Source organism: Gorilla gorilla, chromosome 16, assembly GCF_029281585.2.
Source record: "Gorilla gorilla gorilla isolate KB3781 chromosome 16, NHGRI_mGorGor1-v2.1_pri, whole genome shotgun sequence".
Classification (NCBI taxonomy): Eukaryota; Metazoa; Chordata; class Mammalia; order Primates; family Hominidae; genus Gorilla; species Gorilla gorilla.
The window spans coordinates 40,827,229-40,928,977 of NC_073240.2; the positions used below are offsets into that span (position 1 = coordinate 40,827,229).

The 101,749-nt window shown below is 41.1% G+C and overlaps 1 protein-coding gene across 4 annotated transcripts; it reads left to right on the top strand.

Annotated features, from left to right (window-relative positions):
• The first annotated feature begins 36,933 nt into the window (after nt 1-36,933).
• Nucleotides 36,934-97,269, top strand: BUB1B (BUB1 mitotic checkpoint serine/threonine kinase B). Of its 4 annotated transcripts, none has more exons than XM_019011019.4 (23): nt 36,934-37,534; nt 41,366-41,509; nt 46,229-46,288; nt 46,704-46,848; nt 52,632-52,828; nt 59,879-60,048; nt 61,331-61,545; nt 61,717-61,808; nt 72,668-72,897; nt 75,732-75,844; nt 76,362-76,477; nt 77,049-77,098; nt 78,525-78,585; nt 78,702-78,807; nt 82,311-82,585; nt 84,761-84,894; nt 85,775-85,915; nt 86,250-86,350; nt 88,659-88,808; nt 89,491-89,633; nt 93,630-93,801; nt 94,588-94,694; nt 96,710-97,269. In XM_019011019.4, exons 1-23 carry the CDS (start codon nt 37,500-37,502, stop codon nt 96,903-96,905), a joined length of 3,153 nt encoding a protein of 1,050 aa, XP_018866564.4. In that variant the 5' UTR covers nt 36,934-37,499; the 3' UTR covers nt 96,906-97,269. The 4 variants fall into 4 exon arrangements, with proteins under 4 accessions (XP_018866564.4, XP_055219338.2, XP_055219337.2 ...); XM_055363363.2 differs by having other exon boundaries at nt 37,264-37,534; nt 78,510-78,585; XM_055363362.2 differs by having other exon boundaries at nt 37,313-37,856.
• The last annotated feature ends 4,480 nt before the right edge of the window (nt 97,270-101,749 follow it).

The window sequence follows — 101,749 nt, forward strand, 5'->3', positions numbered from 1 at the left end:
TCTCAAAGAAAAAAAAGAAGAAGAAGAAGCCAGTGTAACAGGGTAAGAACAAGGCTTTGGAGTTAGACAAATGGGGTTTCAAATCTCAGCCTTGGCACCTGCTGGTGATTTGGGAGTAGTAAATTAACCTCTCTGAACTTAGTTACATCACTTGTCAGATGGAGATAATTATCCTCATGTGGTTGTTGGGGAGTAGAAATTCTAATAAACTATACAAAGCACCTATTAGAGTGCTTTTGTATAGAATAGATGCTCAACAAATGGTAGATACTACCATGTGTTCAGCACTGTGTGACAACTGTGAGATAGAGAAAGATTTGAGCCAAGCATGGAGGGGTGTTCCTATAGTCCAAGCTACTCTGGAGGCTAAGACAGGAGGATCACCTGAGCCCAGGAGGTCGAGGCTGCAGTGAGTCAAGATTTTGCCACTGCACTCCAACCTGGGAATCAGAGTGAGACTCTGTCTCAAAAAAGTAAAATAAAATAAAATAAAATATAAAGTTGGAAGAAAAACGAAAAAACTGTTGGCCCTGTTTATAGAAGCTGTTCTAGTTGAGGAATCAAACCTAGCACATAAAAAATAACTGTAGCATGTTAAAAATAGCATATAAGGCTGGGCTTGGTGGTTCACACCTGTAATCCCTGCACTTTGGGAGGCCGAGGTGGACAGATCACAAGGTCAGGGGTTCGAGACCAGCCTGGCCAATATGGTGAAACCCCGTCTCTACTAAAAATACAAAACTTAGACAGGCCTGGTGGCAGGCGCCTGTGGTCCCAGCTACTCGGGAGGTTAAGGCAGGGGAATTGCTTGAACCCTGGAGGCGGAGGTTGCAGTGAGCCAGGATCGCGCCACTGTACTCTAGCCTGGGCGACAGAGCAAGACTGTCTGAAAAAAAAATAGCATATAAATTACCTTAAAAATCATATTCCAGTCAGCCCTCTGTATCCATAGACTCTGCATGTGTAGATTCAACCAACCTCAGTTCAAAAATATTCAGGAACAAAACAATTGCATCTGTACTGAACATGAATAGACTTTTTTCCTGTCATTATTTTCTAAACAATCCAATATAACAACTATTTACATAGCATTTACATTGTATTAGGTACTATAAGTAATCTAGAGATGACTTGAAGTATATGGGAGGATGTGCATAAGTTAAATGCAAATATTACATCATTTTATATAAGGGACTTGAGCACCTGTGGATATTGGTATCCAGTGGAGGCCCTGGAACCAATTCTACACAGATATTGAGAGATGACTATAATAGAATATAATGACTATAGAAATAAAATGAGACTATGCATGTAAAATGCTTGACACCAAAGTGCCTTACATATAGTAAATACTCAATAAATGGTAGTATAGTAGTTATTATTATTAACAATAACATTCTCCTAGATTCTTTCTAGAATAGTGGTTTTCAAAGTGTGATCCCTGGTTCAGCAGCATCAGCATCACCTGGAACTTGTTAGAAATGCATATTATTGATCTCCCTCCCAGACCTACTGACTCAGAAACTCTGAGAGTGGGACCCAAAAATCTGTGTTTTTATTTATTTATCTATCTATCTATCTATCTATCTATCTATCTATCTATCTATCTATCTAGGGACAAAGTCTTGCTCTGTTGCCCAGGCTGCAGTGCAGTGGCATCATCACAGCTCACTGCAGCCTCTACCTCTTGGGCTCAAATGATACTTCTGCCTCAGCCTCTCTAGTAGCTGGGACCACAGGTGCACACCACCATACCCAGCTAATTTTTAAATTTTCTTTAGAGACAGGGTCTCACCATGTTGCTCAGGCTGGTCTCAAACTCCTGGCCTCAAGCGTTCCTCCTGCCTTGGCCTCCCAGAGTGCTGGGATTACAAGCACGAGCCAGCATGCCCAGCTCAATCTGTGTTTTAATAAGCTCTCTGGGTGATTCAGAGGCAATAGTTCTCCATATTGACTGCACATTAGAATTACTGGGGAATTTCTTTAAATCCTGATGCTGGCTGGGTGCGGTGGCTCATGCCTGTAATCCTAGCACTTTGGAAGGTTGAGGTGGGCAGATCACTTGAGGCCAGAATTTTGAGACCAGCCTGGCCAAAATGGTGAAACCCCGTCTCTACCGAAAATACAAAAATTAGCCAGGTGTGGTGGTGCATACCTGTAATCCCAGCTATTAGGGAGGCTGAGGCACAAGAATCACTTGAACCCGGGAGGCAATGGTTGCAGTGAGCCCAAATCACAACACTATACTCCCGCCCAGGCAATAGAGCAAGACTCTGTCTCAAAAAAAAAAAAAAAAAAAAATTCCTGATGGCCATGCTTCACCTAGACCAATCAGGATTTCTAGGGATGAGATCCAGGCATTAGGATTTGTTAAAGCTCCCCCATGTTATTCAAATGTACATCTGGGATTTTGGAATATATCTGTACATAGAGCTTTGAGTTTATAAGAAGAGAAGACTATTCAATCTTTACAATGAGTAAGTATTCTAAAGTAAATTATGGGAAGGACCCTAAAATACCCTTTCCATCATTTCACCCCTCCTCCCAAATCGGCCCTATAAAAAAGACCCAGGAAGAAGACAGAGTCCCTTCTGTAACCTGAGGTTGAGCAGAGGGTCATGGAACAATTCATCCTGCTTCCTCCCTTTAGAAGAATAGCCATCCCAGGGAAAAGACATGGAGAGCTTGAGCCCGATACTAATTTTTAATCATTCCGTGCTATAAATTCCCTCTGGAGGACAAACAGGCATCTGTCTTGACGTTAAGAGGCTCTTGTGTCACCCAAATCCTTTAATTATTCATGGAACAAGGAAGATCCTTTATGAGCCCCAACCAAGCACTCCAAGAGCCTGATCCAGTTGTCCCTAGATGCAGTCTGTCTACCTGGCCACACTTGCCCAACCTGGCTTAACTTTGGTGTCTCCAAAGCCCAGGATGATATCTCAGAAAGAGAACTTGGTGTGGAGTTTAGCAGAATTTGGAGTGAAATGGAAGGCAGGATAACCTAGAGCTCATGTGCCATCCTCTGTAAGTGATTGTACAAGATAAGGTGTTTGGAAACAGTGGGTTTTCACCCCAGCCATGCCTGTGATTAGAGGGAATAGCCACTGGCCCCTCAGTTGCGCTTGCTGGTAAAGTTGCTTTCCTACAGGCTGTTTTAGGAAAGTAGCTAGGAGTAAAAGAAAGGTGAGATTTGGAATCCTCAGGCAGACAGAAATCCTACTGTGTGTACCTTATAAGTTACTTAAACTTATAAGTCCCAATTTCTTCATCTATTTATAAAAATTGGGGCTTCAACAAGATGACAAATGTATAAGTCCTAAGCATAGTGCCAACTACGTAGATGCTTAGGAAATGTTAGTTTCCCTTCCCTTTCCCAGAAAAGGGAAGGAGTGGCAGGAGTGTGATCAGTCAGCTGCCTGAGCCTCCTCTCCGACCCCCCAGAACCTCTAGTGAACCTGCCATTCAGTGTCACTGTCTTTCGGAGCTATTGCTAGTTAAAAATAGGGAAGATTTACATGTTAAATACTTCTCTGATAATTCCCCCACCAGGGCTGCAGCACATTTGTGGTTGAATCCACTTTTAGTTACTACCTACTTTTCCAGTGCATAACTTAGAAACTCAAGTAGCAGAAAATAAAGTTTAATTCTAAAATTATTATTGTAAAAATGAATATGACAATCCTGTGACCTCTGCTCCTTACCGGGAAGACAGCGTCTCACGGGCTGAATCCATTCCTGTGACGGCTCAGGACTTTCTTCTAGGCTTCCTTTGTGGGTTTGGGTTCACATTTCTCCATCCCCTCACAGGATCTAGGGCTGAATTTCTAAAGAAGAAGGAGAAGTAGAGGGAAAATGGGCTGTTGTCCTTACAAAGGAAATGGTCCCATCTTTTCAATGCCCCAGGCCCTCTGGAAAGCCCACAGAGACCCCACATTGCCAGCCTGGGAATCTGAATAAAAATAACCTCAGGCCTCTTGGAATAGACACAGATGTTGTGCTTATTTTCATTCGTTTAGAAGCAAATGTAAACAATGAATTAATTCTGGCACCCACTAGTGACTGCAATCAACCCCAGTGTTACAAGCTGTCCTGTGGGAAGCAGGTGGCAGGAATGCAGCACAGGGCAGGGCAGAGCCCCAGGACAGGACAGTAGCTGCAGATCACAGGGCAGGGCAGGGCAGGGCCCCAGGGCAGGGCAGGGCAGGGCCCCAGGACAGGACAGTAGCTGCAGCCCAGATGCAGTTAGTGTTCTGGGACCTTCCTGAAGTAAGGGGCAGAGGCCCAGTGCCTCAGAGACCTAATTCCTCTGAACTCTCTCCCCTCTCAACTCCGGCTCCTTCCTCCCCCATATCCAGGGGAGGCCATGGCTCATTCACTCCCTGCCTGAGCCCCAGAGGATCTTCAGAGAGCTGCCCAGCCTGGGACAAAGAGGCTAGACACATACATCTTCACCGCGCCCGGCCAATTTTTGTATTTTATTTTTTTAGAGGGAGTCTCACTCTGTCGCCCAGGCTGGAGTGCAGTGGCGCCATCTCAGCTCACTGCAAGCTCCGCCTCCTGGGTTCTCGCCATTCTCCTCCCTCAGCCTCCCGAGTAGCTGGGACCACAGGCGCCCGCCACCATGCCTGGCTAATTTTTTGTATTTTTAGTAGAGACGCGGTTTCACCGTGTTAGCCAGGATGGTCTCGATCTCCTGACCTTGTGATCTGCCTGCCTCAGCCTCCTAATGTGCTGGGATTACAGGTGTGAGCTCCCGCGCCTGGCCCAATTTTTGTATTTTTAATAGAGACTGGGTTTCGCCATATTGCCCAGGCTGGTCTCGAACTCCTGAGCTCAAGTGATCCACCTGCCTCGGCATCCCAAAGTGCTGGGATTACAGGTGTTAGCCACTGAGCCTGGCCATCAGCCCAGATTATTTAAAAATTTTGATCTCTTAAACTGTGTGAGCTATGAGACCGTGAGCCGGTGTGAGGCTTGTGAAGGATCACATCTACTACCACAGTTTATTCACCAGGACCTGAGCCAGTGCTTCTAAGTCCTAACTGGCTGAATTTGCTTATGCCTAGAGGGAACAGAACCTCAGTCAATGACACATGTTCACAGCCTTGTGGCTGGAGCCCCCAACTTGAAGTGAAGTAAGATTGTCCACAGATATATTTCACATTGTTTTGAAATTTCACCTGAGCTAGGGTGTCTCAATTTCGGCATTACTGACACATTGGGCTGGGGAATTCTTTGTTGTGAGGGGCTGCCCTGACCCTTGTAGAATGTTTAACAGAATAACTGGCCTCTACCCAGTAGATGCCAGTAGCACTCCCAGTTCAACCAATTCTGCAGATAAAGTTTCCCCAAAAGACAATGCCCCTCCATAAAAGAAAACACAAGCACATTTGTATTGTGGGGCCTAGCTACATAACCTGTGGGCCTCAAACTAGCAGCCTGAAGGATGCCTGGAAGCTCATTAGAAATGGAGAATCTCAGGCCCCACTCAGACCTAGAAATCAGGATCTGCCTTTCAGCAAGATCCCCGGGTGATTCATCTACACAATCAAGTTTGAGAATCACATTCATGGAGTTTATACAAACCGCACATCTGTGTGTGACTAGAGTGGGCCCAGCTGTGTTTCTGAAGGGTGGGAGGGGGATTACTGCCATTTTGGGTGGGACAATGTGTTGTTGTGTGGGATTGTCCCATGCTTTGTGGGACAGACTATCCCATCCCCATTAAATGTTCACAATGCTCCCCAGTGCCCAAGACAAGTAGACATTCCCTCTAAGACTCTTGGTGGAGTAGAGCTGCCCTGGGGTGTGAACCCCGGAAGAGGAGAGTCCCTCCACTCTTAAGACCTTGGATGAATGCAATTTGCCTGATAATAGGACTGCCTGTCCACAGATGGGTCTGGGAGGAAAGGAAAGATGCAGAAGTTAAAACATCACAGTGCTCTTCGTCACGGCTTCGAGGGGTTAGGGGCTTGCTAGGAAGTGCCAGGTGATAAGTACTGGCCAAAGGGGAGCCAGGGCCATGAGCCTGGCATATCCCAGGCAATGTCCAAGCTAGGAGCATTGAGGAGTGGAACAGAGGAGATATAGGAGCCCTCCGGGAGAAGCAGGAATTACAAAGTGCTGCCCAACCAGTCAGACCAGCTGGGCCGGTTCCCCCTGAGTCCTGGCAGCCTTAACGGGCTCGTTAGAATAAAGCCAATGATTGAAAACACTTTGGCATCCCAGAGCTGTGCCTGGTCTGAGGAAGGAAATGGATACAGGTGGGTGAGGTGTCCATTTGGTAGGAATAACATCACAGGTGGGGTGTACACCCCCTGTGATATTGGGAGTAATATCCTCTCCCAACGTGGATATTGGGAACAATATCTCAGGGGCCTGTACACTTCCTCGATGTTGGTAGTAATACCATCCTCTCCCCCTTGCATATAAGAAACAGTATGTCAGGCGGGGTGGCCCCCCCTCCCCACGATATGGGGAGTGATATCACCCCCCTCTCCCTCCCTGGATACTATGATCCATGGTGGACACACAGCGTGTTTACGATATTGTGAGTAATATCATCTCCACCTAGAAATTATGAACAATATCAAAGACGGGTGTACACCCTCTCCAACATCACAAGTAATATCATCCTCTCCCCCCTGGGATATTAGAAACAATATCAGAGGAGTGTTTCTATCAGAGAAGTGTCTACCCCCTGGATATTAGGATCAATATCACAGGGTGGGTGTACACCTACTGCCATATTGAAAGTAATATCATGCTCTCCCTCCCCGGATATTAGGAACTATATCACAGGTGGGTGTACACCCACCGTGGTATTAGGAGGAATATCATTATTAATCACTAATCATTTATTACCGATATTAATTAAAAAGAACATTAACATTAATATTAATTTCTAATAATATGAACAAATAATTGTTAACATTACTATACTATTAATATTAATATTAATTATTAGTAGCTAATAATGTTATTTTATACATATGTGTGTATATAGATCAGTATTATCAACATCAGTCATTATTAATAATTAATATTAATAAATTTTGTTATTAATATTACTGGTTAATTATAATTGTCATTGTTGTTATTGATTTTAATAATTATATTAATTATCGATTATTAATAATAATTATTAATATTATTCCTGATATCTATGGGGTCGAGGATGACATTGCTTCCTATATCGCAGAACATGTAAACTCCCCTGTGATGTTGTTCCTAATAACCAGGGGGTAGAGGATGACGTTCCTCCAAATATCGCAGGGGGTGTACATCGCTTCTGCGATCTTGTTGCTAATACCCAGGCGGGGAGAGGACGATATTAATCCGAATATTGCAGAAGGTGTAGACCTCCCTTGTGATATTGTCCCTAATATCCAAAGGTGAAGAGGATGATATACCTCCCAATTTCGCAGGGTATGGACACCACCCCTGTGATATTGTTCCTAAAGTCCAGGGGTAGAGAACATGATATGACTCACAATAAGGCAGGGGGTGTGCACCCCCTCCATGATATTGTTCCTAATAGTCAGGGGGGAAGAGTATGATATTACTCCCAATATTACAGGGGGTGTGCATGCCCCCCTGTGATATTGTTTTTAATACCCAGGGAGGGAGAGGATGGTATTACTCTCAATATCGTGGGGGGTGTACACACCCCCTGTGATATTCTTTCTAACATGAAGTTGGGGAGAAAATGATATTACTCCCAATATCGCAGAGGGTGTACACCCTTCCTGGGATATTGTTCCTAATATAAAGTCGATGAAACAGTGACATTAGTCCCAATATGGCAGAGGGTGTGCACCCTTCTGGCATATTGTTCCTAATATCAAGCAGGGGAGAAAATGATATGACTCCCAACATCGCAGGTACTGGACACCACCCTGTTATTTTGTTTTAAATATCCAGGTTGGGAGAGGTTGATATTACTCCCAAAATCGCAGGGAGTGTAGACTCCCCCCTGTGATATTGTTTCTAATATCCAGGGGAAGAGAGGACATATGACTCCCAATACCGCAGAAGGTGTACACCCCGCTGTGATGTAGTTCCTAATATCCAGAGGGGGCAGAGCATGATATTACTCCCAACAACTCAGTGGGTGTACAGCTCCCTCTGGTATTGCTCCTAATTTTCAGGGGGTAGAGTACGATATTACTCTCAATATAGCAGAGGGTGTACACCCCTCGCTTTGATATTGCTCCTGATATTCAGGGGAAAGAGCATGATATTGCTCCCAATATCGCAGTCTATGTACACCCACCCTGTGATATTTTTCCCTATATCCGGGGAGGTGGAGAGAATGATACTACTCCCAATTTTCAGGCAGCATACTCCGCGACTCTAATATTGTATTCTATCCCCATGGGAGGAGAGGATGACGTTGCTCCAGTATGGAAGAAGGTGTACACCACCCCTTTGATACTGTTTATACTATGAAGGTTGGGAGAGGATGATATTAATGCCAATACTGCAGGAGGTGAACACCCCGCCTGTGATATTATTCCTAATATCCAGGGGAAGAGAGAATGATATTACTCCCAATAGCGCAGGAGGTGTACACACCCCTGTGATATTGTTCCTAATATTTAGTGGGGGAGACGATGATATTACTGGCCAAATCACAGGGGGCATACACGCCCTCTGTTAAATCGCTTTTAATATCCAGGGGTTAGAGGATGATATTACTCCCAATATTGCAATAGGTGGATATTCCTTCTTTGATATTGTTCCTCATATACAGGGGGAAGAGCATGACATTAATCCCAATATCTCTTGGGGTGTACACCCCCCTATGATATTGTTGCTAGTATCCCGGCAGGGGGGTGTCCATGATATTACTGGCAATATAAGAGGGTGTGTGCACCACCCCTGTAATATTGTTTTTTACGTCCAGCAGTGAAGAAATAGATATTACTCCCAAAATGGAATGGGCTGTACAGCCCCCATGAGACATTGTTCCTAACATCCAGGGGGCAAAGGATGATATTACTCCCAATTGTGCGGCGGGTGAATCATTCCCATGTGAAATTGTTCCTAATATCTAGGAGGGGTGAGAATGATATTAATTTCAATATCGCAAGGGGTGTACACCGCCCCTGTGATATTGTTCTCAATATCCATGGGAGTAGAAAATTATGTTACTCTCAACATCGCAGGTGGTGTGCACCCCACCCCCGTGATATTCTTTCTAATATCCAGGTTGGGGGAGGATGATATTACTCAGAATATCGCAAGTGATGTCCACCCCTTCTGTGATATTTTTCCTACTATTTCTGGAGGGAAAGGATGACATTATTCCAGCTATCGAAAAGAGTGACCACGCCCCTGTAATATTCATCCCAATGCCCTGTTACGAGCGGATGACATAACACACAATATCGCAGGGTGGGGTGTACGCTCCGTCAGTGATATTATTTCTAATATGCAAGAAAAGACAAAATAATATTACATCCAAGAGCTCAGGGGGTGTACACACACTGATATTTTTCCTAATATCCAGGGAAGGAGAGGATGACATTACTGGGCATAAGGCAGGAGGTGTGCGCCCTTCTGTGATATAGCTCCTAATAATCAGTGGAAAAGAGGACAATACTAATCCCAATATCGCAGGGGATGTACAGCCCCCCTATGACATAGGTCCCAACGTACCGCAAAAGAGAACAGAATTACTGCCAATATCGCAAAGCGTGTAAACACCCCTTGTAAATTTTTCCAAACATGCAGCGGGGTACATATTAATAATACCCCCAATATGGAAAGCAGACATCCCCCGCGATGCGGGGAGTAATATCCCCCTGCCTCTCCCCCACTGGATATTACGATCCACATCGCAGGGGGGCGGGCGCCCCCCGCGATGCGGGGAGTAATATCCCCCTGCCTCTCCCCCACTGGATATTACGATCCACGGTGGACACACAGCGTGTTTACGTTATCGTGAGTATTGTCTTTTCCGCCTCTGGAAATTACCAGCTGTGTCACCTACGGGTGTACACCCTCTCCAGTATTTGCAGTAACACCATCCTCTTCCCATTGGATGTTAAGAAGCATATCAGAAGAATATTTCTACCCCCAGTGACATTCGGTGTAATATCGTCGTCTCCCAGGTTGAGATTAGGAACAATATCACTGGGGGCGTGTACACCCCCTGTGATATTGAAAGTAATATTATCCTCTTTTCTACTGGATCATTGCACCAATATCACTGCTGGGTGTAAACTTTCTGCAATATTGTGAGTAGTATCATCCTCTCTGCCTTTTAATATTTAGGGCAATATCCCAGCGTGGATGTATACCTCCTGCTCTATGAGGAGTCATATCATCCTCTCCCATCCTGGATATTAGGAACAATATCATAGGGTGGATGTACACAGCCTGCGATATTGACTGTAATATCATCCTCTCGCCCTCCGGATATTAGGAACAATATCTCAGAAGTGGTGTACACTCCCTGCGATATTGGGAGTAATATCATCCTCTCCCTGGTTGACATTCAAAACAATATCACTGGGGGCGTGTTCACCCCCCGCGATATTTAAAGTCATATCATCCTCTTCTCTCCTGGGTCATGGGCACAATATCACTGGGGGTGGGTGGGTGTCCTCACCCACCATCTTGACTTGGGCATTGTCACACCTGCTGCAGTAAGAGCCCTCCCAGGGGCCTAGGGACCCTCTGGAAACTTGGAACATAGGAACATTTCAGGTGTGGAATAAAGTTAGCCTCCCACCTTGGAGAGCAGTGTGTGATGGTGAAGAGAGACAGGGAAGTTGAGGCCCCAATTAGCCTACATGAAAGGAGGAAAATGTGGCTCATTCAGAGGTGTCTTAGTCTGTTTGCTGCTACTATAACAGAATACCACAAACTGGGTAACTTATAAAGAAGTTTATCTGCTTTGTGGTTCTAGAGCCTGGGAAGTCCAAGAGCACAGGGCTCTTGGTTGGGTCTTGGCATCTGGTTAGGTCTTTCATGCTGTATCATCCCATGGTAGAAGGTGGAAATGAGAACCTGAGACAGAGGAGATGGGGCTGAACCTATCCTTTCACCAGGAAACCACTCCCATGATGACTAACCCACTTCCGAAGGTATTAATCTATGAATGAGACCAAAGCCCTCATGATCTAATCACCACTTAAAGGTCCCACATTTTAACATCATCACAAGGGCAATTAAATATCAACATGAGTTTTGGAGGGGACATTCAAACCATGGCAAGAGGCAAAGGCCCAGATTGAGATCCCATGGGAAGGCAAGTCTGGTATGTAATTCCCTGGGATATAACCTCCTCAGATACCTGTAACTGAAGTATGGTAGAGCTAGCCCGCAGGTAAAGAAAGGCAGCGTGCAACCATAGAAGTAGTCAATGAACAGTGTTATTGTAGTTTTAATTAAAATTAGTTAATTTACTTTGCCTTGGGGTAGTGTCCTGGCATTCCCGAGTTCAGATTCAGCACTATACAGTCCTTGCTGTCTCCTCAGCCGCATCCCATGAGGGGAAATTGTAACTTCATGGTGCAAATATTCTGAAAGTGGGTGCCCTGTCCCAAGCCCTCCTCCTTCCCAGCAAGAGGCTTTCAGTCAGCTTTAGAACAGGCCTGGCTGGAGCTTGGGTGCAGTCAAGGGGAATCTGCAGCCATCTCAGATGTTGAGTCAGCCCCAGAGTGCCTCCAGTTCCCTTCTCTACCCTTCTGGAGCTGCCCTGGGGCCAGGCTGAGCTTCTAGGGCTTCTGAGAAGAGTGATCTCCCCACAGGAATCTGATTCCTACCTGTACTCGATCCTGGAGGTATATCTAGAATGATTCGGAGCAGAGGAGCGGCAAAGAAGGAAGGCCCCACAGGGCCAGGACAGGGGCTCAGCAACCCCACCTCTTAGCCTTGGTGGTCAAAATCTTGGAGTTACACTGGGGTGACCATAGAAATATTGTCTAAAACAGGATAGTTTGGGTAGTGAAAGGGGAACCTCTAATAGTTATGCTCAGATAAAAGTTATATATTATGTAATGGAACCGTCCTAAGCAAATACAGACACATGGCCTGTCTAAGTTTTGGGGGGCGGTATCCATCGGACCCCACTCTTGCTGGCCTTCCATCACTCTAGGGATGGGGTCACACTCCAGGTTAATTTCCACCATTCTCAGCAGCCAAGTGCCCCGGACTTCCTTCTGGTTCTGCTCCTTGGGGACTGGATCTCCAGGCACACAGCCCTGCCTACTGGCCTCTGAGAATGGCCTGAAAGCTGATCAACCAGCCTTCCTCACCCCTGACCCTCCACTCCAGGGAGAAGCTGTACCCCTTTTCTCTTTATCCCTGCTGCCTTGCTGAGAGCTTCGTGGCGGGTTTCTACAGAGACTGGGGAGCAGTCTATACTAGGGGTCTAAGCTCCAGAGTAAGGGGAGCATGATGCCAGAGTTTGAGTTTGGGGTGTTTCCTTACCATAAAGAAAAGTGTTGGGCCACAAGAAGGGCCTACGAACTCTAAAATCCCATGATTCTCTGATCCGGCCCGTGATGGTTAACACTGAGTGTCAACTTGGTTGGATTGAAGGATGCAATATTGATCCTCGATGTGTCTGTGAGGGTGTTGCCAAAGGAGATTAACATTTGAGTCAGTGGGCTGGGGAAGGCAGAGCCACCCTTAATTGGGTGGGCACCATCTAATCGGCTGCTGGTGAATATAAAGCAGGCAGAAAAAAGCGAAGCAGCGAGATGGGCCCAGCCTCCCAGCCGCCATCTTTCGCCCGTGCTGGATGCTTACGGCCCTCGAACATCAGACTCTTAAGTTCTTCAGTTTTGGGACTCGGACTGGCTCTCCTTGCTCCTCAGCTGGTAGACAGCTCATTGTGGGACCTTGTGATTATGGAAGTTAATACTTAATAAACTCCCCTCTCTCTATATGTGTATACATATATAACACATACATATATATCTCTCTCCTTATTAGTTCTGTCCCTCTAAAAGAACCCTGATGAATACACTTCTCTATGCAGATACTGAGTGAGGGGCCTGACTTAGCCCTGCATCAGGGAGGTTTTTAGATTTAAGATTGTACCCAAATCTATACCCATCAAAGCAGACCTGATTGAAAAGAAGCAGGCAGAGCCCTCTACTTAGAAATGACAAGAATTCAAGACAACTCATAATGAGTCATGCTCTTGCTTGCTGCTCGGCCCTCTCTGCATTGCCCTTTGTAAGAAGAGTCCACACCTGAACCGGTCCTCAGGGCCTATTTCTCCGAGGTGCCCCACAGCCAATCCTGGGCCTTCTTTGCCTACAGTAAAACACCCACGTTGCCCATGCCAAGACTGGGCCATATTTCTTCCCCTTCAGCAACTGCCATCAGAATAAAGAGAAAAAAAGTAAGGATCCCAGTAGCGTATTCTTCTGGGTTGCACGGACACTGGCTTCATCTACACTTCTCTGAGTTTTGGTGTAGCCCAACTCTCTCTCTTACCAAATGGCCTTACTCATTAAATCTGTCAAGTGTCTACCAAAATCGTGCATTTTTTATTGAAACCGGTGAAATTCTTCCTCTGTTGTCTTTCCACCACCCTTTGGGCACTGCTCACCTTCTCCCCCATGCTGTTTTGTATGGATTTTAAGCCAAAGGAAGACAGGGACCTTGTCTTGGTCATCTCTGATTCCCCTACCATGATAGTCAAATAGCCTTGGTAATCAAAATGTAGTTTTCTGTGTAACAAGATCTCCGGGAAATTCATTAGGGTTTGAGCAGCACTGTACTAGGCACTCAGCACAGTGCTCTTCAAGTGTTTGGCCGAGCCAGGGAAGTGGGTATGGTTAAAGGCAATGCTGATGGTTAGTGGCAATGTACTTTTTTCTTTTTTGAGACAGAGGCTTGCTCTGTTGCCCAGGATGGAGTGCAGTGGTGCACTCATGGCTCACTGCAGCTTCGACTTCCTGGGATCGAGAGATCCTCCTGTCTTGGCCTCTGAAATAGCTGGGACTACAGGCACACGCCACCAGGCCCAGCTAATTTATTTTTTATTTTTTGTAGAGACAGGGTCTCACTATGTCACCCAGGCTGGTCTTGAACTCTTGAGCTCAAGTGATCCTCCTATCTTGGTCTCCCAAAGTGCTGGGATTATAGGCGTGAGCCTCTGTGCTCAGCTGGATCAATTGTTTTTTAATATCCAATTTTGTTGCCTCTGTTGGCCTTTTGTGTGTGTGTGTGCGCGTGCGTGTGAGAGAGAGACAGCGTCTTGATCTCTTACCTAGGCTGGAGTGCAGTGGCACAATCACAGGTCACGGCAGCCTCAACCTCCTGGGCTCAAGCAGTCCTCTTGCCTCAGCCTCCCAAGTAGCTGGGACTACAGGAATGCACCACCATGCCTGACTAGTTTATTTTTTATTTTTTGTAGAGACTGGGTCTTGCTGTGTTACCCAGGCTGGTCTCGTACTCCTGGCCTCAAGCAGCCCTCCCACCTCAGCGTCCCAAAGTGCTGGGATTATAAGCGTGAGCCACCACATGCAGCCTCTAGTAGCTTTTTAGCTATACCTCTTTGTTTTATTTTTAATAATTGCTCTAGGGATCATAGTGTGCATCTTTAACTTGTTAGAGTTTATTTTGGGTCTACATTATACCACTTCACAAATAATTTAAGAAACTTCCGTTTTACTTCCATTTGCCCCTTCCATCCTTTGACTATTACTATTATCTATTCTACTTCTGTGCATGTAATAAGTCCCATACTATATGGTTTTTATTTGTGTTTTTAAAAGCCAATTGTCATTCAAAATAAATTAAAATAGTCTTCTATATTTACCCACTTACTTACCATTTGCAATGCTCTTCATTCCTTCTGGTAGATCTGAGCTTCCACCTGCTATCATGCTATCTTTTCTCACTAGCCTGAAGAACTCCCTTTAGTATTTCTTTCTTTTCTGTTTCTTTCTTTCTTTCTTTCTTTCTTTCTTTCCTTCCTTCCTTTCTTCTTTCTTTTCTCTCTCTCTCTCTTTCTTTCTTTTTTTGTTTTGCTTGCTTGTTTCTTGTGATGGAGTCTCCCTACGTTGCCCAAGTTGATCTTGAACTTCTAGGCTCAAGTGATCCTCCTGCCACAGCCTTCCCAGTAGCTGGGACTACAATTGCACCCAGCTTTTTTAGTATTTCTTGAAGTACATGTCTGTTGAAAATTATTTCCCTTAGCTGTTGTTTATCTAAACATATCTTTATTTCTGTTTCATTTGTGAAAGCTATTTTTCTTGGACAGAGAATTCTATATTTTCTGGGTTTTCTTTTCATATATGTCATTTTATTGTCTTCTGGTTTGCATTGTTTTTAAAGAGAAGTTAGGCATCATTTTTATCATTGTAATGTTCCTTTTTTCTCTGGGTTTTCTTTTCATATATGTCATTTTATTGTCTTCTGGTTTGCGTTGTTTTTAAAGAGAAGTTAGGCATCATTTTTATCATTGTAATGTTCCTTTTTTCTCTGGCTGCTTTTAAGATTTTCATTTTATCTTTGGTTCAACAACTTGACTGTGATGTGTCTAGATGTGTTTTTCTTTGTATTTACACCACTTGGGGTTTGACAACCTTTTAAAATCTGTAGGTCGACCAGGTGTGGTGGCTCATGTCTGTAATCCCAGCACTTTGGGAGGCCAAGGTGGGCGGATCACTTGAGGTCAGGAGTTCGAGACCAGCCTTGCCAACGTGGTGAAACCCCGTCTCTACTAGAGATACAAAAATTAGCTGGACATGGTGGCGCACACCTGTAGTCCCAGCTACTTGGGAGGCTCAGACAGGAGAATCGCTTGAACGTGGGAGGTGGAGGTTGCATTGAACTGAGATTGCGCCACTGCACTCCAGCCTGGCTGACAGAGTGAGACTCTGTCTCAAAAAAAAAAAAAAAAAAAAAAAAAATTAGTTTAAATCTGTAGGTTGATCCTTTTTGTTACATTTTAAGTTTTTCACTATTATTTCTTCCTATAGAAATACAATTGGTGCTATTTGTTCTCTTTCTGAGACTGCAATTACACAAATCTTAGGACACCTGCTGTTATCCCACAGGTCACTGTACTCTGGTCATTAATTTTTTTCTCTCTTTGTATCAGTTTGGATACTTTTGATTGGCTTGTCTTTAAGTTCATTGATGCTTTTTCTGTGGTGTCCAATTTGCTATTAAGCTAATCCAATGAATTATATATATATTTAGTTCATATATATATATATATTTAGTTCTAGAATTTCCATTTGGTTCTTTTTTAGAGTTTACATTTCTTTACTAAAATAACCCTCTCTTCAACCATCATAGCTATCTTTTCCTGTGAACTTTAACATATTCATATTAGTCGTTTTAAAGCTTTTGTCTGCTAACTCCAATAACTGGATCATGTGTGGATCTGCTTCTCTATTTTCTCTTGATTATGGATCACATGCTTCTTTTCCTTACTCTCCTGTTTCTCAAAACTGTATTCCAGAAATTTTGTATAAAAGAACAGTAGAAACGAAAATATATCTTTTTGTTTACTTCCCAGAAATTGCAGTTCCTTTCCCCTGTCTGGTGGTTAGGTTGAAGCTGATCATTGGGACTCCTCAGACAGTGGAATTGACTTAAGGCTGCACTGCAGCTTTAATTAGATTGTGTTCACCTGTAAGTAGCCCAATCCGAAGCTTCTGCCTCCTTTTCAAGTTGTCAGTAATTGAGCTGGGTGGGGGTAGCGTACAGATTCAGATCATTTTGATTCAACTTTGGACTCGACTCCAGCAGGGCCCCAGAATCTAAGCAGGACCGTGTCATTACTCTCTGCTTTCCAGCCCCTTCTCCAGTGCCACAGTTGTGGCAAAGTTCAGGAATGGGGGTGGGTGGAGAACAGAGAATTATCGGCCTAAATGACCTGCTTTTATATTGGGCCTCTTCCAGATTGTCATCTGTCTTGCCAGCCCATGCCGCAGCTCGCTGATTTCTTCTTATCCTTACAAAACCCCTGCCTATGGCATGTTCCTCCATTCACCTGTAGCCAGACCAGGCACATCCTCAGGTATGGAAGCTGTGCTGACCTTCTGCTCATCTATAAAGGGCTTGTTTCTTCCTGGAACAAGAACAAGAACTGGAACTTGATGAGTTCATCAAGGCCATGCATGCACTGCTCAGTAGAAAAGCACGATTTTTATTTTTGTCTAGGTTTTTCTTGTTGATAGCATTGTAGCAAAGGCTTTTCATATGTTTCTACATCCTAACCAGAAGCGGAGCTCTCCCAGATGTTAGAGGAGCAGTAAGGAGGTCAATGTGTCTGGAGCAGAATGAGTGAAAACAGGAAGAAGAGATGAAGCTGGAGAGGTAACCAGGAGTCAGTTCGTGCTCAATCTCACAGGCCACTGGAAAGATCGGCTTTTACTTTGCATGAGATGGGAAGTGATGGCTTTTGAGCAGAAGAATGACAGGGTCTTGTATGGGTTTTAACAGGATCACTGTGGCTGCCGGGATGAAAATAGTCTGTAAGAGGCAAGGGAAGCAATAGAGGGATCAGTTATTGCAACAATCCAGGGAAGGGATGGTGGTAGCTTGGATTGGTGTGGCCATGGTGGGGTGGTGAGTCTGAGTACATTTTGAAGGCAGAGACAGCAGGGTTTATTGACAGATGATATGTAAAGTACAGGGAAAGAAGAGGATGACTCTAAAGTTGTGGTCTGAACAAGCAGAAGGATGGAGTTTTCTCACTCAGATGGAAAGATTGAGGAGAGTCAATATCTTGGACCATTTGTGCTGCTATAATAAAGTACCACAGACTGGGTCACTGATGAAGAACCAAAGTTAACTTTCTGACAGTTCTGGAGTCTGGGAAGTCTAAGATGAAGGCACTGGCACTTGGCAAGGGCCTTCTTGCTGCATCATTATATGGAGGAAGGCGGAGGGGCAAGAGAAAGCAAGAGTGGGTCAAACTTGCCCTTTTATAATGGCACCAGTTCTACCCATGAGGTTGGAACCCCCATGGCCTAATCACCTCTTAAAGGTCCTACCTTGTAAGACTGTTACAATGGCAACTGAATTTTGTGAGCTTTGGAGAAACATTCAAACCACAGCAAGTAGGTTTGTGGGAAGTACTCTTTCTTTTTTTTTTTTGAGACGGAGTCTCACTCTGTCGCCCAGGCTGGAGTGCAGTGGTGCGATCTCAGCTCACTGCAAGCTCCGCCTCCTGGGTTCACGCCATTCTCCTGCCTCAGCCTCCCGAGTAGCTGGGACCACAGGCGCCCACCACCACGCCTGGCGAATTTTTTGTATTTTTAGTAGAGACGGGGTTTCACCGTATTAGCCAGGATGGTCTCAATCTCCTGACCTCGTGATCCGCCTGCCTCAGCCTCCCAAAGTGCTGGGATTATAGGCGTGAGCCACCGCCCCTGGCCTGTGGGAAGTACTCTTTTTTATTTTATTTTATTTTTAATTTTTAAATTTTTATTTATTTATGTATTTATTTATTATTATTATACTTTAAGTTTTAGGGTACATGTGCACAACGTGCAGGTTTGTTACATATGTATACATGTCCCATGTTGGTGTGCTGCATCCATTAACTCGTCATTTAGCATTAGATATATCTCCTAATGCTATCCCTCCCTGCTCCCCCCACCCCACAACAGTCCCCGGTGTGTGATGTTCCCCTTCCTGTGTCCATGTGTTCTCATTGTTCAATTCACACCTATGAGTGAGAACATGTGGTGTTTGGTTTTTTGTCCATGCGATAGTTTGCTGAGAATGATGGTTTCCAGCTTCATCCATGTCCCTACAAAGGATGTGAACTCATCCTTTTTTATGGCTGCGTAGTATTCCATGGTGTATATGTGCCACATTTTCTTAATCCAGTCTATCATTGTTGGACATTTGGGTTGGTTCCAAGTCTTTGCTATTGTGAATAGTGCCGCAATAAACATATGTGTGCACGTGTCTTTATAGTAGCATGGTTCATAATCCTTTGGGTATATACCCAGTCATGGGATGGCTGGGTCAAATGGAATTTCTAGTTCTAGATCCCTGAGGAATCGCCACACTGACTTCCACAATGGTTGAACAAGTTTACAGTCCCACCAACAGTGTAAAAGTGTTCCTATTTCTCCACATCCTCTCCAGCATCTATTGTTTCCTGACTTTTTAATGATCGCCATTCTAACAGGTGTGAGATGGTATCTCATTGTGGTTTTGATTTGCATTTCTCTGATGGCCAGTGATGATGAGCATTTTTTCACGTGTTTTTTGGCTGCATAAATGTCTTCTTCTGAAACTATTCCAATCAATAGAAAAAGACGGAATCCTCCCTAACTCATTTTATGAGGCCAGCATCATCCTGATACCAAAGCCTGGCAGAGACACAACAAAAAAAGAGAATTTTAGGCCAATATCCTTGATGAACCTTGATGCAAAAATCCTCAATAAAATACTGGCAAACCGAATCCAGCAGCACATCAAAAAGCTTATCCACTATGATCAAGTGGGCTTCATCCCTGGGATGCAAGGCTGGTTCAACATATGAAAATCAATAAACATAATCCAGCATATAAACAGAACCAAAGACAAAAACCACATGATTATCTCAATAGATGCAGAAAAGGCCTTTGACAAAATTCAACAACGCTTCATGCTAAAAACTCTCAATAAATTAAGTATTGATGGGACGTATCTCAAAATAGTAAGAGCTATCTATGACAAACCCACAGCCAATATCATACCAAATGGACAAAAACTGGAAGCATTCCCTTTGAAAACTGGCACAAGACAGTGATGCCCTCTCTCACCACTCCTATTCAATATAGTGTTGGAAGTTCTGGCCAGGGCAATCAAGCAGGAGAAGGAAATAGAGGGCATTCAATTAGGAAAAGAGGAAGTCAAATTGTCCCTGTTTGCAGATGACATGATTGTATATCTAGAAAACCCCATCGTCTCAGCCCCAAATCTCCTTAAGCTGATAAGCAACTTCAGCAAAGTCTCAGGATACAAAATCAATGTGCAAAAATCACAAGCATTCTTATACACCAATAAGGGACAAACAGAGAGCCAAATCATGAGTGAACTCCCATTCACAACTGCTATAGAGAGAATAAAATACTTAGGAATCCAACTTACAAGGGATGTGAGGGACCTCTTCAAGAACTACAAACCACTGCTCAATGAAATAAAAGAGGATACAAACAAATGGAAGAACATTCCATGCTCATGGGTAGGAAGAATCAATATCGTGAAAATGGCCATACTGCCCAAGGTAATTTATAGATTCAATGCCATCCCCATCAAGCTACCAATGACTTTCTTCACAGAATTGGAAAAAGCTACTTTAAAGTTCATATGGAACCAAAAAAAGAGCCCGCATTGCCAAGTCAATCCTAAGCCAAAAGAACAAAGCTGGAGGCATCACACTACCTGACTTCAAACTATACTACAAAACTACAGTAACCAAAACAGCATGGTACTGGTACCAAAAGAGAGATATAGACCAATGGAACAGAACAGAGCCCTCAGAAATAATGCCACATATCTACAACTATCTGATCTTTGACAAACCTGACAAAAACAAGCAATGGGGGAAGGATTCCCTATTTAATAAATGGTGCTGGGAAAACCGTCTAGCCATATGTAGAAAGCTGAAACTGGATCCCTTCCTTACACCTTATACAAAAATTAATTCAAGATGGATTAAAGACTTACATGTTAGACCTGAAACCATAAAAACCCTAGAAGAAAACTAGGCAATACCATTCAGTACATAGGCATGGGCAAGGACTTCATGTCCAAAACACCAAAAGCAATGGCAACAAAAGCCAAAATTGACAAAAGGGATCTAATTAAACTAAAGAGCTTCTGCACAGCAAAAGAAACTACCATCAGAGTGAACAGGCAACCTACAGGATGGGAGAAAATTTTTGCAACCTACTCATCTGACAAAGGGCTAATATCCAGAATCTACAATGAACTCAAACAAATTTACAAGAAAAAAACAAACAACCCCACCAAAAAGTGGGCGAAGGGAAGTACCCTTTATTCATCCGAGTAGAGATGTTGAGTAAGTTGTATATATGAGTCTGCAGTTCAGGAAGAGAACTCAGCTAGGCTTATTCATTACTTTTTCTTGTATGAGAAAGTGAATGGATGTGATAAATGCCATTAGTCTGGTTTTACATTGTAACAGCTAACTTTCACTGAGTGCTTACTCTGTGCCAGGAACTGCACTATGTTCATACATTGGTTAACCCATTCAAACCTCACAACAAATCCAATCGTTAAATTCTATTACTATCATCCACAAAACAAAGGTGTTATTAGTTTGCTAGGGCTGCCATTACAAAATACCACAGAGTAGGTGGCTTAAACAATGGAAATTAATTTTCTCCCAGTTCTGGAGGCTGGAACAAGGTCAGGGGGTCAGCAGGTTTGGTTTCTCCTGAGGCCTCACTCCGTGGCTTGCGGATGGCCGCCTTCTGACCATGTCCTCATGTGGCCTTTCCCCTGTGCAGGCCCCATGAATGATTTTGCTTAATCACTGATGAGATACACTGCGGTTTGTCCCATGATGGCCACCAAACATGTACTGTGTGAAGCCCCTCCCATGAGAGAGGGAAATGGAGGGAAGTTACAGAAGCAGGTTTTGGTCCATGTCTTTGGTCACAGGAAGAAATCCCTTGCAGCTAGCTACATGGTACACCAGGGAACCTGGAGCTCCTCCTAGGGGAGGCCACAGCCTCTTTCTTCAAAGCGGTTTTCTAGCAACAGCTTCATCTTTTTTTTTTTTTTTTAACCTTTTTTGATAGAGACGAGGTCTCACTGTGTTGCCCAGGTTTGTCTCAAACTCCTGGGCTCAAATGATCCTCCTGCCTCAGCCTCTCAAAGTGCTAGGATTACAGGCGTGTCCCACGATGCCCAGCCTACAGCCACATCTTAAGAAGGCCTTCTGGATAGTCCAAAGAAAGGATTCCAGTTGTGAGATCTACAGGACCCAGCACAGGCTGTGGGAGCCCAGGGGTTTAGGGCTCCATCTCAAGCCATTCCAGTGGATAGTGCTGTGAAGAGAGAAGGTGAGCAATGCCAAGTGGCGTCTCTGGCCTGAGGGTCATGTAGGATCCAGAGACCTTGCCCACAGTTGGGCTCTGCCCTAGGGAGAGCAGGTGACTCGGAGGCTAAATTGGTCCTTGAGAGTGGAATTTGGGGCCAGAGTATAGGGCAGCCCAGACTCCCCACTTGCCCAGCAAGGCTGAGGCCCAGCTGTAGATCCTGCCACACCTACTGTCCCCTCCCACTTCTTCCAGGCATTGCCTGGCTTCTGAGGCAGAGTTCTGAGTGACAGCTCATTAGATGCAGAGAGCCAGTGGAAATCCACACTTTAGAACAATCTGTCTGGCTTTGTCTGGGAGCCAGGCTGGTCAGCAATGGCCAGAGGACAAAGGGCTCTGCCGACATGGGAAGAAAACAGCATGCAACTTTGATGGTGCACTTTAAAGGCAGGTGTAATGAATCGGGGCCAAGTGTCCCCACACTCCCAGATCTGTCCCTTTTCCTGTCCTCTTGGAGATTTCCTTACAAGGCTCCATGCTGTTGGCATGCTCCTGCACATCTGCCCCACTGCTGTGGGGATTCTCTTGGTGTGTGTGTGGTGGGGGAGGGGGGCTATGACCGAAGATGTACGTGTCCAGCCTCTTTGTCCCAGGCTGGGCAGCTCTCTGAAGATCCTCTGGGGCTCAGGCAGGGAGTGAATGAGCCATGGCCTCCCCTGGATTCTCGGGGAGGAAGGAGCAGGAGTTGAGAGGGGAGAGAGTTCAGAGGTATTAGGTCTCTGAGGCACTGGGCCTCTGCCCTTTACTTCAGGAAGGTCCCAGAACAGTAACTGCATCTGAGCTGCAGCTACTGTCCTGTCCTTGGGCCCTGCCCTGCTCTACCCTGTGGTCTGCAGCTACTGAACTGTCCTGGGGCCCTGCCCTGCCCTGCCCTGTGGTCTGCAGTGCTGACCTGTCCTGGGGCCCTGCCCTGCCCTGCCCTGTGGTCTGCAGTGCTGACCTGTCCTGGGGCCCTTCTCTGCCCTAACCTGTGGTCTGCAGTGCTGACCTGTCCTGGGGTCCTGCCCTGCCCTGCCCTGTGGTCTGCAGTGCTGACCTGTCCTGGGGTCCAGCCCTGCCCTGCCATGTGGTCTGCAGCTAATGACCTGTCCTGGGGCCCTACCCTGCCCTGCCCTACCCTGTGGTTTGCAGTGCTGACCTTTCCTGGGGTCCTGCCCTCTCCTGCCCTGTAGTCTGCAGCTACTGTCCTGTCCTGGGGCCCTGCCCTGCCCTGCCCTGTGGTCTGCAGCTACTGTCCTGTCCTGCGGCCCTGCCCTGCCCTGCCCTGTGGTCTGCAGCTACTGTCCTGTCCTGGGGTTCTGCCCTGCCCTGTGCTGCATTCCTGCCGTCTGCTTCCCACAGGACAGCTTGTAACACTGGGGTTGATTGCAGTCACTAGTGGGTGCCAGAATTAGTTCATAGTTTACGTTTGCTTCTAAATGTATGAAAATAAGCACAACATGTGTGGCTATTCCAAGAGGCCTGAGGTTATTTTTATCCAGATTCCCAGGCTGGCAATGTGGGGTCTCTGTGGGCTTTCCAGAGGGCCTGGGGCATTGAAAAGATGGGACCATTTCCTTTGTAAGGACAACAGCCCATTTTCCTTCTACGTCTCCTTCTTCTTTAGAAATTCAGCCCTAGCTCCTATGAGGGGATGGAGAAATGTGAACCCAAACCCACAAAGGAAGCCTAGAAGAAAGTCCCGAGCCATCACAGGAATGGGTCCAGCCCATGAGATGCTGTCTTCCCTGTGAAGGAGCAGAGGTCACAGGATTGTCATATTCATCTTTACAATAGTAATTTCAGAATTAAAATCAAGTTTATTTTCTGCTACTTGAGTTTCTAAGTTATGCACTGGAAAAGTAGGTAGTAACTAAAAGTGGATTCAACCACAAATTCGCTGCAGCCCTGGTGGGGGAATTATCAGAGAAGTATTTAACATGTAAATCTTACCCTGTTTTTAACTAGCAATAGCTCCGAAAGACAGTGACACTGAGTGGCAGGTTCACTAGAGGTTCTGGGGGGTCAGAGAGGAGGCTCAGGCAGCTGACTGATCACAATCCTGCCACTCCTTCCCTTGTTTTACCCGCACAATTATCCTCGTAATTGCCCATGGACTTACTTCGTCCTTACTTTTCTGCCTAGCAAATTCAAACTACGAGCAGAACCACAGCCGAATCATATTACTCTCTCGAGGACTTCAAACTTGACTTCCACTAATAGCCTTTTGATGACTTACAGCAAATCTCACCAACCTTGCCCTATCCCCCACTATTAATCTGATAGGAGAACTCCTTGTAACAATGGCTTCATCCTCCTGATCAAACATTACTATCATGCTCATAGGACTTAATATATTAATCACAGCCATTTATTCCCTCTACATACTTGTCACAACACAACGAGGAGCACTTACATACTATATTAACAGCATTAAACCATCCTTTACACGAGAAAATATATTAATATGTATACGCCTTTCACCCATTGTCCTACGATCTCTAAATCCTAAAATTATTATAGGATTTCTAACCTGTAAATATAGTTTAATCAAAATGTTAGATTGTAGGTCTAATAATAGAAGCCTTCAACTTCTTATTTACCAAGAAAGTACGCAAGAACTACTAACTCACGCCCCCATGCCTAACAACACGGCTTTCTCAACTTTTAGAGGATGAGAGTTATCCATTGGTCTTAGGAACCAAAAATATTTGTGCAATTCCAAATAAAAGTAATAACCATGTATTTTTCCATTACTATAATAAGCTTAATCTCCTTAACCTTACCAATTATTATTGCCTTCACCGACCCTGGTAAGAAGAACTCGTACCCATATTACGTAAAAAGCTATCTCAAGCACTTTCGCCATTAGCCTCCTTCCGGCAACAATATTTATGTGTACAGACCAAGAAGCCATCATCTCAAACTGATATTGAATAACAATCCAAACCCCAAAACTCTCATTAAGCTTCAAACTAGACTACTTCCCATAATGTTTATTCCAGTAGCACTATTTATCACTTGATCTATTATAGAATTCTCATATGGTATATAAAGTCAGATCCAAACAGTAATCAGTTTTTCCAATATCTACACATCTTCCTCACCACATTATTAATCCTAGTTACCGCCAACAACTCTTTCCAACTTTTTATTGGATGAGAAGGCGTAGGAATTATATCTTTTCTATTAATTGGCTGATGGCATGGCCGAGCAGATGCTCACACGGCAGCCCTCCAAGCAATTCCATATAATTGCATTGGTGATCTTGGCTTTATTTTAGCTATAGCATGATTCCTGTCCTCCTCCAATACATGAGAGCCTCAACAAATACTGATCCTAAACACTACCCGGATCTTCTTCTATTAATTGGTTTTCTCTTAGCAGCAGCAGGAAAATCAGCCCAACTTGGCCTCCACCCGTGACTTCCTTCCGCGATGGAAGGCCCAACCCCAGTCTCAGCCCTACTTCACTCTAGCATGATAGTTGTCGCAGGAGTTTTCCTACCGATCCGCTTCCACCCCCTAATAATTCTCATCGCCCGCCCCCCTGCGATGTGGATCATAATATCCAGCGGGGGAGAAGGGGGTGATATTACTCCCCACATCCTCTTGCTATATGTCCACCCTCTTGCTATACATAAGGAGTAATATCACCCTCTCCCCTCATGTATATTAGGAACAATTTCACAGGGTGGGTGTACACAGCCTGCGATATTGAACACAGTATCGTTTTCTTTTCCTGAGGATATAAGAACAATATCACAAAAGGGGTGTACACTCCCTGCGATATTAGGAGTAATATCATCCTGTGTTTCCCTGAATATTCAGAGCATTATTACAGGTTGGGTGTACACCCACTGCTATATTGGGAGTAATATGACAGTATAACCCCTAGAAATTAGGAGCACTATCACAGGGGGTGTGTACAGAAACTGTGGTATTGGAAATAATATAGTGCTCTCCTCCACTAGTTATTAGGAACAATATCACGGGGGGTTGTACACCTTTTGTGGAATTGGGAGTAATATCATCATCTCTTCTTCTAGATATTATAAAAAATATCACGGGGGGGTGTACATCCCCTGTACTATTGGAAGTAATATCATTCTCTCTTTTTCTAGATTTGACGAATAATATCACAGGTGGGGTGTACAACCCCTGTTATATTGGGAGTAATATCATCTTCTTTAAACCTGGATATTAAGAACAATATATCATGTGGGGTGTACATCCCTTCAATATTGGTAGTAATGCCATCTTCTCCCCCACTGTATATAAAAAATACAATATCATAGGCGGGGTGAACAACTCCTGCAATATTGGGAATAATATCACCTCTCCCCATGTGGTTGTTAGAGACAGTATCACAGGATGGGTGTACACTTCCTATGCTATTGGGAGTAATATCATCCACTCACCCCATGGATATCAGGAAGCATATCACAGAAGGGGTGTACACCCCCTGCGATGTTGTAATATCCTCTCCCCTTGTGGATATTAGGAACGATATCACATGGGTGGTGTACTGCCACTGCGATATTGGGAGTGATATCAGCCTGTTTCCCGCTGGATATTAGGAACAATATCACAGGGGGTATAGACACCCCCTGCGACATTGAAAATAATATCAACCTGTACCCCGCGGCAGATTAGGAAAAATATACAAGGGGCGTTTAAATGCTTTGCGATATTGGAAGTAATATTATTCTCTTTTCCCTGTACATTAGGAACTATACACAGGCGGACTGTACATCCCCTGCGATATTGGGATTAAAATTATCCTCCTTCCCACTGAATAGTAGGAACAATGTCACAGAAGGGTGCACACCTTGTGCGATATGGCCAATAATGTCATCGTCTCCTTCTCTGGATATTAGAAAAATTATCACAGGGTGTGTACACCTCCTGCACTACTGGAAGTAATAGTATTCTCTCTTTTCCTGCATATTAGAAATAATATTATAGGTGGAGCGTACACCACACCCCTGCGATATTGTGTGTAATATCATCCTCTTTTACCCTAAATGTTAGGATCAATATCACAGAAGGCGTGTACATTCCCTTTGACACTAGGAGTAATATCATCCTTTCCGCCAGAAATAGTACGAAAAATATCACAGAAGGGGTGGACATCACTTGCGATATTCTGAGTAATATCATCCTCCCCCAACCTGGATATTAGAAAGAATATCACGGGGGTGGGGTGCACACCACCTGCGATATTGAGAGTAATATAACCTTCTACTCCCACGGATATTGAGAACAATATCACAGGGGCGGTGTACACTCCCTGCGATATTGAAATTAATATCATCCTCACCCCTCCTAGATATTAGGAACAATTTCACAGGGGAATGATTCACCCGCTGCAACATTGGCAGTAATATCATCCTTTGCCCCCTGGATGTTAGGAACAATGCCTCATGGGGGCTGTACAGCCCATTCCATTTTGGGAGTAATATCAGTTTCTTCATTGCTGGACAAAAAAACCCCAATATTACATGGGTCGTGTACACACCCTCTTATATTGCCAGTAATATCATAAACTCCCCTGCAAAATATTGGGAACAATACCATAGGGGGGTGTGCACCCCTAGCGATATTGGGATTAATATCATGCTCTCCCCGCTGTATATGAGGAACAATATAAAAGAAGGGGTGTCCACCTATTGCGATATTGACAGTAATATCCTCTCCCTCCCTGGATATTCGGAACAATACCACGGGGTTGATGTACACCCACAGCGATATTGGGGATATTGGGAGTAATATCACCCTTTGCCCCCTAGATATTAAAAAAAAAAAGAAAAACAGAGGGGGTGTAACCCCCCTGTGATTTGGCCAGTAATATCATCGTCTCCCCCACTGGATATTAGGAACAATATCACAGGGGTGGTGAACACCTCCTTCAATACTGGTAGTAGTATCATCCTCTCCTCCCCCCTGGAGATAGAATAGAATATCAGAGGCCCGGAGTATGCCACCTGCAGAACTGGGAGTAGTATCATTCTCTCCACCTCCCCGGATATAGGGAACAATATCACAGAGTGGGCGTACACAGACTGCGACATTGGGAGCAATATCGTGCTCTTTCCCCTGAATATCAGGGGAGGTCTACACCTTCTGCAATATTGGGATTAATATCGTCCTCTCTCCGCCTGGGTATTAGCAACAAGATCGCAGAAGGGATGTACACCCACGGCGATATTTGGAGTAACGTCATCCTCTACCCCCTGGTTATTAGGAACAACATCACATGGGGGTGTACGTGTTCTGAGGTATAGGAAGCAATGTCATCCTCGACCCCCTGGATATCAGGAATAATATTAATAATTATTATTAACAATCGATAATTAATATAATTATTAAAATCAACAACGATAATAATGACGATTAAAATTAACCATTAATATTAATAACAAAATTTATTAATATTAATTATAAATAATGACTGATGTTAATACTGATCTTCTATATACAATAACAAGAATGATGATTAAAATTAACCATTAATATTAATAACAAAATTTATTAATATTAATTATTAATAATGACTGATGTTAATAATACTGATCTATATACAATAACGAGAATAATGATGATTAAAATTAACGATTAATATTAATAACAAAATTTAATATTAATTATTAATAATGAATGATGTTAATAATACTGATTTTCTATATACAATAACGATAATAATGATTAAAATTGACCATTAGTATTAATAATAAAATCTATTAATATTAATTATTAATAATGACTGATGTTAATAATACTGATCTTATATATACAATAACGATAATAATGACGATTAAAATTAACCATTAATATTAATAATAACAAAATTTATTAATATTAATTAATAATGACTGATGTTAGTAATTCTGATCTTATATACACAAATATGTATAAAATAACATTATTAGCTACTAATAATTATTATTAATATTAGTAGTCTAATAATGCTAACAATTATTCATATTAATCTTAGAAATTAATATTAATGTTAATGTTCTTAGTAATTACTATTGATAATAAATGATTCGTGATTAATAACGATATTCCTCCTAATACCGCAGTGGGTGTACACCCACCTGTGATATAGTTCCTAATATTCGGGAAGGGAGAGCATGATATTACTTTCAATATGGCAGTAGGTGTACACCCACCCTGTGATATTGATGCTAATATCCAGGGGGTAGAGTATGATGTTACTCCCAATATAGCAGTGGGTGTACATCCACCCTGTGACATTGCTCCTAATATTCACAGAAGAAGAGAATGACATTACCCCCAGTATCGCAGGGAGTGTACGCCCCTTCTGTGATATTGTTCCCAATATCCGGAGGGGGAGAGGATGATACTGCTCCCACTATCGCAGGCTGTGTACACCCACCCTGCAATATTGTCCCTAATTTCCAGCAAGGGAGAGGATGATATGACTCCCCATATAGCAGGAGGTGTACACCCACCCTGGGATATTGTTCCTAATATCCACGGAGGGGAGAGGCTGATATTACTCCCAATATCGCAGGGGGTGTACATCCACCCTGTGGTATTGTTCTTAATATTCAAAGGCGGTGAGGTTGATATTATTCCCAATATCGCAGAAAGTGTATAACCCCGTGTGATATTGTTCCTAATATCCAGAAGAAGAGAAGATGATATTACTCCCCATATCCTAGGAGGTGTACAGCCACTCTATGATATTTTTCCTAATAGGCAGGGAAGGAGAGGATAATATCATTCCTAATATCGCAGGGGGTGTACATGGGTCCCCCGTGATATTGTCCTTAATATTGCAAGGCGGAGAGGGTGATCTTACTCCCAATACAGGCGTGAGCCCTTGCACCTGGCCCAATTTTTGTATTTTTAATAGAGACGGGGTTTCGCCATGTTGCTCAGGCTGGTCTCAAACTCCTGAGCTCAAGTGATCCACCTGCCTCAGCATCCCAAAGTGCTGGGATTACAGGCGTTAGCCACTGAGCCTGGCCATCAGCCTAGATTATTTAAAAATTTTGATCTCGGCCGGGCGTGGTGGGTGACGCCTGTAATCCCAGCACTTTGGGAGGCCGAGGCAGGCGGATCGTGAGGTCAGGAGATCGAGACCATCCTGGCTAATACGATGAAACCCCGTCTATACTAAAAATACAAAAAATTAGCCGGGCATGGTGTCGGGCGCCTGTAGTCTCAGCTACTCAGGAGGCTGAGGCAGGAGAATGGCATGAACCCGGGAGGCAGAACTTTCAGTGAGATTGCACCACTGCACTGCAGCCTGGGCAACAGAGTGAGACTGTGTCCCAAATAAATAAATAAATAAATAAATATAAATAAAAATATTGATCTCTTAAACTGTGTGAGCTATGAGACCATGAGCCGGTGTGAGGCTTGTGAAGGATCACACCTACTACCACAGTTTATTCACCAGGACCTGAGCCAGTGCTTCTAAGTCCTAACTGGCTGAATTTGCTTATGCCTAGAGGGACCAGAACCTCAGTCAATGACACATGTTCACAGCCTTGTGGCTGGAGTCCCCAACTTGCAGTGAAGTAAGATTGTCCACAAATGTATTTCACATTGTTTTGAAATTTCACCTAGGCTAGGGTGTCTCAATTTCGGCATTACTGACACATTGGGCTGGGAATTCTTTGTTGTGAGGGGCTGCCCTGACCCTTGTAGAATGTTTAACAGAATAACTGGCCTCTACCCAGTAGATGCCAGTAGCACTCCCAGTTCAACCAATTCTGCAGATAAAGTTTCCCCAAAAGACAATGCCCCTCCATAAAAGAAAACACAAGCACATTTGTATTGTGGGGCCTAGCTACATAACCTGTGGGTCTCAAACTAGCAGCCTGAAGGATGCCTGGAAGCTCATTAGAAATGGAGAATCTCAGGCCCCACTCAGACCTAGAAATCAGGATCTGCCTTTCAGCAAGATCCCCGGGTGATTCATCTACACAATCAAGTTTGAGAATCACATTCATGGAGTTTATACAAACCGCACATCTGTGTGTGACTAGAGTGGGCCCAGCTGTGTTTCTGAAGGGTGGGAGGGGGATTACTGCCATTTTGGGTGGGACAATGTGTTGTTGTGTGGGATTGTCCCATGCTTTGTGGGACAGACTATCCCATCCCCATTAAATGTTCACAATGCTCCCCAGTGCCCAAGACAAGTAGACATTCCCTCTAAGACTCTTGGTGGAGTAGAGCTGCCCTGGGGTGTGAACCCCGGAAGAGGAGAGTCCCTCCACTCTTAAGACCTTGGATGAATGCAATTTGCCTGACAATAGGACTGCCTGTCCACAGATGGGTCTGGGAGGAAAGGAAAGATGCAGAAGTTAAAACATCACAGTGCTCTTCATCACGGCTTCGAGGGGTTAGGGGCTTGCTAGGAAGTGCCAGGTGATAAGTACTGGCCAAAGGGGAGCCAGGGCCATGAGCCTGGCATATCCCAGGCAATGTCCAAGCTAGGAGCATTGAGGAGTGGAACAGAGGAGATATAGGAGCCCTCCGGGAGAAGCAGGAATTACAAAGTGCTGCCCAACCAGTCAGACCAGCTGGGCCGGTTCCCCCTGAGTCCTGGCAGCCTTAACGGGCTAGTTAGAATAAAGCCAATGATTGAAAACACTTTGGCATCCCAGAGCGTGTCTGGGGAGAGGAAGGAAATGGATACAGGTGGGTGAGGTGCCCATTCTGTGCCCCACCCCCTTCTCACCTGCAGGCCCTTCCCAAAAGTGGGAGGAATAGGTGGCTCCACAGCTGGGAAACTTGAGAGCTCAGTGGGATAAGCCCCTGCTTTGAGAATGCAGCTGGATGCCCGCCCTGGGCTCAAAACTGAAGGGGCTGGGTTTGCTCCCCACCTGCTGCTTGTCAGGCACAGTGAGCCAGGGTCTCCTTTCAGGTCCTCACAACTCTCCTAGGCTCCTGCCATTGTGACCACCTGCTCTTCCCCAGATGCCGAATGCACTCTCACTCTCCTGCCTCCCAGTCCTTCCTGTGCTATTCTCTCCACCTGGAAAGCCCCTTCTCTCTTTTTAGTAACTCCTACTCATTTTTTAAGACCCCTCTTGGCAGCACTCCCTACCTCCCTTTCTCTTGTTCTCTCAGCCCCCATGCTTGGGTGTGGGAGGGCCCCCATCCTCTTTCAAGTTCCCCTAACTCCAGGCTCCTGCTGGGGCTATAGCTCATAAGCTGTTATATCATATATTGTTTTGTTTTTCTTGAGCATAAGACTGGTGCTTTTTTCATATTTATATCTCTGGTGCCTGGCACAGCACCCGACACAAAATATTCAAGAAATGTTTGTCAAATGAATGGTGGACGTCCTAGAGTGCTTGGTCCAACAAGGTCATGTGCTAGCTATTCTCTTTTGTTCATTACTGTCAATCAGTCAGTTAACCAGTATTGATTGAGTACCTGCCTCGGGCCAGGTCCTAGGGATGAAGAGTTAGAACCCATATTCTCATAGCTTTTCTACACCAGTGAAGAAAACAAGGCTAACTGGAGCCTTTGACTGCTAGAAAGAGGTCAACTGGTCCAATATCTTTGTTTACCACTGAGGAGGAAGGTGCAGCCTGTGGGTAGACGGATGGGCCTCTCTCATGCTCGTCTGTGTAGTGGGGTCTTCCTCATGTCAGCTGCCATAGGTAACTCATATTCATTGTTGGGAGTCTGTTCCAGGCACACATCCCACAGCTGGCAGTAGTCAGCCTCTCAAATGCCACATCTTCCTCACTGACAACAAAGGGAACCAGAGCTAGCAAAAAAAAAAAAAAAAAAGCCTTTTCTCTTGGAATGCCCACTGCCTTCTATAGCTGTGTTAGGCCATTTTTGCATTGCTCTCAAGAAATACCTGAGGCTGGGTAATTTATAAAGAAAAGAGGTTTAATTAGCTAGAGATTCTGCAGGCTGCACAGGAAGCATGGCGCCAGCATCTGCTTGGCTTCTGGTGAGGCCACAAGGAGCTTTTACTTCTGGTGGAAGATGAAGACGGAGCAAGAGAGAGAAAGGGGCGTACCACATACTTTTAACGACCAGATCTCAGGGGAACTCAGAATGAGAACTCACCATTCACCAAGGGGATGGTGCTAAGACATTCATAAGGGATCTGCCCCAGGGTCCAAACACCTTCCTTCAGGCCCCATCTCCAACAATGGAGAAGCCTCTTTCTACGCGAGATTTGGAGAGGACAAACATCCAAACCATATCAATAGCTCCTTACAAAGGGGTTGGATGGAAAACTAGAAATAGGCTCAGATAGATCCAGAGAGGTTTGCAGCCCTCCATACCATCTTTGGCTGTTAGGAGATGATGTTTCTAACTCTGCTTGTCTGGATTCTGTTCTCCCTGCTTTAGCTTGGGAGCCCGTGTTGGAAGAAAGGCACTGAAATGCCTCAGAACAACAAGTGTCAAAGACCTACATGGAGAAGGGAAGCTTGTGGTTCTGTCTTGGCTCAAGAGGCTGGGGTTGGCCAGGCACGATGGCTCACGCCTGTAATCCCTGCACTTTGGGAGGTCGAGGCAGGCAGATCACCTGAGGTCAGGAGTTCAAGACCAGCCTGGCCAACATGGTGAAACCCAGTCTCTACTAAAAATACAAAAATTAGCCAGGCGCCTATAGTCCCAGCTACATGGGAGGCTGAGGCAGTAGGATCGCTTGAACCTGGGAGGTGGAGGTTGCAGTGAGCAGAGATTGTGCCACTGCACTTCAGCCTGGGTGAGACAGTGAGACTGCATCTCAAAAAAGAGGCTGGGGTTCTCATCTTTGGTATGTTCAATCATCCCAGAGGTGAGCCTGAAATTCTGAAACATAAAGAGTTCCTCCAGAGTTGCTCTGGGCGGGTCCCAAATTCAAGTTTCCCACTGGCCCTCAGTCTTCTAAGGTTGTTTTAAAGGGAGAATGTTGGCCAATTCTGACTGAGACCGACACCTCCAGGTAAAACTTTAAAAGGACAGCCTTTAGAGAAGAAGGCAGAGATGGGAAAGAGGCAAAACAGCTGTCACCTCTCTTAATTCTAACAATCTTCTCGCACCTAGCTGTAGCCAACTTAGTTCCCACATTCAGCGAAATTAAGTTGTTTCCAATCATTTGGCCCCTCCCAGGCTGGGGGCCTCTGACCTCTGGCCTTTCTTTGGAAAAGCAATGCAGAGTCCAGATCTGCAGGAGTAGCTCCCAGCTGGGCCCCGGAGAAGGGAAGAAGCAAACTTTCCACGGTTTGCACCAAGCCCCAGGAGGCAATGTCAGAGAGGAAGTGAGGAAGCCTGCCTGGCAGAAAAGCAATGGCGGCTCAGACATATCCACCCACAGACACTCCATTCTCCTGCAAGTGTCCCCACAGTGGATTGGCTCTGCCAGGAGCCATCCCTACCCCCATTCAGCTATCTTAGAATTGTCACCTCCTGAAATAAGGACAGAACATTATGTAACCCATTTCCTCAGGCCTCAGAGCTACGGAGTCACATGCACTAGTCAGGAGAATCCCACTGGCTCTTCCATAGGCCCCCAGGGCCGCTGCACACAGGGCTTTGTGTGAATTAGAGAGAGGAGGCCCCTCTGGGCACTTTTGAAGGTGCCTTCTCTGAGTAGAAAAAGCAGAAAAATGTCCCCATTTGCGTGACAGGCACTCTCGGATGCAGCAATATTTATGCAACTGTATGTGTGGCACTGAATGAGTCCCTCCTTTTGAAGCCTTCCCTAGGTGGTCTGGGTGTTTTCAGAGCATCTGCCGTGTTCTTCCTGTCCTGCTCAAGCTCTCTCTGGTTGATGGCCTCTGTCTCCAAGGCTACTGGAGGACATCTTGCTTCTGCTGGTGTCCACTGTGGGGTGCTGATGTCTGGCTCCAGGGAGGGCCTCCCTATGCTCTCAGAATGGCCAAGTGAGGCTGTGCCCTCGGCGCCTGGGCACGAAGGCAGTGCTGTTGGAGGCTGGCATCACACTGAACCAGCTTTTTTTTTTCTTTTTAGAGACAGTCTCACTCTGTTGCCCAGGCTGGAGTGCAGTGGCATGATCACAGCTCACTGCAACCCCCGCATCCCGGGTTCAAGCGATTCTCCTGCCTCAGCCTCCGGAGTAGCTGGGATTACAGGCATGCACCACCACACCCAGCTAATTTTTGTATTTTTAGTAGGACGGGGTTTCACCATGTTGGCCAGGCTAGTCTTGAACTCCTGACCTTAAGTGATCCGCCCGCCTCAGCCTTCCAAAGTACATAGAACCAGCTCTTAAGGCCACTGCCTCAGGCCCTCACTCCACAAAACCATAAGTCCTTGGGACCAGGCCAAGAAAGGGTCACAATCCAAGGTGGATATCCTGTGCCCCACTCACTCCAGTTCCCCCCAAGCCCACAGACAAACCCTGCTGCTTTCAGCACTCCTCTTCCTCAAAGGCAAACCTTGCTTGCTGGGAGCTCCACCCATCAGTTCATGGGACATCCCTAAAAACTCATTTTCCAAATTAAACCACAGAGCACCTTCTGTCATACATTTTGGAGTTTTGTTTTACCTACCTCCTTCTTTTCCTGTAGTGAAACAAGCAAGGGGTTTAGCCTGAATGCATTCTACATCGTACCAGAGTTTATGGGGAATCCGACTAGGTTATAGGAAAGACTGAGATCAAAAGACCAAACGCTATGTTTCCAAGATCGTTTGTAGGAAATGGTCAAAATTGAGAAGCTGTAGATATGAACAGGACACCCCGTTGAAAGAAAATGAAGTGCTAGGCCAGTACTGGCATAAGGTAAGAGATAAAATGAGCCAGTGAGAGAATCCCATGCACCACACCTCATATGATCCAGGAAAGCTTCCTGGACGTGGAGGACTTCGATGTAAAGAGTAACCAAAATTTCCTATGAGGAATCACCCCTTCCCCTCTCTCAGTCCCAAGGTGAAACACATGACTTGGTTCTGAACAATCAAAGCCCTGAATCCACTATCCCCAGTGACTGTTTGGGAGGAAGGGGTTAAGCAGGGTGACTCCTAAGTCTGAATTTGAACCTGTAAGGATAAAGTCGTGAATCTGTTACCCATTGGAGAATGACAATAAGCCAACAACAAGAGTAGAGGCGAGAAATGGAGAGAGGCCCAGTCCACATGAGTCCTGGGTTAAGCTTTATCTGAAGTCTTTTATATATAAAAGACAGTAAATTCCCTTTTCCGAGTAGGCCTATTTAAGTTGGATTTCTACTTCTTTGGAATCAAGAGTCCTGACGATTCAGAGGAAAGAAGGACTTATATAACATGAACAAAGACAGAAAGCTGGGAACTAAGAACGAGAGGGTAGTGGACAGTATCCTCAGCACCTGCCTCTGGGAAGTGCCACCTCTCTGACCATCCCCATAGTCATAAAGGAGAACTCCCCTGTACCTGGGCTTTCTTAAATGACCCTGTTCCTTCCTCAAGGTGGCTAATGCCTGTAATCGCAGCTACTGCGGAGGCTGAGGTGGGAGGATCACTTGACCCCGGGAGTTGGAGGCTGGAGTGAGCCATGATGGGGCTACTGCACTCCAGCCTGGGCAACAGAGCAGGAAGAAGACCCTGTCTCTAAAACAAAACCAACCAACCAAACAAACAAAAAGACTCTACTCCCCTGGTCACATCTGAGCTATCACAATTTCTTCCTCAGAAAATTGAAATTGCGACGAACAGTTTAATGTCAGTCAAGGCTAGTACCCTGAAGGGGAAAAGAGGTAACACCTTGGGAACCATAGCATGGCTGTGTTTACTGCTTGTGGACTGAGCAGAAGAGAAAGCAAGACAGTATCATCACTTTATAGATGAGGAAAACTGATGGTCAGAAAGATTATGTAGCTTGCCTAAGGTTGCACATTTGGTATGATTTTACAGAACTAGAATCCAGCTTTTTGAATTCAAGGGTGGGGCAGGAAACAGCTAGGTCAGTGGCCTAAGAACTCCGGACCGGTGAGATTTGCGGCAGACAGCAGCGGTAGTCACCCTACAAGAGTCACGCCAAGTGCCAGCACTCAGAGACATCTCCCAACACTCAAAACAGCAAAGAAGTTCTGGTGCTTTAAGTGTTCCTCGCTCGGCTCAGAGACTCGCCTTCGAGCCGCGACTCAAGACAGCACCTGTGGGGAATTTGTTTTGCCTAAGCCTGCTGCACTTCCACGGCCATTGAATCCCAAAAACTACAATTCCCATTATGCACCGCGAGTTCGCGGACTAAACCGGCATAAACTACAAGCCCCAGAATGCCTTGGGCGAGACGCGAGAGCACGGAGGAACGGAGGGGCGTGGCCACGTCGACCGCGCGGGACCGTTAAATTTGAAACTTGGCGGGTAGGGGTGTGGGCTTGAGGTGGCCGGTTTGTAAGGGAGTCGTGTGCGTGCCTTGGTCGCTTCTGTAGCTCCGAGGGCAGGTTGCGGAAGAAAGCCCAGGCGGTCTGTGGCCCAGAGGAAAGGCCTGCAGCAGGACGAGGACCTGAGCCAGGAATGCAGGATGGCGGCGGTGAAGAAGGAAGGGGGTGCTCTGAGGTAGGTACGGGAGAAAGCTGCTGGGGGCTGGGCCTGAGAGGACACGGCCTGGTAGGCAATAGAAGGCTCCGCTCGGAGCAGTCGAGGGGGAGATCGGCACCGTCAGAACAGACCCCACCGGAGCCTCCTTCCTTTTGGAGTAGAATGCCGGAGGTGGAGGTGAAAACGCAGTGGACTGAGGGCACGTGCGAATCCTGCCGCATCCAGCTTCAAAGCGAAGAAGGCTGCGGGACCCCAGCGGAACAAAGAGTTTGGAAGTTGTAATGTGGTCTGTTTGTAACTCAGCTCAGCCACCTGCTAGTTGTTTGACCTTGGGCAAATCGTATGTATGGAAAATGCTGATGTTAGTGCTGCCTTACGTGGTTCTGGGGGAATTCAAAGTATTTGTTAAGTAACTGCTTCCAAATAAGCGCTCAACAAATGGCAGGTGCTATGCCAATAGCACAGAGATCTGAAAGCCTTTAGCCAATATCATAGAGATCTAAATTATGCCAATAACATAGAGATCTAAAAGCCTTTCTCTGCATGTTTGCGGCTTTTCCTTGTATTAAAAAAAACTATATGGCAGTTCTAGGTTGGAAATCTGTATGTGTTTTCACTGTGGTGCCCGCAATACCTAGATAAGTGCTATGTCATGGGCTCTTTCATTCATGTAACAAGTATTTTTTTGGCTAAGCTCTGAGTGCAGCAAATATACAGACACAAAAATCTCAACCCTCATGAAGCTTAAGTTCTGGGATGGGATGAAGATGGAGGAGTCAGACAATAAAGACAAACTGTTAGGTGGAGATGTGGTCAGTACTAAAAAAAAAAAAATAAAGCAAGTGGGTGTAGTGAGTATTGGGGGTGGGGATTGGTGCAATTTTAGCTTAAACACTGGAGCCTCACTGAGGAGATGTCATTTTGGTCAAGACTTGAAGGAATCTCAAAAGCTAGAGGTTCTATATCTGAGGGGAGTACAAAGGCTGAGGGTGAGAGCTGGGGGAGGAAGTTGCACCTGGCATGTCCAAGGCCATTTTCACTGGAGCAGAATTAACTAGAAGAGTAAAAGGATATTATGTAAAAATGGTGAAGATGCAGATTGTAAGGACTTAGCTTTTACTCTAGTTGTAATCAAAAGTCATTGGAAGGTTTTGAGCAAAGGAAAGACATAATCTGACTTGGGTTTAAATGGGGTCACTTTGGCTGTAGTGTTGAATACACTAAAGGCAGCAAAGGATGGAAGCAAGGGACACCAGTTAAGAGGTTATTGAAATAATTCAGCTCAAAAGTGAGTTGAGCCAGGTGGAAAACAGTGGAGATGATGATAAGTGGTTGATTTCTGTATATATTTTGTATACATTTTGTATACAAAATGTATACATTTTGAAGGTAGAACCAGTAGGACTTGCTGACTGACTGAGGGGTATGAGAAGGGCATCAAAGTTGGCACTAAGATTTTTGGCTTGGGTAACTGAAGAATGGGATTGCCATTTATTTGAGAAAGAGGAAGACTGTGGGAGGAGCAGGTCTGGGAGGAAGTGGGGGCAGTCTTAGCTCAATTTGGGATATTTAACTGAGATAGTGTAATTCACTATTTTTAAGAGCAAGAGAAGAAAGTTCAGATGAATTCAACAAACAGGGCATAATAGTGTTATATCTTGTATTAGATCATGGGCATACAAAAATAAATGGCATAGCCCTTACCTTTACAGAATTCACACAATATACAGCAGGTCCTGGTATAACATCTTTTCGTTATAATGTTGATGAGAAAAAAAATCAATTCATTGCGGGGCTGCTGTGTATGTGGAGTTTTCATGTTTTCCACATGTCTGCATGGGTTTCATTAGGTACTCCAGTTTCCTTCTACATCCCAAAGATGTGCCTGTTAATTGGCGTGTCTAAATGATCCCAGTCTGAATGGGTGTGAATGTGAGTGCTCCCTGTGATGGAGTGGTGTCCTGTCCAGGGTTGGTTCTTCTCTGAGTTGCTGAGATGGGCTCTGGCCACCCTCAACCCCGAACTAGAATAAGTGAGTTGGAAAATGAATGAAGGAATGAATACAAATTACTGTAAAATAAAAATCTGTAAAGGCTGGGAGCAGTGGCTCACACCTGTAATCCCAGCACTTCGGGAGGCTGAGGCAACAGGATTGCTTGAGCTCAGCGGTTCAAGACCAGCCTGGGCAACATAGTAAGACCTGTCTCTATTTAAAAAGTTTATATAAAGTGTGTATGATAATCATACAAATGCATGACAATAAACAATGCCTTATGAAAGTGTCCAGCATGCCCACTATAATGTTACTATTTGTTTTTTGAACTTTGTGGTGGTAGGAGGTACTTCTTGAAATTTTCACTCTCAAACATTTATTCCTTGAGTTAACCCACCAACACTATGACTGCAGTCATTCACTGATTTGCCAAAAATTGGGTAAATGATTATTTTTTGTTTTCATTAATTGTTCTTAAGTGTATGGATAGCTCACATTTATTTCAATATTTAGTATTAAAAATGTTTGTTTCGAGTCTTCATTCAGAAGTTTGGTGACGTTTTCGTGACCAGAAATATGCCATAGGAACTTAACTTTTGTTTATGTCGATCAGCCTGTGGTAAAATTGGTTTTGTTACATGTCATTTTGATTAAAGTCATAGTTTCCAAGAAGCTGTCTCCAACGAGTTTTCAGTGCTCATCTAGACTGAAGTCCCATATAACTTTCACTCTATTTCAAAGATTAGTGCCAATGTGTCTCTTTTTGTTTTAAGTCCAGAGGTAATGTCTCTTGGATGTAGTCTTCTATCTAACCATTGCAGGGCTCTGAATTGCAGAATACATAATGGGAATTACCTCCAAAACGTTTCGGGGGTTTTCTCAGTAGGCTTGGTAGAATTGGGTGTGAGGATGCAGGGAATTGTGACTAGTAAACTGTGTTTGTTTGCTTCTGCTTTTAGCTACTTATATGTACAAACTTCAGTTTTGAATCATCATTGAAACATGGGACATTAGTCTCACCCATACTTTGCTAATTTTAATGTTTTTTTTTTTGAGACAGGGTCTTGCTCTGTTGCCCAGGCTGCAGTGCAGTGGTGTGATCATGGCTCACTGCAGCTTCGACCTCCTGAACCCAAGCAATGCTCCCACCTCAGTCTTCTAAGTAGCCACGACCACGGGCGTGTACCACCACTCCTGGCTAATTTTTCACTTTTTGTAGAGATGGGGGTCTTCCTATGTTGCCCAGGGTGGTGTTGAACTCCTGGGCTCAAGCACTTCTCCTGCCTCAGCCTCCCAAAGTGGTAGGATTACAGGCATGAGCTACCATATCCGGCACTAATTTTAAATTAAACTAGATGATGCATTCAATGGTAGGCATAGAATTACTTGTTGCCTTTTTGTCTACTTTGCCAAATTTATAACACTTTTGTTCCCTTCTTTTCTTTCTGCCTTAAGCCCTATTCATTTTTTTTTTTTTTTTTTTAAAGAAAGAGGCAGGGTCTTGCTATGTTGCCCAGGCTGGTATCAAACTCCTGGCTCAAGAAATCCTCCCACTTCGGCCTCACAAAGTGGTGGGATTACAGGTGTGAGCCACCGCACGTGGCCATTCCCTATTCTTATAGTACTGTGTACGATATCCTTGCCAAGTTGTCTTCCATCAGGCAATACTGTAGCCATAAACTTGAAAAACAGCTAACAAAGAAGCTTAGGCATATAATAATAATAATAATTCTGTGTCAGTCCACTATATTCAACCCAAGACCATGAATAATCACCTTTCGGAAGACATTTACAATAATCTAGTGCTATAATAGTCAATGTTGGTATGAGATTTACATTTGTTTCCTTCTTCACAGTGAAGCCATGTCCCTGGAGGGAGATGAATGGGAACTGAGTAAAGAAAATGTACAACCTTTAAGGCAAGGGCGGATCATGTCCACGCTTCAGGGAGCACTGGCACAAGAATCTGCCTGTAACAATACTCTTCAGCAGCAGAAACGGTGTGTAGAATGGCTGAGTCTCAACCTGTCGTCATTCATCCCAAATGTTGTAGATAACGTGGGTGTGGATCCATGAGAGATGGCATAATGAGTACTTTTCAAAAATTGGTAGTATGAGAATCTGTTCTCTACCTGCTTTCGTATCACATGACAGCTATCTGAAGATGTCCTCAGGTATAATTAAGAACAAGGGCTATAGGATTTCATTTCACTGTGGTGCAGCGAAACTCTTTTTATCAATAGAAATACATTTTATACAGGGGTCAGTGATAAGCATAGTAAAACAAGTATTATATTGCAGTGCTTCCCAAAAGTATTATGTTAGGAAGTTATTTTTGAGAGCATGACAAAAAAAGAAGTGGTCTCCAAAGACATGTAAACCTCAGAACAATTGAATTTATACCAGAAAGTTCTCAATAATGATTTAACAAACTCTGGATAAATAAAAGCTGAAAAATACTCTTATGTTATTCAAATGGACCTGTGGATCTCCTTTAACTAATACATGTTTTGATAAATATGCTTTTTTAAAAAAAGGTAAATCAGAATATCAGTTTCTACCTTCAATCTCTGACAAAAAGAAATACTGCCATTACTGGCAAAATATCATAATTTGGGATTATAATGCAATGACTATTCTTATTCATCTCTTTGGATTTTTTTTTTTTTTTTTTAATATGACAGGGTCTCCCTCTATCACCCAGGTTGGAGTACAGTGGCCTGATTTCAGCTCACTGCAACCTCTGCCTCCCAGTTTTAAGTGATTCTCCCACCTCAGCCTCCCAAATAGCTGGGATTACAGGCGTGCGCCGCCACGCCTGGGTAATTTTTGTATTTTTAGTAGAGTTGGGTCCTTGCCATGTTGGCTGTGCTGGTCTTGAACTCCTGAGCTCAAGTGATCCGCCCACCTTGGCATCCTAAAGTGCTGGGATTACAGGTGTAAGCTACCGCACTCAGCCTCATTCATCATATTTTTTCATGTTACATGCATCAGTAGATTGCTCTTTTTATTGCTGAATAGGATTTCATTTATTTATTCACCAATTGATGAATATTTAGATTCTTCCAGTTTTGTGCTTTATAAATAATGTTGCTATGGACATTCTTGAACAAGGCTTTTTGTAGACATAATTTTCTCTCTCTCTCTTTTTTTTTTTTTCTTTTAGAGACGGAGTCTCGCTCTTTCGGCCAGGCTGGAGTGCAGTGGCACGATCTTGGCTCACTGGAAGCTCTGCCTCCTGGGTTCACGCCAATCTCCTGCCTCAGCCTTCTGAGTAGCTGGGACTACAGGTGCCTGCCACCAGGCCCAGCTAATTTTTTCTATTTTTTAGTAGAGACGGGGTTTCACCGTGTTAGCCAGGATGGTCTCGATCTCCTGACCTTGTGATCCACCCGCCTCAGCCTCCCAAAGTGCTGGGATTACAGGCGTGAGCCACCACGCCTGGCAGTAGACATAATTTTCATTTCCCTTGGAGTGGAATTGTTGGACCATAGAATAGATGTATGTTTAACTGTTGAAGAAACTGGTTTACCAAAGAAGTTGTAACATTTTACATTTCTACCAGCAACTCATGAGAGTTCATTTGTACCAAATCCACTCCAGTATTTGGTGTTGTCGATCTTTTTTGTTTTAGCCATTCTAGTTTTGTGGAGTTGTGTCTCATTACTTTGCATTTCCCTGGTGACTAATAATGGTGAACGTTTTTTCACATGGTTTTTGGTCTTTTGTATATCTTCTTTTGTGGTGTATCTGTTTAGATATTTTGCCCAGTTTTCAAATTGTGTTGTAGGGGTTCTTTATTTACTTTTCCCAGGAGTATAGATTCAAGTTTCGCTGATTCAAGTTTCAGGAGCATAGATTCAAGATTCCCTGAATCTATGCTCCCCAGTAGGGGTTCTTTATATAGTCTCTATACTAGTCTTTTATCAAATATATGTGTTGCAAATTTTTTTTCCCTCACCCATGGCTGTTTATTTTCTGGGTGTTTTTTTTTTTTAAACTGCTAAGTTTTAAATTTTGATGAAGTTCAATTCATTAGTGTTTTTCTTTTATGGTTAGCACTTTTTGTGTCCTCTTCAGGAGACTTTTGCCTACCCCAAAGTGACAAAGTTACTCTCTTATGTTTTCTTTTACTAGCTTCATTTTAGCTTTTTTTTTGTTTTTTTTTTTTTTTTTGAGACGGAGTTTTGCTCTTGTTGCCCAGGCTGGAGCGCAATCTCAGCTCACTGCAACCTCCGCCTCCCGGGTTCAAGTGATTCTCCTGCCTCAGCCTCCCGAGTAGCTGGGATTACAGGCACGCACCACCATGCCCGGCTAATGTTTTGTATTTTTAGTAGAGATGGGGTTTCCCCATGGCCAGGCTGGTCTTGAACTTCTGACCTCAGGTGATCCGCCCGCCTCGGCCTCCCAGAGTGCTGGGATTACGGGCATGAGCCACTGCTCCCAGCCAAGCATTATTTTAGCTTTTATGTTTAGGTGTATGATTTTTCTTAAATTTATCCTTGTATATGGTGTGGGGTTGGAGTAAACAAGTTTTTTTCCTCTCATATGGGTTATCTTTCTAGTTGTTCTGCCTCCATTTGTTAGATTTTTTTTTTTTTCCTTTCCTCATTGAATTGTGTTGGGGCCCTTTTCAAAAATCATTTGACCACATATGTGTGGGTTATTTCTGGACTCTATATTCTGTTCCATTGATCAAATTGTCTGTCCTTTCACCAATAAAATACACTGTTTTGATTAGTTTTACATAGCAAGTCCAGCAGAGTGAGTTCTACAGCTTTTGTTCTTTTCAAAATTGCTTTAGTTATTCTTGGTCCTTTGCCTTTGCAAACAAATTTTGAAATCATCTTGTCAATTTCTAGAAAAGAGCCTACTGAAAAAGAAAAAAAAAAAAAAAAAGGCTGGGCACGGTGGCTCAAGCCTCAAGTGAGGTAGGAGAATCACTTGAACCTAGGAGGTGGAGGTTGCAGTGAGCCGAGATTGCGCCATTGCACTCTAGCCTGGGTAGCAACAGCGAAATTCCGTCTCAAAAAAAAAAAAAAAAGAAAAAGAGAAAAGAAAAGAAAAGAGCCTACTGGGATTTTGGTTACATTGGTTTGAATCTATAGATCAATTGGTAGGATTGCTGATTTTTATCAGTAGTGCCTTAGATTTTATTGTTTTACCATTTCTGCAGATAATCTCATTATTTCACACTTTAATTGCCATATTAGCCTCATAACTGTGGTCCCTTCTTCTAATGCCTGGCTATCCTTATAAAGTTGCTTGATTAATCTTTCTGAAATCTTATATTTAAGATGCCCTCCAATTAAAGAACCAATAGTGGCTGGAGTAGATGGAATCCAAAGTCTTTAAATTTACATTTAAAGCGTGTGCTTCTTACTTCTCCAGGGGTCTCCATTTGCTCTCGGTACTGACTTTATGTTATAGCTTAGGGTTCACTCACCTTCCTTTGGATGGGCTCTTCCACCTTCGTAATTTTATTCAATATTAGTTTCCCTCTGTCTTGAAAAAACTGTTTTTCTTTCAAATTCCATGGTTCCTTCAGAGTCTCACCTTCTGAGGCTGCTTCTGTGATACCTCCTTTTGACTTCTTAAAGCCTTTACTATCCATTCTTGGCAACTGTAATTTAGTATCCTGCTTTGTATTACTAGTTCATTTTTCATTTGTGTACTTTGTTTTTCTTATTAGAGTATAAATTCCCATGTGTCAGGGACTAATTATTTTTAGATCAAACATAACTGCTTATCCAATTTTTATTAATCATTATCCAAATTCTGGCTTATTACCTAATTCTTCCCGTCTATTCTAACTGGTCAGTCTTAATTTGGTCTTAGCCCTCTGCCTTTCCCAGCTTTTTATAGTTATATTTTACCCTTTTTTTGAGGTATTCTCCAAATTATTTATGGTATTATTCTTCTCTGACCAATGTTACCCATGGAAGTTTTTTTTGAACTTTAAAATTCTTATTTATATATTTGTTCATGTGTGTAAACCCTTTACATTTAAGACTAGTCAACCTAATAAGAAAGTACTATTATTATCCCCATTTTACAAATGAGGAAACTGAAAACAGTTTTAAGTAGCTTGTCCGTGTTACTCAGCTTGTGATTGGTGGAGCTGAATTTGAATCTAGGTTGTCTTGTTCCAGAGTTCTTAACTGCTGTGTAGTATTAATACTACTTTTCTGTATGTTGTCTTGAAATTTGTTTCTCTAATTTCTATATATTTTCTCTCTCTTCTTATGTTAAGTAGAATCTTAATTATTTCTATTCTTTTTTTTTTTTTGAGACAGAGTCTTGCTCTGTGGCCCAGGCTGGAGTGCAGTGCTGCAATCTCTGCTCACTGCAGCCTCTACTTCCAGGTTCAAGTGCTCCTCCCACCTCAGCCTCCCGAGTAGCTGGGATTACAGGTGCTTGGCACCACACCCAGCTAATTTTTGTGTTTTTAGTAGAGATGGGGTTTCACCATGTTGCCCAGGCTGGTCTCAAACTTCTAACCTCGAGTGATCCACCCCACTTGGCCTCCCAAAGTGTCGGGATTACAGGCATCAGCCACCATGCCTGGCCTTTTTCTATTCTTTAACAAACCCATAAACTCTAGTGCAATAATTTAGATCAATATTACCTACTTATTACATGAATAAAAATGGAAGTGATACTTGTTCATTGGCTGTTGTCACTATTGCATATGCTAACTTTTTCTGTTTACATTTCAGGGCATTTGAATATGAAATTCGATTTTACACTGGAAATGACCCTCTGGATGTTTGGGATAGGTGGGTCTTTTTATTTCACAAGGACAATAGAAACATTAACAGATAAGTCCTTATGGCCATGTTTCTCAAATTGGGGTATATGGAGTGTGTGTCAGAGTAGACAGTGGTGTCCTGGGGGCACAGAGATCCAGAATAATCATAATATATCTTCCTGAGGTGTTTAAGATTCAAGAAATTTCAAGTTTATGATGTACGACTTTGAACTACACCCTTCTATCCCTATCCTCAGTTTTCCCCAGAAGCATGTACTAGAGATACTTTGGAGAAGTTTGAGGGATACAGGCTTAGGGTATGTCATTGAGGACCTCAAAAGAAACATACTTTACTTCTGCTAAAATCCAGAATGGGTCTTGGAGCAAGAACAAAAGTACATGTTAAATTTAAAATGTGTTCTTATCTTTTTCTTCCCATTTAGGTATATCAGCTGGACAGAGCAGAACTATCCTCAAGGTGGGAAGGAGAGTAATATGTCAACGTTATTAGAAAGAGCTGTAGAAGCACTACAAGGAGAAAAACGATATTATAGTGATCCTCGATTTCTCAATCTCTGGCTTAAATTAGTAAGTCTTTCTCAAGTGCCATCTGAGTTTTAAATATTAAACTAAGAGATTTTCTCTAGAGGTATCTGGTATACCAAAAAAAAAAAGTAAAACAGCCATTTTGAACCATTTAGTAGATTGGAAACATTTAATAAATATGCAATACTTCTTAAATTGGTTCTACTTAAAGGTGGACTTAAATATAGTATAATAAGGTATTTTCGCCCCTTTAAGATTGATCGCAAAGTCTGTAGATCTCTCAGTGAGTATGGATTAATAATTTATTTTATGTTTTGAAATAAGGTCTCACTCTGTCACCCAGGCTGGAGTGCAGTGGCTCCATCATGGCTTACTGCAGTCTAAACCTCCTGGGCTCAAGCAATCCTCTCGCCTCAGCCTCGTGAGTAGCTGGGACTACAGGTGCTGTGCCATTACGTCCGGCTAATTTTTTAATTTTTAATAGAGATGACTTCTCTCTCTGTTACCCAGGCTGGTCTTGAACTCCTGAGCTCAAGCCATCCTCCCACTTTGGCCTCCCAAAGTGCTGGGATTATAGGCGTGAGCCAACACCCCTAGTCCGGATTACTTATTTATTTATTCTAAACATAACTGGGTGCAGTGGTTCATGTCTGTAGTCCCAACACTTTGGGAGGCTGAGGTGGGCTGATCGCTTCAGCCCAGGAGTTCAAGACTAGTCAGGGCAAAATTGGTGAAACCCCATCTCATAAAGTACAGAAATTAACGAGGTGTGGTGGCATAGCACCTGTAGTCCCAGCTACTCAGGAGGCTGAGGTGGGAGTGTCGGTTGAGCCCGGGAAGTCCAGACTACAGTGAGCCGAGATTGCACCACTGTCCGCCAGCCCAAGTGACAGAGCAAGATCCTGTCTCAAAAAAACAACCAAAACAGAAAAACATAATTGGGCCATTCAACTGTACTGGAGGAGGAGGTGCAGGAGCTAACATTTGGCAGCAGTGTGGTTGTTTGGGGAAAAAATTCCCTCTGTGATTCTGGTATCCCTTTCACTCCTTTATGAAAGTCATCAACATAAAGAAGTGATATTTTAGTTTTTTATTGGTCTTTGGACTTTTTTCACCTAGTATATTGCTACAGCCAAAAATGTCTGCCTCAGCTGGGCATGGTGGCTCATGCCTGTAATCCCAGCACTACTTTGTACTGTCTTACTTGACATGTAGGAAAAACATAATTTTTATTAAAAAAATGACCACTGTTTCTTAGACATTAATATTACTGCTTTTATTCTAAAATAAATTTAAAAAAAACAATAAATATTTGGAATTATTTACAACCACTACAATATGATGAAATATTGACATTAAAACTGATAAGATTTCTTACTAAAATAAATCTCTTGGCATTAAAACTGATAAGATTTCTTAATAAAATAAAGTAAGAAATTTCTTACTAAAATAAAGAAATAAATTTCTTAGTAAAATAAAGTAATAAAGTAAGAAATAAATTTCTTACTAAAATAAAGAAATAAATTTCTTACTAAAATAAAGTAATAAAGTAAGAAACAAATTTCTTACTAAAATAAAGTAATAAAGTAAGAAAGAAATTTCTTACTAAAGTCTTAAGGAGGACTGATTTTAAACTTCCAATACAGTTGACCCTTGAACAACACAGGGCTTAGGTGTGCCCACCCCTCACCCAGTTGAAAGTCTGCATATAACTTTTGGCCCCCAAAATTATTAATAGCCTACTGTTGACCAGATGCCTTACCAATAACATAAAGTTGATGAACACATAGTTTGTATGCCATATGTATTATATCTTTTTTTTTTTACAACAATGTTAGCTAGAGAAAAGAAAATGTTATTAAGAAAATTATAAGGAAGAGAACGTATATTTAATAGTCATTAAGTGGATGATTGTAAAGATCTTCATCCTCATCTTCACATTGAGTAGGCTGAGGAGGAAGAAAACGGGTGCGTCTTGCTGTCTCACGGGTGGCAGAGATGGAAGAAAATCTGTGTATATGTGAACCTATGCAGTTCAGACCTGCGTTGTTCAAGGGTCAACTGTAGTTACAAGTATTAAAAATTAGGTAAATCCTGAAGGCATAAGGTATCTTGATTTCCTCAGGACATTCGACAAATATTTTTACATCCTTAGTGAAAGGTTGGAGAAATTACCCTATGGATATTAGTTACAGAAACTTATAATGAAGAATGGCACCCAAAGAATGCTAAACAGATTTGTTAGCCTGGAGTCTGTGGACCCTGGTGGTGTAACAATGGATTTTGTCCTTCATTTGTCACTAGCCTAAATAATATCTTTACATGTAATTTATTAAAAGATTGGAGACTGGGTGTGGTGGCTCCCACCTGTAATCCCAGCACTTTGGGAGGCCAAGGTAGGTGTATCATCTGAGGTTAGGAGTTCGAGACCAACCTGGCCAACATGGTGAAACCTCATCTCTACTAAAAATACAAAAAATGCAAAAATGAGCCGCACGTGGTGGTGCGCACATGTAATCCCAGTTACTCGGGAGGCTGAGGCAGGAGAATCGCTTGAACCCAGGAGACAGAGGTTGCATGAACTGAGATCATGCCACTGCACTCCAGCCTGGGCGACAGAGCGAGACTCAGTCTCAGAAAAAAAGATTAAAAAAAAAAAAAAATGATTGGACTAGCTGCACCTCTAAAGTGACTTTTAATCCCAGGATTCTACGATTATATTTAATTGGAGTTGTTAAAAGTAACAATTAATTAGAATAATTTATCTGTTTATTTTTGATAACCTGGTGCTTGTACTGAAGAAGAATAATATCATGAAGTAAAAAGCATAATCTAGATCAGTGCTACTGAAAGAAGGGTTTGCATACTGTTTGAGATAAGTACAAAAATTGAAAGTGAGCTTTTGGAAACTTTGGTAACAATTTGATATTGCCGGGACATCCAAGCACATCATCATTCTTCGAGTAACTTCTGTTTTTATTGTACTTTATATCAGTCCATAATGGAACACACACATACACACAATAAAACTGGCCCCTTCGCCACAGATTATTTGAGAAGCACGGGTATAGACAACCATCAAATTCAAATGATCAGCACTAGAATGATCAGCAATAATCTGAACTTTGTATGTGGCTAATGAGGTACATATTAAACTATTGCTTTTTCTTTGTGGGTCTGGTCAAGAGGAGTAACAGATGAATTCTTCACACTACTTTCTTTCGCTTTGCAGAAGGATTTCTCCAGTCAGTTATTTTATGTGACTCCTACAGTCTAGCTAAGGAAAAAATTGTTTCTGGAAAACTTCTGGTATTTTTATTTAAAGGTATAAAATTATTTTAGTTTGGCAATTTAAGGGTTACCAAAAAAAAGGTTTATTTAACTTTTAGATCTATTAATCTAACCATATAGTCCTTTTATTTATGTTATTTCTTAAGTGATCTTATTCAGCACTCTGAATAACCTGATCTTTACTGGCTGTCCCACGCACGAGAACACCAGAACCATTCAGAAAACTCTCAAAATAGTGAAATCAATGTTAAGCTGTATTTGTGTAGTGACAGATATCAAAGACTGGATCTTATGCTGGTAGCACATTCAGAGTTATAACTTTTCTTGAAACACTACCACATATGAGAAAACATCACTAATTTAAATAAGCAAGAAAAATCCATTTACTGAATTACTGCAAAATTAAACTATAAAATACTAATTATTTTTGTTAAAGATATAAATAAAACATTCCATTTATTTAGCATTTGTTGTACTAGACCATGATTAAGGGCTGGCATATAATAGCAATGTCTTCTGAGTTTGTAGAACTTAGTTTATCTGAAAGACAAATGTGAAGCCATTAATTGTAACTGTAACAGAGAGAAAATTACGAGTTCTATAGAAACAAATACAAGAAGGACTTAACCTGGGCTAGACAATTAGGAACAGATAAATAGGAGATATTTGGTAGAGTAACAAATGGTAGCTTCTCTAGTAGTAAAAGAACTCCTAACTAGAACATTGAAATGCTATTTTTGACCAGGCATGGTGGCTCACACCTGTAATCCCAGCACTTTGGGAGGCCGAGGTGGGTGGATCACAAGGTCAAGAGATGGAGACCATCCTGGCCAATATGGTGGAACCCCATCTCTACTAAAAATACAAAAATTAGCCAGCCGTGGTGGCGGGCGCCTGTAGTCCCAGCTACTCGGGAGGCTGAGGCAGGAGAATCACTTGAACCTGGGAGGCGGAAGTTGCAGTGAGGCGAGATCGCGCCGCTGCACTCCAGCCTGGACGACAGAGTGAGACTCTGTCTCAAAAAAAAAAGAAAAAAAATGCTATTTTTATGTGAATTTAGGGATTGTTTTTAATAGCTTCTAATGCTGATTAGAGTCTGGTGGAATGAGTATTTTTGCGAATTATTAAATTTTAGCATTAACAATTTTTACAACCTTCTCAGAAAGCAATTTGTTACCTTTTAACATAGTTCTAGGAATTTCTCTTAAGGGAATAATGTAAAATGTGAAAGGTTGTATGCACGAAGTTATTTTTTATAGAATTATTTATAATTGGGCAAAATTAGAAGTTGTTTAAATATCCAGAAGTAGATGAACAATTAAATTATGGAAGCTCTATTAGATGAAACATGATGCATTCATTTAAAAATAATAGTGAAAAGACTTCGAGGTTGCAGTGAGCTATGATTGTGTCACTGCAGTCCAGCCTGGGCAACAGAGCAAGACCTTGTCTCTAGAAATAAAAAAAAAATAAAAAATAATGGTTAAGTGTAAGCAGCAGCATGGAAAAGTGAATGATGCAGTATTATAGTGGAATAAAAGCAAATTTTATTATGTTCAAAACTTTATAAGATAATACATATCCTTTCATCCTTAAGGGAAAAAAGACTGAAAAAATTTATCAAAATGTTTGTGATGTGAGGTTTTTAGTGATATTTTCCTCCCTCTTGCTAATAGAACTATCTGCATTGTATATGGTCTCATAATGTCCCTTCTAAAACACAGATTTGACTATGTCATTCCTTTGCTTATCGCTCACCCACCCTAACACATACAACAATTACTATTAGGCAGATTCAAAATTGATTAGCTTGATATTCAAGACCTATCACAGCCTTTTTCTCCAGACTACTATCTTGCCTGGACCCCTACATAACTTTTAATTTTCTGTATCTTTGCTTATGCTATTTTCTCTGGCTGAAATACCCTTCCCTTCCCATTTTCCACCTGATGAAAGTCCATTTCTCCTTCAGGGCTAAGCTCAAATGTTAACCCCTTCCTCCCCCTTTTTTTTAATTTTCTTTAGAGACAGGGTCTTACTCTGTCACCCAGGCTAGAATGCAGTGGCACCATCATAGTTCACTGCAGCCTCAAACTCTTGGGCTCAAGTGATTCTCCTGCCCCAGCCTCCTGGGTAGCTAGGACTACAGGCGCCTTCCACCATGCCCAGCTAAAGTTTTAAATTTTGTTGTAGAGACAGGGTCTTGTTATGTTGCCTAGGCTTGTCTCAAACTCCTAACCTCAAGCGATCCTCCTACTCCTACCTTGGCCTCACAAAGTGCTGTAATTACAGGCAGAAGCGACTGCACCTGGCTTATTACTCCTTCTTGAAGCCTTTACTCTCCAACTCTTCTTACAAATCGCTCAGTTTTGCCTCTTTTTTAGGTCCTCCCAGTATGGTCCTTATCACATTGTAATAATAGATTTTTTTTTCAATACAGGAGTTGCATGTAGTATCTCCAGTGATTGTTTGGCAACTAATAGACATTCAATACGTGAGTAGAAATTGGTTAACTGTTAACACTTCTGTTACAGGGGCGTTTATGCAATGAGCCTTTGGATATGTACAGTTACTTGCACAACCAAGGGATTGGTGTTTCACTTGCTCAGTTCTATATCTCATGGGCAGAAGAATATGAAGCTAGAGAAAACTTTAGGAAAGCAGATGCGATATTTCAGGAAGGGATTCAACAGAAGGCTGAACCACTAGAAAGACTACAGTCCCAGCACCGGTAAACTTTCTTTGGAGCTTGTCTTAACTCTAAAAATAATAGAAATAAATTATCTCTTTTTCGCATCTGAATAAAGTGCTTTCTGGTGGATTGGCATGTTAAGTTTACTTAGTTACTATTCAATTTTTTTTAAGATATATTTTAAAAATTTTATTTATCATAGAGTAAAATCCACTCTTTGGTATATGGTACTAGGAGTAAAAAGACTTGTGATCATCATCATTAACAAGATACAGAATAATTTCACACCCCCCAAAAGAATTCCCTTTGTAATTAGTACCTATGCTGAACCCAAACCCCTGGCAAACACTGATTTATTCTCCAGCCTGTGGTTTTGCCTTTTCCAGAGTGCCATATAAATGGAATCGTATAATATATAGCCTTTTGAGTTTGGCCTGTTTGATTTAGCATAATGCATTTGAGTTGTAAAAGTTCTTTATAGATTGTAAGTATAAGCCTTTGTCAGATATGTGATTTGAAAATATTTTCTCTCAGCTTAAGCCTGGTCTGTTCATTTTCTTAACTGTCTTTTTTAGAACAGAAGTTTTTAATTTTAAAGAAGTCTAATTTACAAGTTTTTCTTGTATGGATCGTGCTTTTGATGTTGTGTCTGAGAATTTTTTGTCTAGCCAAAGATTGTTACAGAGATTTTCATCTTCAAGTTTTCATCTTCAAGTTTTATAATTTCGCTTTTTACATTTAGATCCCTGATCCATTTTGAGTTAATTTTTGTAGAGGATAGAGGTTAAGGTTCTTTTTTAGCATATTAATGTTCATTTGTTCCAATGCCAATTGTTGAAAAGACTAATCTTTCTCCATTGAATTGCCTTTATACCTTGATTTTTAAAAAATCAGTTGATCATATTTATGTAGGTTTATTTCTATTATTCTATTTTTTCTACCGATGTACGTGTGTATCCATTAGTGTTTACCATGCTATCTAGATTACTGTACCTTTTATAGTAAGTCTAGAAATCAGATAAAATGAGTCCTCTAACTTTATTCTTATATTTAACTCTGGTAGTTCATTTGACTTTCTATATAAGTTTTAGAATCAGCTTTCTGGGATTTTGATTAGGATTATACAGGAATATGGTATAATTCTCCATTTATTTAGGCTTTTTTTTTTTTTTAAGTAAACTTTGGTAGATTTTTGTCTTTCAAGGAATTGATCCATTCATCCAAGTTAATGAGTTTGTGGGCATAGAGTTGTTCATAATATTCCCTTATTATGCTTTTAATGTCTGTAGGTTATATAGTGATTCTCCCTTTCTCCTGATACTGGTAATTTGTGTCTTCTCAGTCTGGCTTGGATATCAATTTTACTGATTGTTTTAGAAAACCAGCTTTTGGGTTCATTTCATTGATTTTTTTTTTCCTCTTAATGATTTTCTGTTCTTAATTTTATTTCTGCACTTTATTTCTTCTCACTTGCTTTGGATATAACTTGCTCTTCTTTTTGTAGTTTAAGGTGAAAGCCTAGATCACTGATTCTAGACCTTTCTCTTTTTCTAATATAAGCATTTAATGCTCTAAATTCCCTTGTAAGCACTGCTTTAGTTGTATCCCACAAGTTGTGATATTCTGTATTTTCATTTTAATTTAGTTCAAAATATTTTCTAGCTTACCCCGTGTCTTCCTTTTGACCCATGAGTTACTTAGAAGTGTATTACTTCAGTTAGGAAGTGTTTTTGGATTTTTCAGATATCTCTGTTATTGATATCTAGTTTAATTCCATAGTGGTCAGAGAACATAAGGTATATGGTTTCAAGTCTTAAATTTGTTAAGGTTTGTTTTATCACCCAGATTATGGTTTATCTTGGTGAATGTTTCATGTACACTTGAAAAATATGTGTATTCTGTTTTTTAGAGTGTAATATTCTGTAAATATAATTTAGGGCAAGTTGACTGGTAGTCTGTTCTGGTCTTCTGTATCATTGATGACTTTCTGTCTACTTGTTATATCAATTACTAAGAAGGGTTTTGAAGCCTCTTTGTGATTTTGTCTATTTCTTTTAGTCTCATCAGTTTTGCCTAATATATTTTGAAGTTCTTTTAGATGCATAAACATTTAGAATTGACCCCTGTATCATTATATAATGTCTCCCTTTATCCCTGATAATACTCCTTATTCAGAAGTCTACCTGGTCTGATATTAGTACAGCTATTCCAGCTTCCTTTTTGTTTGCGTGATACATCTTTTCCCTTTCTTTACTTTTTAAAAACCACATTTAAAAAAAAACACTCTTAGAGTTGTATAATCATCATTACAATCTAATTTTAGAACATTTTTAACACCCTAAAATGAACCCCATGCCCATTAGCAGTCACTCTCCATTCCTACTTACCTCGCTCCTAGGCAACCACTACTCTGCTTTTTGTCTCTATGGATTTGCTTATTCTGGACATTTCAGTTAAATGGAATCCTACAATACATGGTCTTTTGTGATTGGCTTCTTTTACTTAGCATACTATTTCCTTTTTTTTTTTCCAGGGAGGGAAGGGTGGAAAAGGGATTTTCAGCATACTATTTTCAAGGTTCATCATAAATGAACATAGTTGTGACGTGTATCAGTACTTTATTCCTGTTTATTGCCGAATGATATTCCATCATATGAATATTATTTATCCATTCATCAGTTAGTGAACATTTAGGTTGTTTGCACCTTTTGGCTGTTACAAAATAATACTGTTATATTTGCGTAACAGGTTTTTGTGTCATTTTCTTTTTACCCTTCTGTTAAGCTAGTTGAATTTAGCAGTGGAGGGTTATATACCAACTTTAGTGACACTTATGTTAATTAGCTTCTTTAACTTTTAACCTATGTCTTTATATTTTTTAAGTGGGTTTCTTATACACAGCAAATAGTTGGGTCTTGTTTTTTCTGTGAACTCTAACAATATCTTTTTTGTTATGTTGAGACCATTTAATAGAATTTTTAATATTGTTGGGTTTAGGTCTACTATTTTATTATTTGTTCCATGCCTTTTGTTCCTCTTCAGCCTCTTTCCTACCTTCTTTTGGATTATCTGAGTGTTTTTTAGTATTTCATTTTAATTTGTGTTATTGGCTTTTTGCCTCTTTCAACTTTAAGTGGTTGCTATAAGGTATATAATATACCTAAACTTTCACATTCTACTTAATGTTTTACCATTTAAAGTAAAATACAGAAGCTTTATAACCATAAAAGTTCCTTTATATTCCCTACCCTTTTGGTATACTTGCCATATGTATTACATCTATATGCATTGAAAACCCCACCAGACAATATTTTGTTTTGCTTTCAAAAGCCATATATATATCTCTCTCTTAAATAACTTAGGAAAATAGTCTGTTGTGTTTACCCTTTTTTTTGTTGTTGTTCTTTCTTCATTCCTGAAGCTCCAAGTTCCCTTCTAGTATCATTTCCCTTCAGTCTGAAGAACTTCTTTTAGCCACTTTCTTTTAGAGCAGGTCCGTTGTCAATTAATTCTCCTAGTTTTTCTTCATCTGAGAATGTCTTCATTTCATCTTTTTTCCTGAAAAATATTTCTACTGGATATAGAATTCTGGGTCAACGTTTCGTTTCTTTTTTTTTTTTTTTTTTTTTTTTTTTGAGATGGAGTCTTGCTCTGTCACCCAGGCTGGAGTGCAATGGATGGCACGATTTCAGCTCACTGCAACCCCCACCTCCCAGGCTCAAGTGATTCTCTTGCCTCAGCCTCCCGAGTAGCTGAGTAGCTGGGACTATAGGCATGCGCCACCACACCCGGCTAATTTTTGTATTTTTAGAAGAGATGGGGTTTCATCACATTGGCCAGGCTGGTCTCAAACTCCTGACTTCAAATGGTCTGCCCACCTTGGCCTCCCAAAGTGCTGGGATTACAGGCATGAGCCACTGTACCCAGCCAACATTTCTTTTCTTTCACCACTTTAATGATGTTATCCCACTGTCTTCTGGCCTCCTTGGTTTCTTTTTTCTTTTTCTTTTTTTTTTTTTTTTTTGAGACGGAGTCTCGCTCTGTCGTCCGGGCTAGAGTGCAGTGGCGCAATCTCGGCTTACTGCAAGCTCCGCCTCCTGGGATTACGCTATTCTCCTGCCTCAGCCTCCCGAGTAGCTGGGACTACAGGTGCCTGCCACCACGCCTGGCTAATTTTTGTATTTTTAGTAGAGATGGGGTTTCACCGTGTTAGCCAGGATGGTCTCGATCTCCTGATCTCGTGATGTGCCTGCCTCGGCCTCCCAAAGTGCTGGGATTACAGGCATGAGCCACTGCGCCAGGCCCTCTGTGGTTTCTAATAAGAAATCTGTAGTCATTTAGTAGTTCCTGACCTATACATAATGTGTTGATTTTCCTCTGGCCTTGTCCAAGATTTTTTCTTGTTTAGTTTTGGTTTTCAGAAGTTTGATTGTGATGTGTCTAGATGTGATTTTTTTTTTTTTTTTTTTTGAGACAGAGTCTAGCTCTGTTGCCTAGGCTGGAGTGCAGTGGCACGATCTCAGCTCACAGCAACCACCACCTCCCGGGTTCAAGCGATCCTCATGCCTCAGCCTCCTGAGTGGCTGGGATTACAGGCATGTGCCACTATACCCAGCTAATTTTGTATTTTTAGTAGAGATGGGGTTTCTCCATGTTGGTCAGGCTGGTCTCCAACTCCCAATCTCAGGTGATCCGCCCGCATCGGCCTCCCAAAGTGCTGGGATTACAGGCGTGAACCACCACGCCTGGCCTAGATGTGATTTTCTTTACATTTAATCTGTGCTTCACTGGGCCTTTTGAATTTGTAAATGTATGCCTTTCACAAAATTTGACAAGTTTTCAGCCATTATTTTTAAAATGATTTTTTATACCTATTATCTCTTTCTTCTTTCTCTCTCTGAGACTTCAGTTGCACAAATTTTAGACCATTTCCCCTGACTCTGCTACCAATAATCTGTCCAAATTAAACCTTTTGATATCATTCCATAGGTCCCTGAAGCTCTGTTTAACCATTTTTCTTTTTGTTTTTCAGATTGGCCCATTTTTATTGCTCTGTCTTCAGGTTCACTTGTTCTTTTCTCTTCCATCTCCATCCTGCTATTGAAACCATTCAACATAAATTTTTTATTTCAGATACTGTATTTTTCAATTCTAAAATTTCTGTTTCATTCTTTTTTATAATTTCTGTTTCTCTGTTGAGAATTTCTGTCTTTCCATTCATTTCAAATGTTTTTACCTTCATCTCATGGAACATAGTTATATTAGGTACTTTAAAATCTCCAGGCTGGGCACAGTGGCTCACGCCTGTAATCCCAACACGCTGGGAGGCCGAGGCGGGGGAATCACTTGAGGTCAGGAGTTTGAGACCAGCCTGGCCAATATGGTGAAACCCTGTCTCTACTAAAAATACAAAAATTAGCTGTGCATGGTTGTGGTTGCCTGTAATCTCAGCTACTTGGGAGGCTGAAGCAGGAGAATCGCTTGGACCCAGGAGGCAGAGGTTGTAGTGAGCCAAGATTGTGCCACTGTACTCCAGCTTGGGTGACAGAATGAGACTCCATCTCAAAAAACAAAATAAAATCTCCATCTGAAAACTATACCATCTGGGTCATTTTATGTTTGCATTTGCTTATTGTTTTTTCCTTTGAAAGTTGGTCACATTTTTCTAGTTCTTTGTGTGTCAAGTAATTCTTGTACCCTGGACATTTATCCTGACCATATGTTATAAGACTCTGATCCTGTTGGCCAATATTCCCTGGAGAATATCTATGTTTTTGTCTTAGTAGACAACCACACTTCAGATATTACAAGTTCTTTGTCATCTTGTGTGGCTGTTGGTTCCACTGTCAGTTCAGTTTTCAAGACCTTTGCTGTGTTGCTTTGGGTCTGTCCCATGCACGTCCTGCTTAAGGGTTAATCTGGGGCTTGGGCAGTGGTTTATATCATTGTTCAGTTCTCACAGCCTTTTCTGTGCTGCTTTGAATCTACCCTGTGCATGCATAGCTCAAGAGGGAACCTAAGATGTATGCCAATTCACATACAGAATTAGGAGATCCTCTTGTTCAGCTCATTCCTTTGCAGTTCTCCTCCCATATTCTTTGGCCTTCAGAGTCCTCTTTTCCCAGTCCTCAGGCCAGAAAGATGGGGTTTCTCTGAGTTTTACATTCACATACCACCACTGCAACAGTTCAAAACCACAAGAGAAAATAGAAGAATAAAAAAACAGGAAACAATCCTGCGTGGGTTGTTTCTTCAAGTTTTGACCCCTCTCCACAGTCTGCTTGCTTTTTGTTGACTTTTCAGAGCCCTCAGTTAGTTGCTTTTTTTGTATATTGTCTACAGTTTTTAATTCCTATCAGTGAGAGAAAGAGAAAAGGTATAGTGGGCATACTCCATCTTGGCCAACACCTGCAATTTATTCTGGGTTTTTTGGGGTTTTTTTTACCCTTATGATAATACTTTTTAAGGCTAGTTAAATGAAGCAGTGGTAGGAATGGAGAATCTCTTCTGATAATACTTAAAACTGTGGCAGCAGCATAGGAAGTTTACTTTTCAAACTTCTGCCAGCTTTGCTAAAGTACAATGTCATGTCATATGCAACTTCATTTCATATAGGTCAGGAGAAACTGTATATGTGTGTGCGTGCACGTGCGCGCGTGCACGTGCGCACATGCATGTGTATAGAAAAAGAGACACACTGATAAAATAGATGTGGCACAGTGTTAACAATCGGTGGGTCAAGTTTTCTAATAAAAAGTTAGTGAGGAAACTCTAATCTTAATAAACTCTGTGATCTTAGTCTTAATAACCCTAACGTGATCCTCAGATCAACTTAATGGTGATTTTCAGAATAATTTAAATTGGTCAAACTTAGGCATTTAAAGGGAGAGTTAAATAATTCTAGCCAAAACTTTTCATGATCTTAAGGTGACTCTCTTTACTTCCGAGAGAATAAACATGTTCTTTGGGATATTTCTGCATTCTTCCCCCAGCCTGCTCTTCTAATTTGTTTACTTTAACAAATAGGAAATTTTGAGTCTGGTAAAATAGTGGTCACCTCACTAAGAGTTGTGCATTCTGCTACTTTAGACAATTCCAAGCTCGAGTGTCTCGGCAAACTCTGTTGGCACTTGAGAAAGAAGAAGAGGAGGAAGTTTTTGAGTCTTCTGTACCACAACGAAGCACACTAGCTGAACTAAAGAGCAAAGGGAAAAAGACAGCAAGAGCTCCAATCATCCGTGTAGGAGGTGCGCTCAAGGGTAAGTTTGTTAAACGTTATTTCAGAAAACTGTTAGTTTCTAGTGGTAAAATCATGTAAGAAGATAATGCATAAATATACCTGTGGACACTTCTAGTTTGCTGAATACTGAGTAGCAAAAAGAAGGAAGTCAAAGGAGAGCTAATATTACAGTGTGCAGTAAAATCAAAATGCATCAGTAATTTTGTGTCCTAATTAAGAAAGACCTAACATTTAGGAAGCATCAAGATTTTCTGAGTTTGAATTGTTAGTTGAAAGAAGATATGTAGTAACATAGCAGGTGTTGTTAAAGTGAAGCTTACCTATACCAAAGCCTCAGAGAATGATACTAATATGGTTAAGAACCCTGCCTTCAGAGCCCTTTGGGACCAGAAATTAGACTCTCTATATACCCAAAGATCAGCAATAATTTTTTTTAATTAACACGGACTTTTTTTTTTTAAGAGATAGGTTCTTGCTCTGTTGCCTGAAACGTGGTAGTGCAATCATAGCTCACTGCAGCTTCAAACTCCTAGGCTCAAGCAGTCCTCTTGCCTCAGCCTCCCAAGTAGCTAGGATTATAGGTGTGAGCCACTGCATCTGGACAACACTGACTATTTTTTAGAGTAGTTTTAGGTTCATAGCAAAATTGAGCAGAAGGTACAGAGAATAATAAGCTTTTATTTACTAAATTTATAGCAGTTAGACATGTAAACCAGGCTGTTTTTTAAATCTCTTATTTCTTTCCTGGTATCAATTTATCAATAATCAGAATGTTGCTTGGTGGTTCTAGAATTAGGATATAGGGAGTGTATGGTCCCAAAGGCTATTTCATCCAGATCATGATGAAGCTTGGTTAGTAACCAGCCCCACAACAGAGAAAACCCCTAATAAATGGGTTAATTTTGTATTCTCTAGTTCCAGTATATCTCTGCTGATTTCCATTGAGAGAAAATTTAAAACTGAAGAATAAAACTTAGGTTAGTTTCTGATAAAACTAGATAATGTTATAATGATGACTGAAGGAAGATGCAGAATGTCTTTTTTGGAAATTTGTGAATAAAAGATGTGGGGTGACTGGAGGAGGGAAAAGAAGGCAGAATGTAAGTAACAAAGAATGGATAAAACGATTCTATTTTTGATTTATTAATTTTTTTAAAGATTATTTTTAAAATTTCTTTTTTTTTTTTTTCTGTTGTAGTGGAAATATTGTCCTTGAGTTGAGGAAGAATAGGTATACTTTATCTGGCATCTAAGTTAATAATGAAACATTTTACATGAGGTTTTAATATTTTTGCTCGTAGCTCCAAGCCAGAACAGAGGACTCCAAAATCCATTTCCTCAACAGATGCAAAGTAATAGTAGAATTACTGTTTTTGATGAAAATGCTGATGAGGCTTCTACAGCAGAGTTGTCTAAGCCTACAGTCCAGCCATGGATAGCACCCCCCATGCCCAGGGCCAAAGAGAATGAGCTGCAAGCAGGCCCTTGGAACACAGGCAGGTCCTTGGAACACAGGGTAAGGACTCTTAGATCCAGTGCTTTGCTGACACAACAAAGACTTCACATTTAGGGTAGAGAAGTATTTTTACCATCTCTTTTAATTCCTCTTGAATATTTAGCCATGGTCTATATATGCTGTCTGAGAACATAAAACTATGGTAATTTTAGTTTTCTTCTTCATCTCCAGCCTCGTGGCAATACAGCTTCACTGATAGCTGTACCCGCTGTGCTTCCCAGTTTCACTCCATATGTGGAAGAGACTGCACAACAGCCAGTTATGTGAGTGTGGTTTTTGGATGTTTTGAAGTGGGGATTATTAAGGGTGGGCAGAGGCACCTATTCTACTTCCCAAAGGCAGTTTCTTCTTTATGAAGATGAAAGTAACCAGGCCAGGCGCAGTAGCTCACACCTGTAATCCCAGCACAGGCTGAGGCAGGAGGATCCCTTGAGCCTAGGTGTTCAAGACCAGCCTGGGCAGCCTAGTGAGACCCTGTCTCTATTTATTAAAAAAAAAAGTAACCAGACAAAATTTTGCATATCCTTTATGTTTGTATTCCTTTGAGTATGTTAGGGTTAAAAGACCATTTGTTAATATTTTATTAAGGAATAAACATTAATTAGGTTTATATTTTCATTACTGAACATTGCTTTAGGAAAATCAATGGTGGCTATTCTGGAAGATGGATTGAACATACATAAATAAGCTATTGGAATAGTTCAGGCAAGGATATTAAGGGGCGGTATTTGGGCAGGGTAGTGGTAATGAAAGGAGAAGGGAGCTTGGATGGGAGAGGCTTCAGCAGTAGAGTTAGAAGATTTGTTTGATGGGATAATGGGGATGTAGGGAAAAGATAATGTGATTTAAATGAGACGTTCTCATTTTGTCATTGATAGTAATGAGAAATTATGATAGTTTTCCCTCTTATCCTGCTTTTTCCTTCTGGACATATTTTTCCTCTTTCTTCCTAATCCTTAGCATTTCTGTTTTTAAGAAAAAGTATAGTAGCTGGTGGTTAAATAAACAAGCCAGCCTGAGATTTAGTCTAATGCTTAACATTGCCTAGTTCTTTTTTTTTTTTTTTTTTTTTGAGATGGAGTCTCGCTCTGTCGCCCAGGCTGGAGTGTGGAGTGCAGTGGTGCGGTCTGGGCTCACTGGAAGCTCAGCCTCCCAGGTTCACGCCATTCTCCTGCCTCAGCCTCCCAAGTAGCTGGAACTACAGGCGTCTGCCACCACGCCCAGCTAATTTTTTTTTTTTTAGTGGACACGGGGTTTCACCGTGTTAGCCAGGATGGCCTCGATCTCCTGACCTAGTGATCCGCCCACCTTGGCCTCCCAAAGTGCTGGAATTACAGGCATGAGCCACCGCACCCGGCCTTAGTCCTAATACTAGGTTGAATTCTGTCCCAGTGCAAGAGTTACCTCATAACTAATTTATAACTCCCACTACATGCTAGGAATGCAAAAATAATAATTAAGATTTTGAGCAAAAATTCTGCCTAAGTGCTCAGGACAAGGGGAAGGCTATTTTTTTTCTTTTTTTTTTTTCTTTTTAAACAGAGTCTTGCTCTGTTGCCCAGCAGGCTGAAGTGCAGTGACACCATCTCAGCTCACTGCAACCTCGACCTCCTGGTTCAACGGGCATGGCAGCCCACGTTTGCCATCCCAGCACTTTGGGAGGCCAAGGTAGGAGAATCACTCCAGGCCAGGAGTTCGAGACCAGCCTGGGCAACATAGCAAAAACCTGACCCTACAAAACAAATTTTTTTTTTTTTTGAGACAGAGTCTCGCTCTGTTGCCCAGGCTGGAGTGCAGTGGCATGATCTCAGCTCACTGCAAGCTCTACCTCCCAGGTTCACGCCATTCTCCTGCCTCAGCCTCCCGAGTATCTGGGACTACAGGCGCCTGCCACCACGCCTGGCTAATTTTTTCTATTTTTTAGTAGAGACGGGATTTCACCGTGTTAGCCAGGATGGTCTCGATCTCCTGACCTCATGATCCACCCACCTCAGCCTCCCAAAGTGCTGGGATTACAGGTGTGAGCCACTGCACCCGGCCAACAATTTTTTTTTAATTAGCTGGGTATGGTGGTGGGTGCCTGTAGTCCTAACTACTCGAGTGGCTGAAGCAGGAGGATCACTTGAGCCCAAGAATTTGAAGCTACAGTAAGCTATGATCATGCCACAGCACTCCAGCCTGGGCAACAGGGCAAGAACCTATCTCTAAAAAATAAATCAATTATAATAATAAAGAAAAATCAGCTTGGCATCATGGCTCATGCCTGTAATTTCAGCACTTTGGGAGGCTGAGGTGAAAGGATCGCTTGAGCCCAGGAGTTCAAGACCAGCCTGGGCAACACACGGAGACCCTGTCTCCACAAAAAATTTAAAAATTAGCCAAGTGCAGTTGCTTGCACCTGTGGTCCCAGCTACTTGGGAGGCTAGGGATCACTTGAGCCCAGGAGTTTGTGGCTACGGTGAGCTGTGACTGCACCACTGCACTCTAGCCTGAGTACAGAGTGAGACCTTGTCTCAAAAATAAATAACGAAAATAAAAAAGAAAATCCTATGAGCCTTTATAGAAATTGATAACATACATTTGTAGATGTCTGGTTTTTCTAATGTTTCAAGTCATTTTGTAGAAACATGACTTATGTTAAAATTAATATGGTACAGGAAATATTAAACTTATTATTTTTGAGACGGAGTCTCACTCTGTTGCCCAGGCTGGAGTGCAGTGGTGCAGTCTTGGCTCACTGCAACCTCCGCCTCCTAAGTTCAAGCAATTCTCCTGCCTCAGCCTCCTGAGTAGCTGGGATTACAGGTTCGGGCCACCACGCCCGGCTGATTTTTGTATTTTTAGTAGAGACAGGGTTTCACCATGTTGGTCAGGCTGGTCTCGAACTGACCTCGTGATCTGCCTGTCTCGGCCTCCCAAAGTGCTGGGATTACAGGCATGAGCCACCGTGCCCGACCTAAACTTATTTTTATTTTAAATTCTTTTCCATGGATGTTTTATTTGACCTCTCCACACATTTTTCTTTAGGTTGCGTTTTGCTTAGTGATGTATAGAAGCTCTTCATAGATGAAGAAAATCAGCTAAAAATCTATAATACGAGTTGCAAATATTTTCCCCCTACTTTGTCCTTGTCTTTTGGCTTCATGTAGCAGTAACCATTATGCTTTTAATTATCATACAGTCAAATTTAAGTTTTCTTTTTTTTTTTTTTTTCGAGACAGAGTCTTGCTCTATTACCCAGGCTGGAGTGCAGTGGCGCCGTCTCAGCTCGCTGTAACCTCCGCCTCCCGGGTTCAAGCAATTCTCCTGCCTCAGCCACCCGAGTAGCTGGCATTATAGACGCCCGCCACCACGCCCAGCTAATTTTTGTATTTTTAGTAGAGCCATGGTTTCACCATATTGGCCAGGCTGGTCTCGAACTCCTGACCTCGAGATCTGCCCGCCTTAGCCTCCCAAAGTGCCGGGATTACAGGCATGAGCCACTGCACTCAGCCTTTTAAAGCTTTTTTTTTTTTTTTCTAAACTTCATCGAAATATAATTCCGTGGCTTTTAGTATGTTCACAGAGTTGTGCAACCCTTACCACAATCAATTTTACAGCATTTTTATCACTCCAGAAAGAACCTTGTACCCATACCTGTAAGACTCAATTCCCCACCATTACCCCAATCCCCACCCTAGCAACCAAGTGTTTTTTTCTCTATAGATAATTTACCAATTCTAGACATCTCGTGTAAATAATATAATATGTGGTCTTTGTTTTTTTTTGTTTGTTTGTTTTTTGTTTTTTAGACAGAGTCTTGCTCTGTCGCCCAGGCTGGAGTACATTGGTGCAATCTCTGCTCACTGCAACCTTCGCCTCTCCAGTTCAAGCATTTCTCCTGTCTCAGCCTCCTGAGTATCTGGGACTACAGGCATGTGCCACCACTCCTGGCTAACTTTTGTATTTTCAGTAAAGACAGGCTTTCACCACGTTGGCCAGGCTGGTCTCAAACTCCTGACCTCAAGTGGTCCGCCCACCTCGGCTTCCCAGACTGCTGGGATTATAGGCGTGAGCCACTGCGTCTGGGCAGTGTATGGTCTTTTCTAACTGGTTTCTTTGACTTAGGGTAGTGTTTTCAAGGTTCATCCACGTTGTGACATGTATCAGTACTTCATTATTTTTTATTGCCAAGTAATATTCCGTTGTGTGGCTTCACAACATTTTATTTAACCATTCATCAGTTGATACAAATTTTAATTGTTTTCATTTTTTGGCTATTATGGATAATGCTGCTGTGAATACCGTGTATACATTTTTGTGTGGACATGTGTTTTCGTTTTTCTTGGCTGTATACCTAGGAGAGGAATTGCTGGATCATGTGATAACTCCATGTTTAATATTTTGAGGAACTGTCAAATTGTTTTCCAAAAAAGCCGTACCATTTTACCTTCTCACATTCCCCTAATGTACGAGTACTCCAATTCCTTCCCAACACTTGTTATTATGCTTTTTTGGTTATTGTCATTCTAACAGAGATGTGAAGTGGTATTTCACTGGTTTTGATTTGCATTTTCCTAGTGACTAATGATGTTGAGCCTATTTTCATAGGTTTATTGGCCTTTTGTATATCTTCTTTGGAGAAATGACTGTTTAAATCCTTGGCCTATTTTTCCTTTGGATTACAGTAGTCCCTCCTCATCTGTAGGAGATACGTTCCAAGACTCCAGTGGATGCCCGAAACTTGATAGTACCAAACCGTTTATATACTATGTTTTATCTTATACATGTACTGTGGCCATAACTTTTGCAGTTTGAGGTATGACAGCAAAACTAACTTTTTTTCCTTCTTCACAATTTCACTGATAGAAGATTCATTCTTACTGTAAATCTTATCAACTTCAGCATGTGATTTATTTTTTATTTTTATTTTTATTTTTTTTAGTGAAAGTTGAGGCTGGGCGTGGTGGCTGATGCCTGTAATCTCAGCACTTTGGCTTTGGGAGGCTGGGGCAGGAGGATTGCTTGAGACCAGGAGTTCAAGACCAGCCTGAGCAATATAGTGAGACCCCATCTCTACTAAAAATAAAAATACACTGGCTGGGCATAGTGGCACATGCCTATGGTTTCTGTTACTATGGAAGATGAGGTGGGAGGATTGTTTGTGCCCAGGAGTCTACGGCTGCAGTGAGCCAGGGTCACGCCACTGTACTCCAGCCTAGGCAACAGATTCAGATCCTGTCTCTAAAAATAAAATAAAACAATAAAATAAAAGTTAAGAACTTTCACCTTTGGCATATCCAAATCACCAACATCGCTACTCTTGTGCTTTGGGGCCATTATTAAGTATAATAAGGGTTACTTGAACATAAGAACTGCAATGCTGGGACAGCTGATCTGATAAGAGTCAGCTGCTAAGTGACTAATATGTGGATGCCGAACAAAAGGATGTTTCACATCCTAGGTGGAACAAAATGGGAATATATGGGATTTCATCAGGATAGTTTTTTTCTTTTTTGAAACCGAGTCTCACTCTGTTGCCCAGGCTGGAGTGCAGTAGTGCCATCGTGGCTCACTGCAACCTCAGCCTCCCGGGTTCAACCGATTCTTGTACCTCAGCCTCCCAAGTAGCTGAGATTACAGGCTTGTGCCATCACACCCAGGTAATTTTTGTGTTTTTAGTAGAGACGGGGTTTCGCCATATTGCCCAGGCTGGTCTCAAGCTCTTGGGCTCAAGTGATCCACCCGACTCAGCATCCCAAAATGCTGGGATTACAGGCATGAGCCACTGCACATGGCCAGAATGACTTGTAATTTAAAACTGATGAATTATTTCTGGAATTTTTCACTTAATATTTTTGGACCACCATTGACCATAGATAACTGAAACTGCTGAAAGTGAAACCATGAGTAAGAGGAAACTACTCTATTTGGTTTTTTATTGTTGAGTTTAAGAGTCTTTTATGTATTCTAGATACAACTTCTTATCAGATACATGATTTGCAAATATTTTCTCCCATTCTGGGTTGTCATTTTATTTTCTCAATGATCTCTTTTGAAGACCAAAAGTTATTTAAAATTTTGATGAAATGCAATTTATCTGTTTTTTAAAATTTTGTCCCTGAGCTTTCAGTGTCATATCTAAGAAGGCTCTGACTAATCCAAAGTCATGAAGATTTGCTTTTATACATTTTCTTCTAGGAGTTTTATAGTTTTAGCTCTTATATTTAGGTCTGTGATCCATTCTTAGCTAATTTTTGTGTATGGTGTAAGGAAGGAGTCCAAATTCATTTTTCTTCATGTGGATATCCAGTGGTCCCAGCACCACTTGTTGAAGACTACTCTTTTGCCATTGAATGGTCTTGGCACTCTTGTTGAAATATCAGTTGACCAAAATGTATGAATTTATTTCTAGACTCTTAATTCTATTCCATTGATCTTTTTGTCTATCCTTATGTCAATACCACACAGTCTTTTTTTTTTTCCCCTACACAATCTCGATTACTGCAGATTGGTAGTAACTTTTGAAATTGAGAAGGATGAATCCAACTTTGTTCCTCTTTTTAAAGATTGTTTTGACTATTCTGATTCTCTTGTAATTCCTTATACATTTTAAGGTTAGCCTGTCAATTTCTGCAGAAAAGCCAGCTGGAATTTTGATAGGGATTCTGTTGAATCTGTAGGTTAATTTAATGATATTGACATCTTAAAAATATTAAGTCTTCTGGTCCATGAACATGGGATGTCTTTCCAGTTATGTATATCTTTGAATTCTTTCAGTGTTTTGTAGGTTTCAGAATACAAGTTTTGCACTTCTTTCTCTTTAATTAATAGACTTTATTTTTTAGGGCAGTGTTAGGTTTGCAGAAAAATGGAGTAGAAAGTACAGAGAGTTCCCACATACTCCCTCCCCACCCCTCAACCCTGTACACAGTTTTTCCTATTACTAACTTCATGCATGAGTATGGTACATTTGTTATAATTGATGAACCAATATTGATACATTATTATTGGTTAAAGTTCTTTGTTTACATTAGGATTCACTCTAATGTGTTTTACAGTTCTGTGTGTTTTAACAAATACATAATATTATCTATCCATCATTACAGTGTCATTCAGAATTGTTTCATTGTCCCAGAAATCCCCTTTGCTCCATTTGTTCATCCCTTTCTCTCTCTCCCAAAATCCCCTGTAACTATTGATCTTTTCATTGTCTCTATAGTTCTGCCCTTTCCAGAAAATCATGTAGCTGGAATCATAGTATATGTAGCCTTTTCAATCTGGCTCCTTCCACTTAACAATAAGGTTCCTCTGCATCTTCTTCTGGCGCAATACCTCATTTATAGTGCTGAATGATATTCCATTGTATAGATGTGCCACGATTTGTTTATCCATTCGCCCACAGGAGGTCATTTTGGTGACTTACAAGTTTTAGCAATTATGAATAAGGTTGCTGTAGACATTCATGTGCAGGTTTGTTTGTTTTAAATAGTCTTGTTCTTTCACCTACGCTGGAGTACAGTAGCATGATCCTGGCTCACTGCAGTCCTGACTCCTGGACTCAAGTGATCCTCCCACCTCATCCTCCCTAGTAGCTGGGACTACAGGTGCATGCCACCATGGCTGGCTTATTATTATTTTTTTTAAAGATGGGGTCTCACTGTGTTGCCCAGCCTGGTCTTGAACTCCTGGGATCAAGTGATCTTCCTGTCTCAGCCTCCCAAAGCACTGGGATTACAGGCATGAGTCACCACACCCAGCCAGGTTTTGGTGCAGACATAAGTTTTCAACTCATTTGGCTGGATTGTAAAATAAGACTAATTTTAGCTTTGTAGGGAAGTGCCAAGTTATTTTTCAAAGTAGCTATACTGTTTTGCATTCCTACCACCCATCAATGAGAGCTTCTATTGTTCCACATCCTTGGCAGCATTCAGTGTTGTCAATATTTTAGATTTTAACCACTCTAATAGGTGTGCAGCAGTATCTTATTGTTTTAATTTGCAATTCCTTAATGACATCTGGGAAGCATCTTTTCATATGCTTACTACCATCTTTTTTTTTTTTCATATGCTTATTACCACCTTTTTTTTTTTCCCCCTTAGAGACAGTGTCTCACTCTGTTGCCCAGGCTGGTCTCAAGCAATCCTCCTGCCTTATCCATCCTGGTAGTTGGGACTATAGGTGCATGACACCATGCCTGGCTAATTTTTTTTTTTTAAAGACAGGGTCTCAGCTGGGCGTGGTGGCTCATGCTTGTAATCCCAGTACTTTGGAAGGTGAGGCAGGTGGATCATGAGGTCAGGAGTTTGCCAACATAGCAAAACCCCATCTCTACTAAAAATACAAAAATTAGCTGGGCGTGGTGGCAGGTGCCTGTAATCCCAGCTACTCGGGAGGCGGAGGCAGGAGAATCACTTGAACCTGAGAGGCGGAGGTTGCAGTGAGCTGCGATCATGCCATTGCACTCCAGCCTGGGTGACAAGAGCAAGATTCTGTCTAAAAAAAAAAACAGGGTCTCACTGTATTGCCCAGGCTGGTCTTGAACTCCTGGCCTCAAGTGATCCTCCTGCCTCAGCCTCCCGAAGTGCTGGAATTACAGGCCACTGTGTCCAACTTCCGTCTATATGTCTTCTCTCATTTCCTTATTTTAAATTTATTGTGAAGTATTTTACTATTTTTGAAGCTATAGTAAATAGAATTGTTTTCTTAATTTCATTTTCTTTTTTCCCCTTTTTTACATGCTGCCTTGAGATGTGATTAATTTTATTTTCAGATTGTTCATTGCAAATGGATAAAATACGTTGATTTTGTATACTGATCTTGTATTCTTTGACTTTGATGAACTCGTTTGTTATCTAAGACCATATCTTCTGCAAAAAGAGATAGTTTTGCTTCTTCCTTTCCCATCTGGACTCCTTTTCTTTGTTTCTCTTGCCTAATAGCCTTGACTAGAACTTCTAGTACAATGTTGTATAGAAGTGACAAGAATGGACATCCTTGTCTAGTTCCTGATCTTAGGGGGAAAGCATCTAGCCTTTTACCATGAAGTATGATGTTAGTGTGGGTTTTTCATAGATGTCCTCTAGCAGGTTGAGCAAGTTGGGGAAACTTTTTAAGCATGTAAATGCTTGGACCCTACCATTACAGTTTTTGATTCACCGAGTCTGGGAAGGACCGGTATCTTTAGTTGTACAAAGGTATATAAGAAAATAAAAGGTATATAAGTTATTCTGATCCACAGGGTTGAAAATATCTGCTGTATCATGGTTGAGGTATCTTATACTTCATTCTTTTAAAAGCTATGCTGCCACTCTGATTCTTCCCCCTCAGCTGAGCACCTTGGACTTAATATTATTAGGTTCCTAATGCTATATTCTTAACTCTAATTCTTTTGGATACTAAACCATGAAAAATGGATTGTATTGCATAGGTTACCTTCTTTTTATATACTGGTTATGATTAGGATATGGTATTAAGATTTGCTTTCACCTATAAGTAATATAAGCTACTTGATTATCCCACTTATGGCTAATTTCCTTCCTTATCATAGCAGAGGTGGTACTCAGAACATAATTTTATTTTCCTTTTTTTTACATTTCAATAGGTTTTGGGGAATGGGTGGTGTTTGGTTACACAAATAAGTTACTTAGCAGTTATTTCTGAAATTTTGGTGCACCCGTCACCCGAGCAGTGTACACTGTACCCGATGTGTAGTCTTTTAACCCTTACTCCCCCCATCCTTTCCCCCAAATCCCCAAAGTCCATTGTATCATTTTTATGCCTTTGTGTCCTTATAGCTTAGCTCCCACTTATAAGTGAGAACATATGATATTTGGTTTTCCATTCCTCAGTTACGTCACTTAGAATAATGGTCTCCAATTCCATCCAGGTTGCTTCAAATGCCATTTTTTTGTTCCTTTTTGTGGCTGAGTAGTATTTCATGGTAGATATATACCACATTTTCTTTATCCACGCATTGATTGATGGGCATTTGGGCTGGTTCCTTATTTTTGCAGTTGTGAATTATGCTGCTAAAATATGCATGTGCAAGTATCTTTTTCATATAATGACTTCTTTTCCTCTGGGTAGATACCCAGGAGTGGGATTGCTGGATCAAATGGTGGATCTACTTTTAGTTCCTTAAGGAATCTCCATACTGTTTTCCATAGTGGTTGTACGAGTTTACATTCCCCCCAACAGTGTAAACGTGTTCCCGTTTCACCACATCCATGCCAGTATCTATTATTTTTTTATTTTTTTATTATGGCCATTCTCACAGGAGTAAGGGGTTATTGCATTGTGGTTTTGATTTGCATTTCCCTGATAATTAGTGATGCTGAACATTTTTTCATATGCTCGTTGGCCATTTGTTTATCTTTTGAAAATTGTCTATTCATGTCCTTAGCCCACTTTTTGATAGGATTGTTTGTTTTTTTCTTGCTGATTTGTTTGAGTTCCTGGTAGATTCTGGATATTAGTCCTTTGTTGGATGCATAGATTGTGAAGATTTTCTCCCACTCTGTGGGTTGTCTGTTTACTCTGCTGATTATTCCTTTTGCTGTGCAGAAGCTTTTTAGTTTAGTTTAGCCACATCTAATTATCTTTGTTTTTGTTGCGTTTGCTTTTGGGTTCTTGGTCATGAAGTCTTTACCTAAGCCAATGTCTAGGAGGGTTTTTCCAATGTTATCGTCTAGAATTTTTATGGTTTCAGATCTTAGATTTAATTAAGTCTTTGATCCACCTTGAGTTGATTTTTTGTATAAGGTGAGAGAGGAGGATCTAGTTTCATTCTCCTACTTGTGACTTGCCAATTATCCCAGCACCATTTGTTGAATAGAGTATCTTTCCCCACTTTATGCTTTTGTTTGCTTTGTCAAAGATCAGTTGACTGTGAGTATTTGGCTTTATTTCTGGGCTCTCTATTCTGTTCCATTGATCTATATGCCTGTTTTTATACCAGTATTGTGCTGTTTTGGTGACTATGGCCTTACAGCATAGTTTGAAGTCAGGTAATGTAAGGCCTCCAGATTTGCAGAACATAATTATTGATGGCCCTTGTAAATTATTTTTAGCTTCTTTTATCAATCTTATTGATTTTTTTTTATTTTGACCCATATGAATAATAGTAATTTTGCTTCTTTAGGACACCATGTAAAATTGAACCTAGTATAAACCACATCCTAAGCACCAGAAAGCCTGGAAAGGAAGAAGGAGATCCTCTACAAAGGGTTCAGAGCCATCAGCAAGCGTCTGAGGAGAAGAAAGAGAAGATGATGTATTGTAAGGAGAAGATTTATGCAGGAGTAGGGGAATTCTCCTTTGAAGAAATTCGGGCTGAAGTTTTCCGGAAGAAATTAAAAGAGCAAAGGGAAGGTGTGTGTAATTCAAGTTTGTGAAGAGGACTTAACTTAGTTGTGTGAAGGTTGAGCTGATCTATTAAGTCTGAAGAAAACTAACCTTATAGTTTGTACCTTTGTATGATGTTTCTATGGTAGTACTGTTTCTTTCTGTGTATCAGCCAAAATCCCACTGCTGCCTTCTATGGTTGTACTGTTTCTGTGTATCAGCCAAACTCCCATTGCTGCCTTCCATGAAAACTCCTTGGGGTGTGGGGGCACTGAGTATGTTTAGAAGTAAAGGAAGAAGTTCTGAACTGTATGAACAATTTATATTCCCCAATACAATAAGCAAGCAGCTATGATCCCTGACATGCATATATGTACATTCCATGCATCCCTATTAAGTACTTTTCCTAATGTTATTGCTTGAAATATTTCACTTTACCTTTGATACTTTGTCTGAAATTTCTCCAAGGGCTTATTTAGATTAACATAGTAGGTCATACTGCAATGATTTAGATTATAGATATTCGTATTGTTTTTTAAAGACATATTTCTAAGTTAAAGGAAAAGGTTTAAAAATTGAGATATGGGGAATTTTTGGGAAACAGGAAGCAGTTCTGATTCTGGAGCCTGGAGTACTTGAAGGCAAGAGGTAGGGCAGAATGGGCTGGAAAGTAGGGAAGTAAGGCATATGGGGCTTAAGGCATGAGAAGGTGAAGGAGAATAAAGAAGGGTACAGAAAATGAGGTAGGGGAGGGTCCACTTCCATTTAGACATTTTTTATTAGGATCTGTAAGGAGAAAGTAATGTTTCTTTTATACATCCATATCCAGAATAACCTACTAATATAGCTCAGCTCTCTTAACAGGATGTGGTGTTTGTGGGGTTAGCTGGGAAACTTAACCATCACTTATACTTTGAGGAGCAATCTTTTCTGAGTTCCAGGTGACAACCTGGAAGGAAACTTTGGTAAAGCAGACTGTTAGTAAGTTTGGAATTGCTTTCATTTGTTACACTAATTAGTGTCATCCAAGATTGTCAAAAGTGCTCTGGGTTCAAATGGAACTTGTGTGTCTAGGTAGAAGAGAGGGATGGTTGCAAAGCAAGGTGTTGAGTAAGGCTTTTAGAAAAGGAGAACCACTCCAGCAAAGAAATAGGCTAGGAGGGTGGCCAAATATGAACCACAAAAGGAACTAGGTATCTAGATAAAAACTGTTTCCTAAGGGAAGAGCTTAGTCTGTACCAGAGATATAGAAGGAAAATGAAAGTCCATTTTAGGGCCAGGCACAGTGGCTCACACCTGTAATCCCAGCACTTTGGGAAAAAAAAGACCAGCCTGGGCAACATGGTGAATTCTCATCTCTGTGGGAAAAAGAAAAGGTACATTTTGTTTTCAACTAGCCAAAGAAGGACCTACTCTAGATTACATGGGATTTAATTAGGAATAAGAAGGCATTGACCTCTGAGAATTTTTTAATACTCATTTCTATTGTGGTTTTTTTTTTTTTAATAGAGAGATGGGGTCTCCCTGTGTTGCCCAGGCTGGTCTCAAACTCCTGGGCTCAAGCCATCCTTCCCACCTTGGCCTTTCAAAGTGCTGGGATTATAGGCATGAGCCACCATGCAGACCTTAATGCTCATTTCTAAGCTGGTCTCTGAATCTATTTCATGAACTTGTATAAATTCCCATCTGTGTATAAGTTTGTACCCTTACATAAATCCTCATTTCAATAAATGTGGTTTCTAGTTACTGTCAAAAACTGGCTTCAAAGACTTGCCAACTACTTACTCTCAGGGAAGAATACAAGAAAAGAGGAAGCCACAATCAGGGCCTACACAAAGGTTGTTTTTTCTTTGCGTTGTACTTCCAAATCATTTTTTCCCTCTTCTTTCAAAAACTTTAGCTTCTTTCAGATTTCTGTCCTTTAATTCTTTTCTATCTCCTGAGCCTCCTTAGTGTACTCACCTCAGACTTTTCAGTCACACCCCATCATTCATTAATTGACTAATAAGCACATGGCTCACTATCTATGCCTCTTTACCCTAACCTGCAAAACCCTGCATGGCCAAGCATGTGCCTGTAGTCCCAGCTACTCAGGAGGGTGAGGCAGAAGGATTGAGCCCACAAGTTTGAGACCAGCCTGGGCAATATAGCAAGACCTCATCTCCAAAAACAAACAAAACTCCATGTGGCTTAGCCTTTGCCTACCTCTCCAACCCCATCTTTTTCTATTCACCCTCTTACTATGCTGCAACTACACTGGACTTCCTTTGGATTCTTAGACACAGTGGTCTTTTCCTGCATTGGGGCCTTTGTGCCACCTAGTTTATTAGCCTAGAATCTTTCCCCAGAACTTTGGCCCCTTATCATTTAAATTACAGCTTAATACTGTCACTTTATCAGAATGATCTTCCCTGATCACTGGTCTTAAGTAGCCCTCCCTTGGCCTCCATCTCCCTACCCAGTCAAACATTCTCACGTCACCTATTTTATTCTTTTTCCTAAACTGATTTTCTTGTGTGTGTGTTGCCCCCAAATTTGAATGTTAGCATCACATAACCAAGGACTTTGTACTATGTACCACTGAAACCTAAGTACTCAGAGTTGTGCTTGGCACATAGTAGGTATTCAATGTTTTTTTCCTTTTAGTAGAAACCTGTGTTGTTCAAAGGTATTCTATTTTTTTATTGAATGGATAAAGAAAAGAATAGAGGCCTAGACCACAAGTTGAGGACCTTATTCCACTTAAATCATTTTCATCTGTATTAGTAACATATATGTTGAGGAGATGAGCTCCAAAGGCAGTTTTTGACAGAATGAGTTACTATGAGGAATAATACCTCAAGCAACTTTACTGTTTCTAGCTGAGCTATTGACCAGTGCAGAGAAGAGAGCAGAAATGCAGAAACAGATTGAAGAGATGGAGAAGAAGCTAAAAGAAATCCAAACTACTCAGCAAGAAAGAACAGGTGATCAGGTAATTTTTCTTTTTTCAATACACAAAACTAGAATTTATTGAAACAAATTTAAACATTATAAAAATATAGAAGGTTAAAGTCCTCCCAACCCCCATTTAGAGTTTCTGGTAGTTTCTTAGCTGTTAGTAGCCGGAAAGTTGAGCGGGAAAGTAATTTAACAGGTGACTTCAAACGGAATTTGTGGCATGTGAAATAAGTGGTGCAGTTTATTGACTTCTTAGTTATACTCCAAATCATTATGTTGTTAATTCTGGCTTAAGCTTTTTATTCTAGCTATGTTCCATTAAAATGGGATTGCCTAAAGAAATTTAGTATATGCCTGGCACTGCTCAGTTGAGTACAACAGTGCCGGTTTAGAGTAGGAATAAAAATTATTGGAAATGACTTTTGTGGTACACTCATTTTGTACTGTTAGTGGATGTCTAGGGAAAGAGTACAGTAAAGCTAATGTTAGAGCTAGAAAATAGCATTTTCTGGATGGGAGGGACATTGATTTTGTTTATTTAATGCAAACAGCAAGAAGAGACGATGCCTACAAAGGAGACAACTAAACTGCAAATTGCTTCCGAGTCTCAGAAAATACCAGGAATGACTCTATCCAGTTCTGTTTGTCAAGTAAACTGTTGTGCCAGGTAAGACTACATAGGTGGAAGGGACAATGCATATAGGAGGGCATTTAGAACCAACCTTTGACTCTCTAGTGCCTTGAAGTCTCTTTGACGTTTACAGTATCGAGACATGGTTTTTGTAAGTCTCTGTCACAACATAAGCTTTGATGCTGATGAGGGAGGACAGAGCATTGACCATTTTCCACTGAAGAAACATGTTTCTTATAGAAACAAATACATATACTGTTTTTAAAAAACAAAATCACCCATTTCTACCACTAAGAGATGACTACCATTAACACTGTTCTGTCTCTTCTTTTGTGTTGTATTTTTGTTTTGTTTTATAAAAATGGCAGCTTACCATTTTGTAATCTGCTTATACTATTAATGCAACTTGACATCTATTATCAAATATATTTCTGCAACATTTTTGATAACCAAAGCTTCCATCTTCTTTAAGAGAATTTGAATTGACAGTAATAATTTATGTTAGAGTAAATATTATATTTAATGGAAAAGCCTCTTGGACTTTTAAAAATTAAACAGTTCTTTCTGTGGGTATTGAGCACATGATTTAAAACAAGTTTCTTCACAGAGAAACTTCACTTGCGGAGAACATTTGGCAGGAACAACCTCATTCTAAAGGTGAGTTGTATTTGACAGCCTTGAGAAGAACTTGCTGATAACAAATGTATTATGTAATAAATGGTAAATATTTTTAATTATGATAAAGGGATTGAAAGACAGGGGGACTAGGATACTAGGAATTTAGCATAAGCATATGCTTTATGATAGGAAAGACATTTGAAAGAGTATTTTTTTAAAGATTCCTCAGTGCTTCAAAATATTTGGTTTAATTGTAATTTTAAATTTACACTAACCACCAAATCTTATACTTTAGTTACTGTACACTAAACAGCAAAGACACTAAGGAAAGTGTTTCTTTTCAGGGAAAAAAAAATTTAAAGCTATTTTATACTCAAATTGGTTTTCTTTTCTTCAAAATGTGTTAAAAGTGGTGAAACATGAATATCTACTTGTAAATGGTTTGACAAAAATAAAAATAAAAAACATTAAAATCTAATTAAACCTCTGTTTCTAACCGACAATTTATTGGAAATATAAAGCATGGAGGAACGTTGTTAAACAACACAGCAGGATGGAATTGGCAAAATCCAGCATTATGGGGCTAGCAACCCAGTTTGTTCAACAAAAATTCCCCCCAAAACTCTATAGAATAAAAGAGATTTAAGAGGCATTTGAACAGTCACAGTATACGGATCTTAACTCTGCATTCCCAATTCAAACAAACTTTAAAAAAAATTTTTTTTTATTTATTAATATTTTTTTGAGACTGAGTCTCGCTCTGTCGCCCAGGCTGGAGTGCGGTGGCGCGATCTCAGCTCACTACAAGCTCTGCCTCCTGGGTTCATGCCATTCTCCTGCCTCAGCCTCCCGACTAGCTGGGACTACAGGCGCCCACCACCACGCCTGGCTAATTTTTTTTTGTATTTTTAGTAGAGACGGGGTTTCATCATGTTAGCCAGGATGGTCTCGATCTCCTGACCTCGTGATCCGCCCACCATGGCCTCCCAAAGTGCTGGGATTACAGGTGTGAGCCACCACACCCGGCCAAAACATTTTTTTAATTGGTAAAATATGAAACTTCTCACTGGACATTTGATATTAATATATATATTCATAAATTGTTCATTTTATAGGTAGGTATCATGTTTTGGGATTGGGATTTTTAAAAAGCCTCTTTTAGAAATATATACTGAAATATTTGCAGATAAAATGACATGTCTGGAATTTGCTTTAAAATAATCCTGTTGGGTTGGGTTTGGGGAGTAGTGACAGTGGTAGAGAATCTAAATGGAACAAGATCATCTAAGTTTAGGTAATTGGTAAATTGTTTAATGACCTTTTATATGTTTGAAGCTTTTTGTTATTAAAAAAGCAGATTGCCTTCCTGCTTTCAAACAACACAAAATATTGATTAATTTATCTGGTTGTCTTGAAGAGTAAAGCATTTACTCCTAGAGTATGTATCTAGTCTCTCTTTCTCTAGGTCCCAGTGTACCTTTCTCCATTTTTGATGAGTTTCTTCTTTCAGAAAAGAAGAATAAAAGGTACGTTGTTTTTTTGGTTTTTTTTTTACTTAAGAATTTTCTGTTATTATAAGTGAGGATAAATTAGGGGTTACTGTTATGAAAAAAATTGCTAAGTGAGGTATGTCTTTTTCCAGTCCTCCTGCAGATCCCCCACGAGTTTTAGCTCAACGAAGACCCCTTGCAGTTCTCAAAACCTCAGAAAGCATCACCTCAAATGAAGATGTGTCTCCAGATGTTTGTGTAAGGAGCAGTATCCTTAAGTTAATGTAAATGGGCTAGTGGATTGTTTATTCAAATCCACAAAAGCTTAAGGTTAAAATTGAAACCACTGACTTGAATTAAGCACATGAAAAGATGCTCAGCATTACTACTCAACAGGGAAATGCAAATCAAAACCACAGTGAGATACTACTTTATATCCTCTAGGATAGCTATAATAAAAAATTACGCACAGTAACAAGTGTTGGCAAAATTGTGGAGAAATTAGAACATACATTATTGCTGGGAATGTAAAATGGTGTAGCCACTTTGGAAAACAGTTTGGCAGCTCTTTAAAATGTTAAACACAGTTACCATATGATCCTGCAGATCTCTGCCCGGGTATATACTCAAAATAATTGAAAACACATGTTCACACGAAAAATTTGTACACAAATGTTCATAGCCGTATTACTCATGATAGTGGAAACAACCCCAAATGTCCATCAACTGATGAATGGATAAACAAAATGTTATGTATCCATACCACGAAATATTATTTGGCAACAAAAAGGAATGAAGTACTAATACCTGTCACAACATAGATGAATCTTGAAAACGTTATGTCAAGTGAATGAAGCCAGATACAAAGACCACATATTATATTATCTCATTTTCATGAAATATCCAGAATAGGCAAAGGTGTCATGGATTGAGGTTTTCCAGGGGATTAGAGGGTGGTGGAGAGTGACTGCTAATGGGTATAGGGTTTCTTTTTGGAGTGATGAAAGTATTCTGGAATTAGATAGTGATGATGGTTGTACAACCTTGTGAATTTACTAAAAACCACTGAAATATACTTTAAAAGGGTCAATTTTATGGTATATGAATTATATCTCAATTTTTATAAGTAGGGAAAAATCACTAATTTTAAAGCCTTTTGTATTTTTAATTTTTTAACCAACATAGCAAAAGACATTTGTTCTTTTTTATATAAAATACCTTTTGTGGCAATGCAAAAGTTATGTGGGCCAATCATTTTTCTTCAGTAATGTTCTATATTAACCGCTATAGACTAACGACATAATACTTAAGGTAAAAAGACCCTGTGTAGACATTTAAGTCAAAGTAAATAACCTTTATCATTGGCATTTTATTAAAGTTTTAAGGAGGAAAAATCATTCTCTTCAAACCAGCCTCTGGAAGCTTGTCATGAGACTGAAAAGAATTGAGTATGTTTAATCTGAAGACTTTTAAGGGGTGATGTGAGCAGTAGCTTTAGTAACTTAAAGCAGTGTTTTCCACATCCTAGGGAATCATTTGGAGGAAGTTTTTTAAAAGCACTTTTTCATTGTAGTTTCTTCTCTGTTGATGTATATTTTATATCCAGTAAACTGCACAAATATTGTACAGCTAGATGAATTTTTCCATGCAATTTTTTCCCATATCAAGATACAGAATATTTCCATCAACTCAGAAGAGACTAGCGAGTCTTTTGTGACTAACAGTGCTTAAGCCCCATTCCATCTAGGTGCCATTGGAATTTCCAGGGAAGAAGTCCAAGCATGTATTTTTGTCTTTTTAAAAATACTTTCTCAGATAATTCTGCTACAGTTAGTCTACTGACTGCTATGAAAAGACAGTGATGTAAGAGTAATTAATTACATACTGTGTTCTGGAGTAAACCACCAGAGAACATGATGAACAGGCTAGATTTGGATGCAGTGGTTCTAGATTCAGCTGTTCAAGGATATGCTTAATTGTTAAAGGAGTCCAACTTCATCTACCTTTTTTTTTTTTAACCAGTCTTTTACTTGAATTTTGTTAATAAGTACCTACCAGAATTTTCATCCCCTAAAAAAATCATATTTAAAATGTCTAAGCTAATATGGCCATAAGTAGTATTTGCATAAAATGTATAGATTATAAACATCTATTTTACTTTAATCACATATATACATACATATATATATATATATATATTTATTTTATTTTTTTTTTTTTTCTTTTTCTTTTTTAGACAGGGTCTCACTCTGTCACCCAGGCTGGAGTACAGTGGCATTATCTCAGTTCACTGCAGCCTCTGCCTCCTGTACTCAAGCATTCCTCCCACCTCAGCCTCCCAATTAGCTGGGACTACAGGTGTGAGCCACCATGCCTGGCTAATTTTTTATTTTTTGGAGAGACAGGGTTTCGCCATGTTGCCCAAGCTGGTCTCAAACTCCTGTGCTCAAGTGATCTTCCCACCTCAGCCTGCCTCCCAAAGTGTTGGGATTACAGGTGTGAGCAAATATACCTGGCCAAATCTTTTTTTTTTTTTTTTTTTGAGACTGAGTTTCACTCTTTCGCTCAGGCTGGAGTGAAGTGGCGTGATCTCGACTCACTGCAGCCTCCGCCTCCTGTGTTCAAGCAATTCTCCTGCCTCAGCCTCCCGAGTAGCTGGGATTATAGGCGCCCACCACCACGCCCAGCTAATTTTTGTATTTTTAGTAGGGACGGGGTTTTGCCATGTTGGCCAGGCTGGTCTCGAGCGCCTGACCTCAGGTGATCCACCCACCTCAGCCTCCCAAAGTGCTGGGATTACAGGCGTGAGCCACTGCACCCGGCCTATAATTTTTTTTTTAACTATACTTTGTTTCTTCCAGATGTACCTCCCACCTTTAGTTACTAAGTCAGAAATTCAAAGTATGTGTCAAATTGGTAATGATCTAGAAAATTAATCTCTGGTATCCATATGGGTTAAATCAAATAGGCACTATTTGTATACTACAGGTAAATACGTAAAGTGGTATAATCTCTCTGAGGACAGCTAAGTAATATAGATAAAGAACTTTAGTGTTTATAACCTTTTGACCTTACAATTCTACGTTTAGGAATTAATCCTAAGAAAATTAAAGGGTTTATAAAGGTTTATGTATAAGGATAAAGTAGTTTTAAACTAGTAAAAAACAGAATAACCTGAAAGTTGGTTAATTTCTTATAGACCCACAATGTGGCCATTATGTTTTTAAAGAATTTTTAATAGCATAGGAAGGAAGAAATACAAAAAGTATGAGAAAGAGCAATACAGAGTATCATGAATGCTACAGTTTCACTGGTTTTAAAATTCCTTTTCAAATGCATAGAATATGCTATGCATATATCCTACCAGACATACATGAATTATCTTTAAGAAATAAATAAAAATTAGGTATGTAGCATAGAGGAAGAAGACCTAAAAACTAGGAGGATAGCAAATCATTAGAATATTTACTAAGTGAAAGCAGAAGAAAAATAGTATTTGTGCTTTAGTTCATAGGTGAAATTTGTGGAGGAACAAAACCATTGCCCAATATTTTTCTTCGTATGGAGAATCTTCCTGGTACATTTTTTGGATGAAGTATAGTTTACTGTGTTCATGATATAAAAACCTTTTTATATTTGCCTAGGTATTCTGATATGCTATTTCTGTACCCTGTGTCACTGAGCTAATGTGTCTCTCTCGGTAAAAAAGTTCTTCATGTATTGAAATATTTTAGCTAAACTTTATATGGTCTTTATTTCAGGATGAATTTACAGGAATTGAACCCTTGAGCGAGGATGCCATTATCACAGGCTTCAGAAATGTAACAATTTGTCCTAACCCAGAAGACACTTGTGACTTTGCCAGAGCAGCTCGTTTTGTATCCACTCCTTTTCATGAGATAATGTCCTTGAAGGATCTCCCTTCTGATCCTGAGAGACTGTTACCGGAAGAGGATCTAGATGTAAAGACCTCTGAGGACCAGCAGACAGCTTGTGGCACTATCTACAGTCAGACTCTCAGCATCAAGAAGCTGAGGTGATTGGGGATTTACAGGTTTTACAAACCAGATTGTTTACTCTCTTATTCTGCATGTGCTTGTCAGTTACAGTAATCAGTTATCAAGTTCTTACTAACTGCCAGGTACTGTGCTAAGTGCTTTACATGAGAGTAGGGCTGCCCCAGATGAAGTGTCAATGGGATTTAGTGATTGATTTGGATATGAGGGTTAAAAGTAAATTTTGATGGTAGAGAAACTAAGTGGTCCGAGAGGATATAGTACCATTGAGGAAACTTTGCAAAGTGTACATGACTGACGAAAAGGAGGCATTTAGTTTTTCTTTAATATTGAGTTTAAAATAGTGGTAGGATAGCTTTTGTTAATTTTATGTATTTATTTATTTATTGAAATGGAGTCTCACTCTGTCGCCCAGGCTGGAGTGCAGTGGCACTATCTTAGCTCACTGAAACCTCTGTCTCCCGGGTTCAAGCGATTCTCCTGCCTCAGCCCCCCAAGTAGCTGGGACTACAGGTGCGCACCATCATGCCTGGCTTATTTTTATATTTTTAGTAGAGACGGGGTTTCGCCATGTTGGCCAGGCTGGTCTCAAACTCCTGACCTCAGGTGATCCACCCGCCTTGGCCTCTCAAAGTGCTGGGATTACAGGAGTGAGCCACTGTGCCCAGCCAGCTTATGTGAATTTTAAATAGGCAACTAGAGATGTGTTTTTTAAAAAACTATCTTTTGATAGAGAGGTGGAAATGAACTATGGAATAGATATGAGGGAATGGCTTACAGCCAGGGTCTGACACTTGTTTTAGGTCAGCTAATTTAACTAATTCCAGTTTTAGGAATTCTTTGTAATTGGCCAATTTTTGCTTTTAAAGCTACATTTTGAGAGGCCAGATGCAGTGGCTCACCTCTGTAATCCTGGCACTTTGGGAGGCTGAGGGAGGCGGATCATTTCAGGCCAGGAGTTGAAGACCAGCCTGGTCAACATGGCTGTACTCAAAAAAACTTTTTTTTGAAACTTTTTCCCTACAGGCTTTTAAGCACATTTGCTAGCATGTATTCACATTGCATGATTTGGGTTTCTCTTTTCTTTGCCTAACCTTTTCTTCTTGAAGAAAAAAAAGTCCAGAGAAAGGATAAAGAGGAAGAAAGTGTCAATGTTAGTGTTTCTCAATATTATGGACTATAGAGTAGATATTTACTATAGGTAAATAAAGCATAAATCCAGAAATGTATGCTGGACATGGCTTATTCACCAGGTTTAGAGGAGGTTACCTAGATTCTGATTTGGGGAAATAATGGACTTGAAAAATGAGACTATTGCTGAGTGCATTGGCTCTTGCCTGTAATCCCAGCACTTTGGGAGGCTAAGGTGGGAGGATCACTTGAGGCCAGGAGTTTAAGACCAGCCTGGGGAACAAAGTGATGCCTTGTGTCTAATAAAAATTTTAAAAAAATAGCTAGGCATGGTAGCACTCACCCAGCTATCATTTCCTGGGCTCAAGTGATTCTCCCACCTCAGCCTCCCAAGTAGTCCCAGATATTAGCTTTTTTGTTTTACAACCTTTCAGCTACTTGGGAGGCTGAGGTGGGAGGATCACTTGAGCCCAGGAAATCAAGGCTGCAGTGAGCCATGATCGCACCACTGCCCTCCAGCCTGGGTGACGGAATGAGATCCTGTCTCAAAAATAAAATGAAAAGTAAAAAAAAAAAAATGAGGCTATCAAATAAATTGATAACAAATTATAAATTATTTAAACCTAAATTTTATTGTGTTAAAAAATAAAAGTATAACATAAAATTATAAAATTTGTACATTAAGGCCGGGTGCAGTGGCTCACGCCTATAATCCCAGCACTTTAGGAGGCTGAGACGGGTGGACCATCTGAAGTCAGGAGTTCAAGACCAGTCTGGCTAACATGGCGAAATCCTGTCTCTACTAAAAATACAAAAATTAGCTGGGCATGGTGGCAGGTGCCTGTAATCCCAGCTACTCAGGAGGCTGAGACAGGAGAATCACTTGAACCCGGGAGGCAGAGGTTGCAGTGAGCCAAGATCTTGCAGTTGTGCTCCAGCCTGGGTGACAAGAGCAAAACTCCATCTCCAAAAAAGAAAAATGTAAACCTTAAGAATTTATGAAATTATAACAAAGTTGATATATATTATTCCTATAAGAATTAACTTATTTTTGATTCTTTTAGCCCAATTATTGAAGACAGTCGTGAAGCCACACACTCCTCTGGCTTCTCTGGTTCTTCTGCCTCGGTTGCAAGCACCTCCTCCATCAAATGTCTTCAAATTCCTGAGAAACTAGAACTTACTAATGAGACTTCAGGTAGGATATACATACCACTATATCCATGCCTACTGAACACTTGTTTATCTCAGCAAACTGAGCTGTATGTTTTTCTTTTTTTGAGACAGGGTCTCACTCTGTCACCCAGGATGGAGTGCAGTGGCACAATCACAGCTCACTGCAGCCTCAAACTCACTGGGCTCAGGTGATCCTCCTACCTCAGCCTCCCGAGTAGCTGGGACCACAACTGTGCCACCACCAATTTTTGTATTTTTTGTAGAGGCGGGGTTTCGCCATGTTGCCCAGGCTGGTCTCAAACTCCTGGCCTCAAAGGATCCTCCCGCCTCAGCCTCCCACTCCCTGGGATTATAGGTGTGAGCCACCATGCCCAGTCTATGTGTTTTTCCTTCTTAAAGAAGTTGCCGGCCGGGTGCGGTGGCTCACGCCTGTAATCCCAGCACTTTGGGAGGCCGAGGCGGGTGGATCACGAGGTCAGGAGATCGAGACCATCCTGGCTAACACGGGGAAACCCCAACTCTAGTAAAAATACAAAAAAATTAGCCGGGCATGGTGGCGGGTGTCTGTAGTCCCAGCTACTCTGGAGGCTGAGGCAGGAGAATGGCGTGAACCCGGGAGGCAGAGCTTGCAGCAGTGAGCCGAGATGGCGCCACTGCACTCCAGCCTGGGCGACAGAGTGAGACTCTGTCTCAAAGAAGTTGCCATAAATTGTGAAATTTCTAGAGTAGATTAGTACGAAGTGAACACAGTTTCATAAACACCTGAGACAGGTGAGTGTAGTTAAATTAACCGTGCTGACTGTGTAATCTTGATTTTTTTTTTCTTCTACTCTGTTATAATATCCATTTTAAGCATTAGGGTTTTTTGGTGATATCTTTTCACCTTTCCCTCCCACTGGCAGAAAACCCTACTCAGTCACCATGGTGTTCACAGTATCGCAGACAGCTACTGAAGTCCCTACCAGAGTTAAGTGCCTCTGCAGAGTTGTGTATAGAAGACAGACCAATGCCTAAGTTGGAAATTGAGAAGGAAATTGAATTAGGTAAGTACCATTGAACGCATGTCCTCTGGTGCATGACAGTATACAAATAAGTGATTATTTGTACTTAAGCTTGATGCTTGAGCACTGTAAATATTCCTAGATTGTATTTTTTTAAAAAGCAATATAGAGGATGACACATCAGTAGCTTCATGTCCTAATAATAGGAATTATGTCTTCTCCTCTTGCAATCTTTAACAAATTATTTTTAAAAGTATTCTAGATACTACTAACTGGCAAATACACCAGTGCCTCTATCCCTTAAACCAGGAGGTAAAAGCTACAGGGCTGTATATGTTCACAGTGATTTTTAAATGGAATCAAACTTTCTCAACAGGTAATGAGGATTACTGCATTAAACGAGAATACCTAATATGTGAAGATTACAAGTTATTCTGGGTGGCGCCAAGAAACTCTGCAGAATTAACAGTAATAAAGGTGGGACTGATTCTTTGTAATTTCAGTTACTTTGTAAATAATACGATTGAAGCAATAACTGTCCTCATGTTACCATCAAATCTTTCTAATAATCTCTTTCAATATGCCCAAATATATTAAGTATCCTTTCAGTTTCATTTTTTTTAGGAAATCTCTGCTGATACTTTCTGGCCTGCTCCAATCTGGACAAGTTATACATTAGCTTTCACACAATCACCACCCACAATCACCTTGGAATTTCCATTTATTATCATCCTAGGTATTCACATTACCTTTGTCTTATATTGGATACCTAGTTTCTTTTTATCTTTGTTTTTTAAAGGACACAGTCTCTGTCATCCAGGCTGGAGTACAGTATCATGATCATGGCTCACTGCAGCCTCAACCTCTTGAGCTCAAGCAATCCTCCCACCTCAGCCTCTGGAATAGCTGGGACCATAGGTGCACGCCACCACTCCCAGCTAATTATTTTTTGTAGAGACGGGGGCCTCTCTGTGTTGCCTAGGCTGGTCTTGAATTCATGGCTCAAGCAGTCCTCCCACCTTGGCCTCCCAAAGAACTGGATTACAGGCATCTAACTTTGCTTTTGAATTTTTTTGCCATTCTGAGTCTCAAAGCTTTGTGTGAAGTTATTTTTCCCTCTTTCTGGATCCTTATAGGATCTTACTCTTGTCCCCACTATTCTGAAATGTCACAATTACATGCCTTTTCATAAGTTTGTTGTCATTTATGTGCTAGGTACTCAATGGCCATTTCAGTGTGTTAATTCCCTCAGTTCTGAGAAATTTTCTTCAATGGGAAAATTATTTTTCCCCTCAGTTTTCTCTGTTCTCTTATTCTCTAATTCCTTTTATTAGAGGTGCATATGGCATCTTTGGACAGAACCTCTAAAAATTTAACTTTTTTTCTCCTATATTCTCTCTTTGTCTTTTTACTTTCTGAGTATATTATCAGCTTAATATTTTTGGTCTTTTTACTGGGTTTTTATTTCTATATTTAATTTTCAAGAGCTCTTTTTAAAATTTTTTCCCCCTTTGTCATCTGTTTCTTCTTGTTTTCTTTTCTTTTTTTTTTTTTTTTTTTTTTGTCTGTTTTGATCTCTTTCACACTACAGGCTTTCTTCAAGTCTTTGGCTCTCTATTCATATTTAAGTATGGGACATTGAAAGCTCTGTGTATATGGAAAGACCTTGACAGCTGTGGACCTCAATGTAGGATGATCTAGTTTGGCCATTTTATTGGAAAACCCTCCAATCTTTAGATCCTTTCTCTTGAGCTTAGAAGTCTTCTCCCTCAGAGAAGACTTCTAATTTTCTGCCTGGAGCATATAAGCCTGGCTGCTAGCTTTCTGAAATCTGAGTGAGGAAATTGGTCTGAAGAATAGAAGAGCAGGGAGGTGCATCTTAACATCTTAACTGCTGCATATATAACATCTGATATATATACTTTTTCCTGTTTTCTATGTTATTTCTACCCCCCTCAGTGGTGCCTAGTGCCCTCTAGTCCAGAGCCCTTCTGTTTTATACTCACTAGGTAATAAACTTCTGGACTTCCAGAATAGGGGAGAGGTAGTTGCTGGGCTGGGCTATGGGAGCAGAGGAGGGAAGCTGGGGTCTACCTTCCTGTTTTTTTGTTTTTTTTTTTCCCTTTGAGACGGAGTTTTGCTCTTGTCACCCCGGCTGGAGGGCAGTGGCATGATCTTGGCTCACTGCAACCTCTGCCTCCCAGGGTCAAGCGATTCTCCTGCCTCAGCCTCCCGCGTAGCTGGGATTACAGGCACCCGCCACCAAAAGCCTAGCTAATTTTTTGTATTTTTAGCAGAGACGGGGTTTCACCCCTTCATAATCATTGGTCAGGCTGGTCTTGAACCCCTGATGTCAGGTAATCCACACGCCTCAGCCTCCCAGAGTGCTGGGATTACAGGCATGAGCCACTGCACTAGGCCTACCTTCCTCTTAAATGGGATTCAATCACTCCTGTCTTAGCTCCACCCTCAGCCTCACTTCCATGGGTAATTGGTGCTGCCAGTTATATAGTATAGGAAAATAGCCTTGTAGTGTAAATGTAGCTCAGCTTTCTCCTCTGCCAAAATCAGTTTTTATTCTAATTGGATTGTTACCTCCTGTTCTCTTTCCAGCTTATCCTCTTCCCAGAATTTGTTGTTATTGTGTCTTTTATAGTAGATTTATGCCTTTAAAAATATCTCTTTATTATTTCTCTATCAGAAGGGCTGGAAGGAATGTGTTTCAACCTGCCAGCCATAACCATAGACTTAACTGAACTTATTTTTAAAATACAATGTCTTACAGGTATCTTCTCAACCTGTCCCATGGGACTTTTATATCAACCTCAAGTTAAAGGAACGTTTAAATGAAGATTTTGATCATTTTTGCAGCTGTTATCAATATCAAGATGGCTGTATTGTTTGGCACCAATATATAAACTGCTTCACCCTTCAGGTCTGTAATACTAAAAACATAATTTAAAGTCCTGAAGTAGAGAGATTTGTGCTCCATTTAGCAAAGGAATTTAGTACAAAATTCCTGTCAATCTTCTAGAAATAGACCAATTCAAGTATAAGTTAGAAGCATTGATAATTTTCTCGTTATTTTGACCAAAGATCTCTTTGGTATTTTTTTAACTTATTTTGGTTAGTTGTCAAGCATAAATAAAAGTAGAATTGTACAATGAACTCCCATGAACTAGTCATCTATGATAATCTTAGCTCATGGCCACTCTTGTTTTAGCTATACTACCCCCACTGGATAGTTTTTAAAACCCAGACACAATATGTCATTTTACTCTTCGGTTTGTTCTTAAGAAGGTTTGCTATGGATTTTGATGATAATATGAATTCTCAAAAATGGTTGGAATGAGGGTATTTTAAAACATTTATTAAGTACCTATTTTGGGCCAGGCTCATGCTTGATGCCCTTCATCATTATGTCATTAAATCCTTACAAACAATCTTATGGGAGATCGCAGTGTTATTAAAACTGGGACATAGACTCAGTCTACAGAGGTGCCTACGTTCCAGTAGAGAACAAGGAAGACTACAAACCATCAGTTTTCAAGGTATTGAGTATAACTACAATCTGCCAAACTTGAGAAATAGTGAGTTTTCTGTCCTTCAATTTCCAGGATCTTCTCCAACACAGTGAATATATTACCCATGAAATAACAGTGTTGATTATTTATAACCTTTTGACAATAGTGGAGATGCTACACAAAGCAGAAATAGTCCATGGTGACTTGAGTCCAAGGTGTCTGATTCTCAGAAACAGGTTGGTCCTTTTCATTCTTATAATTCTGTCAGCTGTCTCTTAAAACATGGATAGTTGCCACTTTTTTTTTTTCTTTTTTGAGGCGAGGGTCTCACTCTGTCACCTAGGTTGGAGTACAGTGGCATGATCTTGGCTCACTGCAGCCTCCATCTCCCAGGTTCAAACGATTCTCCCATCTTAACCTTGCTAGTAGCTGGGACCACAGGCGCGCACCACCACACCTGGCTAATTTTTTGTATTTTTTGGTAGAGATGAGGTTTTGCCATGTTGCCCAGGCTGGTCTCAAACTCCTGGCCTCAAGTGATCTGCCCACCTCAGCCTCCCAAAGTGCTGGGATTATAGGCGTGAGCCACTGCACCCGGCCAAGTTGCCAATTTTTAAAGCCTTTTGATAATTGCCATATCGAGGAACATATTATGTTAAGAGAGTATTTACCTAAAAGTCAAAAATCATTAAGAATAGTTTAAAATAATTCAAAGAAATAAACACATTGAGGAAATAGATTAAATCAGATAAAATAATTAATCACTGAGTATTGTGATGATATATGTCAAGATGAGATATAAAATATGAATATTTTGAGGAATATAAAGTGGATTGTTTAGTCATTCTTTGAGTGGGACCAGTGCCAATCTAGCAAGGATGCCAGCAAAATCAAGGCACTACTCAGTTTCATAGACCAAAGCTTAAGTCAGGCCTAACTGACCCGTTAGCCAAGAGAAGTGGGTAAAACCAGAGTTCAAATACAAACTATGCCAAGGAATGGGGCTTAGTGTTCAAATTAAACCCAGTGTGTCCATCAGGTTCAAGGGGTGAGCACAGAGCAGGAAATAATAAATGAATACTAAGGACTGAGAAAATATACATCACGTTCAGGCATTAACTAGGCAAAAACAGTCCAACATTTTTGCTTTGTGAAAAGTACTAGAGGACTACTATATTCTTTTAGTGATCATTGGTGTTACAGTATTTGAGTAAAAGCAGCCTGGTTTAAAGACGCTGTGTCTGCCCAACCCTGTGTCTTGGGTGAGGTGTTAACTTTGTTTCTGAGGCCACTGGTATACACTAATAGCTGGACTTAACTCTTTACATTTCTTCTGAATACTTAATCTATCAGAAGAGATTGAATTAGACTCTAAATTATAGTTAACGTGGAAATTAAAAGAACCCTCAATGTGTTCCTGTGATGGTAACCAAAAGAACTAGAGAATCCCACCATCTCCCCTGAGATAGCAGAGTCAAAGGCTTTCCCAGACATAATGTAGCAGCATTTCTCATCCAGGGCACCATAGGTATTTTGGATGAGACAATTCTTTGTGCAGGTGTGTTCCAAGCAATGCAGGATGTTTTATATTCCTATTCCCCCCACCCACCCAATTAAGTGCAAGTAACAATCCCCTAAGCCGTTGTGACCACCAAAAATCCCCCCAAATTTCCAAATATGAGAACCCCTGGTATATTTTCACTCTACTTAACATTAAAATGACAGTGCTGAAATTCCCAGGGCTATGGAAATTGGAAGCAGAGGTTTTTTCTAAGCCTTTTAGAATTGGGCATTTGTGGTCTAATGAAGTACGATAACCCTTCTCTCAGCCACTAGAGGCTCTAGGAAAGTCCATAGTATTAAAGAGGCATTGCTTTTTACTTTGTCACTGCTTATCAAATTTAATCAGAAATTTCACATAGATTCATAAGGAATTAAAAGCCAGAAAGGGGCCGAGCACAGTGGCTCATGCCTATAATCAATCCCAGCACTTTTGGAGGCCGAGGCGGGCAGATCACCTGAGGTTGGGAGTTCAAGACCAGCCTGACCAACATGGAGAAACCCCATCCTATTAAAAATACAAAATTAGCCAGGTATGGTGGTGCATGCCTGTAATCCCACCTACTTGGGAGGCTGAGGCAGGAGAATTGCTTGAACCCAGGAGGCAGAGGTTGTGGTGAACCAAGATCGCACCATTGTACTCCAGCCTGGGCAACAAGAGCAAAATTCTGTCTCAAAAAAAAAGCCAGAGGCCAGGCGCAGTAGCTCACGCCTGTAATCCCAGCATTTTGGGAGGACGAGGCGGGCGGATCACGAGGTCAGGATATCAAGACCATCCTGGCTAACACAGTGAAACCCTGTCTCTACTAATAATACAAAAAGATAGCCAGCCGTGGTGGCAGGTGCCTGTAGTCCCAGCTACTCAGGAGGCTGAGGCAGGAGAATGGCGTGAACCCGGGAGGCGGAGCTTGCAGTGAGCCAAGATCGTGCCACTGCACTCCAGCCTGGGTGACAGAGCGAGACTCCATCTCAAAACAAAACAACAACAAAAGCCAGAAAGGGCTGGATGCAGTGGTTCACATCTGCAATCCCAGCACTTTGGGAGGCAAAGGCAGGAGGATCTCTTGAGGCCAGGAGTTCAAGACCAGCCTGGTCAACATAGCAAGACCCTGTCTCTACAAAAATAAAAAGCCAGAAAGAACCTTTTGAAATTGCTTAGTTTAGTTGCTTACTTTAGTTTCTGCATATTTTTTGTGAGGAAAATGAGATCCAAAAAAATGGAATGTCCTACCCAAAGTAACAGTGAGTGAGTAGCTGATTAGAGGGCTAGGACACTTTCATGCATGCTTCTTTTTATTAATCTATGAAACATTTTTTCCTATGCCTCCAAAGTTATATAAAATTTTACAATTACACTGGGCATGGTGACTCACATCTGTAATCCCAGCACTTTGGGAGACCAAGGCAGAGGATCACTTGAGCCTAGGAGTTCAAGACCAGTCTGGGCAATATAATGAGACCTCATCTCTACAAAAAATTAAGAAATTAGCCAGGCATGGTGGCACACATCAGTAGTCCCAGCTACTCAGGAGGCTGAGATGGGAGGATCGCTTGAACCTAGGAGGCAGAGACTGCACTGAGCTGAGATCGCACCATCGTACTCCAGCCTCAGTGACAAGAGTGTAGACCTTATCTAAGAAACCAAACAAAACATACACATGCACACACTTTATATATATATATAAAATACATATGTATATTTTATATATATCAGAATCCACGATCCCTATAACTATATATATATATATATATTTTTTTTTTTTTTAATTATAGTATAGTTTTATGGTGGCCAAAAAAGGTTGGCTCTTGTGCCAAGGAAAAATGAGAGCAATTATCAATTTTAAAGTAAAATACATAGATCATTCTGTGCCGTGGAGGTATGTAATTGGAGTAAAGACTGTATTTAGGAATATTGCACCAGCATCAGGAGTTTGAGGGAATTAATTGAGAAAAACAGACAAAAGGAACACATGAAAACCCACTCTTTTCATTTATAAACAGTTCCTATGTCTCCTTGGAGAACAGCATTATTGCATAGGATAGATAAACCTAAGGAAAACAAAATTAATTGATAATTAATTAGTATTATAAAGGTTTTTTTAGTAAATAACTGGAATTACAAATAAGAGTAAGATAAAATATGGTGTTTTAGAAGAAATTTTACAATATAGATAGGACTTTATAAAACAGACTTGCATTGTTTTCCATTAAACTCTGGAAGGAAGAATCTAAACAATACTTGGAAAGCCTATCTGGAATAGTAAACAAGAAAGTCTATGACACCTATAAAATTTTAATTTCCTCCATCATAATTCCTGTCAGTGTATAAATCATTGCAATTGTATGTGTTAATGTGTACAGTACAGGGAAGAAGCCTGTGCTCTGCTTCCATACTTACTTTATATAATATGGAAGCTTGATAAATGTTTAATGGTGGCCATGCACCGTGATTGAAATATACTTTGTGTCACCAAAGTGGTGACATTCCTTCCGCATTCGGTGGACACTGCCACTGCTCTGAGTCTTACAGGTGCATTTTCAAAATTAACCACTGGAGGGAGTTGTTGGCATAGCTAAGATGTACCCAAGGTACCTTGTTTTTTAAAACACCAGCTATGCAGCTTCTTTCATGGCCTATTTTTATTATCTCCTTCTCTTAAATCTGGGCTCAGAATCCACGATCCCTATGATTGTAACAAGAACAATCAAGCTTTGAAGATAGTGGACTTTTCCAACAGTGTTGACCTTAGGGTGCAGCTGGATGTTTTTACCCTCAGCGGCTTTCGGACTGTACAGATCCTGGAAGGACAAAAGATCCTGGCTAACTGTTCTTCTCCCTACCAGGTAAGTGTAAAACAAGCCTGAGCAAATATGGAGAGGGTTTCTTAATCTCTTTATTATCTAGATAAGCTATAAAAGCTACTGTTTATTGATACTGACTCAGAATAGATTACCTAGTTTTCAAATATCACCAAGTCAAGTAAAATGTAACATTTTTGTGTTACAGCATTGAAGAATATACACATACACGTGCAAACACATGACTAACTCTGTAACCGAATGCCAGGGCCACTCCTACTGCCTACCACCCATGTAATCTTTTATAAGTCATTTTCTGTGATCTTCTCTGTAAAATAGGGATAACAGTCTCTGCTATGTGTTTATCAGAATTGTTATGAGGAGTAAATGAAGTAATGTATATAAAAAGAACATTAGCACAAATGTAAAGTCTTTTGTATGGTGGCATTATATGCAGAAATTCCTTCTAACTCAGCTTTAGACATAAGACATTTGCTGATTGAATATGTAGCACGAACCTGAACTAATCATGTGGACCCCATTTAGATCACAGCTGGAGTTCATGCAAACTCAGTAGGTCTACAAATTTGAATGTGATAGTCCAAATATTTCATCTTTTGTTCTTAAGGATAATTCCTAGAGTTGGCTCTATTGATCACTTCTTTGGAGAGCTTCTCCTTTTACTGTAAGGGTGAGGAACAGTCTACTAAAATGTATGTCATAAAATAAACTTAGTTAAGCACTGTAATACCTTTCAACTTCCTACCGAAATAAGCTGCCATGGTAGAGGCAGAGAATTATTTTAGCTGATGGTGCTTTTTGTGATTTCAGGTAGACCTGTTTGGTATAGCAGATTTAGCGCATTTACTATTGTTCAAGGAACACCTACAGGTCTTCTGGGATGGGTCCTTCTGGAAACTTAGCCAAAATATTTCTGAGTAAGTATTGATGAATGTCAGGGTCTCTACCTGTCCCAATAATTTTCTGTTTCTCTTGGGTGCTATCTCTGCTTTGGCAGCCTTAGTTTTTTAATCCAAATGCCATGGTTCCAGTAGTTTCAGCCAGTTTTCATTAGAGTATCAGCAGAGCAACTAGTGCAGGAAAAAGGAACTGCTTACTAAAAATAAGATTCAAAACTATTCAGACTTCAGGACGTCATTCTGAATCTAGCTGTATCTTCCAGACTACGGCTATAGTATGGAAGCTTCCCTGTTTAGATATGTGAAAAGAAACATTTCATGAGAATAATTTTCTAACTAATTGGTGTTAGCCTTAAATTCCTTTTTATTTATTTATTTATTTTTTGAGACGGAGTCTCGCTCTGTTGCCCAGGCTGGAGTGCAGTGGCATGATCTCGGCTCACTGCAACCTCTGCCTCCCGAGTTCAAGTGATTCTCCTGCCTCAGCCTCCTGAGTAGCTGGGATTACAGGCGCGCGCCACCATGCCTGGCTCATTTTTGTATTTTTAGTAGAGATGCGGTTTCACTACGTTGGCCAGGCTGATCTCGAACTCCTGACCTCAGGTAATCTGCCTCGGCCTCCCAAAGTGCTAGGATTACAGGTGTGAGCCACCGTGTCTGGCCTAAATTCCTTTTTAATAGCGATTATTACCAAAAGTTAATAAGCATCCTTTGAAAAGACTTACATTTCTAAACTATATGCTAATTTTAGGCTATTTTTTATTTAATAAGTGGATAGAACCAAACCAGATAACTGACTCTCCTGGAGAAGAAGTAAGTGGTCTGTTAATAAGCACTGCTTGGTCTCAGAACCTTAGTACTCCCTCAAGCCTGCTCATAAAACTTACTAAGTCAGCCGGGCATGGTGGCTCACACCTGTAATCACAGCACTTTGGGAGGCCGAGGCAGATTACCTGAGGTCAGGAGTTTGAGAGCAGCCTGGGCAACATGGCGAAACCTTGTCCCTACTCAAAATACAAGAAAATTAGCTGGGTGTGGTGGCACATGCCTGTAGTCCTAGCTACTTGGGAAGCTGAGGCACGGGAATCACTTGAACCTGGGAGGCAGAGGTTGCAGTGAGCTGAGATTGCGCCACTGCACTCCACCCAGGGCAGCAGAGTGAGACTCCGTCTCAAAAAAAACTTAAGTATCTATGTTCCTCTTTAGCTTATCTTAGCAAATAAGTTCCCAGCCTAAGTTTGCCAGTCTGTCACCTATTGTTATATTCTTTGGTTAAAAAAAAAAAATGAGTGTTGAAGATTTAATGCCCCTTCTCCATTTTCATCTTTGAATAATTGAATTGTACTTTTCTCTTCATTTAATTCAGAACTTGGCCAGTGTTTTCTCTTACATGAACTTTTAAAAATAGGCTTGAAATACAATGTAAGACATATAGGATGGATATAGGCATGTCCACTTGGCTATGGTCCAGGCGGGTCTGGCTAACCCAAGCAGAAACAAGTGGGGTCAGTTGGGGTTTCCTAACAGCCCTGCCTTATCTAATAAGGGAAGTTTCTCTGATCAAAAGAAAATAATAAGAAGCAAAGGTACAAACATATTAAGCAGTAGTTACTTTAGTCAAGCTTACGATTATCAGAGAATTGTAAAGAAGATCCGCTACTGGGGTAGGAGAAAGGAGCTGTAGCCTTTTTAATGACCTAGACTCTAGGAAAGTTAGAGGAAATAAAATTCCTTTTTCTTCTATTTGTAGAAGAAAAGTGCTATGTCTTAGTACACAGAGGAAATTTGTAGATTTAGATGAGAGATCTTCTTTCCCTTTATGTGCATTGTATCTTGGCTTTTCCCACTATGGTAGCCCTTTTTTGTAGTTCTTCCCTGGGCTTTCAAAGGACTATTTGAATGATCTCTAACCCTAGAGTTCTAGGTATTACCTTACACCATTTTGGCGCATAAATGTACCACTGAGTTAAACTAAAAGGAATTATAATTTTCATATGCCTAATCTTGATGGAAATGGTTTTATATATTTTTAGGCTAAAAGATGGTGAATTGTGGAATAAATTCTTTGTGCGGATTCTGAATGCCAATGATGAGGCCACAGTGTCTGTTCTTGGGGAGCTTGCAGCAGAAATGAATGGGGTTTTTGACACTACATTCCAAAGTCACCTGAACAAAGCCTTATGGAAGGTAGGGAAGTTAACTAGTCCTGGGGCTTTGCTCTTTCAGTGAGCTAGGCAATCAAGTCTCACAGATTGCTGCCTCAGAGCAATGGTTGTATTGTGGAACACTGAAACTGTATCTGCTGTAATTTAATTTAGGACACATTTAGATGCACTAGTGTTGCTGTTCTACTTTTTGGTACAGGTATATTTCGACGTCACTGACATTTTTTATACAGTGATATACTTACTCATGGCCTTGTCTAACTTTTGTGAAGAACTATGTTATTCTAAACAGACTCATTACAAATGGTTACCTTGTTATTTAACCCATTTGTCTCTACTTTTCCCTGTACTTTTCCCATTTGTAATTTGTAAAATGTTCTCTTATGATCACCATGTATTTTGTAAATAATAAAATAGTATCTGTTAAATTTGTGCTTCTAACATGTCATGTAGTTTTTGCAAACTAAAATAACAGATGGCTTAATTTTGCAGAGACGAACTATTTTGCCATGGAAATTTATATATCCTAGACTTAGAATTGTTACAATAGGGTTGTGATGAGACAGAGTAGCCAACTATTTCTTTAGGTGGGTCTGACCTTCCAATAAGTGGTCTAGACTGAAAAGTAGGTAAGATGATATGCATAAGACCAAATATCCTTCAATTTCAAGTGGCATGATTGTATACGTGGCTTACGTTTTAATGTTTTCACTTTTTTGGAGACAGGGTGTCCTCTGTTGCCCAGGCTATAGCCTTGATTTCCCAGGCTCTGGCAATTTTCCCACCTCAGCCTTCCAAGTAGTTGGGAGCACAGGCGCACACCATCACATCTGGCTAATTTTTTGTATTTTTGTAGAGATGGGATTTCGCCACATTGCCCAGGCTGGTCTCGAACTCCTGGGCTCAAGTGATCTGCCCACCTCGGCTGCCCAAAGTGCTGAGATTACAGGCGTGAGCCACCATGCCCGGCCCTAATGCTTTCACTTTTATCCACCAAGCTCCTTGGTCTATTTATATAATCTAGTGGCACTGCTGCTGCGGTCTTTTGATTAGGAATGTGACTGTTAGAAAGTAAAAGCAAATGTGTTAAACAGGGTTTAGCAACCTTTCAGAAATGGAATAATCACCATTCTATTACATGCAGAATGACTTGGAGGGGGCAAGGGTCAGTGAAGGAATAAAAGGAAATTTTGCTTGAAAGATTTGAGGAAGCAGGAGGTCAGAATAAAACGATAACTTTGAAGTATGAAATAGTTTGGAAGGGAATAGGCCTAGATAAAGTATTGGACTCCCAAAGGGAAGTGTGAATTACACCTGGCCTTAGGGATAGGGAAGAAAATTGGTACAAAAAAGCAATGAAAATTATCCAACTATCAGCCGGGCACCGTGACTCATGCCTGTAATCCCAGCACTTTGGGAGGCCAAGGAGGGAGATTCATGTGAGACCAGGAGTTTGAGAGCTGCCTGGGCAACAAATGTGAGCCCCATCTCTACAAAAAATAAAAATAAACATAAATTAGTTGGGTGCAGTGGCACATGCCTATAGTCCTAGCTGCTTGGGAAGCTGAGGTGAAAGGATTGCTTGAGCCTGGTAGTTCAAGGTTTAGTGAGCATGATTGCGCCATTGCACTGTTGCTCTGGGCGACAGAACAAGACCCTGCCTCTAACAAAAAAAGGAAAGAAAATTATCTAATTATCTATTTCATATCTAAATACCAAAATTATCTAATGTTCCTCCATGCTAGTGCCTTATTTTTTTTTTACTCTAGTTGTCACTGTTACTGCTCTAAGATTGCTGGAAAGCAAAAAATCCTACGTATGTCTCAACTAAAAATATTTAAGCATATATAGTTGAAGCACTGCAACATGACTTGGATCTGAAAGATAATCAACTTAGAAATATTTGCTCTTAACCAAAATACAGCTTTCCAAACATTCTCACATTTGCTTCTTATACTGATGATGTAAAATGATATATCTGTATCTTTTACATAATCAAGCCCCTCTGCTCTCTGCTCTCCGCTCTCCTCATTTCTCAGTTCACTGTGTTGACACATGAAGTTATTACTCTGAGACTGGACAGAAAATTTAGGTTTATTCTTAATATAGGCTTAGCTACTATGTAGTGAATTCTTTAGCAACCTTGACAGCAGGCTGCTGTGAAATAAAGCTTTGTTTCTGAAGTAGGCTGTGAGGAAAGGGAGGGGAATCTGAGGAAACTATTTTGTTAGAGAACTTGCATCTGTTTTGCCACCCCTCCCTTCCATTCCAATCTCTTCCAACCCCAGCCCTTTGTAGAGAGGAGAAAAGGTTACCTGACCATTTAGGACTTAAAATTGTCTTAGGTTTTCAGTTTGCCTAAGCATAAAACCACAAAGTGAGATCCTTTACATTTCCCTTATATTTTATGCTTATTTGTCTTGGGAGAAGGAAGCCTTTCCTTTTTGGCAGAAGTTTCAAATGGTTCTTATTTCTTGTCTCACTAAGGCAGTAATAGTGTAGTGATGGACCTGGTTGGGTAGTGGGGGACAGCTAAAAAGGCAGGAGTTTTACTTTTGTTTGAAAAGAGACCACATAACATATAGCATCTCACCATTCACAAAGTGTACATCCACCGATACTACTCCACTGTTAGAGCCTTCGTCCTCCTATGGCAGTAGTATAAGAAACCTTCCACCAAGTCAGAGTGCTCTAACTGATGCCAAACCTAAACCTGGAAATAAAGATTTTCCTGGAGCAGTAAGACTTCAGACTGTTGGTTGAGCTATTATCTCAAGGTAGATAAGAAAGCCTTTCAGAAGGTGAGCACAAGGTACTTTGAAATAACTCATTGGTGTCTTTAAGCTGAAGCCTTTAAGCAAAGACAGCAAAGAAATTGCATCTGAAAATGAGGAATTCTTCCAACTGCACCAGTTCTTTCTAATGTGCCAAAATTAGCTTCTAATTTGGCTCCTAAAATAAAGGTTTCCCTAGTGAGGAGAATGCATTTAAAAAAAATTTTTTTGTAATATGGCAAACTTCTACCTTAATGGGGTCCTTGGTTCTACCAGAGACATAAGAAGCTATGAATATTTAATAGGACAAAGATGGCATTTTAAGTCAGTATGTGAAAAGATTATTTAGTAACTGGTGTTAAAACAATGGATTAGGCTGGGTGTGGTGGCTCGCACCTGTAATCCCAACACTTTGGGAGGCTGAGGCAGGTGGATTACCTGAGGTCAGGAGTTCGTGACCAGCCCGGCCAACATGGTGAAACCCCGTCTCTGCTAAAAATACAAAATTAGCCATGCATGGTGGTGCATGCCTATAATCCCAGCTACTTGGGAGGCTGAGGCAGGAGAATCGCTTGAACCCAGGAGGTGGAGGTTGCAGTTAGCCAAGATCATGCCATTGTACTCCAGCCTGGGCAACAAGAGTGAAACTCTGTCTCAAAAAAAAACAAACAAACAAACAAACAAAAAAACCCACAATGGATTAAACCTTGAACTCTATCTCCATTGCCACTACTCTACTAGTTCATATAGCACCTTCGTGCAAATTAGAAAAGGCCCCTTCCTCTAGTGGATTCAGTACCTCCCAATGCACCATAGCTTGACTGAATTTCAGTCCCCACTTACCCCCTCAGCCTGGTACCCTTGTGCAGCAAGTACATTGTGCAGTCTTATGCATTGATCTTGCCTGTTTCACTGCTTATCCCCAAAATAATTTTGGAGAAATCAGAAATTTTAATCAAAATACAGTGTAATAGATGGTTTTGCAATCTTTTGCCTGTGTGACATAAAAGCAAGATATAAACAAGAAGATTGCTATTAGTATAGTAGATAAAAAATTAAATATAGCATGGTCACCTATCCTCCCTTCCAAAAAAATTAAAACCATAAATTCAAACTAGGAACATTTACTGGCAACAAATATTTACATCTTTTTTTGCCTCGACTCAGGGATCTTGCTTTGTCGCCCAGGCTGCAATGCAGTGGTAAGATCAACTCCTGGTTTCAGGCCTCCCAAGTAGCTGGGAGTCTCGGTGCACGCCACCACACCTGGCTAATTTTTTTAATCTTTAGTAGAGACAAAGTCTTGCTGTGTTGTCCAGGCTTGCATCCACTTTCATCTGGTCTCATGACTCTGTTGTTCCTACCCACCTCCAGCCAAATCAGAACCCTCCAAAGACTTTACCATGGCCTATAAGACCCCACCCTATCTGACCCTACTCTCTCTGACCTCCTCCCGGACTCCCCTCTTCCTCACCCACACTGCTGTAGGCGGCCTCCTCGTTGCTTCTCAAATGTGCCAACTAATTTCCCTCTCCCTCTCTTTAAAGCCTTTTGGCTTTTAAGGCCAGTTGTTTTTTGGCCTTGTTTTCCTTGATCTTCATGTAAATTACTCCCTTTCTTCCTTTCAGGTAGGTGTCTTCTCAAATCTCCACTCTATCAGAGAGGCTGTCCCTGACCATTCTGTACACTGTACAGAATAGCATCCCATCCCACACACACTGCTGTCACTTTCTATCCCTTTTTACCCTCCTTTATTTTTCTATAGCACCTGTCACCGCCTCGTGTGTGTGTCTGTGTTGTGTGTGTGCGTGTATACATACACTTTTTTTTCTTTCTCTCTCTACTAGAATTTAAAACTCCTTAAGGGTGGGGATTTTCTTTGTTTCCTGTTTGCGCTGTCTAGAACAGTGCCTGAATGAATAAAACTGTTTTACCTAAAGTACAAAAAACTCTTAAAAATAAAAAATTGATAAACCAAAAGAAACAGGCAAAGGACATGAACAATCCACTAAAACATTTTAATGGCTCATATACATGAGATGTTCATTCCTAATTAAATAAAATGCAAAATAAATGAGAAATTGTCATACACTCTAAATGGCTGAAAATTGTATTTGTAAGGATGATAAGAAAC

Excerpts from the sequence above, each read along its gene's own strand:
- BUB1B (XM_055363361.2), top strand. The coding sequence starts at position 37,798 with ATGTGGTCTGTTTGTAACTCAGCTCAGCCACCTGCTAGTTGTTTGACC. Across the intron at positions 41,510-46,228 it reads ACTCTTCAGCAGCAGAAACG|GGCATTTGAATATGAAATTC; the intron begins GTGTGTAGAATG and ends TTTACATTTCAG. Across the intron at positions 60,049-61,330 it reads TGTAGGAGGTGCGCTCAAGG|CTCCAAGCCAGAACAGAGGA; the intron begins GTAAGTTTGTTA and ends TTTTGCTCGTAG.